The sequence below is a fragment of the Cornus florida genome, unplaced genomic scaffold (assembly GCF_030987335.1).
Source record: "Cornus florida cultivar Cherokee Brave unplaced genomic scaffold, ASM3098733v1 CherokeeBrave_3.0.0_Hap2_Chr05, whole genome shotgun sequence".
Taxonomy (NCBI): domain Eukaryota; kingdom Viridiplantae; phylum Streptophyta; class Magnoliopsida; order Cornales; family Cornaceae; genus Cornus; species Cornus florida.
Window position 1 is genome coordinate 115,375,121 of NW_026775575.1, and position 130,890 is coordinate 115,506,010.

At 38.3% G+C, this 130,890-nt stretch overlaps 8 protein-coding genes across 8 annotated transcripts; 6 read left to right on the plus strand and 2 right to left on the minus strand.

Annotated features, from left to right (window-relative positions):
- The first annotated feature begins 6,192 nt into the window (after positions 1-6,192).
- Positions 6,193-7,413, plus strand: LOC132310028 (F-box protein At5g07610-like). The gene has a single exon (XM_059808269.1). It carries the CDS (start codon positions 6,193-6,195, stop codon positions 7,411-7,413), a length of 1,221 nt encoding a protein of 406 aa, XP_059664252.1.
- A 2,305-nt stretch (positions 7,414-9,718) lies between these two features.
- On the minus strand, positions 9,719-11,083 carry LOC132310029 (aspartic proteinase CDR1-like). Its single transcript, XM_059808270.1, has one exon. The coding sequence runs from the start codon at positions 11,081-11,083 to the stop codon at positions 9,719-9,721; it is 1,365 nt and encodes a 454-aa protein (XP_059664253.1).
- Positions 11,084-19,318: 8,235 nt separating this feature from the next.
- LOC132310030 (F-box protein At5g07610-like) lies at positions 19,319-20,536 on the plus strand. Its single transcript, XM_059808271.1, has one exon. The coding sequence runs from the start codon at positions 19,319-19,321 to the stop codon at positions 20,534-20,536; it is 1,218 nt and encodes a 405-aa protein (XP_059664254.1).
- A 29,065-nt stretch (positions 20,537-49,601) lies between these two features.
- Positions 49,602-50,954, minus strand: LOC132310031 (aspartic proteinase CDR1-like). Its single transcript, XM_059808273.1, has one exon. It carries the CDS (start codon positions 50,952-50,954, stop codon positions 49,602-49,604), a length of 1,353 nt encoding a protein of 450 aa, XP_059664256.1.
- A 7,528-nt stretch (positions 50,955-58,482) lies between these two features.
- On the plus strand, positions 58,483-60,185 carry LOC132310032 (uncharacterized). Its single transcript, XM_059808274.1, has 3 exons — positions 58,483-58,897; positions 59,117-59,333; positions 59,681-60,185. The coding sequence occupies exons 1-3, from the start codon at positions 58,483-58,485 to the stop codon at positions 60,183-60,185; spliced, it is 1,137 nt and encodes a 378-aa protein (XP_059664257.1).
- A 4,127-nt stretch (positions 60,186-64,312) lies between these two features.
- LOC132310033 (F-box protein At5g07610-like) lies at positions 64,313-65,494 on the plus strand. The gene has a single exon (XM_059808275.1). The coding sequence runs from the start codon at positions 64,313-64,315 to the stop codon at positions 65,492-65,494; it is 1,182 nt and encodes a 393-aa protein (XP_059664258.1).
- Positions 65,495-72,058: 6,564 nt separating this feature from the next.
- LOC132310034 (uncharacterized) lies at positions 72,059-73,696 on the plus strand. The gene is made up of 3 exons (XM_059808276.1): positions 72,059-72,238; positions 72,756-73,043; positions 73,109-73,696. The coding sequence occupies exons 1-3, from the start codon at positions 72,059-72,061 to the stop codon at positions 73,694-73,696; spliced, it is 1,056 nt and encodes a 351-aa protein (XP_059664259.1).
- A 512-nt stretch (positions 73,697-74,208) lies between these two features.
- Positions 74,209-92,791, plus strand: LOC132310035 (uncharacterized). Its single transcript, XM_059808277.1, has 3 exons — positions 74,209-74,799; positions 91,710-92,195; positions 92,357-92,791. The coding sequence occupies exons 1-3, from the start codon at positions 74,209-74,211 to the stop codon at positions 92,789-92,791; spliced, it is 1,512 nt and encodes a 503-aa protein (XP_059664260.1).
- The last annotated feature ends 38,099 nt before the right edge of the window (positions 92,792-130,890 follow it).

Consider the following 130,890-nt stretch of genomic DNA (forward strand, 5'->3'; position numbering starts at 1 on the left):
TACATCTTAGATGGACTCAACAATATCTAGAGTAGTCCATATATGTATATATTACACTCCATAGGACGCTCACTAGTCCAATAGGTATGTCTCAGCCTGAGTAGAGATACCATGCAAATCGCACGTAATGTGGTCACGTGTATCTAGACCTACCAGGGAACAAAACCACTGTCTAGTTATCCATCCTAGGCGATATATGCACCCTAACCATGGTCCTGAGACTCAAGCTTATACTATGGCACCATAATATAAATATATAAAGTCCGTTTAAGGTCTGTCATCAAATAGTTTATTGACCTGACACATAGTTATAAGTAGGACTTAACTTTTGTAGTTAATCCATCTTATTTCAATATAGGTAGGACTTAGTGTTTGAACTAATCCATCCTCAACATAGGTAGGTCTCAGTGTTTTGAACTGAGCTGTCCCTAATATGCCACCGTCCCATACCGGTGCATAGACATCCACATAAGTAGGACTTAACCTTTTATAGTTAATCCAACTCATTCCAAAATAGGTAGGATTTAGTGTTTTACTAATCCATCTCTAGTATGCCACCGTCTCATACCGGTGCACACAATCCTCCAAATAACATAATTATAAAGACAATAATTGTTATCTATCAACCATTATCCAGAATATGCATAAATACAGTTTAATACATATAACATGATATTAGGCATTCATTACAGAACCTAAACATCACATTCAAATCATTTAAATTGCTAATATGAGTCATAGCATTTAAATCCTCCATTTACCATAGTTGACCAAAAACAGTATAAATAGTTATCAACTATATTCCAAAATAAGCATAGATATAATTTCACATGTGTAAAACTAAATCATGCATCCACTAACAGAGTTAGAATCCAAATCCCAGTCCTTTAAATTTGTAAAATAAGATTACACAATCTACCTCTCCAAACAGTGCCACATTGATGCAATGTATAACAAATTTAAGCACCAGTTAATTCCATTTAAGCATACACATATTTAAATTACTATATGCTTACAACACAGCTGAAAATATGATTCTCAATTTAAGATTTTTTAGAGACATCAAAACTTCAAAAACAATAAGTAACAGAAGCATTCACATCCTCCAACTCGTCCCTAAACTGCTGCAGTTGATTTACAAGATGACTATTTATTTAGTCCAACCCAAACATGGTTAAATTTACGTAATCCATATTACTTATTTTCCTATTTAAACATGATTAATCAAAATTAAATCATATCTAAATAATCCTCTAAGTTCCAGAGTTTAAACTGATCAATATTCAAGGTGCAACCTGTAGATTCTTTCCCTAACTGTACACTGACTCCTCCTTAATCCCTTTATGAATTCTTGTTTAAACATGTTCTTACAGGTCTAAAACAATAATATACCTCATTTGAAACACTTTAAACAAAGTACACAAACTCTGTATAGCCCAAACAGTCCCTAAACCACCCAAACAGTCACTAAAACCAACCTCGGAGAAGCCTAAGGAGAGAGCAGGCTCTCCCAAAATTGGGAGCCTACTCCACTTTGCCTAGAGCCAGCTCTAGTACCCTTAGAGCCAGCTCCAATACATCTAGAGCCGGCTCCCCCCTTTGGGAGCCCGCTCTAAGGCCTTTGGGAGCCTTCTTTCCTTCCCTTAGCAGCCGTTGTCCCTTCCAGTTTTCTTCCTCACCTTCGACACCACTTATAGTCTCTGTAATAAGTTTAATTACATGTTTTAAGGTCCCATCCTAGTCCCAGATTAATTTTGAAGCAGTATAATTCAACCATGACAGGAGTTATAACCCAAGTTTTAAGCATCGACAATAAGAACACAGGTTTAAGTTTTAAAACAACAGAGACCAGATTAATTCCATAAAATCACATAACAATTTCACATGCATAAAAGATGTATTTAAACTTTAGTTTAATCCCTGGAGTCTATCTAAGCATGCACAGAACACAGATTCCTAGGAAAGAGAAGATCAGAAACTTGCCTTTGAAACTCAAACTTGCAAAGCTAAGTCCACGTCTTTGAGTGTTAGACCACCCTTGTTGCTCCTACTGCAGTCCAGTAACACACACCAAACTTCCCTCCTTGATTCTGTTTTGTGAACCACCCAAACTCCCACTCCGGTTCTCTCTGCATCTCTCTGGTTTTCACTACCAATTTAGGGCTCTGTTTATGGTTTACAGAATGTACGTTTATTCTGTTCTCCAAACCTTAAACCATGTATTGCTTTATATTTATAGGTGTATATTAATACCCTAGTCCATGAATAATCAGAGACTAAGCCCTAATCCCCATCCTAATCGGCCCATGAAACTATCTCAGTTCTAACCTACGGCGGTTCACCTATACGTGAATTATAAGCCAAAAAATTATAACTGTAACTCTAAGTTACCATACAGAAAATAAATAAACATTACATTAATTAAATAAAACAATTAAATAAATTCAAATAATATAATTAAAATAATCTCAATTAACATGTAAATTCAATACACACAAAAATTAATTAAATCAATTAAGCAATCACAATTAATTAAATCAATTAAGCAAACACAATTAATCACTTAAAAAAAACAACTTAGTCACATAACTAAATTAATTAAACAATGAAAAAATAAAATAAAATTTCCAGTTCTATCCTTTTGAAAACTAGGGGTATTACACTACCCTTCCTCTTCTGAGGACGCGCCCCGCTCTAGTCGGATGGGCTCCTCCACCCCTATTCGCTCGAGGTTGCCTTCTGAAGGGGACACCCTCGGCTAACCTGCTTTTGTGGTTCTCCCCTTTTGGCCATTGGGGACCTCGAACCATAGTATTGGGATAAAAGCCACGCGAGGTCATGAAGGCCGGACCTCAAGAAAGGTTTTTATTCTCCCTCTGGAATCCGGGAATCTGAGGACATGTGGACAGGTGGCTGAGATCCAAGGACTCGCCTCATTCCGGGGTCAGCACAAGGGGGAAAGGATACTCGGTACCTGAGCTCGAACAAGTAAGAGTAAAAGATGTATTAATTACGAAAGATGTTTGATAAGACCCACATTAATTAAGAAGCGCCATTTCCTCTTTGAACCGGGGGGCAAAGCGTCGTGGCCCATCCATCAATGTCTCATCCGTCAGAAGGAGAGGCTCTCAAACCTTTGGGTAAGAGCGGACTCATCTGAAAGACTAAAAGACATTGACCGAGGGAGTAGGCACTATAAATAGGGGTGTTAATCAGCCTTTTTTAACAACAACAACCATATTAATGACTACTGATTGGTAACCTCGAGTTCACATAGTACCGAGTTCAGCCTTCTCTTTCTTAATCTCCGTACTGAGAGGATTCCTTGTGTTGCTTGGATCTCCACTTGGATACTGGTCTCAAGATTCTTGATCGACGTGGAATGATCTCCTCATTCTACTCACGAACTACCACCAACAATCATAATCATTTTTTCTAACATAAACATCATGAAAACTATCCACCACTTTTTGCTCATGGTTAAGGACACCATAAACCTAATACCCGACAACCTCACCCGCAAATATGATCCTTCTCGCCATTGTCATACTAGTCCAAACCCCAAACGAGAGCGAGGCATATGAGTTTCATATATGATTGGTATCTCAACAATAAGGGTAATATTGAAAAGAGGTTTGAACTTATTTGTAAATAGATTTCAAAAATAAGACTTCTTTCTTCTAATAAAAAAATTATAGGATTTAATTGTTTTTAATGTGTAAAAGTAAGATTAAGATGTAATTTTTCCTTCATTATTTTACTATTCATGCATACAAGTAATATTCAAAAAATTTAACTGTACGTGTAATACACGTGTAGGCACGAGCGGACGGTACAATGGGTGCACTAAATTTTTTCTCCTAGTCATAGTAGTTGAGACTGAAATAAAGGAAAAATTTATATTTTAAAAATATACTTTATTTATATAAAATAAAGTGAAAATTAAATAATTTATAATATCATAGATATTAACCTAACTTTGTCATGTTTATTTTAAAATTTTACAATAAAAATATTAAAAATAATAGATATTTTACTAAAGAAACAAAATAATATATAAAAAATCTAATGGACCAATGGCCTCGCGCAACCAGACCCATACTCTTCAAAGGGAGGTTTTGGGTTTGAGCCTCCTGTTTGGTGGCAGGGTGCTAGTTATATATTTAACATTTTATTTTTTACAATATTTAGTTATTACTTATTAGTAGCTTGTAAAATTTTTGACGGATCAGAGAAATTCAATAAACTCGTGCGGTACGACGTGAATTGAGATGTGATGGGATTTTCAGAATTTAGTCTTGTGCAAGTTGGGTGTTACAACTTAGAACCTTGGGTTTGGCACTAGCTAACCCTTGGCCTGCCCAACAGCCCAAGTCTCACCCTAAATCTATTTATTTATTATTTTTTAACGAATTTATTATTTATTGTTAGAAACGTGATAAAATGTCTCAATCTTAATTATTACATGATAAAAATAAATTTTAAATATAAACAATGCTTGCTTTAGGTCATGCAAGGAGGTTATTTCTTATGATGGTGGTCCAATAAAGACTCGACATGCGTTCTAAATTTAAAAATGGATGTTGATGATGGATTCTGCGCAACCCGGATTTGATCTGACTTCCTGAATAAATGATCCTACAAACACCGGAGTGTTACCGGTAGAGTAGGTTCTGATGAATAAATCAGTGTGAGAAGTAATCTTTCTGGAGAAATCAAGAAATTGAATTAGGATTTATTGCCCGATTAGCCCCCTCTATTTATAGGGCTTAGGTCAGGATGTTACGTAGAGTTTCCGTCATCTTAATCCTTATCATAATCTGTAGGCCTAATCCTTATCGTATTTTGTAATCCTTATTCGTAATTTGTAATCCTTATCTTAGCTTAGCCTGTAATCTTTATCTTAATCTGCAGAGCTCATCTCAATCTTATGAGATAGCGCGTTACTTTAACAATCTTTCCCTATCCACGAATATTTAAATTATACATCCATCAATGGATATATATATATATATATATATCAAATCCAATCCTAAGAGCATCTCCAGTTAAAATACTTTTTTGTGTAAAGTATACATAAGCATTAATGATGTGTAAATTTGTTTTTGTTGAGATACACTTTCACGTCATTGATGTTTAAAAATATTGTGCATTTTACACTTTTTATACGACCGTATCAACATATTTCTTTTCACCTTTCTCTTTCTCATTAATCATCCTATTACAATCTTATAATCCATCCGTCTCCTTTCTCTCTCATTAAAGCCGCCCTCTCTCTGGTACCATATTTGGCCAAAAGACGATCTATAATTATTATCCATGATGTTTTAATGGGTGTATTCTAATTCAATCCAAATATGGTATGGAGAAGAGAGAGTAGTGGTAATATAGTGTTGTTGGCGGCGAGTGCGGAGGGGCAGTGGTCATGGTAGCGGGTGGGGAGTGACAGTGAGGTGATTAGAGTTTTGGAATGAAATATTAATCCTTCTTAAGTCTTTATTATATATATATATATATATATATATATTTATTTATTTATTTATTTATTGTATATATAAGTTGGGTTGACAAATTTTGTTTTTTAAAATATTATATAATTTTTGGAACACGTGGTTATTGGCAAGTATTGTCTTATTAAATATTAAATTTTAAGACTTGAATTTTAAGTGATAGATAAAAATAAATGTTATTTTTAATACTTTTTAAAAATAGTTTGAACATTCGATGGTGCTATCACTCTATTTTAAGTGACTATTCTAATTTTGAGTGATCCAACATTTTCAACATTCAATGGAGCTATCACTCTATTTTAGGTGACAATTATAATTTTGAGTGATTCAAATTGTCGTTATGATCGAAACACTCGTTTGTTTCGACATAATTTTTTTTTTTTTAGATAAAATTTATTTTTATTTTTATTTTTATTTTATTAGTATTTGACAAAAATTTACATCGAGGTTGATCGAATTAAAATGTAAAATAAGTTGCTGAAAATTTACAAATAAATTATTTTTATTAAATTTTAATATTTTAGGAATTTGGTTGCCTACAGTCACCCAAGTTTCCCTTAGCCGTATTTTATTAGGACTTAGTTTCCTATCATAATCACAATTCACCTTCTTGTGGATTCAACAAGTAGCGAGAGGAAGAAGTTAAAAAAAGAAAAAAGAAGAAAAAAAAAAAAGAAGTTAAATGGCTCCTAACATTAGAAGGTACTCGGAAGAAATCTTCGCCGCCGCAGCTGAATTCGTCGGTGACAACGAGGACCTGGTCGTGAAGATCCTTCTTCATCTGCCGGCGAAATCCCTCATCCGATTCAAGTCAGTCTCAAAAGCATGGCTCTCTCTCATCTCCGGTCATCGCTTCTCTCTCCTCCGGTGGCAATTTCGGCACCGACAACATCCCAAGATCACCGGCCTTTTCTTCACCTATAGATCTCGAACTGAAATCAAATACATTCCCCTAACGGACCCCTGTAATAGTAACGGTGAAGAGTGCGAATCTCTTGCCCAATTTCGAGATTTCAGTGGCGATGGTGTTAGTATAGACTTCTGTAGTGGTTTCAGAGGTGGTGGTTACAGTACGGTTACACCAATTGTAGATTCCTGTAATGGTTTACTACTCTGCTTTTCACGTATTTCAAGGGCTTATCACGTTTATAATCCTACTACCAAGAAATTCACTACTCTTTCCTGGCCTTTTTCCCCCACTACTTTTGATCTTGTATATTTGGCTTTTGATCCGTTGAAGTCACTTCACTACAAAGTTGTTTTGCTACAAAGATCACTGCAAGGAAAGGTCTACTTGTATCAAATACATATTTTTTCGTCAAAAACCAATGCGTGGTGGAGACCCTTGGGCGATCCTTTCACAGCACCAACAGTGGACTTCAACAATGTTAATGGAGTCTATTGCAATGGTTCCATTCATTGGATTTCCATTTACCGGGGAAAAACTTCCATATATTTTGATGTTGATAGAGAAAAATGGTGCCCAATGCCTTCTCCACCTTTTAATTTCCGGCATTTTGGAGAGTCTAGAGGTCATTTGCATATTATTGGGTTCACTAATATTATTGATAATAAATTTAGTGTTGATGTCTTCGAGATGTGTAGTGATTATTCCAAGTGGTTGTTGAAGTATCGGGTGGACTTGAAAGCCATGGTTGATTTTGTATCGAAAGAGATGAGTATACCCTATGCAGTGCTTGGTTTAATTCATGGAGAAAACGGAAGAGATGTGTTTTTGTTGCTACTTGTAGGCACCAACATGATTTTGTCCTACAACATCATAAATGATACCTTTAAGAAGCTTGATGACGTAGCACATTATCGCGGGTCTTCTTCGTATGAGCTTTGTTGGCCGAATCACTGTCGTATGCATCCATACATTGAGACACTTTTTCCTATTTGATTCATGGTAAGTGAATTTTGTCACTATTTTAATGTTTGGCAGCTTCAATCTTCAAATATATTTAGGCTACGTTAGGTAACTATTTATGTTTACTATTTATTTTTTATATAAACAAATTTTAAAGAAAAACATGTTTGTTAATATTGTTTATGTTTATCGATTTTATAAATTCATTTATATAATTATTGCGATGTTAATGTTGATGTTGATGTGATCAAATAATGCATTTGTTTATCGATAAACAAAAAATTATACATAAATCCTCGTTATATTTGACCTTAAATAATAAACAATATATGTTTATTAATACTGAAGTTGGTTCGCAATTAATTGTTACGAGAAGTAAACATTGAAAGGGAAATACCCTTAAATGTATACTTTATACTTCATATAGTTAATCAAGTCTGATAATAAACCTGTGAGATAAAATTTTACACCTTCAAATTACTGAAAGGTATTTTACAGTTTTTACATTTATTATGTGTTACTAAATTTCTAATTCTCTTTAGCAATATATTGGGGAGCAGGGGTTAGTAATTTTATTTAGAACTATGGAACTATGGAACTATGGAGTATGGAGTGGACGTGATCCTATTTTTAGATTTTTTTTTTTTTTTTTTTTAACCAAGTAAAATTTTGTATTCTTGTTTCCATTTTATGTTAATTTTTCCAACACAAGTCATTGTATAACTGCACATAATTTTATTGCACATACCTTTGTCTGCTCAATTTCATGTTTGACTTGATTAATTCATTGGTTTCTCCTACTTGATTTTATTGCACATCAAGTAATAATCAACAAAAAATATTAAGACCAAATTCTTTAAATAGTGACAATGCACTATCACAGGTAACTTGTATGATGATGCCAACATCTCGATGTTTATTTATCACCCATTAATGAAAATCTCTCATTAATTTCACATAATTAATATATAGTAAAAAAACTGGATTCTAAATTGACCTAAAGAATCAAATCCATTTTATAACCTACTTACAAAGGATTAAGAGAATAAAAAAACCGCATTAATCAATTTAGTGGAAGTTTTAGTTCTGGGGGCATAATGGGGTTGGTAGGGATTTAGGAAGTAAGTTTTTAAGGTTTCGCTTTCGAACCGTACTCCTAATCGACTTGAATGATGCATGGGGCCGATACATGTACTATAAGAAAAAAGGAAAAAAAGAAGGAAAGAAAAGAAAATCTAGTGGAAGTTTTAGACAGCAAGGAGAGTGCCATCGGGGGCTTGAATTTTGTTTGAAATGATGAATATATGAATAATGCGGTGAATGAGTGAAAAGGCCTTGGGGTTTTTTCACAGAATTATTTTACCAAGGCTTTTTTATTTTATTTTTGGGTCATTGATAGGAAATTTAGACACACCTTACTTGCACATTCACTTTGTTCATTGGGAGATTCGAACCCTCACCAACACATTCATTTTGCTCATTTAGAGACTCGAACCCTCACAGTCCATTTTGAAAGGTGAATGAGATACCATTGGAGCGCATGCTCACGAGTTAATATTACTAAAATTAATTGGTTGTCTTACAAAGTCTCATTTGTCATGCTGATTTGGTTTACTGTAACATATATATACATGTATAATTTGATATACACCTGCAGAATTTTAGCATTGCAACTACAGTCTTTGAAGTTAAATTGAGTCATGAATTCTAATATTTAGGCAAGTTAGAGAAGTGGGTTTGAGCCTATCTAGTTAATTTATTTCATATTGTTTTTAAACTTAGTTTTATTCACTTTGTTGGACTGTGTTTTCATCTATTTAAGTTTCAATAGTCACAACATAAACATACATATAGCGGCAAAGTGTTGCGTCTTTCAGGGATAATTACTTTTGAACGATAACGATGGAGAATGCAGCTGGTAAAAGAGAACTCCGATATGCTGTCAATATACTGCTTATGCCCTGATCAGGGAAAAAGGTAAATATATGCACTGCTCCTGTGTCTTACAAATCGTTTGTCAAAAACAATTGTTAAAGAGAAGTACAGAAAAAGAAACAAATTTAGGGATCATCTTAAATATTAATCTTATACTTCAATTTCCCACAATCTCACCACATTTCTGCCTGAAAATGAAAGAAATATGAAAATCATACCTTCTCACCACATTGACACGTACACACACATAAAGTAACATAATCACATATAGTAATATGTGTAAGTAAATGTGAATCTCTACCTTGACAACAGACTCCCACATGGTCCCAACTCTTTGATGTCCATAAGCATTGATTCCGATAACTAAATCCAACCATAGAATGAAATAAATTTCCAATATTGCTTAAACCTTGGTGCAATCAGTTGGCTTGAAAGAAAGCTTCTTGTTCACAAGATCATACCCAACCAAGTAGTTCGTTTGAGCCAAGTTTCCAAAAATGGCTACGTCATCAGTAGGGATAATGGTTAAGCACACCAAATCATCTTGCCCGTTGACAAATGACACGGATGTGCTCGACACGAATGTACTTGACGCCGGCAAATCCAAATCAGCACCAGCGAAGTGAAATGTCACAGTGGGCACATCGAAATCACGGCCCTGAGTTGCATAACAGAGACTGAATATCCCTTGTGGGTCTTGGGCCCTTTTAGCTCTGATTGCAGCAACCAAAGCCGACTCTAATCTGTCGTAGAAATCCCTGGGAAGAAGTGTTAGAGTTGTCCCTGAGTCGATAATGATGTTACCCTCATGGACACCGGCTTTGGATTTGGACCAAGACTTGTATGGCAAGGTCTTGTTACCAGCTGTGATACCCTCTAGGGTAAGATAGTAATAGGTTTCAGGTGCTTTAGAGACCAAGGGAGTTGAGACCACCCCGGACCCTGAAACTATGGCATTAGAACCAAAATTTATCTTGCCTGTGACACTAGAACTTGAATTGAATGGCACTAAACAATAAGAGAACTTTCCATTGATGTCCTCACCCAATTGGCTCACTAGTGACAGTTTCCCCCATCCTAGGCCTATTATCCCAGAGTAAGATTCATTGAAGTTGCCCTCATTGTCATGTCCACACCCAAAAATTACCTTTGGAACAGAGACTGGGTGTCCAGAAGTGGAACCAAAAGTGAATGTTTCAACAGCATAATCACCAGTGCTCAAGGATCCATCCGCATATGACAAACTATACTGACATACGTTGTGGCTACAACTTGGCTTGCTAAAGGATTGGCATGTTTTAGAATCGCAGGGGAAGGCTTCGTAAGTGGAAGAATGCGTGGAATTGAAGATGGGAGCTTTTTGCTTGTAACAACTAATACAAGGTTCGCATTGTGCCCATGTAAGGTCACTTCCTGTATCGGCGATGCCAAGTATGCTAACAGGTGGGGTTCCAATGGACAATCTCATGAGGTACTCACCAGCGGAAGGTATCATTTGTGATTGGATTGAGTCTCCAGGGGTAGAGGTAGAGGTGGGCTTGAAATGGGCGGCACGAAGAGTTGAGCGATGAAAAGCATTGCGAAGACGGTCGGAATGGGTGTTTGATGGGTTGTAGAATGGAGAGAGAGGAGAGTCACGGTGTATGAGGTCAACAGTGAAGCCACCACCACCATTGCTGGCCTCGACATTAACTGAAAGATTAATGATGCATGACACAATGAAAGTACTATAGAAGAGAGCAGATAAGTTGAAGAAGCTGGCAGCCATGGATTAGAGTTAGAGAGAGAATGGGATGAAGAAAGAGCTTTAGAATTGCACAATTTATAGACTAGACCTTCACTATGTGATGTGGTCCACTATATATTAGATTTTTTCTAAATTGGAAAGAGTAGTTTTATGACACGCTCTCTTATTTATGCTTTTGATGTGTATAAAATCAAAATGGGATTATTGTAATGAACATTAATTCTTTTACCTTTGACCACCTAATCTCATCTTACCACATGAATTTGATAATAATATTGAAAGAGAGATTTAATTACTTCCTTTGATAATAATATTTCATTTTTCATTTTTAGAATGCTACAAATTAATTGTCTCATTTAAAAAGCTAAATATAATAAATATTATTTTTCTACTTTTAATTTTTGAAACGAATTGTAGTAGATAAAATTGAAAGAGAGATTGAATTACTCTCTCTATGCCACATTAATATTCCATCTTTCTTTTTTAGTATGTTCTAAATTAATTGTGAAGTTTTAATTTCTTTCCTTTTCTTGCTTGTCCTCACTTGGATCCTTTAAATTAAATATTCTCTAAGTTATGCCAAGTTGAATTCGTTATAGATTGACATAGGGCTTTTGAATATTGATGCTTATATATATATATATATATATATATATATATATATATACTTTTCCAATCATTACTATTGTCAGTAAAAGTTGCATGTTTTTCAATCACATTTTGGTCCATCTTAATTCCATAACAAAGAATAGTTATTTTTTGTGTGAAATATTCCTGCAATTGTGAGAATGATCATTAGAAGAGAGAGTTAGAGTATGATAAATTTTTCTTAATTCAAAACGATGCATTTTTTAAACTATGGTAAATTTTCCTTACCTAAAAACGATACAATTTCAAACTTTCTTTAAATTAGACGTGTCAATTTGTAGCGAATTAACTTAGAGAATATTTAACTTAGATGATCAAAGTCCATCATCATTGGACCAAACGAAGCCTAAATTTAGGGAGGCGATATTCTTACTCAATTTTTCTACTTTTGCACTTTATTTTTAAATGAAATGGCAATTATAACCCTAACTTTACAAGTGATCCTCATTATTATTTTTCAAATGATATAATTTCCCTTTCCGATTCCTTCCTTTGTTTATAGTCTTAAATATTTTAGGTCTCTTTTGTCTGACCAAAAAAAAAAAAAAAAAAGAAATTATCTTTGTTGAATATATATTTACAGGACAAAAAAAAAAAAAAAAAAAAAAAAATCCAAGATAAAAGTTTTTTCTCTTCCAATAAATCGCCTCTTTTGATCAAGCCACCATTAAAAAAAAAAAGAAGGAAAAACTAAACTTACATAGAGTTAGGAGCCTTAAATAATAAAATGGTCTATTTTAAAAGTTTATTTTTCACTTGGGTTGAATTAAGTAAAATAATTATATATGTATCAATAACTATTGTTTAGGTCCAAAATGTTCTCCAAACACTTATTCCAAAATACTAAAAATTATTTCCCTAAAATCAAGTATTTTCTTTAAATAATTTCTTTACTTGAAAATTTTAAGAAAATAAGATATTTCCTTAACTTTGAACCATATTGCTACAACTTTCATATGTATAGAGACGAGAACTTATACAAATAATAAAAAAAGATTCAATATAGTAAAAAATGAGGCAATTAAAGGTTAGTCCCCATAAAGAAAAATATAATTAAACTAAAGAATATATAAATCGTTTTTGTTGTGGTGCATGTCTTGAGATGATTATCAATTTTTTAGATCAATTAATTACAATTGTTTTATAAATTAAAAAAAAAAAATGATTGCTGGTGTACCATTTACTGGAGTAACCATTTAGTTTGTTTTTTTTTGATATCCCTATGTATATATGTATATATATATATAGGAAAGTTTTTCACATTTGCGGGTTTTTATTGGTATGAATCAAGAGATATGGTTAAAATTATACATGTATATGAAATAACAAATTCTATACATAATGAATTTTTATTAATTTTTTAATATATTTCTAAATTGACATTTGCAGGTTTGAACCCATATAGATTAGGACATACAGTTAAATTTTTTTGCACACACACACACACATATATATATATATGCTACTTTTTATTTTATTTATTTTGATAATATATACACAATATGTAAAAATGCCAAGTTGAAAGTCAATTCAAAAATATTGTTTTTCTAAATTTTACGAATGAAAAAATTATTTGATTTAGGAAGGATATTTTGGTATTTTGAAATAAGAGTTTGGAGTGTATTTTGGACATAAATAATAGTTATTTATGTATATGTAATTATTTTACCTAACTCACCAAATTGAAAAATTAACTTTAAAAATAAACCAATTTGTTATTTGAGGCTACTAAATCTACTTAAGCATAGTTTTCCAAGAACATATCTCTATTGAATAACTTAACCCTTTTGACCTGAGAGGAAACCCAAAATTGCTGAGTTCTTCAGTTCGATATGCAGAGTATTCGTGAGAAGATGTTACTGCTTTCCTTGTTTCGCTGTTGCCGTCAACCACTTTAAAGAGCTCTTTTTGAAGAATTCATCAGAATGGTTGGCTACTCTTGAAGTTTTGGATTCATTCTTAATGACTTGGATGTATTGTCTTAGTTTTATTTTGTCTTAGTTTTATTTTGGATGTACAGACTGTACCTTCTTTTATATCTTGATTATAAAATAATAGTAAAATATTGAATAGAAAATGATACAAGAACAGAACCAAATAATCCAATGACAGGCCGAACTTAACGTAATCCACTACGTCAGATTATTTTCTAAAAGTATAAACGTTTGTTTTTCTCTCCTGGCTTCCTCTAATTCTTAATTTTTATTCTTTATTCAGTCTTATCTCAATTGATTCTGGTTTTGTCACTCTCCTTTTGATTTTGCAAAATTAAAGATAAAAAAATTAAAATTCTTCATGTTTTGCCAATACAGAAGACACAAAACCAAAAAAAAAAAAAAAAAAAAGGAAAAAAAAAAAAGCTACAACTATTGTTTCTATCCTTCAAATTTTGTATTGATGAAAACCAAACAGAAACTTTGAACAGATTTACTTGCTTCTCTTCTCTTTGTTAGTTTTTTTATTTTTAATTTAATTTAATTTAATTTTCTAAATATGTTTTCATTCAGTAAGAGAATGTGTCTTGTAATGGCAACTCTTGTGTATATTTACTTACCTTAAAAAAACTCTTTTTCCATATTTTTCATTTCTGACTAGAAAGATTTCTTGGAAGATTTATGAATGAGAATTCTAGATGCCAAGAAGAGAAGAGAGGAGTAGGTAATCTTTAAAAAAGAGTGAAGATAAGAAGGTATTTATATTCGTTCCCTCATTTGGAGGTATAGACATACTGTATAGTCTTACATGAATTTTGTGTTTTCTTTTCTAGAATGATTTGGATATGTATATACGTTCCATCCAAACGTTTAGATTCAGTCTCAAGACTAGAATTCATCTCTTGGTGTTTGGCCTTAAAAAGCTGATCTAAACAATATTCTAGAAGGAAGATTGCGGGACCAAACGATTGTGTTGAGGTCTGGAATAAACACCTCAGGATTCTTTTTGCCTTTGATATAGGACTTGGGGATTGTTAACTGGCTAGGAAGAACTGAGAAAGTAATTGGAAAGATTGTAAAATTATCTAATGAAAAGTAAAGTGCAAGACTGAAATTAATCATATTGAAAGTGCATTGCAATGAAAAGTAAAGTTGTATTGAAATACTGTGTTTGGCGTTGAGCAGACTTTCTAAGTTACAATATTATGCCCTATTTATAGAGTTAAGTAATGGTAGCTTGCATGTAACCACTTGCTTCCTAAGCTTCCATGCGTCCTATGACTTTACATGTAACCGTTTACTTCCTTAGCTGCTATGTGTCCCAGGACTTTCCATTGGAAAGTCGTAGTACCTTTCCATTGGACCGACCAGCTTCTTAGGCTGCCATGTGTCCCATGACTTTGCATGTAACCGCTTGTAACCGCTTGCTTCCTTAGCTGCCATGTGTCCCAAGACTTTCCACTGGAATGTTGTAGTAACTTTCCACTGGAATCGACCAGCTTCCTAGGCAGCCATGTGTCCCATGACTTTACATGTAACCACTTATAACCGCTCACTTTCTAGGTTGCCATGTGTTCCATGACTTTGCATATAACCACTTATAACCATTTACTTTCTAGGCTGCTATGTGTCTCATGACTTTGCATGTAACCACTTGTAACCGCTTGCTTCCTTGGCTGCCATGTGTCCCAAGACTTTCCACTGGAATGTGGTAGTACATTTTCATTGAAATCGACCAGGTAATCTCCCACTGGAAAGTGGATAATAAGAGTGTAAGCATTGTCCCCTAAATTTGATGTGCCTGATATTCTTTGAAGAATTGTAAGGCATATCAAATTTTAGATGTGAGTGAGAATTTGCCATGTGATATTCCTATTGTTAAGGAATTGAACAAGTAAAACTTTTCAGCCGGAATGTACTAGTGGGCCGAAACCTTTTAAGTAGCTTACTTATTTAACGAAGACGAAGATTTGAAGCCTCACGTCCAATTTCGTTGCCCCCCGAGGTCTGGAGGATTATGAGGAGGACGAATTTGTACATCTTCAGGCCAAATACATAGTTGATTGGCCAAGTTTTGCCCCTCAAAAATCACAAGATGTGAATTTGGGACATATAAAATAGTAGCATTTTTTTTCAAAATTAGAAGAAAAATACTATGACCGTTATATTATTCAAGTGGAAGAATATACAACGATTAAGAAGCATGTGCCGTTTCTGAAGGAAAATTTGACTGTGGAAAATCTTCTTCCAATGGAAGAAGTGATAACGGCTTCCCATGGAAAGGTTTGTCGACCTTCCTTATGACCAAACCACAGTCTTGCTGGGAGAAATTAGTAAGTTGGCTTGTATTTTCTAGCCAACCTTTGGGTAGGTTGGCCATTAGATGCCCCCCAAACACCACTAGAATTGGGTTTGGGTCTACCAAAAGAATACTCCTCCGGCGGATTGGATTTACTCCTTGATCGGGAGGTTTCCTTGGAGGGCGTTCAATTTCGAATGCCATTGGAAAGGCCATAAGTGGCCTTGGTAGTGTGCTTGTAGGCTGTTGAATGTTCGAAAGTGGAGCATTCTGTTGGACCTGAAATTGAACTTTCTGGACTGCCGTTGGTGAAGGGTTCTGCACCTCAAGTGGAATCTGTACCTGCAATGGAAGTGGTTGAGTTACTTCTGGTGGAGTCGACTTCACTACTAGTGGAGTCGACTTCATTACTAGTGGAATCGACACCATAGGTTGGGGTAATGAATTTATAGTTTTTGGCTAACCTTTGGGTAAGTTGGCCATTCGATGCCCCCCAAACACCACTGGAATTGGGTTTGGGTCTGGGTTATTCCTCCAACGATCTCTATTGCCTTCTTTTTCAGGAACCTCCCTTGGTATGTTCTGCCCCCCAACTGCCACAAGAAAAACCTGAGGTGGTTTTTGAGGAATGGTAGGAGGTGGCTGAACATTCTACTGGCCAACATTCGTTAGAAAATACGATTGATTTCCCAATTGAACTGCCTGAGCTGTACCTTGAGAAGGCCCAAATTGATGCAAATTGTTAGAAAAAACTTCATGACAAACTTGTTGAGGCATAGTCATAGGAGCTGAATTCTGAACTTGTTGGGTCACTGGAATGGACATTGATTGTACAGGTGGCACCAACACTGCTTGCACCTGAGGCATGGTATGCACAGGTTGATGAAAATGACTACCCTCAACAAACGTACTTGGCCAGCTCAACGAAACGGCGGATTGTTGAGTAGTATTTGGTGGAAAGTACAGTTGATTACCTGATTGACTAGCTTGAGCCCTACCCTGAGAAAACCTAAATTGATGCCAATTGTTAGTAAAAACATCATGACAAACCTATTAAGGAATTACCATAGGATTCTGTACATGCTGTTCCACTGGAATAGACATCGATTGTGCATATGGCATCTGCGTCGTCTGCACCTGTGGCATGGAATGCACAGGCTGATAATAAGGACTCCCCTTAACAAACGTACTTGGCCTGTTCACTAGAATGACTAATTGTTGAGTAGTATTGGGTGGAAAGTACGGCTGATTACCTGATTGACTAGCCTGAGCCGTACCCTGAGAAGACCTAAATTGATGCCAATTGTTAGTAAAAACATCATGACAAACCTGTTGAGGATTCTGCATATGTTGTTCCACTGGAAAAGACATCGATTGTGCATATGGCATCTGCACTATCTGCACCTGCGACATAGCTCGGAAATATTGTTCACGTTGGAAGCACTTTTCACGTTCGTGTGCCATCTTTAGGAAGTACACTTCACGTTCTTCGGCCCTCCTTTGGTTGTACTCTTCATGAACAAAGCTCAGATACATCATTAGAAATATCTTTTACTGATTGTCCCACCGGGCGTGCCACTATGTTTGGCCTTGAAAAAGTGAGTGCCGATTCCGATGGAACCGGATGGGCGTGCCAGGAACTGCAGTAGTTCCAAAGAGGGATCTAAACAATATTCCAGAAGGAAGACTGCGGGACCAGGCGATTGTGTTGAAGTCTGGAATGAACACCTCATGGTTCTTTTTGTCTTTGATAAAGGACTTCGGGATTGTTAACTGGCTAGGAAGAACTGAGAAAGTAATTGGAAAGACTGTAAAATTATCTAATGAAAAGTAAAGTGCAGGATTGAAACTAATCATATTGAAAGTGCATTGCAATAAAAGTAAAGTTGTATTGAAATACTGTGTTTGGCGTTGAGCAGACTTTCTAAGTTACAATATTATGCCCTATTTATAGAGTTTAGTAATGGTAGCTTGCATGTAACCACTTGCTTCCTAAACTTCCATGTGTCCCATGACTTTACATGTAACCGCTTGCATCTTTAGTTACCATGTGTCCCAAGACTTTCCACTGGAACGTCGTAGTACCTTTCCATTGGACCGACCAGCTTTTTAGGTTGCCATGTGTCCCATGACTTTGCATATAACTGTTTGTAACCGCCCACTTCCTAGGATGTGTCTCATGATTTTGCATGTAACCACTTACTTCCTAGGCTGCCATGTGTTCCATGACTTTACATATAACCACTTGTAATTGCTTTCTTCCTTAGCTGCCATGTGTCCTAAGACTTTTCACTGGAATGTCGTAATAACTTTCCATTGGAATTGACCAGCTTCCTAGGCTGCCATGTGTCCTATGACTTTACATGTAACCGCTTGTAACCGCTCACTTTCTAGGTTGCCATGTGTTTCATAACTTTGCATATAACCACTCACTTTCTAGGCTGCCATGTGTCCCATGACTTTGCATGTAACCACTTGTAACCGCTTGCTTCCTTTGCTGCCATGTGTCCCAAGACTTTCCACTGGAATGTGGTAGTACGTACCTTTCCATTGAAATCGACCAGGGTAATCTCCTACTGGAAAGTGGAAAATAAGGGTGTAAACACTTGGGATTCATTATAAAGGAGATTTTGACCACTAGATGAAGAACAGGAAAGAGAAACGAAGAGGAAGAGAGAGAAAAAGAAGTTAGCGTCTTATACATAATGAAATTGTCTGACGTAGTTCTTTTCGATAGAAACCTTCTATTTCTCTATCACTGTTCATGTTGGATTAAGAAAAAAAATGAAGTTTAAGACCTTTCACGTGTTACTAGAAATTGAGGTGACTTCATTATTTATTTAATTTAATTTTATAAATAACACTACTACTGTACTTAATTTAATTCAATAAAATTTATTATAGTGGGTAATTCATAATAATTATATCATTGTACTGCAATGATTCAAGTGAGAGGATTGCTTTGTTTTGTTGCTTCGTAATTTCCATAAAAAATAATTGTTTTTATGTCCGAAGTGACTAATATTACAATTTTTCTTATTTCTAAAATTTTTAGTTTGGCCAGCACTATTGGCGGAGTCTATCCATCATTGTGAATTTGTAAGTGCATTTCTTGTCATTTAAAAAAAAAAAAAAAATTTAATTGCATAGGTTACATTAAACTTGGGCTTTTATTATCATGTAATTTGTTTATTTATTTATTTTTCTGGCTACGTTATTCTGTAATTTAGGTTTCCATATTTTTAACTTGTCAGTGTTTTATTGGGATTTGACTTTTTCTATTTGCCAAGTTTTATTAGGAGTAGAACTTTAATCCATAATAACGCAATTTCCCTACCTGAGTCAACCAAATAGTGAGTGAGAGAAAGAACTTGAATGGCTTCTAACATTAGAAGGTGCCGGAATGCGTCGGAAGAAATCTCAGCCGCCGCGGAAATCATCGGCGGCAACGAGGACTTGGTGGTGGAGATCCTTCTTCGTCTACCGGCGAAATCCCTTATTCGATTGAACTCAGTCTCTAAAACATGGCTCTCTCTCATCTCCGGTTATCGTTTCTCTATCCTCTGGCAACAGCATCAACGACAGCCCAAAATCTCCGGCCTTTTCTTCACAAGTAGATACAGATATGACATCAAATACATTCCTCCCATGCACATAATAAAATCCGAATCCGACTGTGACTGTAATATTAATAGTACCAATGGTGGAGAATACAATTCTCTAGCTCTCATCCGGGATATGGATACTACTAAAATCATAGACTCCTGTAATGGTCTTATACTCATCTGCTGTTTATTTAAGCCAGACTACGATTCCAGAACTTACCACGTTTACAATCCTACTACTAAGCAATTCTCTACCGATCTTCACCGCCCTTTTCCCCAAACTAATTTTGACCTTCTATATTTGACTTTTGATCCTTTGAAATCACTTCAATACAAAGTAGTTTGGCTTCAGAAACTAGTACATGAAGTGGATGTGGTGGAAGAATACTGGTGGTTTCAAATACATATTTATTCATCAAAAACCAATGAATGGAAACCCTCTGGCCATCCTTTCTTGGCACCATTACGTGTGAATTTCCGGAATGGAGTCTATTGCAATGGCTCCATCCATTGGATAACTGACCCTTTGAAAGAATTAGGTTCATTATACTTTGATGTCCACCAAGAAAGATTGTGCCCATTGCAATTTCCACCATTTTGGGATCCTTTTAAATTTCAGCATTTTGGTGAGTCTCGAGGTCATTTGCATCTTGTTGAGCATAGTCGTGATATTTTCAAATTCGATGTATTTGAGATGGAAAGAGATTACTCCAAGTGGCTGTTCAAGTATCACGTTGACCTTGACACAATGGATGATCTTGGGTCTCACCTGAAGTGTGGTGGCCACAAGTTCTACGTGCTTAGTTTAACTCTTGGAGAAAATGATGAAGAAGATTCATTTATGTTGCTACTTGAATTTCACATGAATACGATCATTTTCTGCAACCTTAAGGATAACATTTTTAAGAAGCTTCTTGATGTTAACACTCGTCAACGATGTTCTTCTTGGCGTGCCCATAGATGCATTGAGACACTCTTTCCTGTTTGAAGGTATTTTTGATCACTTGGGCGGATAATGTTTGTTGTTTCTACCTCTTTAAATTCATCTAGTTTACATTGTATTATTTATACTACAGAAATTGGTCGGCTTACAAACGTCTAAGTTTCCTATCCTATTGCTTTAATTTGATTTATCGTGTCTAGCTTGTGTCCAATTTGATATACGCAAGTAAAAATGTTAATCCTCAAACTACAACTTTTGAACTTGAATTCAGTCATAGGTTTTATTATTTAGATGCAGGGGATTAAATTCTATTTAATTGAAATAAGTAGGCTTGATGGTATCTAATTTATTTTTAATTATCTGACATTATCTCGATCAAAACTTACTATTAATTATTTACTCTCTTGGTTTATGGTTTCATCTATAAGGTCTTCGATAACATAAACATACAGATGTTAGATGAAGGCTAAAGTATGATATAAATGCATATCCACACGTATTTGTATGTATTTGTGTGTTCTATTTCATACTCTGAATTTGAATTGGTATATAAGAATTTTTTTTTTTTTTTTGAAAAGTGGGTATATCTAGATTTTGGTTGAACGAAATGCATCCAATATGTTCTATTCTGTTGGGTATGATTTTATTATTTTTTTTAAAAATGTTTGAAACAATTTGACTTGATAGATGGATCACTGAGAGTACTTCATAGATTTATTACAGGAGAGCCATATGGGTATATTTTAGTTTGAAGTTTGAACTAGCAGGAGGAAAAGAGGGATGAAGAGAAAATTAGAGGTTTGGTGGAGGATATTTTGGTCAATTGGATTTTAGGTTTTCTTATTAGTCTTAAGTTGACTTCGAGGCTTTGACATAGATTCAATCAACTACTAGTGAGAGAAGAAGTTAGAATGAATATGGATATTAAGACGTACCACCGCCGCCAGAGGAATGCACAGAGACAAATCTCCTCCGCCGCTGCCTCTGAAATCATCAGTGGCAACGAGGACCTGGTGGTGGAGATCCTTCAGCGTCTGCCAACGAAATCCCTCATTAGATTGAAGTCAGTCTCTAAAACGTGGTTTTCTCTCATCTTCAAATGTCGCTTCTCTCTCCTCTGGCAATTACAGCACCAACGACAACATCTCAAGGTCTTCGGCCTTCTCTTCAGCTGTGTATTTCTAACTCAAATTAGATATATTCCAACCATCGACTACGACATCGACTCTGAAAACAAGTCTCTAGCCACATTTCCCGATTTCTCTAGTCTTGGCGGTGATAGGTATAAGTATAGTATAATAATAGATTCCTGTAATGGTTTTCTACTCTGCTATAATTTTGGATCTTACCACGTTTACAATCCTACTACCAAACAATTCTCTACTCTTCCATGGCCTCTTTCATCCCCTTCTTATTATTCTCAACCTTTATATTTGGCTTTTGATCCTTTGAAATCACCTCATTACAAAGTTGTTTTGTTTCAGAGATCACTACATGAGGTGAACAAATACTTGTATCGAATACATATTTATTCGTTAGAAACCAATGCCTAGGGGCGTTCCTTTGCTGATCCTTTCTCAAGACAAGGACTGGATTTGGGTAGTAATGTAGTCTATTGTAATGGTTCAATCCATTGGATTTCTTATAATCCAGAAGAAGCTTCGTTATACTTTGATGTTGATAAAGAAAGATTGTGCCCATTGCCATCTCCACCAGCTGGTGGGATTCGTCATTCTATAGTTATTGTTACAAATCCATTGTCGACATCTCTGTGTTGGAAAGTGATTACTCTATGCGGTAATTCAAGTGGCGGGTTAACCTTAGCGCTATGATTGATTTTGTATCTGTTTGGCCTTAGAAAAGTGGTCGGTTCGGATGGAACCGGGTGGGCGTGCCAAGAACTGCTGTAGTTCTAAAGAAAGATCCAAACAATATTCCAGAAAGGAAGATTGCGAGACCAGGCGATAATGAAGAGGTCTGGAATGAACACCTCTGGGTTCTTTTTGCCTCTGATAAAGGACTTCAGGATGGTTATCAGGCTAGGAAGAACAGTAAAATTATTTAATGAAAAGTAAAGTGCAGGACTAAGATTAATTATATTGAAAGTGCATTGCAATGAAAAGTAATGTTGTATTGAAATGTTGTGTTTGGCATTGAGTAGGTTTTCTAAGTTACAATATCATACCCTATTTACAAAATTTAGTAATGGTAGCTTGCATGTAACCGCTTATTTCCTAAGCTACCATGTATCCCATGACTTTGTATGTAACAGCTTGCTTCCTTGGCTGTCATGTGTCCCAAGACTTTCCACTGGAATGTTTTAGTACCTTTCCATTGGAATCGACTAACTTCCTAGGCTGCCATGTGTCCCATGACTTTGCATGTAACCACTTATAACCGCTTACTTCCTATAATGTGTCCCATGACTTTGCATATAACTACTTGTAACCGCTCACTTGCTAAGCTGCCATGTGTCCAATGACTTTGCATGTAACCACTTGTAACCGCTTGCTTTCTTGGTTGCCATGTGTCTAAAGACTTTCCACTGGAATGTCGTAGTACCTTTCTATTGGAATCGACCAACTTTCTAGGCTGCCATGTGTCCCATGACTTTGCATGTAACCGCTTGTAACCGCTCACTTCCTAGGCTGCCATGTGTCCCGTAACTTTGCATGTAACCACTTGTAATCACTCACTTCCTAGGCTGCCATGTGTCCCATGACTTTGCATGTAGCCACTTATAACTGCTTGCATCCTTGGCAGCCATGTGTCCCAAGACTTTCCACTGGAATGTCGTAGTACCTTTCCATTGGAATTGACCAGAGCAATCTTCCTCTGGAAAGTGGAAAAAATAGGGTGTAAACATTACCCCCCAAATTTGATGTGCCTGATGTTCCTTGAAGAATTGTAAGGCATATCAAATTTTAGATGTGAGTGAGAATTTGCCATGTGATATTCCTATTGTTAAGGAATTGAACAAGTAAAACTTTTCAGCCGTAATGTACCATTGGGCCAAAAACTTTTAAGCAGCTTACTTATTTAACGAAGATGAAGATTTGAAGCCTCACGTCCAATTTCGTTGTTCCCCGGGGTCTGGAAGTTTTATGAGGAGGACGAATTTGTACATTTTCTAGCCAAATACATAGTTAATTGGCCAAGTTTTGCCCCCCAAAAATCACAAGATGTGAATTTGGGACAAATAAAATAGTAGCATTTTTTTTTTCCAAAATTAGAAGAAAAATACTATGACCGTTATATTCTTCATGTGGAAGAATATACAACGATTAAGAAGTTTGTGTCGTTTCTGAAGGTAAATCTGACTGTGGAAAATCTTCTTCCAATGGAAGAAGTGATAACGGCTTCTTATGGAAAGGTTTGTAAACCTTTCTTATGGTCAAGCCACAGTCTTGCTGGAGAAGTCAGCAAGTTGGCTTGTATTTTCTGGCCAACCTTTGGGTAGGTTGGCCATTGGATGCCTCCCAAACACCAATGAAATTGGGTTTGGGTTTGCCAAATGAATACTCCTTCAATGGATTGGATTTACTTCTTGATCAAGAGGTTTCCTTAAAGGGCGTTTAATTTCGAATGCCATTAGAAAGGCCAACAGTGGCTTTGGTAGTGTGCTTATAGGCTGCTGAATGTTCGAAAGTGGAACATTCTGTTGGACCTGAAATTGAACTTTTTGGACTGCTGCTGGTGAAGGGTTCTGCACCTCAAGTAGAACCTGCACTTACGATAGAAGTGGTTGAGCTATTGCTGGTGGAATTGACTTCACTGTTGCTGAAGGGTTCTTCATTTTAGGTTGAACCTGCATCTGCGATAGAAGTGATGGTAGAATCAACTTCACTACTGGTGGAATCGACTTCACTATTGGTGGAATTGACACCATAGTTGGGGTAATGAATTTGTAATTTCTAGCCAACCTTTGGGTAAGTTGGCCATTGGATGCCCCCCAAACACCACTGGAATTGGGTCTGGGTCTGGGTTATTTCTTTAGCAACCTTTATTGCCTCATTCTTTAGGAAGCTCCTTTGGTAGGTTCTGCCCCCCAACTGCCACAGGAAAAACCTGAGGTAATCTTTAAGGAATGGTAGGAGGTGGCTGAACATTCTACTGGCCAACATTGGGTGGAAAATACGACTGATTTCCCGATTAACCTGCCTGAGCTGTACCCTGAGAAGACCCAAATTGATATAAATTGTTAGAAAAAACTTTATGGCAAACCTGTTGAGGCATAGTCACAGGAGCTAAATTCTGCATTTGCTGGGTCATTAGAATGGACATTGATTGTACAGGTGGCACCTGCACTGTTTGTGCCTGTGGCATGGAATGCACAGGCTGATAATAAGGACTCCCCTCAACAAACGTACTTGGCCTGTTCACCAGAATGGCTGATTGTTGAGTAGTATTGGGTAGAAAGTATGGCTGATTACCTGATTGACCAGCCTAAGCCGTACCTTGACAAAACCCAAAATGATACCAATTGTTAGTAAAAACATTATGACAAACTTGTTGAGGAATTACCACAGGATTCTAGACTCCATTTCACAAACGTACTTGACATGTTCACCGGAATGGCTGATTGTTGAGAACCTTCTGAATTGTTTGGCCTGTTGGCTAAGATTTAAGAGAAACTTTGAAAAGATTGTTCTAACACCGATTCCAATTTGTTAGTCATTTGGTCCAATAGACGTTCTATCTTTTGATCTTGTACATAAACAGCTTCCTTAATAGGTCCGTTTGTTTTGATGAACTTTGTAACCATATTATCTTCTTCTTCAGGAATGGCACATGAACTATCATCAGGAAGTTCAATAGCCTGTTCCCCTTCATTTTCGGCAGGATCTTGAACAAATTTGTCGTGTTTTTTTCCTCCTACCATGGAAACACTCTGTTCAAAATGTCCTACCGGGGGTGCCACTATGTTTGGCCTGAAAAAAGTAGATGTCGATTCCGATAGAACCGAATGGGTATGCCAGGAACTGGCAGTAGTTTCAAAAAGAGTTCTAAACAATATTCCAGAATGAAGACTGCGAGACCAGGCGATTGTGAAAAGGTCTGGAATAAACACCTATGGGTTCTTTTTGCCTTTGATAAAGGACTTCGGGATTGTTAACTGGCTAGGAAAACTACGTTACCTATGAAAGTAAAGGAATTATCTAATGAAAAGTAAAGTGCAGGACTGAAACTAATCATATTGAAAGTGCATTGTAATAAAAAGTAAAATTATATTGAAATGCGTGTTTGATTTGGCGTTGAGCAGGTCTATTACGTTACAATATAATGACCTATTTATAGAATGAAAAATATAATCAGTTAATAATAGTAGTTCCATTGATGCCTCCAAATGCTTCCAAGTGTCCAAGCCATGCAATTGTGCCTTTTGGATCCTTCATAATTTCCACGTTCCTCTTCCATGTTCCAATCATGTAATCGTGTCTGGAACTCCCACGTTCCAAACATTTTGGAATCGTGTTTTGATTGCCTGGAACTTTCACGTTCCAAACATGTAATCATGTTTGGTTTTCCCTTAGAGCTCCCACATTCCAAACATACCAACAATCGTGCAATCGTGCCTTTGATTTTTCCTTGGAGCTCCCACGTTCCAAACGTGCCAACAATCATGCAATCGTGCCCTTAGATGTCGTCTCCAAAAAACAAATCACAGAATTCTTTTGTCTGAACAATGGCCATTACTCCTGATGGTGGTGGTAGTGGCCCATGTTAAAAACTCTTCCGTTGTATCGTGGCTTTTTAAAGAAACCAACTCCCATATTTTAGGCACTAAATTCCACGTCTGAAAATCCAATAATTAACACGTTCCTTTGACCAAGTCATCTTATTCCTACGTGGCTTCTCCTGTGATAGACTTCCATATAAATTCAACTGTCAGATAAATCTCATACCCATGCCCCACGTGTCCTATTTTAATTGGAAAAGTTGTTTTAAGCAAAAACTATCAACCACTTCTAATTGAAATTCCTTGAGTTTAGCCTTGACCCAAACTCTTTTCATATATCACAAACCGGCTTAGCCTAAAATTCCTTCCACGTGTGTATTTTCCATTGGGAGAAAATAAGAGTGTAAATAGTATTTCATGAGATGAGGGTCCTCGACGCGGTGTCTATGTGCGCTTTAATTCATGGTCAAGGAGATGCGTTTCTGGTTCTATTTGTTGGCACCAATATCATCATCTCCTATAACGTTAAGGATAACACCTTTAAGAAGCTTCATGATATATACAAACAACCTTATTATGCTTTGTGGATTAAAGAATGTTATGTCCATCCATACATTGAGGCACTCTTTCCTGTTTGATTGATGGTATGTACATTGGCAGTCATTGGTGGTCACTAGCTAGCTATTTCAGTGTTTTGTAGCTTCAACTTTAATCTTGAAATCTATTTAGTTTAATTTTTTTTATAATAATACTGAAGTTGTTGGTTTGAAAATTTTCCTATCCTACTGATTTTGTTTATTGCATCTTATCTTCAGTTTCATATAATGTGATACCCCCGAATTTTCGAATGCGGGTTGGCCAGGCCCACGCCCGAATACCCGAGGATATCAAAACAAATTGATAATAAACGAACATAGAGTACAAAAGAATAAAGAAGAATAAATAAAATGCTGATCAGAAACTAAAATGATAATCTAATAATAAACCTCATAATATATTTCCATTAATTAATAAACTCTTCTGATACAACTGATCCTCCAAAATACAACTCGGGAATCCATACTGTGTGGACCCTTAGAAAATCCAAACTAAACAAATGATAGTAATCTAAAACGGGAAACTGAATCATAAAGGAACTCCTATGTAGCATCGGAAGAATGAAGTAGACTGATCCCCGTTCAGTACGAACAACCTCTACTCATGACGAGCACCTGAAAAATAATGGTGGGTCAGGCCCACAAACAAGTTCTACTCTACTACAGTCCAAGCAGAGATCCGATACACGTATACATCCTAGTCAATCCAACATTAACTAGTAATCCGTATATATATATATACACACTAAAGGAACCTCACTAGACTATAGGGTTGTCTCAACCTGAATAGTAGGCAACATGCAAAACGCACATATAGTGGGCATGAGTACCTAGACCTACCAGGGTACACAACTACACTATATCTAGTTACACATCCCTGGCGATATACGCGCCCTAACCATTGATTCTGAGACTCAAGCTCATATCATGGCACCATACTTATATATATAAAATCTAGTAACCATCCTCTACAGTATAAATTAATCCTCCATAAGTTATTCAACTTTTTCAGTTGACCTGACTTGAATATAAGTAGGACTTAACATTTTAGTTAATCCATTTCCTTATATAATAAATTAATCCTCCATAAGTCATTCAACTTGTTTAGCTGACCTGACTTAAATATAAGTAGGACTTAACATTTTAGTTAATCCATTCCCTTATATAAAATAGGTAGGACTTAACTGATAAGTTAATCTATCCCTAGAATGCCACCGTCCCATACCGGTGCATTAAACCACACAATCCAACAATTGATGTAACAATTAAGGAAATACATCAAACATTCCATAAATAACTATGATAAATATGATATCAAGTTATCACATAATAGGAATGACTTATTATTTCTTTAAACTTCCTATATCATATGTCCTACACAAACTGAATCTTATACATGATGATATTTTATTATACCGTTAAATAAGGATTCTCTATATCCAATTCATCCTACATATTCAATCTCAATTGCTAAAATATTTTAAAAGATTAAATCCATTCGTTTGTTTAAAACATTTAAATAGCAAACATCATTATGATTGAGTCTATTTAAATTTATTAAAACCCAAACCTAGTCCTTATTTAATGTTCTGGAATCCTAGGCATGTTTCTACGTTCCATCATTCCACAGATATGAAAAACACATAATTTAAACATGTAAAAATTCATATAAGAAATCAAATCAAAATCATGCATTTTATCAATTCATAACACAAGAACAGATATGAACCAATTTCATAAAACCTATGTTCTAACCCAATTAAACATGCATAATTATTTAATTTTATGTGTTTAATAAATCCTGGAATTTCCTAGGCATGTACAGAAACACAAATCAAAGTGAAAGAGATAGAAGAAGAACTTGCCTTAAACTTTCGGATCGAAAGTTAAATTTCTTCTTCCTTGATCTTCTCTCTACATGGTTTTTCTCCTCATTCATTCCTTTTCTTCCTTCCCTATCTAACATTATCTCTCTAGTATATATCATGTGAATATTTCTAACCCCCTTTTACAACCTATAGCTATATATTTATAGGCTAAATAAAATAACCCTAACCCTTTTCCCAATCCAAGTCAACTAAAAAAAAATGAAAATAAAAATATTAAAAAGGTAAGCAAAATATGTTACGTATATAATTTATGTATATGTTTATTAAATAAATAAATTATACACATTCCATTATTTATTAATGGATTATCCAATAATATTTAAGTTACCATAATATTATAAAGTAATTTAAAACATAACACGTATCAAATCTATGTATATTTTTATTATTTAAATAAACATATACATCAGATTAAATATTACTACCCAAATTACCATAAAAGTAATTAATAAATTACTTTATCTTTTATATATATATTAAAAGGTAAGTAAAATATGTTACGTATATAATTTATGTATATATTTATTAAATAAATAAATTATACAAATTCCATTATTTATTAATGGATTATCCAATAATACTTAAGTTACCATAATATTATAAAGTAACTTAAAACATAACACGTATCAAATCTATGTATATTTTTATTATTTAAATATAAAACATATACATCAGATTAAATATTACTACCCAAGTTACCATAAAAATAATTAATAAATTACTTTCCTTTTTATATATGTATATAATATATATCTATATATATATATACATTATCCATGGGTAATAATCCATACACATCCAACCTCCTATCCAAGTAGTTCATGGGACCCAATTGGTTGGCCCATTACTACTAACCATAACCATAAAAGAAAAATAAAATAAAATAATTGAGGAGGCCCGATAGGACATGGGCCGAATATGACTTGCAAACGCGACATTTAGTCCCTACAGGTGGGTCAGGCCCATAGAAAGGCACCGCCATATGGGCCGAACGCGCATAAGCCCATCAAAGAGGACCGGGACTCATGGAGGAACGGGCCTAGATCTAGCAGTCCATCGACATTTGTAAATCTCTATAAATAGGAGAAGTAAGGTAAAGAAAAAGGGGAGATCTTTTTGGTTGAGATACAGGAATTCTAGAGAGAGAAAGGGGGAAGGAATTTCTTGTATCTTCAATTGGCGCCGTCTGTGGGAAACGCATGGAAGTTTGGTTGATCAATGAGGAATATCGCGTGGATTCAGACCAATTCGATTGATCGAGACTCGATCTTTGGGAGTTGGATCCAGATCTGAGCGATTGTGACCTACTCTGGAGGAATTTCAGTTCCTGAAGCTTTGGCAGAAGTGGCTTCAGATCTACGCAACAACGAGTTGTTCGATTGTGGCAGGATCTGACGGATTTAGAATTCGGACAATTCAGATCTCGTCAACTGTGAGCATAATTCGGAGAATTCGAAACCAGATCTGAAAATTCCCACTCACGAAGCTCGGATCTACTCACGAACTTGAGATTAATGCCTTTACTCCGTTCAGGAATAATGATAGGTGAAAGCTCCAATCCGATGGAGGCTGTCCAGCAAACAAAGCTTGAGGAGTTGATGAACTTGATCGAAGCTCTCAAAAAAGAGAATGCAGAATTGAAAGCTGGAATGCAACATCAGCAAATGCCCGCGGTTTCGCGTCCACCTCCGGCCGGAGAAGGAGGTGTTCAATCTAATATCGCTCATCAAGGCGAGCAGGACGAGAATAGTCAGTCGGCTCTCCACCGTGATTTGCCGCCAAACGCTCGTCGAGTTGAGGATCACGAAGGATCGACTCACGTTGATCCGCGACATGAGCAGATCAGACAGAATGAAGCCATGACCTTAGATCCATATCGGGAAAGGTTCAACCGAGAGGAGGTGATAGAGGTTGATCGCCGCCAAGTTGCGTCGCCTTGGCAAAGAGAACTCTTAGAGGAACGGTCGTTCGATCCGTCCTACCGGCCTTCCATGGCTACAGTCACTCATCGCGGTTCGGAGAGCAGAACCGTAGCCCACAGAGCTATCACTGGGCGCCAAAGAAAGAATGAAGCGCTCCGATCCGCAGCTCGAACGGTTGATTCACCCTTCACTGACGAGATCCTGAATGCCCCTCATCCAAGGAAGTTTGCTATGCCAGCATTTATTTCGTTTAACGGAACAACCGATCCGATCGATCATGTGTACCATATCCAGTTGAAGATGGCCCTGAATACGGAAAACGATGCTTTAATGTGCAAATGTTTCCCTACAAGCCTAGCTGGACCGGCACTCAGCTGGTTCAAGAACTTACCTAAGAGCTCCATTGGTAGCTTCCGAGATCTGTGCGATCGGTTCATAAGTCAGTACTATGGGAACAAGCGTCCGCCAAAGGACATCTCAAGCCTATTCACAATGAGACAGCACAAAGATGAACGTCTCCAGGCTTTTCTCACCAGGTTTAATCTCACTAAAAGTATAGTGATCGACTGCCACCCTTCTACAGCGGTTCAAGCCTTCAAGTTAACCATGACACGTGGCACTCCGTTCCATACCAGTCTGGTAGTGAACACGCCGACGACTATGGATGAACTCAATGAAAGATCCGACGGCTTTGTGCGCCTAGAAGAAGAGGAGGCAGCCAATGCTCGGACAGCGTCGCTCGTGTCGACCGAGGAGAAGTCTAAGGCAAAGATCAGGCAGAAGCAGGCTCAGCCGCAGCGTCAGACCTCCTGGAAGGCAGAAAAGAGGTCCAGGGAGGAAGAGCTGATCACTCCGCTGAGCGTCACCCTGGCGAGGCTGTATCAGGAGAACAAAGATAAGTTTCATCCACCACTGCCAATTAGGCAACCCCTCGAACAGAGGGATCAGACTAAACATTGTGCTTTCCATTCCGATTTCGGTCATCAGACTAATGAATGCAGGAATTTGAGAAGGCAAGTGGAGATGTTGATAGCTAGAGGGGAGTTCGCGAGTTACATTCAAGGCTCGGCAACAGAGCAGAATCAACCGATGGAACAAGTAAAAAGGAGCCATAAACAAAGCTCCCACAATTCGGAACCAGTTCGCATAATCAATGCTATCCACGGTCGACCCGAGCCTAGCGAAGATTCAGATGAGCTGCTCCGAGCGCGCCTACGGCAGGCGCAGATGAAGAAAAGGGTCAGCAGTGTGAATACTCTACACCAGCAGATCGCATCCATATAGATAAAGTTCGACAGGACAGACCTGCAGCGTGTTCAAGTCCCCCATGAAGATCCGTTGGTAGTCAGTTTGACAGTGGCAGATTGCTTGGTGCGCAAAGTTCTGATCGATCCCGGGAGCAGTGCGAATGTCATGCCGAGGGACACATTTGATCAGCTCGAGATTAAACTAGAGAGGCTCAAGCCCACTGGAAATCCCTTGTTAGGGTTCGATGGCAAGAGGGTGGAGCCCGTCGGAATGGTGGAAGTAGAAGTTCAAGCTGCAGAACGAACTCTTATGGAAACTTTTGTGGTTGTAGAGATTCACCCCTCGTACAATCTCCTAATGGGAAGAGGATGGATTCACAGAGTCCAAGGAGTACCCTCAACTTTGCATCAGGTCATAAGGTGCCTCGAACCTGATGGAAATAAGGTAATAGATATTCGTGGGGATCAAGTTACAGCCAAAGAGTGCTATTCCATCACACTAAAGTATGCTGGGAAAGGGAAGGCGCCCGTACGACCGGCAAGCCCCAGATAGCAATTACAGGAACCTCCGCCCAAGCAGAATAGGGTGGAGGGGTCAGTTGACTTGGCCGAGGAGCCCCTTCTGGATGTGCAGATCGATCAGTCCAGGCCCGAACGAACTACCAGAGTAGGAATAAGACTGACCATGGAAGAGCGGCAAGAGCTAGTTGACTTCTTGTCTCACAATGCCGATGTATTTGCATGGAGTCACCTAGACATGCCTGGAATTAATCCCTCCGTGTCCTGTCATTCTTTGAATGTCAATCCCAATTTCAAACCAGTAAAACAGAAGCAATGAAGATTTGCTCCAGAACGCAACCAAATCATAGCCGAGGAAGTTGATAGGCTGCTTGATGCGGGATTTATCAGAGAAGTACACTACCCTGATTGGTTGTCCAACGTCGTTGTCGTGCAGAAGAAGAATGGGAAATGGCGAGTATGCATTGATTTCACCAATTTGAACAAAGTCTGTCCGAAGGATAGCTTCCCGCTGCCAAAGATTGATCAAATGGTGGATGCTACCACCGGGTATGAATGCTTAACCTTTCTGGACGCTTATTCAGGTTATAATCAGATCCCTATGGACCCGGCAGATGAAGAAAAAACTTCTTTTGTAACCGAGCGAGGGACATACTGCTACAAAGTTATGCCTTTCGGACTAAAGAACGCGGGAGCAACTTATCAAAGACTTGTTAGCAAAATTTTCAAGGATCAAATAGGAAAGATTGTGGAAGCCTATATTGATGATATGGTGGTAAAGAGTAGGAAGAAGAATGATCATCTAAAACATCTGCAAGATATATTTGATGTGCTGAGGCGATACGGTATGAGGCTCAATCCAACCAAGTGCTCGTTCGGTGTGAGTTCCGGTCAGTTTTTGGGACACGTGGTCAACCGCAGAGGCATCGAAGTTAGCCCCGCTCAAGCAGAGGCTTTGATTAAGAATGCCGAGCCAAAGACGATCAGAGAGGTGCAAGCCCTCACAGGACGAATAACTGCATTAAGTCGATTCATTTCAAAATTGTCAGACCGTTGCAAGCCGTTCTTTGACACGATTCGGAGTCATGGAAGACAGGTCTGGGGAGATGAGCAATGACAAGCATTGACCCATTTGAAAGAATATATGCAGAATCCACCAGTCCTGTCAGCCCCGGATCCAGAAGAAAAGTTATTTTTGTATCTTGGAGTATCTAGTGTTGCGACAAGTGCCGTTCTGATTCGTTGCAAGGAAGGCGTGCAACACCCGGTATTTTATGTCAGTAAAACATTGACCGAGGCAGAACGAAAATACTCGAAGGCCGAACGGGTGATACTTGCACTGGTAAACGCAAAAAGAAAGTTGAGGCATTATTTCGAATCCCACCCTATAGCTGTTCTAACAACTTTCCCAATCAGAATACTTATGCACAAGCCAGAACTCTCGGGCAGAATGACAAAGTGGGCCATAGAGTTAAGTTCATTCGACATAACATATGAGCCGAGAACAGCTGTCAAAGGACAAGCGGTAGCCGATTTTCTGCTAGAATGTGATTCTGAAGATACGGAAGAAGACCTCAGGTGCGGCTCTTGGAAACTTTATGTGGATGGCTCCTCTAACCAGATGGGGGCTGGCATTGGGGTTAAACTGCAAACCCCAGAGGGTACTTCTTTGAGTCAAGCACTTAGACTTGAGTTCCGAGCCACCAATAACGAAGCGGAATACGAGGCGTTACTGAATGGGTTAAAGTTGGCCAAAGAGCTACAGGTCAGAAGTTTGACTGTTTATAGTAACTCACAGTTGATTGTTCGGCAGGTAAATGGTGAGTACGCGACCAAGGATGACACGATGGGGGCATATCGTTCTGCCGTTCTGCATAAAGCCAAGGACTTTGCAAAGATTGAATTCATACAGTTACCGAGGGAACAGAATGCAGATGCGGACCGGTTAGCATGTAGTGCTTCGAGTTCCGGTGAAACATTGGCGAGGGTGATTCCAGTAGGAATATTGACCCAGCCATCTATTTTCGAAGAACCCTTGGACTCTGACCCTTGGCAAGTCAACGTCATACCGTATGAATCGAGTTGGATTGACCCCATCATTACTTATATTCGAGATGGCGTTTTGCCTATGCAAAGGGATGAAGCTAGGAAACTCAAAAAGAATGCTGTAAAGTACGCCATCGTGCATAACCAGCTGTACAGAAGATCCTACTCTGGCCCATACTTGAAGTGTGTCACCCCCGCGGAGTCGTAGCAGGTATTGCGAGCTATTCATGAGGGTGTGTGTGGCAATCATTCTGGGGGAAGATCGTTAGCGCATAAAGCAATGACACAAGGGTATTTCTGGCCGAACATGTCAAGAGATGCGGAGGAGTTCTCTCGAAGGTGCGATAAATGCCAACGATATGGACCATTGATCCACCAACCACCTGAGGAATTGCACGTAATGGCCTCACCATGGCCTTTCGCGTAATGGGGGATGGATGTGGTCGGTCCTCTGCCAACTGCAAGAGCTCAGAACAAGTATGTGTTACTGGCCACGGATTACTTCACTAAGTGGGTGGAAGCAGAACCATATCCTAGCGTGACTCAGACTCATGTGAGACGATTTATTTGGAACAATATTATCTGCCGTTTCGGCGTTCCAAGATCAATAGTCTTGGATAATGGCACGAACCTCGACAACAGGCAAGTAAGAGAGCTGCTGGAGGAGTATGGAATCAACCAGAAGTTGGCTGCAGTAAGTCATCTTCAGGCCAACGGACAAGCAGAAATCACAAACAGAACCATTTTCGCCTGCATTAAGAAGAAGCTGGAAGACCATAAAGGGAAGTGGTTGGATGAGCTCCCGAACGTCCTATGGGCTTACAGAACCACCCCAAGGCGGCCGACTAGGGAGAGCCTGTTTGCAATGGCATATGGTACCGAGGCAGTTATACCGGTTGAACACTTGGTCCCCACTATCAGAAGCTTAGCATGGAGTCGAGATCAGAACGACAAGATGTTAAGATTGAACCTCGATATAATAGACGAAAGGAGGGACGCTGCAGCTATAAGGTTAGCATCATATCAGCAAGTATTGGCGAATAGTCACAACAAAAGAGTGAAACACAGGGACTTTGCCCCTGGCGATCTGGTTCTGAAAAGAAAGGTGGGGATAGTCAAAAAAATGATGCCACCCTGGGAAGGCCCATACAGAATTGCAGAAGTCATAGGCAAGGGAGCATATACGTTGGAAACCATGGCGGGAAGGTTGGTCAGCAAGCCCTGGAATGCCACGTCTCTGAAGAGGTACTACCAATAAAAGCTAAGTTTCGGCTTTATTGGATGTTGTTTGTTGTCAATCAAGTACGTATGAATGTGCAAATTACTGAAGTTTATAAAAATAACTTTCCTCTTCAATGGGTTGCTAAAAATAAAAAATAAAAAAGAATTTTTTAAAGCTAAGTGGCAAGTGGCATTCTAGCCGAGCGCCAGGCACTTAAGCAAGATAAGTGGCAGCTGGCACCATAAGCCGAACGCCAGACGCTTGCTATAAAATGAAAAGCCAAGTGGCAAGTGGCATTCTAGTCGAGCGCCAGGCACTTAAGCAAGATAAATGGCAGCTGGCACCACAAGCCGAACGCCAGACACTTGCTAAAAATTTAAAGCCAAGTGGCAAGTGGCATTCTAGCCGAGCGCCAGGCACTTAAGCAAGATAAGTGGCAGCTGGCACCATAAGCCGAACGCCAGACACTTGCTATAAAATGAAAAGCCAAGTGGCAAGTGGCATTCTAGCCGAGCGCCAGGCACTTAAGCAAGATAAGTGGCAGCTGGCACCACAAGCCGAACGCCAGACACTTGCTAAAAATTTAAAGCCAAGTGGCAAGTGGCATTCTTGCCGAGCGCCAGGCACTTAAGCAAGATAAGTGGCAGCTGGCACTATAAGCCGAACGCCAGACACTTGCTATAAAATGAAAAGCCAAGTGGCAAGTGGCATTCTAGCCGAGCGCCAGGCACTTAAGCAAGATAAGTGGCAGCTGGCACCACAAGCCGAACGCCAGACACTTGCTAAAAATTTAAAGCCAAGTGGCAAGTGGCATTCTAGCCGAGCGCCAGGCACTTAAGCAAGATAAGTGGCAGCTGGCACGACAAGCCGAACGCCAGACACTTGCTAAAAATTTAAAGCCAAGTGGCAAGTGGCATTCTAGCCGAGCGCCAGGCACTTAAGCAAGATAAGTGGCAGCTTGCACCATAAGCCGAACGCCAGACACTTGCTATAAAATGAAAAGCCAAGTGGCAAGTGGCATTCTAGCCGAGCGCCAGGCACTTAAGCAAGATAAGTGGCAGCTGGCACCACAAGCCGAACGCCAGACACTTGCTAAAAATTTAAAGCCAAGTGGCAAGTGGCATTCTAGCCGAGCGCCATGCACTTAAGCAAGATAAGTGGCAGCTGGCACCATAAGCCGAACGCCAGACACTTGCTATAAAATGAAAAGCCAAGTGGCAAGTGGCATTCTAGTCGAGCGCCAGGCACTTGAGCAAGAAAAGTGGCAGCTGGCACCGCAAACCGAACGCCAAAGCACTTGCCATAAACAAGCACACGACAAAGTTAATATAAAAGAAAAGAGAGAAAAGGTATATATGTATTGAAAATAGGTTGAACAGAGCGCAACACAAAGGAAAAAGGGAAAAAGAGTTTTGTCATTTCATTCATAATAAGCATTGAGTTTACAAAAAATGAAATATTCAAGTCACATTGTTACAAAAAAGTATGGAATCGAAGAGTCCGGAGGAGTCCTAGCTAGCTGCCTCAGTACCGACAGCATCCTGGTTGTGCCGACCTGCCTCCTCGGTCCTATCAGCCGTCTCACCCTCACGAGGTGGGGAATCAAGATGAATAACAGAATCATTCTGCTGGGGGTCAACGTCAGCAGTGGCTATGGGAGGTACCACAGTTGACGATTGAGGAGCGGTTAGAGGCAGAGCGGTAGGAGGAGCTGTAATGATCCTTGAGGAAGCAATGTCCTGGCACTCATCAAATATGCGCTCCGCTTCGGTGGGTTCTGGGTCAACATAGACCCCCAGAGGTTCGATCCCTAAATCCTTGTCGACCTCATCTGGAGTGGAGCTGGTCTGTCCCTCATCCGGAACTCGGTCGGGGAAACCTTCTCGGAATCCTTGAGTATATCTAAGAGCACCGACCCTTGAGAACCGAGCATGAAGAGCCAGCATCCCACCGTTCACTCTGCTGATTGTATCAATCAGAGCAGTACGCTCGTCCAGAGCTCTCTTTTCAAAAGCCATCCGAGCAGACTGTTCATCAGCCAGAAGGCGCTGGAGCTCTGCCTTTTTGTCTCTGATTGAATCACGCTCAGTCTGCCAGACGCTCTTTTCAAGCTGGAGGGCATCCTTCTCATCCTGAAAAGAGTCGTTCTCCTTCTTCAAGACATCTCTTTCTTGTTCAGTTTTTTCAAGCCGAGCCAATACCTCGGTATTCTTGCTGGCGAGAAGGTCGTTTTCTTTATTGGCCACCTCCAGGCTATCAGAAAACTTACGAGCCCTGGCGTTCCTCATCTCTACCTGCTTTTGCATAGCCATCATTCCGAACAAAGTCTGCATAGATGTACATTAATAACGGTTAAGCCAATAGTCTGGTCGGGCGAAGGCAAGACCAAATAATATGAGAGAATTCATGAGTTAGAAAATAAAAGTCACCTCCATGGCAGATTGGGGAAAGCGGCTGAACACATCCTTCTGGGATAGGCCTTTCGTCGCCTCAAGGTCTTTCGGAGTCCACATGCTCCTATAATACGCCATGGCGGTCTGGCCATCCTTCAGCATGGTCTCGTTCGGCTTCACGAGCGTCCCATCCGTTCGGGTATACCGAGGGGCCCATGGTGGTAAAGTGGGAAGAGAAGGGGAGCCTGAAGCAGAAGCAGAGGCACCAGCTGCAATAGGCCCGGAGGGGGCAGGAGCTCTAACCGGGCGATGCAAGAGAGCACCCGGCCCAGAGACCCGAGTCCTTCTAATGAGAGGTTCCTCCTCAGGGTCGACTTCACTGTCAGGATGAGGCCTTTTACCTCGTTCTTTGTCCCGAGCGCCCCCAGCGGCAGCAGGGGCTGTGGTGATTTGGGGAGACGCGCTCGGGTTGGCAGCAGGGGTGCTGACAACAGAGTCAATAGCCACCGTGCTCGGGATAGTGTCAGAGATGGTGGCTGAGGAAGAGGCTGATGCAGGAGAGGAGGTTGCCCCAGCAGCAGAAGTGGCTGGGGGAGTATTTTTCTTCCTGCCAAAAGAAGGAATCTGAAGCCTGCTCATGTTGTAGCCGAGGGATGAGAGCGCTAGGAGGTTGTCTGAAGTGAGGAGGTCTGAGGAGGAAGGAATATCGTTCAGAACGTATTTCTTCAAGTAATTACTCCTATCCCTACAAACACTGTAGCTCAAGTCATCACAAGGTATTCCTAAGGAGCGGCATAAGAAAGTACAAAAGCGGGGAACGCATGTTTCGCAGGGGCAATCGTGTTTGTGAGATTTGAATTTCTTATATGAGGAAACAGAACAGACGCCAAAGGCGCTCGGGATTGGGTAACCCTCTGCAGCTGGCGAAGACTAAGCCCCACTAATGCCCACGATGTTATCCCTCCAACCCTTTTCAGATTTGATTGTGTCCGTACATATGGACATCTTCTCGATCGGGTAGAGGTGGTAGAAGGGCTCGTTAGTTCGGATCTTACTGACCTTATAACACAGAAGAAGATCTATGAGGTCAAGGTCCAGACTTCTGTCACGAATCAACAGAATCATAACGGATATGATTCTAAAGAAATTGGGGTTTACCTGCAGGGGGGATATCTCCAGTCTATTAAAGACATAATTAAAGAAGGGGTACAGAGGGAACCTAACGACATTCAGTTGAAGGTTTGTAAATAAAACTTCGCCGGGCAGGAGGCCGGCACCGGTCATAATATTAACATCCTTAGGGCAAACCCTAACTTCGATGTTGTCAGGAAATCTAAGTCTCATACGAAGAACATCTAGATTTACAACCATGGTGGAAGTGTTTGAAGGATCTAAAAGGGGTAAAAAGAAGCCTGCCGAAAATAAAAAGGAACAAAACTAACCTCTGAGGTAGAAAGGAACAAAGAGCACTGCAAGACCGCTGGAAGAACGACTCTTGAAGGATTTCACCGGAAAAAGCTTAGCGCTGTTCTAAAAATAGAGAGATTTGACTGATGATGGAGACGGTAAAAAGGCATAGAGTGGTATTCTAGAGCCTTATAAAGGCGAGGGGGACCCGAGGGCCGAAGCGTCAGGAAGGTGAGAAATTCATCGAGCCCCGGAACATTGATTCTGGATCTGACCGTCCATTCCCCCGTGTGGTTTTCTCGAGCCGTCAACGTCATGATGAGACGCCTTCAATAATTACCCCCTTATTAAACAAGGGGTAATTATGGGGGCAGTTGAGGAGGCCCGATAGGACATGGGCCAGATATGACTTGCAAACGCGACATTTAATCCGTACAGGTGGGTCAAGCCCATAGAAAGGCACCGCCATATGGGCCGAACGCGCATAAGCCCATCAAAGAGGACCGGGACTCATGGAGGAACGGGCCTAGATCCAGCAGTCCATCGACATTTGTAAATCTCTATAAATAGGAGAAGTAAGGTAAAGAAAAATGGGAGATCTTTTTGGTTGAGATACAGGAATTCTAGAGAGAGAAAGGGGGAAGGAATTTCTTGTATCTTCAATAATAAAAGAAAAGAAAACATTTAATTTACAATTAATCAAAACACCATTTAAGCACATAATCTAATTAAACAATTAACACATAGACAAATACAAATAATACATAGACATATAATCAAATAATCAAGTAATATCTAATTCAATTAAACACATAAGCAAATAGTCAAATAATTAATTAAATAATGAAAAAATACAATTGAAACAAATAAATAAATACCGAGACTATCCTTTTAAAATTAGTTGTATTATATATAATGCATGCCCTTATTAGGAGAAATATAATATTTATTTCTCTTGGTTCTGGAAATGGTTTTGCATAACACTAATTGTAATGAGAAATAAATATTGAAAGAGAAACAACTTTATATTACCTTTCAAAATAAAGTCGGAGATCGCCTCTTTAACCTTTATCTTTATACTTTAATCAATTTCTCATAATTGCCTTGTGCCCCAGTGGGTTATAGCAAACATCCTACAGTAGAGTTGATGGATTTGTGGACTCCTTTGGACAACTCTTGAGAGTCATGTTAGTCCGGCTTCTGTTATGCGGTGGTCCATTTGGAAAAGGGCGCAAGGTAATGAGTTTATCTTTGGAATTTAATGAGATTAACAGGATGGAGTCTTCAGTTAATCAGATAAATAATGTGAAGCTTTCTACCCTTCTCAATGGTGTTCTCCTATAATGCAATGGTTTTCTGATCTACTATAATTCTGGATCTTACCACATTTGCAATCCTACTACCAAGCAATTGTAATACTCCTAGTTTTCAAAAGGATAGAATTAAAAATTTAATTTTGTTTTTCATTGATTAATTAATTTAGTTATGTGACTTAGTTGTTTTGTTTTTTTTAAAGTGATTAATTGTGGTTGCTTAAATGATTTTAATAGTTTAGTTTCCTTATTTGAATTAAGTGTTGTATTATTTGTTAATTTTTTTTATAGTTAATTGGTGTTTTTGATTTATTTATTTACGTGTATTAATTGGCTGTTATTAATTACTGTAATTACATAATTGTTTAATATAGTTAATTCACGGTTTATGGGAGCTGGTGTATCGTGACTTAGGGTTTTAGGTGTCAAGATGTAGCCGCCTTGTTATTTTGCTTATTAAGATGTTTTATTCTCAGAATACAACTAGAATTAGGGTTTAGGGTTTATAAGTCTATAAATATACGTATGTACATTCTACCTAGGGTTGCAAACAAATAAATTTCTCGGAGAAATAAAGGGATGAGTTAGAGAAAAACGCAGAGTATCCTTGGTTGATTATTAAAGTAGTTCAAAGAGGAAGGCATGGGGTGTTTCTAGGTTGAACTAAAGCACTGGAGGAGCAGACTTGCTGTTAGGACACAAACGTATCTTACAGAAACTGTGGAATTAGAGTTTCAAATCTGAAACTCCAAGGCAAGTTTCTGATCTTCTCTTTCCCAGGAATTTGTGTTCTGTGCATGCTTAGTTACACTCCAGGAATTAAAGTAAGACTTAATTACATCATTAATACATGTTGAAACAGTTTCTAACATCATTGAATTTAATCTGTTTAGCAGCAGTTTGCAAGTTCAGTTTGAAACTCTAATTGTCGTGGTTCCATAAACAGATGTTTTTTTCCATTCTTGTTTATATAACTCTGTCTTGTGATTAATCTAGGATGAGGATAGGACTTAAACATCTGTAATAAAACTGTTTTTTAAAGACTGAAACCGCCGGAGTCGAAGATGATAGATGCAGATCAAGCCAGGGCTCTTAGGGGTGAGAGCAGGCTCCAAAAATGGAGGGAGCCTGCTCCCAAAACACTAGAGCCGGCTCTCTAGGGGTGAGAGCCGGCTCCCACCCATCTAGAGCCGGCTCCCAAGGAAGGGGAGCCGGCTCTCCTAAAGTGGAGAAGGCTCTGAGAAACTTAGAGCCTTCTCTTTCTCTTAAAGGTGCGTAAAACTGAAATTTTATGTTCTGTTTGGCTAAGTCTGGGTTTCTGGAATGGTTTAAAGGCTGTTGAGTGAGGTAATACAGTACTTATGATGTATGAAATAATTAAGAACCAAGCTTACATTCTGAATCTGGGACAGAATTAACATTAGTTTAATCAAAGGTCTAAATGTGGTTAAGGGAGCAACTGGCTTGTGTTGTAGACTGATGTGCAATTTGTTTTCTTTGCATGGTCTTAAGTTTTGAATCATGATCTGTAGTTGAGTTATGAACATTATGTTATTTAAATACATGTATGCTTGGTTGGGATTGACTGATAGCTTAAATCTATTATATATCTCATTTGCTACAACACTGTCTGGAAGATATTTGATTTCTTTACATGTTCTTAGGTTTTGAAGCATGGTTGGCAGCTCTGTTATAAGCAGGTTGTTATTCAATTATGTGTAGGTGTGTTTGGAATAGTCTGATGCTTAATTCAGTACATAAATGTACAATTATAGTACTGTTTGGAGAAGGAAGTTGCATAAACCTGTTATATCAATTTAATGGACTGAAACTTGGGTTCTAAGTCTTTCAGTGGAGGCATGACTTAGTTACACCCATGTTTAACTATATTTATGTTGGACCAAGTTTATATACACCTTGCTACGGAACTGCATCGATTTATGGACAAGTTGAAGAATGTAAATGCTTAGATTATTTTAGCAGTTTACATTATTGGAATGTTATTGTTAGGCCTTATAATAAATGCTTAATATTGATATATATGTATTAGATTATAATGATGCATATTTTGGAGAATGGTTGTTGTATATGTAGTGTTATTTGTAAACTATGCTATTTGGAGGATTGTATGTACCGGTATGGGACGGTGACATACTAGGTATGGATTAGTTCAAGCACTAAATCCTACCTAATTTGGAATGAGTTAGATTAACCATAAAAAGGTTAAGTCCTACTTATATGGATATATATGAACCGGTATGGGATGGTGTCATATTAGGGATGGCTTAGTTCAAAACACTAAGGCCTACCTATATTGGGAATGGATTAGTTCAAAACACTAAATCCTACCTAATTTGGATTAAGGTATGGATTAACCATAAAGGTTAAGTCCATCACCTACTTGTATCATGTCAATCAAATAAATTGAATGACCTATTATGGTTTCAGAATGGATTTGTTATACATATATCAGACCACTATACAGATGGATGATATTTTGTATTAGGAGTACGGACTTTATATATTTATGTTATGGTGCCATGGTATGAGCTTGAGTCTCAGGACCATGGTTAGGGTGCGTATATCGCCTAGGATGGATAATTGGACAGTGGTTTTGTTCCCTGGTAGGTCTAGATACACATGACCACATTACATGCGATTTGCATGGTATCTCTACTCAGGCTGAGACATACCTATTGGACTAGTGAGCGTCCTATAGTGTGTAATATATACATATATGGACTACTCTAGATATTGTTGAGTCTATCTAAGATGTATCTGCGTATCGGATTTCTGTTTGGATCGTAGTAGATCAGGACTTGCATGTGGGCCTAACCCACTCTATTAATTTTCAAGTGTTCGACAGTACCTGGCTTAGAGCTTAATCGTGTTGATGCAGATACAGACACTCACTTTTTTGGTTACATAGGATTTTCTTTCTATTTTAATTTTGGATTTTAATTCTATAAATTTATTCAAGGATTTGGGATTAGGGGTCCACTAGGTGGATTCACGAGTTGTACGGTTTTAAATTATATTTATTATTGCAAGTTTGAGGATTCTTATTTTAGATTTCTTTCAGCGTATTATTAATTTATTCTTAATTCAGTTTTTATTTCTGCTTGTTTACATATTAATTGTTTGGTATCCCTCGGATCTGTGCTCGGACTTGATCACCCGTGGCTCTAGAATCGAGGGGTATCACAGTAATTGTCTACTCTTCCCTGACCTCTTTACCTTATTTCTTATTATTCTGACCGTATATAATATTTGGCTTTTGATCCTTTGAAATCACTTCACTACAAAGCTGTGTTTTGCTTCAGAACTGGACAGAAGAAACTTGTATAAAACATATATTTATTTGTCAGAAACAAATGCCTGGTGGTGTCCCTTTACTGATCCTTTCTGAGGACTAGGACTGGACTTCGGTGCTAACGAAGTCTATTGTAATGGTTCAATCCATTGGATTTCCTACACTAAGGAAGAAGCTTCTTTATACTTTGATGCTGATAAAGAAAGATTGTGCCCATTTCCATCTCCACCAGATTGGATTAATCCCTTATTATATCGTTCGACATTTATTCAAGCCTAGGGGTCATCTGCATCTTACTGACTACAGTTATTGTTATAACAGATTCAATGTCGACCTCTTTTTGTTGGAAAGTGATTAGTCCAAGTGGTCATTGAAGTATAGGGTTAACCTTAATGCCATGGTTGATTTTGTATATAGTCTGCGATGCGGTGTCTGTGTGTACATTAATCTTGGGCAAGATGAAAAAGATATGTTTCTGGTGCTATTTGTAAGCACCAATATGGTCATCTTCTACAACATTAAGGATAACATCTTTAAGAAGCTTCATGATATAGCAGAACATATTGATTATTAGTAACGACCCAAAAAATTCGGCATTCTGTAGAAAAGAGTCCTTCTACAACCTGCTTAATGCTTATGAAATGCAATGGCCTCACTTACGCCTTCAAAACTGAACTAACATACTCCAATACATGATGTAAATAATAAACCTTAATTCAAAATCCACAACATCAATACCATCCTCAAAAGAGTTAATCATAACCCCCATTTACCTCCAAATATATCTAAATATAGCTATAATCAAAAAGTTCATAGCTTACATCAACTTACATCTATAAAAGTTTCACATCAACTTACATTACATAACTTACATCAAAGTTTTTTTTTTTTTTTTAAAAAAGTCAAGATTACATCTACAAAAGACGGCAAAAGTGATCGAGCTTCCAACCCAATCAAAAATTGTGGTGTATCGTCGTCCGCCACTTCTTTCCCGTTTTCTGAAAAAAAATTTAAAATAATGGGGTGAGCATGAAGCTCAGTAGAAGTCACATAAGGTGTTAGTTTTGGATTCCCTTGAGCCACGTAACATGTAAAGGAATAGAAAAGGAATCAGGGTCATACAATGGGCCTATACAACATTTTCAACTTAATAGGCAACAATTCCAATACTTAACACAATTCCACAATTTCGGTGCATGATATGAAATGTGATGTACCCGTCCCAAATCTAGTCTATGCCGACCCAACCCACACTTTTTGAAAATCCGCTAAGTGACTTTACCGAGGCAAGATTGATAACTATCCTCGGTTCCAAATTCGGCAACCGTTAAAGGGCTTAGCAAGGACGGAGTCAAATTTTTTGTTCAGGGGGGCACATTATACACTAAATAAATATAAATTAATATTTATTGAGTATATATACATAAAAAGAAATAGTTGGATAAATATAAATAGAGATTGATATTTTTGGAATGAGGTAATTCAATAAATTACATATATAGAATATAATGAAACAATTTAAGATTTTTTTTTTAAGGAAACATATAGAGTATATAAGGGAAGGAGAAATTTGAGGGGGGGCACTTTTACACATTTTCAAAAAATATATACCTATTATAGGAATATATATATATATATATATATAAAATAAGGAAAGGAAAAAATCCAGGAGGGGCACGTGCCCCCCCGGTCCTATATTGGCTCCGTCCCTGGGGCCTAGTATCAACTTTTTCATGCCCTGCCGCGCACCCTTTAGGTCAAGCTAGTCCCAGACTCGCGAAATCCTATTCATTGTAAAAAAAAAAAAACTTTCCTTTCCACATCATGCCCAAATCTCATTTTATGCCATGATATGCAATATAACAATTTTCAACCTTAAATCACAAGCTCATCATTATAGTGTCATGAACAACATCAAATCATCTTATGAGAGCAAATTTAATTTTCATGGCATATCTTTAAAATTTAGCGCAACAAAAACTTACTTAACTTAAGTCAAACATGTTCAAGAATTCTTATATAACAAGATTAAACAAGCCATTAACATAGGATTGAAACAACTTATGCTTCACATATATAGACATTCATAAATCAACAATTTTTTTATATCACATCTCATAATTTTTAACATCTAACCAAAGAAATAGAAATTTTACTCAAATGAAGGACAAAACTCAATGCATTAGGGAACCCCTACCTTAAATGGAGATTAGGCTATGCAAAGTCCCAAATTCAGCCCAGGAACCCTAGAATTTGAAATCCCCAATGGTGGCCAAACGACACTTTGCTCTGATCAAAACATCAGCCTCGACGCGCTCGTCAATGTTGCCTTAAGTGGCAAAATCAAAATCCAAATAGAATTGTGTAGATCAAGCTTGGAAAATGGAAAAAGAAAAAGAACATAAAAAGAAAAGAAGAGAGCAGAATGCCGTGAGAGAGAAAAACTGAGGCTCTATAATGGCCTCTTGGTCATTAAAATGATTATATCCTGTGGGTTCCACAAGCTTTAAAAAATATATCATCTTTTTAACATCTCATGCATGAAATGTAATGGACCCGAAATACAACCCCCATGCTCAACAACTCCAATAGCAAGCCTCACCTGGACCTCCCGGCTCGAAAAACAGAGAAATGCCGAAATGGCAACTAGTGCATTTCCAAGAGTCATGGACTCAAGGAAATGTCCCAATCAACACTTTGATACACCCGGCACACTCTACGGTATTTGGCACGCAAAATGAGAAAAGACGAAAATACCCTCACAAAAATCAGAAAATTCCAGAAAATGGAAAATGGCAAAAATCGGAAATATTACCATTATTCTTTGTGGGCTAGACACTTTCTTATCCATCCATATATTGAGACACTCTTTCCTGTTTTGATTTAAGGTTGGTAGTCACTAGCTATTTCAATGTTTTGTAGCTTCAATTTCAATATTGAAATCTATTTAGTTTACATTTTATTATAATAATACTAAAATTTGTTGGCTTGGAAAGTTTCCAGTCCTACTGATTTTGTTTATGTCCAATTTCATATAATGTATGCCCTTGTTGGGAGAAAATACAGTATATTGCTCTTGGTTTTGGAAGTGGTAACACTAATTGTTATGAGAAGTAAATATTGAAATAGAAACAACTTTTTGTTACCATTAACTAGATTTTACAATAAAGTCAGAGATTGTCTGTCAAATGTTGATCGTTATACTTCAATTAATTTCCCACAATTTGCTTGTGCCCCAATGGTTAGCAAACATCCTACAGCATAGTTGATGGATTTGTGGGCTAATTTGGACAACTACGAGGGTTATGTTAGTCTGGCTTCTGGCTTCTTTTATATGTTCCATTTGGAAATTAATGCCGTAATAAATGGGTTTTTAGAAGAGGGAATCGCTATGAGTCTATATTTGGAATTTAATGAGATTAATAAAATGGATTATTCAGTCAATCAGATATTTAATGTGAAGCTTTCTACTCCTCAATGGTGTTCTCCTTCAACAGGTCACTTGTGTTGAATGGCTTCTAACATTAGAAGGTGTTGGAATGCGCAGAGACTGTCGGAAGAAATCTCTGCCATTGCGTTGAAATCATCTGCGGCAACGAGGACCTGGTGGTGGAGATCCTTCTTCGTCTGTTGGCGAAATCCCTTATTCGATTGAAGTCAGTCTCTAATTGGGGTAAGATCCTTACAATTGATAATCTAAGGAAAAGGGGCAATTGTCTTTTTAATTGGTGTTGTTTGTGCAAACAAGATGGTGAGTCAATTGCTCACATTCTAATACATTGTCCAATAGCAACGGATTATTGGAATCTTATTTTTTGTCTGTTTCATATGCATTGGGTTATGCCTCGTTATCCTAAGGATTTGATTTGTATATGGAGAGGATGCCGTGTGAGTAGCGCTGTTGGCGATTATTGGAGAGTTGTACCACATTGTGTTTGGTGGTGCATTTGGAAGGAGAGGAATAGTAGAATGTTCGAAGGGAAAGAATCGTCCATGGCAAGTCTGAAACTTCACATCATACGCTCTCTTTTCAGTTATGTGAAGAGGAAGTCATGTTCTTCTTCCAAAGACTTAATTATTATTTTGGCTTCTTTGGGATCTTAATCCCTAGTTCTACTTTTGTATAAGGGATGCGTTCCCCTCTTGAATGCCTTTTTTATTTCAATTAATATTTATCAAAAAAAAAAAAGTCAGTCTCTAAAAACATGGCTCTCTTTCATCTCTGGTCTTCATTTCTCTATCCTCTGGCAACAACATCAATGCCACCATTATGTGTAGATTTCTAGAATGGAGTCTATTGCAATGGTTCCATTCATTGGATAAGCGACCCTTTGGAAGAATTAGGTTCATTATACTTGCATGTCGATCAAGAAAGATTGTGCCCAATGCCATTTCCATCATTTTGGGATCTTTATATAGTTCAGCATTTTGGGGAGTCTCTGAGATCATTTGTATGTTGTTGTGCGTAGTCGTTATAGATTCAAATTTGATATCTTTGAGATGGAAAGCGATTACTCCAAGTTGCTGTTCAAGCATCGCGTTAACGCAATGGATGACCTTGGGTCTCACCTGACTTGTGACGGCGTGCTTAGTTTAATTCTTGGAGAAAATGATGAAGAAGATTCATTTCTATTGCTACATGAATCTGCCATGAATACAATCATCCTCTGCAACCTTAAGGATAACACTTTTAAGAAACTTGTTGATGTAGACCCTCATCAAGCTTCTTCTTCTTGGCGTGCACATAAATACATTGAGACAATTTAAAAGTCTTTTTGATCACTTGGGCGGACAATGTTTGTTTTTTCTTAAATATATTTAATTTCGTCTAGTTTACAATGTATTATTAATACTACATAAATTGGTCTGCTTAGAGCGTCTTCAATGTCCTCTCAAACTCAAAATGTAGGAGATTTTGGTTTTTGATACATTCCAATGGTGTGCTATACAGCCTCTCAAAATATGAGATTCTCAAAACTTTTCTCATATATAGCAGGTTGGTATAAGATGATAACTTGAGATGCTGAGTCTTTTGTTTTTTTTTTGAACAAATAGCATTTTGCATTGGAGATGCTCTTACAAAGTTTCTATCCTATTGATTTGATTGTGTTTTGTGTCCAATTTGATATACACGAGTAAGAATGTAAGTCTTCAAACTGATCGATTGAAGATGCAGGGGATTAAATTCTATTTAATTGAAATAATTAGGTTTGACAGTCTCTCTAAACGTACTTCTATTTGCTCTCTCGGTCTGTTGTTTCATCTATAAGTTCTTCAATCATAATAACAATCTAAACATACAGATGTTGTCAATGCACTGCTCAAGTGCTATGCGAAGGAAATCAAATAAATATATAAATAAAATCACACTGCTCCTTTGTTTGAGAAATCATTTGCAAAAAATAATTGTTTAAGAGAAGTATTGCTACTTTTTATTACCATAAAACAGAGTTCACAATAAAACTAGGATCATCCTAATTACTAATCTTTATTACTTCCATTGCCGTATGCCCCAATGACGGAGAAAATCCAGATCACTAAATATACAAATTTTTAATTTTCCTTAAACCTTGGTACAATCAGTAGGCTTGAAAGAAACCTTCTTGTTCACAAGATCATACCCAACCAAGAAGTTCACCTGAGATAGGTTCCCAAAGATGGCTATATTATCGGTAGGGATAATGGTTAAGCACGTCAAATCATCTTGTACCTTGGTGAACGTGCTCCACGCCAGCAAATCCAAGACAGCTCCGGTGAAGTGAAACGTGACGGTGGGCACCTTAAAATCATGGCCCTTAGTTGCATAACAGAGTTTGAATGTCCCTTGTGGGTCTGGGACTCTTTTAGCTCCTCCGATTGCAGCAACCAAAGCCGACTCTAATCCTTTGTAGAAATCCTGGTGAAGAAACGTTAGGGTTGTCCCTGAGTCGATAATGATGTTACCCTCATTGACACCAGCTTTGGATTTAAACGAGGAGGACTTGTATGGCAAGGTCTTGTTACCAACTGTGATACCCTCCAGGGTAAGATAGTAGAAGGATTCAGCTGTTTTTGAGACCAAGGGAGTCGAAACCACCCCGGACCCTGAAACTGTGGCATTAGTACCAAAATTTATCTTGCTTGTGACACCAGAAGAAGTTGCATTGAATGGCGGCACTAAGCAATAAGAGAACTTCCCATGGATGTTCTCACTCAATTGGTTCACTAGTGATAGTTGGGCCCCTCCTAGGCCTATTATCCCAGAGGTTGACTCATTGAAAATGCCCCCATTGTCACGTCCACACCCAAAAACTACTTTTGGAATAGAGACTGGGTGTCCAGAAGTGGAACCAAAAGTGAATGTTTCAGCAGCAAGATCACCAAAGGTGGAGGACCCATCCCCATAAAACACAGTGTACTCACATACGCCGGTACAACTAGGCGGCTCCTCCAAGGCTTGACATGCTTTAGAATCGCAGGAGAAGGCTTTGTAAGTAGAAGATCGTGTGGAATTGTAGATGGGAGCTTTTTGCTTGTAACAATTAATACAAGGTTCGCATTGTGTCCATATAAGGGAACTCCCAGTATCTGCGATGCCAAGAATGGTAACAGGTGGCGTTCCAATGGACAAATTCATGAGGTACTCACCAGCAGAAGCTATCATTCGTGATTGGATGGAGTCTTGAGGGGTAGAGGTAGAGGTGGGCTTGAAATGGGCGGCACGGAGAGTTGAGCGATGAAAAGCATTGCGAAGACGGTCGAAATGGGTGTTTGATGGGTTGTAGAATGGAGAGAGAGGAGAGTCACGGTGTATGAGGTCAACAGTGAAGCCACCACCACCATTGCTGGCCTCAACATTAACTGAAAGATGAACGAAACATGAGACAAAGAAAGTAACATAAAACAGAGCAGATAAGTTGGAGAAGCTGGCAGCCATGGACTAGATTTAGAGAGAGAATGGGATGAAGAAAGAGCTTTAAAATTGCACAATTTATAGGTACGCAGAACCAAAACAGGCTCTAGATGCTCAAACCATTGCGACAATAGCAGTATCCTTGACTGCTGATATGAACCCATTTATTTTTAATTAAGAGAAAATTAAAGGATTGAAAAAGAAAAAACAGGTTTACATTTATTATTTGGCTGTATTGTCGCTAATGTTATGGAATTTTTTTCTAAATTGGAGAGTATAGTTTTATGATACGCTGTCTTATTTATGTTTTTGATCTAACGTGTACATTATGAGATTATTGTAATAAACGTTAATTTTTCATTGCTATAATAAACCTTAAATCTTTTTTTGCCTTTGACCACCTAATCTCATCCACGAACTAGATATATTGGAAAACAGAGGTTGAATTACTCCTCTGTCCAATATTACTATATTAGTAGTTGATCTTCCTTTTTAAAATGTTTCAAATTAGTTATCTTATCTGAAAATTTATACAAAATAATTGTTATCTTTTTATAATTATTCTTTAACTTAAAAAAAAAAAAATTTAACTTGGTAATATAGATATTTAATCTTAATAAAAAGGCAATTTGATGATTTTGAAAGGAGAAAATGCATTAATTGGGTCTTTTTAAAAACTCCTAATACCAAAGATGAACAATTGATGTGAGAATAGGAAATATGATTATACCAATTCTTTTAAGAATGTTTAAAACCATTTGATTTGATATGTACTTTTTCTCTCCCATATTAGGGAGATTTACTTTATTGGTCTTCTTGTGTTAATGATATGGTATAATCAATAAATTAAATACTCATATAGTAATGATAGAATTCACTAAATTAAAAGATATAATTGTTGAGTTGTGATACTCACACCCGAACACTTACAATGAATTGACTAATCTAATAATTTTTAATTGACTATTTATACTAAATACAACTAAGTAGAGGGCTCAACTTTTTTATTTGTTGCATAATTGACTAAAAAAAGAGTAGGTTTAGCAATTCACTGCAACTATTCAATACAAGAATCATTTTTCATAATTATTTGATGACACTAATATTCGAATAACATAGCATATTGATTTGATTTGATTTGATTTTTTGCGTCTTGTGTCTAATTTGATATACCCGATTATGAATTTTAGCCTTCAAACTACAACTATTGAACTTGAATTGAGTCATGAGTTTACTTATTTAGTTGCAGGGGATCAAATTATATTTAATTGAAATAAGTGGGTTTGAGTGCATCTAATTTATGCTTGGGCATTGTCAGTGGCGAAACTAGAAAATTTAAGAGTAGTGCTATTGCGAGAGTTTTCTCCCAAAAAGTTTAAAAAACTCGTGTTTAGAAATCACATAATTTCTATATTTAGGGATTTGAAAGAAATTTAATTAATAAAGAATTCTTTTTAAGTAAGGAAACAAATCAAACTTTTGTTTTCTCTTCTCTCCACGTTCTCTCTTGGTTAACCCTTAATCAATTTGCCTATTTCTCTCTTTTAGTTTGAACACATAAATTTTTTAGGATGAAGCTATTCCAAAGCTCAAAAACGCGAATAAATTAAAAAAAAAAAAAATCTCAAATAAAATAAAATAATGTCACGAACATGATAAATGAAGTCTAACTTACGAGAATCTAGTACGTCAGCGAGGAGGGATGGAATGCAAGTGGAGAGACTTTTTGATTGAAAGACAAAAGGTTAACTATGAGAGAGAAATTTGTTTCCTTACTTGCAAATGATTCTTTCTTAGTTAATTCTCTCTCAAATTCCTATTTCTCATATAGGAATTATGTGGCTTATAAGCGCGAGCTCTTTAGACCTTTTGCAAGAGCGTTTTCGTAATAGCACTACTCAAAATTTTAATTAGGGGCCAAATTAGTATTGTAAAATTCAAATTTTAAAACAATATAAATTATTGTAAATATATATATATATATATATATATTTGGGTGCATTTTAAACATATATTATTAAAAACATGTCTATAAATCATATACTAAAAAAGTTGAAAAGAAGAGTTATGGACAATTGTTTTTACTAAATTTGATTCTTTAATAGCAAGAGGTTCATTGGACTTTAAAGGAATTACAACTTACAAGTAATTCATTTGTAAATCATCCTTAATAATCACAAGGATCCAGAATTTTTTTTAAAAATTTATAGAGACCAGCTTTAATTTTTATGTAGAAACCATCATTAATACCTATGATTTAGTATCATAAATAGTGTTACATTTTTTTTTTTTTTTTTTTTGAGGGGTATTTATTTAGATTGTTACTTATCTAGGGTCTGTTTCATTGGCTGGGCTTCCTGTAGCCTCAAAATGGGCTTCTAAACCAGAAAGTCTTTTCTCAATAAAAAGGAGTAAAATTTCTGAAAACGAACTTTTAAAAAGTCTCAATGGTTTAGAAGCCCGATTGACCAAAGCCAATAAAACATGCTTCCTGATCAACTTCCCGCAAGGGACACACTTTTTAAAGTTATATTTACAAATATAAAATTCCTATATAGTCAATTATTTAACTTATTTCTATTTCTGAATTCCATTGCAAACTTTTCTCTTTCTCTTTCTTTTTTCTGTATTATCTTCTTTTGTACGTTCTTTATCCAAAATAAATAAATAAATAAATAAAAATGTTGAGCAAAATTTCACAGATGAAAAAAAATATTGTTGAAAAACAATTCAACAAAGGAACAATAAAGACATTGAGGAGTGGTAGAAAAAACTACTTCTGACTCCCATTTAATTTCAAAGTCAAAGTTCCAAGATTTATGAACTCTCAATCAAAATTCAAAATATATATATATATATATATATATATATATATATATATATTTATATTTATATGTATATATAAATTTTTTTTTTTTGAAGGCTATCGTTCCACTGTTAAAATAATTTATAGCTTCATTTGGGGAAAAAAAAGTAATTTATAGCTATAAATAAAAATAAAAATGGGATATTTTTGTTGCCATCTCTCTCTTTCATCTTATTTTTCTTTCCTTTTCTTTTTCCATTATCTCTTTCAACTTCTATTAGGCGAAAAAAAAAAAAAAAAAAAAAAAAAAACCCTTCTATGATGTAGATTGAGTAAATTTGCATACCTTGATCATCATTACTATGTCAATTAATCGTTGATGCATCATAAGCAATTTCACTCCATCACTTTTTTTTTTTTTTCCTTCCCCGTCTTTTTACATCCCAATTCAACTCTATGCTATTATTCATGGATTATTAATTAAGGATATAATTGTCAAGTAAAATTACGTTAATAGTTAAAACAGTTTCAAAAAAATTCATCCACCAAACAACTTTTTTGTTTTAAATTGGCAAAAGAGCAAAAAACACCCATAAACTATACCATTGTTGCAAACTGTCCCCCTTAATTATTTTTTGGAGCAAGTTGTCCCACTCAACTATTAAAAGCATGCAAAATGCCCCATTTAAAGCCATCGGAGACGACTTTCCGACTGGCAAAGTGATACAATTACTAATTTACCCTTAGTTATTAATTTATTATAAAATATGAAATTCATGAATGTAAAATACCAATAATGCCCTCATATTTTTATTTTATTTTTTAAGCCAATATGGTTGTAATCGCCCACAGTGATGCCGGTGATTTATGTCGGAACAGAGCTTCAAATTGTTACATCAACGTGAAAGGCATTTCTCTCTCTTGGACTCTCCCATCATCATCGATAACCCTCACACACGTCATCTCTCTGGCGGATTCTCCAAAACTCTGACTTTCTCTCTCTAACAACTCTCCATTTTTTTTTTTTTTTGTCTGAAACTTAAACACTCACACACACATAGAAATTCCACAAACAAAAACACTTGCCCCTCTCTCTCTCTAATCCCTGAGCCATGGCGTCATCTCTTGCTACAACAGCTTCGCCCTTAGCTGCTTTGGTTACTAGAACTGCCTCCAATTCAAGCTCTTATTTACCTATTCTGTCTCATTCTCACTCCAGGGTCTCATTTCGTCTCTCTCCCAAACCCAAGCTCTAAATCTTCACCAAGGTATGTATGCATGTATGTGCAATTGCAATCTCTCTCTAAAAATTTCACTTTTCTCTTTCTATAAATTCATCGTATTCTTTGAATTCTGTTTGAAGTTCCTTGTATTTATGAGATCAATCTCAGTTGCTCTCTCTGTTTTTGTGTGTGTGTGTGTGTGTGTATATATATATATATATGTATATCGATTTGTACTACAAGATGGTTTTTTTTTTTTTCTCTCTCTCTCTCTCTCTTTATCCTTTTTTTTTGTCTCAGTTTGGCTGTTGCGAAAATTGAGCAAAAGTAAAGAAAATGCATTGTCAATTGCATGATACAAAATGCCCGAGAAAAAGTAACCATCCGAAGCTCTGTTCCAGCATAAATCACCGGCGTCACTATGGGCGATGGCAGCTTTGGCTTCGGCTTTCTACGGCGCGTAAGCGCGGAATACTGAAGAAAAATAAAATAAAATAAAAATATGAGGGCATTATTAGTATTTCGCACTCATGAATTTTATATTTTTTATAATAAATTAATAACTAAGGGTAAATTAGTAATTGTATTATTTTGCCAGTGGAAAAATTGTCTCCGATGGCCTTAAAGGAGGCATTTTGCCTGCTTTTAATAGTTGAGGGGGCAACTTGCTCCCAAAAATAATTCAGGGGTGCATTTTACAACAATGGTATAATTTAGGGGTATTTTTTGCTCTTTTGCCTTTTAAATTCCTTTCATCAAAATGCATTCTCTAAAGCCGATTCTATCATGCATAACTCCCATCAAATTATAGCAAATGGAATAACTAACTTTTGTTTGATATTAAATTTTAATACTAATTCTCAACTTCACTATCATTTATTCATCAAAAAATTGAAAAAATATACTAGAAAATGTCACATAAAAAGAACAACTTTTCATATTTCACAAGCAAAATTGTCCAATAACAAAATATACCATCTACAAAGTTATTAAAGGAGCACAATATGTTCTTGTAACTTATAATATCAAAGTTATTAAAGGAGCACAATAATATCATCAAACATCCAGCCATTGGATGTGGTAATCATGCAAGTTAATTATGCGTTGTATACTTTTATATATGAGTAATTTTGCATGTTATTATTTTTAGAAATTATGGTTGCATGTTTTAGTGTATTTGTAGTATATTAATTAGCTTATAATAAAGAATAAAATTGCATGAATTTGTATATAGTGAATCTTATGCATTTAAATAGTTATATACTTCAGGAACCTTTGATTTCTTTCATAACAACCAGGCAACATCATATGCAAATGAAAAACTATTTATATGCATAAGATTCACTATATGCAAATTTATAAAATTCTATGCAAAAAATAACCCTCTAAACCATTGGGGGAATTAGCAACTAATCCAGAACTGCTAAAGTTGCAACTAATTCATAGAAGCATTAATTTTTTGTTGCAGTTTACCCCATTGGTGAGGCTCGCGTCAAATCTAGCCATTAAAGTGACCATGTGACGGTGACATGACACACATTATTATTTTAATAACCATAATGCCCGTATGAACATGAAAAGATACTAATGATCCTTATGGGGTGGCAAATTAAGACACGACAACATTACACAAGTTAAAAGGGTTCATCGTTAACACAACAGATATATAGAGAAAACCCCTACACTGTTCATCGTCAACACAGCAGTATAGCATATATAAGAACCCCTACCAGGGGCGGAGGGAGAGGGGGGCCATCCCCCCCCCCCCCCCCCCCCCAAAAAATAAAAAAATAAAAAATATTAGTATATATAAAAAAATAAAAATATATTAGTTTATTAGTGTACAACCCCCATTCATTCAGCAATTAGCATATTAGGGCACAAGCCAGCGAGAGGGAGCCCCGTTAAACTAACTTTTATATCCAGATGCCTGACATCTCTGAGCGAATAGAGTTGATGGTGAAAAGAACCTGCGGTCCCAAGGACGGCCAGAGAGGATTCTGACAATGAAGCAGCAATAGGGAGTAGCGTGACTGACCTGCCACCCACGAGCAAGGATTTACAATTCTGCCAAGGCGTTAACAATCAGTGATGCACAACGAAATAGTGTTGATGGTGACCCAATTCCGGCGAAGTTGAAGGCACGGTGGTGCCAAAGAGCTATTCCACATTCTGACATTCGGTAACCCTTTTCAATTCTCTCTCTCTTACCCATAAATTTAATTTCCCCTTTTCCATTATTATATGTATGTATATTTGCTTGTTTAGTTTATTCTGTGCTATATCTATTCTATAGCCTATGCTCTTTTCAGTTTCCTTTTTTATATAATCATAGAGATTAGAGCATATATCTAATATCTATACACTATAGCCCCTGTTCTTTTCAGTTTACTTTTTCGTAGTTGGAATATCAATTATCTTTTTATTAATTTATTCTTGTGGTAGATGCACATATCTATGTACAATGTTATGTGTGATTGAAATTTTAATAGTAACCAAAATGATTTTATTCTCTAAACCTAAATCAATGAAATTTTAATAAATAATTTATTTTGTATACTTTGCACAGGCACAATTTATTTTTTATACACTGCACAGGCGCACAATTGTGAGTGATAACTTTTTTATATTTTAAATTTATTGTTTTATATGCAATGAGGATACAATATTATTTTTACTCAATTATGCTTATTAGGAATTTAGGATCGATAGTTTAAATTACAATGTAAAACCTTAGGTTTTAAAAGTTTATATTTGAATTACCCTCTTTAGATACAATGTTATACGATGGTGAAGCCAAAAAGAACTATTGACGCATTTTTTTTTAAAAAAATGATGTGCCTTCCGTGGCTTCCGCCTCTAGTGTTGATGTTTCGGTTTATGATAACCAGTGTTCTCCAGAATCTCCAAGAGTTAAACATACAAAAGTTGATCCTACCTTTTTAGAACGTGATCCAGGATTACGTCGTCAAATATGGGATTATTCTATTGACAAACGTGATGAAGTTCGATGAGCTTACATCAAAGCGAAAGCATACCAAATTTCGCTTTCAGAATATCCGCTTTCTGGATTGGAAAAGCATCCTCGTCGGTGTCAATCATCTTGGTTTAAATTATTTCCTACCTGGTTAGAGTATTCTCCTTCAAAGGATGCTGCATTTTGCTTATCTTGCTTTCTTTTTGGAGCAAAACCAACGGGGCGTCCCAGAACCAATGCATCACTAGTGAAGGATTTCGAAGTTGGAAGAAAGTTAATGATGGCAATAAGTGTGCTTTCTTAAATCATATGGGAGGAAGTCCATGTTCTGCTCATGACGTTGCTGAGAGAGCATGTAAGGACTTAATGAATCAACCTTGTCATATTAATATAGTGATGGATAGACAAACTTCCGAACAAATTTTAAATAACTGATTGAGATTGAAGGTCACAATTGATGCGGTCTGATGGCTTACTTATCAAGCTTGTGCTTTTAGAGGGCATAATGAATCCCTTCAATCAAGCAATCGAAGCAATTTCATTGAAATGGTAAAGGCTTTTGCGTCATATAATGATGATGTTGCTAAAATTGTTCTTAAAAATGCTCCAAAGAATGCCAAGTATACCTCCCCACAAATTCAAAAGGAGATTTTGCATATTCTTTCTACAAAAGTGAGAAATAAGATTCGTGAAGATATCGGCGATGCCAAGTTTTGTATTCTTGTTGATGAAGCTTGTGATGAATTTAAAAGAGAGCAATTAATGGCTTTCGTTTTAAGATACGTTGAAAAGGATGGTTTTTTACAAGAATGTTTCTTTGATCTTGTGCATGTCAAAGATATAACGTCATTAAATTTTAAAAAGGATCTTTGTGTAGTTCTTTCTCACTATAATCTTGATGTTCACAATCTCCGAGGTCAAGGTTATGATGGTGCTAGCAATATGCGTGGTGAATGGAATGGTTTGCAAGCATTATTTCTTAATGATTGTCCTTATGCATATTATGTGCATTGCTTAGCTCACTGACTACAACTAGCATTAGTTGCCACATCTAGAGAAGTAATTGTCGTCCATCAATTCTTTTCAAATTTGAATTTCATTATCAATAGCATCGGAGCTTTTTGTAAACGAACTGATGAATTATATTCTGCTCAAGTTATGGAAATTGCCCATTTGATAGATCTTGATGAACTTGAAATCGGCCGAGGAGCTAATCAGATTGGTACCTTGCAACGACCTGGAGATACTCGTTGGAGCTCCCATTTTGATTCTGTTTGTAATTTGCTAAGGTTATTTGGTCCAACATGTTTAGTTCTTGAAAACATCATTAAAGATGGAAGTAATTACAAAAGCCGGGGAGATGCTGATACTGCTTTTAATACTCTTAGATCATTTCAGTTTGTGTTTATTTTGCATTTGATAAAAAATATCATGAGAATAACTAATATCCTTTGTCAAGCTTTGCAACAAAAATCTCAAGACATCATAAGTGCTATGCAATTGGTTTCGAGTACAAAACAAATCATTCTAAAATTGAGAGAAAATTATTGAAACAACTTACTTGATATTGTTAAATCATTTTGTGAGCGCCACAACATTGATGTGCCTAATTTGAGTGTTCCTTATACCAAAAAAATTAAGGCCAATCACGTCACCCACAAGAGAATATTACACTTGAGAACCACTATTGGATTGATATATTTTATGGCACAATTGATTCGCAATTGTAGTAGTTGAATAACAGGTTTAGTGAAAAGGCAATGAAACTTATTACTCTCAGCTCAGCTTTGGATCCTAGAGATGGTTACAAGTTGTTTAACGTCGAAGACATTTGCACGCTTGTAGATGAATTTTATCCTCAAGATTTCATGGGCCAAGAGAGGATTATTTTGACATTTCAGTTACAACATTATAAGGTTGAAGTGCTTGCTCATTCACATTTGAAAAATATGTCAACAATTTTTGAGCTATGTAGAGGATTAGTGATAATAGAGAAGTCAAAAATCTACTTTTTGATTGATATGTTGATTCGTCTTGTCTGGACTCTTCCAGTTTCCACGGCAACTACAGAAAGGGTATTTTCAACTATGAAACTTGTCAAAACACAACTGCGCAATAGGATGGAAGATGAGTTTCTTGCAGATTACTTAAGCATCAGTATTGAAAAAGAAATTGCTCAGACTTTTAGTACAGATTCAATTATAGATGATTTTTCTTTTCTAAAAGATCGTCGAACTCAATTTTTGTAGTAATTGCTTGGTCTTTTTTTTTTATTTTTTATTTTATATATATATATATATATATATATATATATATATATATATATCTATGTCATATTTGACCAGATATAAGTCAACTATTGTTTTGTAAATAAATTTTTGTATGCATCTAATCGATCACGAAGAGTCATATATATATATATATATATATATATATATATATATATATATAATCCTTGTGAAATGCAATTGCAATTTCTTTCTTCTCTTCCTCCGTTTTCATCACATCCTCTCACCAAACTCCAAAACTCATCTCAACCCTCAAAACCCGAATTCTCTCAAACCCACAAAACCCCTTTCTTACAGATTGGCTGGAGAATCGAAGAATTCAATATCCATATTCGCCTTCATCGCGATCGCTTTAGCTGTCGCCGCTGTAAACCCATTTGTGGCACAATCAAAACCAACTCCTCCACCATCTTCCCCATCCCCACCGACGGCACCATCACCACCGTCCCCACAACTACAGCGGCTACATCACTCCCATAGAAAAACCACGTCTTCTGTTCCTTGAAACCACTCCCAACGAAAAACCCAAGTATGTCTGAATCACACTCCAGTTGGTGCAGCGGCGGGTGGGTCTTCTTCTTCTCTCTGGTCTTTGTGGTTGTGATGGTGGCGGCGGAAGTGGGGTGGTGGGTTTGATTTGGTTTGACAGTTTGTGGTGGTGTGTGTTTCAGTATTAATTCTTTGAGTTTCCGAGACAATAGTTCATTGTTCATTTTGGTTCACGTTGAGGGGGTTCATGGTGCTGGTGGTGGCAGGGGCAGGGGCAGGGGCAGGGGCAGGGGCGGCTCAATGTAAGGCGAAAAATAAAAAGTGACATTTTCATATCATAATATGAAATATATTAATTATTAAATAATAATTAATTAAAAATTATCATTATTGCTTTTTGAGATGCAAACTTATTAATTAAATTCTTAAATTCAAATATAGTTAAAATATTTTTTTCAACAATATAGCTAATCCATTTAATCTTTCTTTTGACATAGTTGATGGTAAATATGATTTTATCAACTTTAATTTCGAAAAACTTCTTTTTGTTACTGCAACAGTTACAATATAACTTCATTTAGAAAGCCCCAATTCAATACTACTGCAAATTCTTCAATAAAATAAAAGTGCGTTCAAATTGAGATTTGAGACTAATGAATATTGAGCAGAGAAGAAAGAAAATTGTAAAGTTGTAATGAGAGAGGACTAAGAAGGGAGATGACTTGTAACTTGTAAGTAACTTGTTGAGTTTGTTGAAAGATGAAAGAAATCAAAATAAAAAAGTTTGTTTGCTTCCCCAAAAAACGGCTAAATATTTATTATATTGCAACTTACCGAAAAAATATTAAATATATATATTGTTGGTGTAAAAAAAAAAAAAAAAACGTGAATAGGATAGACAAACAAAAAAAAATATTAATGAGATATTTTAGGAGATAAAAAAAAAAATAAAAAAAAAAAGATATTTTAGGAGATAAATAATTTCTCTCTTGGTTAAAGTTTAATGAAAAGACGTGAATGATGATAAGGAGAGAGAAAACATAAAAAGAAGACTTATTTTAAGAGAATTAATGTTCAATAAGGAAACAATTACAATATATCATATATAAGATAATTATAATATTTTGGGGCCTTTTTATTGGTTGGAGCCTTAGGCAGCTGCCTAACTCACCTAAGACTCAAGCCGCCCCTGCGTGGTGGAAGTGGAGGTGGTGGCAAGTGGCCGTCATGGAGGTGGGGTGAAACTAAGGGTGCAACTTGGGCTGGCCAATCCGGTCCAATTGGAATTCAATTAAAAAATTTGAAACTTAGACTTTAAAATTCACAAATTAGATTCAAATCGAGTTAGTTTTCTCAAAACCCAACCATATTTGAACCGAACCCAAGCCAAAACCCAATTTTTTATTTATTTATTTTTTATTATTATTACTTCCAAATCTCTCTCTCTCTCTCTTTCTCTCTCTCTCTCTCTCTATATATATATATATATATATATATATATTTTAAATCCAAATTAAATTTATTACCGGGAATGTATGACAATGATACCTATTAATTTGAATTATAGTTATACATATAGTTGTAACTCATATTTGAATTAAGCTACATTTACCTAAATATATGATTGAAAAAATTCAGGGAAAAAAATAAACTAAAAATAAAAAATAAAGAAAAGAAAAGAGTAGGAAAGGTGAACGAACAGAAAAGGATTAGTACTGAATGATTTTTTGAAGATCAAAGTAAACTAATTTTTTTTGAAAAAAATTTGATTTTAAATCCGAAGAAACCAAAAATGTGATTTTCGCATATTTCTTTGAAAAAATAAAATTAAAATAACAAGTTTTACTTTTGTTGTATTAATGAAATAAAATTAGAATTGGAAGCACACCAAAATTAATAATTGAATACTTAAGTTATAATACCAACTGGCCATAAAAAAAAAATAAAAAAAATAAAAAAAATAGATATTTTCAAACAGATGTAATTTGCATATTTGAAAGAAAAAAAAATGGATTGAATGGGTCAACCCGTCCAACACGAAAAACTTTAGGTTTGGGTTACTTGAAAGCTCATATTTGGGGTGACATCGGGCTAGCCCAAGCCAACCCTACTTCGGATTGAGTTTGGGTTGGGATCGGGTTGTATTGGGCCTGCCCAACTTGCACCCCTGGGTGGAAGTGAGGTGGGTGCGAAGTAGAGAAGAAGATGTCATAGATAGCTTGTGGAATTTTTCAAAACCATGTCGTTTATGTTTAGGGTAAAAGAGGTTTATGTTTAGGGTAAATTTGTCTTTTTCATTTTTCAGTCATTAGCAGGTTACCCAATGTCCCAAAGTGCAACAAATTGTTAGTTCGAGAGTGGGTTTGTAATTCAGGAGATTTCTTGCAAAAGAGAAATAGTTCAGGTGGAGCTTCTTTTTTTTTTTTTTTTTTTTTTTTTTTTTTTTTTTGCTCTTTTCCCGTCGAAGAATGATGTTCACTTTTTATTCAGTCAAAGAATGATGTTCATGCAAATCTATTACAAACAGATTTGCGGACTTGTTGATATTATTAGTTAACCGTAAAACTTCAGTGCTGGTGCTATTATTGTTTTCATCTCCCACCAGTGACGGACCCAGAAAATTTGGTGAGGGGGGGCGAATTTTTAATTTGTGGATACAAAATTATATGATGGGTTTATTTTTGTAATTTTAGTAGGGTTTTTTTCATAAATTTTTAAAAAATTTAAGTATAAAATGAAAAAAAAAAAATCAGTGGGGCAAATTATAATTATAGTGGGGCATCTTCATAAATTATCAAAATTTGAAGTATAAAATGCTAAAAAAAAAAGAATCCAGTGAGGGCGAATTGTAATTTTAGGGGGGGCATTTTCATAAATTTTAAAAATATTAGGGTATAAAATGAAAATATTAAAAATTCAGGGGGGGCATCTGCCCCCCCTAGTCCCCTGCTGGGTCCGTCCCTGTCTCCCACGGAAACAGATTGTTGAGTTAGAAGTAAATATTGAAAGAGAAGCAATATGTTGTTTTGATTATGATGAACATAATTCACAATAAAGTTAGAGTAATGTTGAAAATAATATGAACATATTATAAAGCATTCAATTTTTTGCTTTAAAAAAAATTTATGCATGTAATTATAAATAAAGCATAAAATGATATTTATCCATTTAAAACAAAAATACTATTATGACAAAGTAGTAAAATAACAATTCATAATTTCATTTTCTAAATTATTTTTAAAATATTCTTAGTATAAAAATTATAAATTAATCAGAATTTTATAATACTGGATGTAAATATAAATATAAATTTATATTTATTTATAAATATATAAACCATGCGTTTTCAAAATTTGACATGGAGTGTGTCCTTATCCATATCTATGTTACATAGCTTGTGGGTTTATGTTTGATTAGGATTCTTTACCAAGTTTAATTAGGATATTGGTGGTTTACTAGGTTTGGGTTTTATTAGACTCTTTCTTTCCTGATTAGGATTTTGGTTGCCTTTTTAGTACTTAATGCGTGTTTGACAACATTCCATAATCACGACCCACCCTAAAGAGATTCCAATTGATCCAGAAGAAGAAGTTGAAAGAATGGGTTCTAACATTAGTTGCCGCCAGAAACCGTCGGAAGAAATCTCCTCCGCCGCCGCTGAAGTCATCGGCGGCAACGAGGACCTGCTCATAGAGATCTTTCTTCGTTTGCCCGCGAAATCAGTCATTCCATTGAAATTAGTGTCTAAAACATGGCTCTCCCTCATCTCCAGTCATCACTTCTCTCTCCTCTGGCACCGGTACCGACGTAACAAAATCTCCGGCATTTTTTTCAACTCTGGATTAAAAACTGAAATAAAATATATTCCTCTCATAGAATATAATAGTAATAGTAATGGTGGAGAAAGTAAGTCGTCTCTAGTTGTCGTTCCCAATATGCAAACAAGAATCTTACACTCTTGTAATGGTTTTCTACTTTGTGTTGATTCCTTGTCTGGTAATTACCAAGTTTACAATCCTACTACCAAGCAATTCTCTTTTCTTCCCAAGCCTTCTTTCCATTCTACTGGTGATAATTCTCTATTTTCTTGCGCTAATATTGTTGACCGTCTTCTATATTTGAGTTTTGATCCTCTCAAATCACTTCACTACAAAGTTGTTTTGCTTCATGAAATAGTCCACAGGTTGTATGAAATACATATTTATTCGTCGGAAACCAGGGCATGGTGGACTCCGTTTGATGATAGTAATCCTTTCTCCGCACCAGTTGTACTGAACATCAATAATGGAGTCTATTGTAACGGTTCCATCCATTGGTTTTCCTTATCGTCTAAAGCGACTTCCATGTATTTTGACGTTGATCAACATAGATTTTGCCCAATGCCATCTCCGCTGTATGAGGCTCCTTATAATTGTCGGCATTTTGGGGAGTCTAGAGGTCATTTGCATCTCACAGAGCACACTAATTATGGCTGCTTTAACATCTCTCAGATGGAAAGTGATTACTCCAAGTGGTCATTGAAGTATCGGGTGGAGCTTGACGCCATGGATGATTTTGTATCCCACCAGAAGATTTGGCCAAATGTGGTTTATGTGCTTAGTTTGATTCATGGAGAAGATGGAGATGTGTTTTTGGTGCGATTTCTAGGCAGCAATATCATCTTTTCTTACAACATCAAGGATAACACCATTAAAAAGCTGAATGATGAAGGATTCGGTGATGAGTTTTTTTTGTTTAATGGTCATGTCCATTCATGTATCGAGACACTCTATGCTGTTTGATTGATGGTGTGTTCATTTTAATCACTAATAATTGGGGGTCACCATTTCAATTAATGTTTTGTAGTTTCAACTTATTCAGTCTTCCATATCTATCTAATTTACTTTAAATTTAACAATATCATAGTTGGTTGGCTTGAAAAGTTTCCTGTATTTTGTTTATTGCATCTTAAAGTCCAATTCCAAAAGAAAAAACTTTTTTATTGCCATAAACCGGATTTCACAATAAAATTGGAGGTCATCTTAACTGTTGATCCTAATTTATACTTTAATTAATTATTTAATTTCCCACAATTGCTTGTGTCCCAATGGTTTGCAAGCCAAACATCTTACAACAATTAAAAGATCACTACTTGCATCACTATACCTATTAATTTTTCTCCCCGGCGTGGTTTTCAAGTTAATGAGATTATTCTTTTTCTTTTTAGGGTTAATTACAATGACACCCCCTGAGGTTTGATACATTGTCAGTTATATACAAGTTGGAGTTTTTTTAAACAATGACATCCCCTTATCAAAAATTGCATCCAAACAACCCCTAAAAGGTTATGAAAAGTCGAAATTGTCCTTTAATATTTTATTACTATTAATGAGAAAATATCAAAACTCTTTAAAGACCAAATTGCCCTTTGTGTGAGATCAATACCAGCCACACATTTTTTCTTTCCTCGTCATCTTCTGTCTATCCAAACCCACCGGATCACTCACCATCACAGCCACCACTCGACCACCACCTCTTCACCCACAACCTTTGGATTCAAAATTTTGATGGAAACATTCATAGTTCATGAGATCGCTCGGGATAAGAGAAGATTAGATCGTTTGGAACTTCTGCAAGTCTTTATCTTGGGCTCCGGTGATGGTGACGACCAGGGTGACGAGATTGGGTTCCGATGATGGTGATTAGCTAGTAGCGGGATGACACGGTGGTGATGCATTTGCGACGTCGACGGCATCTATATAGGGTTATATATATATATATGAAGAGAAGTGGTGGATGTGGCTGTGGGTAGCGGTGGTATGGTAGGTGCTTTTGGGAGGCTGGAGAGAATAGAGAGAACTTGGGAAGAAAGGGAAAAAAATATTTGGTCACTTGATACACCTGTGGTATGGGCGAGGGTGGCGCCGCTGAGGCCGATGCACTCGAGGCGGCCGCCAGTGTTGCAGGATAAGCGGCCGCCGGTGTTGCAGGATAAGCGGCCGCGCCAGTGTTGTTGCAGGATAAGCGGCCGCCGGTGTTGTTGCAGCCAATGCTAGGTCAGCGTCGGGAAGGAACTCGTTCTTCAACTCACCGGATCTCTTAGCGATGACTTTCGTCTCCGTGACGACCTCGTGATCTGCCGTGGGCAACCACGCCTCAATTTGGGGGTTCACCGCCGCCGCCAACAACTCGACCTTCGCCTACGCAAACACGAGCGAAGCAACAATTACCGTTGAAGATGATTCGCGAGATGCTGATGGCTCCAACGACGTCGGGGAACCACCGGACCTGCGGTGGAATGTGTCGGTGAAGAGGCAGTCGAGGCGGCGACTAAGGAGAAGCTGCTTGAGGGGTTCTTGGAGGATGGAGATGATAAAAGGCTGATGCGCGCTATCAACAATGGGGATGTGAACTGAGATTCTGATGGAGAATCCATGATCGCAGAGCTAATTGAATTAGAGTCTTGAACCCAATGAGAGTGTACAGAGGAAGTTGGGAGGAGAGAGAACATAGATGGCAAAGATGTGTAATGCTGAAGACATATTTTCTTAGATGTGTGGCTAGGATTGTCTGGGACCATAGATTGGTTTGAGGGTTAAATTGGTCAATTGAAATGATTAGGAAGGTTAAAAAGGTAATTTTATAATTCAAATGGGTTAATTCGCAAGTGAAAGGGCATTAAGGTCATTTTATCTTGTTTGGGGTGTCTTTGTTAACTTTATCCAACTTAAGGGGGTCTTATTGTTCAAAAAGAGGTTAACTTGTATATGGGTGTCATTATGACAAACCTCAAGGGGTGTTATTATAATTAACTCTTCTTTTTATTATAGTTTCAACCCGGCCTTGGCATAATTATAATCTGTATATGTTTTTATATACAATCGTTAATATTCTGTTTAGGGTAAGATTCACCTCTTAAGGTAGCTTGGTTTACTCTCTAATCCCTCCTCTTAGTTTTGCTGTTTTTATCTTCTCAAACTATATGTTCTTTTTTTATAATCTAACTTTGAAGGAGGATAAGTTTTAATATATATATTTTTTATTGGATTGGTAGTGAATGAATTACCAAATATGTCTATAATGGGTCATACGATGTGATGATTTACTTTTTATAAGTTCAAATATAAGAAGGTTATATTGATTATATTACAAAAAAAATAGTACTATGTCTTTTCAAATAAACTATTTATTTTGAGACGATTAAAAATGAAAAGGTGAACATTTAATATAAAAAGGAGGGAGGATGAACTTCTATTTTTTCTTCATATTCATAGTTATTATCTTATTCTTTAATATAGTTTATATTTTTTCCAATATCTTCTTCCTAGAAGACTTGATTATCTTTATCTTCGTATTGTTGCTAACTCCAGCAACTTTCAATTTTTTCTATGAAATTTGAGCTAAACCAAAATCCATTTATAGCGAACTTTTTTTTTTTTGGGGTAATGTTTTTTATTTTATTTAATACAAATTTCCAAAGGTGAGATGAGATCAATGACATGTTGAAGTTTTTATGTTCTAAAATTGGTTCGTAATTTTTTTTGTCGGATCTGGAATGACCCGATTTTGATTATTGGGACGGGTATGAACTCACATGCTTGCTCAATAACTGAACTATTTGTGGCTTAATATAAAAAAATTATATATATATTTTAAAAAAAAGAGTCATTGGGTTGGATACCAGTTACACCAGTCATTTAATACACAACCCCGTTAATGACTCACCACAAACGGATAGTTCGCAAGTTATGAACCCGTTTGTGACCCGCCCAATTGTCACCCCTACATGTATAAATTGTATTTTCCTTCTTCTGATGGACCAAACAGAGCGGACCATATTACTCCGAACTCTTTGAGATTGGGTAATGAAAAACTGACCTCTTCACAAGTGTAATCACCAAGAGTATGGTTGTGTTTAAGAAAGTAAATTTGACTACAAAAATAGGTGTCATCGAAGCTGATGGTAGTGTGAATTTCAAACTATATGAAAAATAAAAATAGAAATCAACTTATGTTATATCGGTGCCTTGAAATTCGAAAAATAATTGTCCACACCTAATTTTCTCCTGTTTCAATTTTACGGCATCAATCCAATGCAATTAAAACTAGTATTAGCGTCATTGGTATATCAACTTTCCACATTTTAGAAATGCAACAACTGTCTAAAACAGGCAATTACCAATGGCATTAGTTGAGATAGTATGAGCTCTCCAAGCATTGTTAGAGCAATATTGTGAGTGTGTGTGCATGTACTTGGATATATACCTAAAGCAAAATGGACGACATTATATGAAACCAGGTACGCAGCCAGAAATTTGTGGTTGGGGCCCGGGTTTGTACTATGTAATTAAAGTGGGAAAATTTTATACACCAATTGTAAAAATTCTTATATTTGAACTTTTAAAAATATAGTTAAAAGAGTTCAAATTGAAAATTTACTAAATTTTAAGAAGACACAAAGTAAATTTATTTTCGAATTCTCTATTTTGGGTCAATATACAAGTATTTTTTTTTTTTTTTTTTTTAAAAAAGAGAGGCTAATTAAAGTTTTTAATAAATTTTAGTGGGCCATGGCCCGCCCACCATCGGCTCCGCCCAGTATGAAAACTCTAACGTAATTTCAAACAGATCGAGCATTAATCATCTATTTTTCTTTTATTGTTCTTTTTCAACTGCAATTTGGAAGGAAGTTTTTGCCAACTTCCTTGCTTCTAGAACACCAATTGGCACCAAGATTTGGAGTGGGCAATTTAAAATTGAAAAGGTAAAGCATTTTTATAACGAAATGATTTTGTAGAGATAAAACTTTTTTCGCTTAGCGAAGAGAAGTTAGATTAGTAGATATAGAGAGTCAAAATCTGACACTTCAAGTTTTACCGAAAACACTAACTTATCAAGACATCTGCTTAAATTTGTTTCATTTGGACTGAATGAAAATAAATATTTATATATGCATATAAATAAATTTGATGATAATAAATAAATAAATAAAAGAACAATTGAAATTGTGTGTCCACTGTGTGGAGAACTTTTCAATTCTCATTCCAAGATGATTGCTACTTTCCAGCTCTCGTTTTGCATTTGCTTTGTTTTGAGCTGGAGGATCATTAATAATACATCAACTATCTTGAGAAAATATGGTTGCATTTAAACAAGGGCAAAATGCTTGTTTTATATATACAGTATCTAGGATTATTGTTTACTAAATTTTTTAAAAATTATTGACAAGATGTTTATTAATATTAAAAAAATTATTGTATATATATGTAGTATCTACAATACTTGAACTTATTAAATTGGTATTATTTGCCTGATCTATTATTAAACTAATATTAACATTTATAAGAAGCATGTTTGCATATATTAATTAAATTTTAGCTAATGCCAAAATTTTTTATAAATATATATATTACAAATTCAATGATTTTACTTTGAATAATTTTTTCGTAATATTAATTAGCTGACCCGCATATGTACATTAATTATATCATCACCCCAAAATTAGATAATACTATTCCTTTCTCTCTAACTATTAGAGGCAAAATGATCTTTTAGTTTTTCTATTAAAAAAAATTAAAAATATGAGGATAATTTAGACATTTTGCACTAGTAATTTATATAGGATTGTCAAGATAAATCTAAGGACGTGTGTTGTCTTTATAGAATAAAGTTTTTATTTTTTTTATTTATTGCCAAGAATCGAATCACACCGCCTTTTAAGTAGAATAAAGTTTGGAGCAAAACGTTATTCCGTAATTAGGTTTTCACTGTTTTCTTATGGAGTATTTAGGTTTCCTTATTTTTAACTTGTCAGTGTTTGATTAGAAATTCACTTTTTCTCTTTGCCCTAGTTTTATTTGGATTCGGTTGCCTATATATATAAAGTCTTTGCCCTATTCTTTTATTTGGATCTGGATTGGATTGGAGTCAACAAGCAGTGAAAGAATAAGAAGTTGGATGGCGGCTTCCAACATTAAAAGGTGGCGCCGGAATATATCCGCCGCTGCTGAAATAATCGGCGGCAACGAGGAGCTGGTTGTGGAGATCCTTGAGCGTCTGCCATCGAAATCCCTGATTCGATTCAAGTCAGTCTCAAAAACATGGCTTTCTTTCATCTCCAGTCGTCGCTTCTCTCTCCTCCTCTGGCAATGGCGATTACATCAACAACATCCCAAAATCTCCGGCCTCTTCTTCAACTGTAGATATGCAACTGAAGTCAGATATATTCCAACCACGGACAACATCGACTCCTCTGAAAACAACAATTCTCTAGCACTATTTCCGGACTTCTCTAATGGTGAGTCTGGTGATTGGCATACTAAAATCATAAGACTCGTGTAATGGTTTTCTACTCTTTCGTTCAAGGCTAGGCTATACTTGCAGGTGTATTTACAATGTCTACAATCCTACTACCAAGCAATTATCCACTCTTCCCTGGCCTACTTCCCACACTTACTATGATTTTTTATATTTGGCTTTTGATCCTTTGAAATCTCTTCACTACAAACTTGTTTTTCTTCAGAGACTACTACAACATGAGGAAGCGGTGGACTACTTGTATCGAATATATATTTATTCTTCAGAAACCAATGCGTGGTGGAGTCCCTTTCCTGATCCTTTCTCAGGACGAGAAATGGACTTCACTGATAAGGGAGTCTATTGTAATGGTTCCATCCATTGGATTTCCTACCATTAGGATGCAGCTTGGTTATTGATGGATGTATAATTTAAATATCCATAATTAAGGGAAGATTGCTAAATTAACGCACTATTGAGATAGGCTCTGCAGATTACGATAAGGATTACAGATTGAGATAGGCTTTACAGATTACGATAAGGATTAAAGATTGTGATAAGGATTAAAGATTACGATGAGGATTAAGTCTACAGATTACAATAAGGTAATTCTACGTGACATCTTAACCTAAGCCCTATAAAAAAAGGCGAGGTAATCAACGTTTGGAGGTACGCAAAAAACTCTAACTCAAGTTCTTGATTTCTCTTAAGAGATTAGTTCGCACACTGACTTATTCGTCGGAGCCTACTCCACCGGTAACACACCGGTGCTTGTAGGATCACCTTTTTTTCTCTCTGTCCAGGAAGTTAGATCAGATCCGGGTTGCGCAGAATCCATCATCAACAGTTGGCGTCGTCTCTGGGAACGATTTTAGTTCTCTAAATAAAGTATGGTTCGATTGCGATCTGGTCTAGTTGCTGGCGAATACGAAGCGTTGCAAACTTCTGATCAAAGGGACTCGACGAGGCAACCCCCCACTGTCCCAAACGATCAGGAACGCGTCACAGCATTGGAACAATAGGTTTAAACCTTAAATAAGGGAATGAACCAATTAGTCCAGAAAAATTCAATGATTCTACAACGCTTAGCCGACCTTAATGAGGTGGAGAATAATAAAGTACCCAATAATGACTCCCGTAGGATTGACAACGACGCTGAGCTTAGTCAAATAGGGGGTCAACAGAGAAGCCATCACCATCGGTCTCTTGAACGGAATAATACCAGGCTCCGTGCAGGTACCTCTGGTTGTGTTAGTGACAAGACTGAAGACGTCACTTATTTCAATCTGTAGATGCAAGATCTAAGAATTAGGGTCAAAGACGTCATGCAAGTAATGAAAGGAAAGGGCCAGGCCACAGTGAACGATTTGGTATAGAAGACCAACCTAGCATTTAGCCTCGCTGTTATGTTATGAGTTGTCCTCTACCTAGCAAATTTAAGATACCAACTCTTGAGAGCTTCGATGGGACGCGGGACCTTCTCGATCATTTAGAGACCTACAAAGCTCTTATGTATTTGCAAGTCGTACCGGATGAGATTATGTGCAGGGCTTTCCCTACCACACTAAAGGGTTGGGCTCGTCTTTGGTTCAATAAATTAAAGCCAGGTTCCATTGAAATCTTTAATGAGTTGAGCAAACAATTCATTGGACACTTCATCGCTGGGCAGAGGCATAGGAGACAGCAACACACTTATTGAATGTGAAACAGCAGAAGGGAAAGCCTCTCCGTGGTTACATAAGTTGTTTTAACGCTGATATGCTGCAGGTAGAAGAGGTGGACGACAAGGTTGCCCTCACAGCCTTTATTGGAGGACTACAGACTTCTAAGTTCCTATTTTCCTTATCAAAAGAAGCCCCTACAAGCATGACAGAGTTGATGGTTAGAGCATGGAAGCACATGAACGCTGAGGATGCTATGAATGCACGAAAAAACAAAGATGGTGAAGATAAGAGGTCGGAGAAAAAGAGGCAAGCACCTAACACTAGGGAGGAAAAGGAATCGAAGTACAAGAAATTCTCAAACAACCAGGCTGACAAATCGTCTCGCCGCCCAGTGAGCCCAGGCAGGTATAATAACTATACCCCCTAAATACATCTGTAGAGCCAGTCTTTCTGCAGATTCAAGATGACGCATCATTGAAATGGCCGCCAAAGCTAAAAGCTGATCCAACAAAGAGGTCTCTAGGTAAATACTGTAGGTTTTACCGGAACCATGGACATAACACAGAAGATTGTTTAGACCTCAAAAACCAGATCGAGAACCTTGTTCGTAAAGGTCATTTACGCAAATTCACAACTAGAAATGGAAAAGGAGGCTCCAACCCAGCCCGGGAGGGCCGAGATGACCGCCCTCCTCAACACCAACCAATGGGTGAGATCAAAGTTATATCGGGTGGCTTCGCTGGTGGTGGTGAGACAAGTTCGGCTCGGAAGGCTCATGCTAGGAGAATTCGGAGTTTTTCAGAGGTGAATGAAGTTGGAATGACAAGTCCTCCAACAAAATTACCTCGAGTTGAGGAGCCGGTCATAACCTTTTCTGAAGAAGATGACAAGGGAATTCACCAGCCCCATGATGACCCTCTGGTAATTTCCATGGTCGTTGCTAATTTCACTGTTCGACGAATACTGATAGACAATGGTAGCTCGGCTGACATACTATTTCTTAGGGCGTACGAGAAATTGAAAATTGGCCGAAAGAAGTTCTGACCCATGAAGTCACCACTGGTGGGATTTTCAGGCGACAAAGTATATCCACTGGGGGCAGTTACCCTTCCAGTTACTGCAGGAGCCAATCCAAAGCAAGTCACTGTAATGGTGGACTTTGTAGTGGTGGACTGCCTATCATCATATAATTTTATCTTGGGGAGGACAACATTGAATGCCATGAAAGCAATCACGTCCACTTACCATCTCCTGATGCGTTTCCCAACTGAATATGGTATGGGAGAGAGCTAAGAGGGGACCAAACAATAGCTCGCGAATGTTATGTCGCCTCTCTCAAAAAACAAAATCGCAAGAGGCATTTACGATTGAAGGGCTGGAAGGGAAAGATAGACCAGACTTTCATAGAGCGGAACCTACAGAAGAGCTAGAAGAGGTCATCCTTGGTGATGGTGAGCCCGAGAAAAAAGTGAGTATAGGGTCTTTACTCCCCCCAGGTATCAAAGATGAACTTACTCAATTCCTCAAGAAGAATTGAGACGTATTTGCATGAAGACATGCCGGGTATAGACCCCACTATCATGGAGCACCGCTTAAATGTAAATCCTGACTTTAAACCTGTCAGACAAAAGAGGAGTACTTTCATTCCAGAAAGAAATCAGGCTATATCAGAAGAGGTGAAAAAGCTCTTAAAAGTCGACTTTATTCATGAGGTGTACTACCCCGACTGGCTGGAAAATGTGGTCTTAGTGAAGAAGGCAAATGGAAAGTGGAGGCTATATGTGGATTTCACCGACCTTAACAAAGCTTGCCCGAATGACAGCTTTCCTCTCCCAAGAATCGATATGCTCGTTGAGGGAACAGCTGGATACGAACTATTAAGTTTCATGGATGCATATTTTGGATACAACCAGATATCTATGTACACCTCAGATAGAGAAAAAATGGCCTTCATCACTTATAGAGGTTTGTACTGTTACAAAGTAATGCCGTTTGGGCTCAAGAACGCTGGTGCAACATACCAAAGGTTAGTGAATGCAATGTTTAAGCATCAAATTGGTAGAAACATGGAGGTATATGTTGATGACATGTTGGTGAAAAGCTTAAAAGCTGAAGACCATTTGACTGACCTGCAGGAGACCTTCGAGGTACTTAGGAGGCATAAGATGAAACTCAACCCCAGCAAGTGTGCCTTTGGGGTTTCTAAGTCTGCAGCAGGGAAACATGACAGTGGCGGAGTATGAGCAGCAGTTCACACGCTTGTCTCTCTTTGCACCGGAGGAGGTGGATACAGAGAAGAAGAAGCGCAACAGTTTTGTCAAGGGACTGATGTGGTCTATCAAGAGAGCTATTATAGGTAGTCCAGCCTATACTACCTATGCTCAGGTGGTAGATGCCGCTCTACAACAGTATCAGTTGACTGTGGACATCAGACAGGCTCGTGGTGAGAAGCGGGGAGATAAAGACTCTACAAATCAGTCAGCTGAAAAGGGGAATGGCAATGGTCACCGGCAGAATGACAAAGGCAAGTTCCAAGGGCAACAGCCTTGGAAGAAGCACAAGGGTGGTTCAGATGCTCATCGGAATGGGGCACCCATTCAAAGGCAACAGAATGGGGGACCACAGGCAGGACAGGGTCAGCCACAGGCTAACCGACAGAGGAGGCCATTTGGTACTTTCCAGGGTAGTTGTTACACTTGTGGAGAGTATGGTCATACCACCAGGCAGTGTCCTAAAGCAGGATAGGGACAGGGACAGGGACAGTATGTGCAGCAGGGACAGAGGGCACCAGTGCCTCTACCAGCTTCACAGGTTCCACGAATTCAGGGACAGACACATCTGGCTTTACCGGCACCGCCGCAGACTCAGGGACAGGCACCACAGCAGTTGCATTATGGCAGGGTGTATAACCCCAAGCCACAGGATGTTCAGGCACCTCAGATTATTGAGGGTAAGTTTCCTATCCATGGTTTACTTGGACGTGTTTTATTTGATACGGGTGCTACACACTCATTTGTAGCTAGGACTTTTGTTGTTTTATCTGGGATGGGGACGAGGGTATGCACTAGACCTCAGGGTATTTCTACACCATTGGGTGATACAGCTATTATACATGAGAGTGATGGGCCTGTGACACTAGATATTGGCAGACTCAGATTTCTAGCCAATCTATTGGTCCTGGACATGCACACTTATGACGTGATACTTGGGATGGATTGGTTGTCTCACTACCATGCCCAAGTTGATTGTTTTGATAGATCTATTATTTTTACCATACCTGGTCAGGATATGTATGTAGTAGCTATGCCACGTTCTAAAGGGGGCGGTAGCACCTATTTGTTCCATGTGGAGGAGGAAAATAAGGAGGGAATTACTGTGTCATTGGTTAACATACCGATTGTACAGGATTTCCCGGATGTATTTCAGGAGATTCCAGGGTTGCCACCTAGTCGCGAGATCGATTTTGTGATAGACTTAGCTCCAGGCACTGCGCCTATTGCTAAGGCACCCTATAGGATGGCACCAGTAGAGATGAGAGAGCTGAGGGATCAGATTCAGCAGTTACTCAGCCAGGGTTTTATTCGTAGGAGTACATCACCTTGGGGAACACCGGTTCTGTTTGTGAAGAAGAAGGATGGTTCGCTTCGTCTGTGTATAGATTACAGGGAGTTGAACAAGGTTACGATTCGTAACAAGTATCCTTTGCCCAGGATTGATGACTTGTTTGATCAGTTAAGGGGAGCCACATACTTCTCCAAGATTGATCTGCGTTCTGGGTATCATCAGCTGAGGGTTAGGGAGCAGGATGTTCCTAAGACAGCGTTTCTCATGAGATATGGTTCTTATGAGTTTCGTGTTTTACCGTTTGGGACGACTAATGCACCTGCAGTGTTCATGGACTTAATGAATAAAGTCTTCCGGGCTTATTTGGATCAGTTTGTTATTGTCTTTATTGATGACATCTTGATCTATTCTCGGTCGGAAGACGATCATGCTAGACATCTTTGCATAGTCTTGCAGACGCTTCGTGAACACCAGTTATATGCCAAGTTTGAGAAGTATGAATTTTGGCAGCGGGAGGTGAAATTTCTGGGTCACGTGGTGTCAGAAAAGGGGATCGCAGTGGATCCGGCCAAGGTTTCGGCGGTGGTTGAGTGGGGACAGCCTACATCACCTACAGAGATTCGGAGTTTTCTCGGTCTGGCAGGATATTACAGGAGATTCATCCAGGGGTTCTCCAAGATAGCAGGACCACTCACTCATCTGACCAAGAAGGGTGTACAGTTCGTGTGGGATGAACACTGTCAGCGAGCTTTTGATGAGCTGAAAAGGAAGCTGACTTCTGCACCGGTTCTGGCTACTCCGCAGAGCGGGATAGAGTATCTTGTTTACACGGATGCATCGTTGCAGGGTCTTGGATGTGTATTAATGCAGGAGGAGCGACCGATTTCTTATGGATCTCGGAAACTTAAGCCTCATGAGCTTAATTATCCAACACATGATTTAGAATTGGCAGCAGTGGTCTTTGCCTTGCGTATTTGGAGGCATTATCTGTTGGGTGAGTCCTTCAGATTATTCAGTGATCACAAGAGTCTGCAGTACTTGTTCACTCAGCGGGAGCTGAATATGAGACAGCGCAGATGGTTGGAGTTTGTAAAAGACTATCATTTTTCTATACAATACCATCCAGGGAAAGCGAATATAGTGGCGGATGCACTCAGTCGTCGACCTGTTGGTAGTCTTTCTGCTCTATTCACTACTGAGTGGAATGCTTTGACGAGTATGGATGAGTTATCGGATGCTTTTATGGCTTGCATGGTGGTTACACCTTCCATCATTCGCAAGGTTTTACAAGCACAACTCATTGATCAGCAATGTGTTGACAAGGTCACAGAGATAGCTTCTGGAGAGGTTTCATTCTACTATGTTGGGGCTGATGGAGGTTTAAGGTACAAGGGACGGTTAGTGGTACCTTCTGCTGATAATTTGAGGAAGGATGTGATGACTGAGACTCACCACTCTGAGTTCTCTGTTCATCCAGGAGGCGATAAGATGTATCAGGATATGAAATGAAAGTTTTGGTGGGCAGGTATGAAGAGGGACATTGCTCTTTTTGTTTCTCAGTGTAGTACTTGTCAGATGGTTAAGATTGATCATCAGAGGCCGCCAGGAGCTCTACAGTCACTACCAATTCCGGAGTGGAAATGGGAGAGCATATCTATGGATTTTGTGGAAGGGTTGCCAAATTCTTTCAAGGGGCATAATTCCATATGGGTCATTGTGGATAGGTTGACCAAGTCAGCTCATTTCTTGCCTATTTGCACTGACTACACTTCAGAGCAGTTGGCGAGGCTTTACATTTCAGAGATTGTGAAGCTGCATGGCATTCCATTGTCTATTATATCGGACAGGGATTCGAGCTTTGTATCTGGATTTTGGAAGAGTTTTCAGCAGGCTTTAGGTACGGAGTTACACCTTAGTACTGCTTATCATCCTCAGACTGACGGACAGACTGAGAGGGTGAATCAGATTATGGAAGATATGCTTCGGTCGTGTGTTCTGGATTTCAAGGGCCACTGGGAGGAATATTTGCCACTTGTGGAGTTTGCTTATAACAATAGTTTCCAGAAGACTATTGGGATGGCACCTTTTGAGGCGTTATACGGTCGACCGTGTCGATCACCTGTTTGTTGGATGGAGGTTGGAGAGAATCGATTCTTAGGTCCTGAGTTCATCAAGGATACCTCTGAAAAGATTACTCTTATTCGAGATCGCATGCGTACTGCCCAAAGTAGGCAGAAGAGCTATGCTGATCGTCGCACTCGTGCTTTGGAGTTTCAGGTTGGGGATCAGGTTCTTCTTAAAGTATCTCCTATGAAGGGTGTTATGCGTTTTGGGAAGAAAGGGAAGTTGTCTCCGCGGTTTGTCGGTCCATTCATGATTACGGATCGAGTTGGAGCCGTCGCTTATCGGTTGGCACTTCCGGATACTCTGGATCGCGTTCACAACGTGTTTCATGTTTCCATGTTGCGGAAATTTCTGCGAGATGAGGATCGGTATCAGCATATCGATGTTGGGGAGATTGAGTTGCAACCGGATGCAACTTATTTAGAGCCACCGTGTCGTATTGTCGACCGACGAGATCAGATTCTTCGTAATAAGGTTATTCCTTTGGTTCGTGTTCAGTGGAGTCATCACAATGAGGTTGAGTCTACTTGGGAACGGGAAGATGCCATTCGCTCGCAGTTTCCTGGAATTTTGGAAGAAGGTAAGAGCGAATTCCGAGGACGGAATTCCTTTTGTTAGGGGGGAAGAATGTAATACCCCTAATTTTCAAAAGGATAGTCTCGGTATTTTGTTTAATTGTTTTCTGTTCATTAATTGTTTTTGGTTCATTAATTGTTTTGAATTATATTTTAATTGACTTTTTAATTATTTGATTTACTTGACTTATTTGTGTTATTTGAATTAATTAGTTGGTTTATTTGTTTTCTTTGGTTTAATTAATTATTTGAATTATTTACATTAATTGTGATAATTGTGATTATTTAAGTTAATTGTTTAGTTATGTGTCTAATTGTAATGGTGTTATATTTAATTCTTTATTGTAAATTTAAATTGGTAATTGTCTTGATTTAATAATTAGGGTTAAATTGGTAATTGTCTTGATTTAATAAGTAGGGTTTTATTTTTAATCAGTTTGTAAGCCGTCGTAGGTTTCTCAGTATGTTGGATGGGCCGGTTAGGATTTCAGTTGGGGCTTGAATTAATTTAGGGTTTAGTAAAATCCTATAAATATATGTTAGATGTTTGGTTAGGGTTTGAGAAACATAACAAAACCAAGTATACGACTGTGGAGACAAAGGAAGAACAGAGAGGGTTCACGTTGGTTTTCGTCGGACCTTTAGAGACGGCGTAGAGATTTTTGGACAAAGATCTCAAAGGCAAGTTCTAACCTTACTCTCTCCCTTATACTCGTGTTCTTTGCATACTCAATAGTTCCAGGATGAATTACATGTTTAAAAATAAAAACGTTATCTGTTTCATGTTTAGAGTTTAACTGAAACTGAATTTGTTTTAAAATTGTTAAACTGGTTAACTTTGAACTTTCTTGTTAATTCTTGGTTTAATCCATATTAGTAGCATAATAAGGATTGAATTAAGGGTTGGAATCTTCTGGGATTAAGTTAAACTCTCTGAAAACCTAAACTGTGAAGTGTCGGAGGCGTAAACGACGACTGGAGAGGAGAACACGAAGAAGAGGAGGGAGAGAGCCGGCTCCTATTGGATTGGAGCCGGCTCTCCTTGGATTGGAGGCGGCTCCAATGGTCTAGGAGCCGGCTCCAGGGCCATTGGAGGCGGCTCCAATATTCTGGAGCCGGCTCCAGGTTGTTTGTTCGTGGGTTTTTGGTTCTGTTGGTTGTTTTTCCAATTTTCAGTGATTAGGCTTCCTAGTGATTGTTTTAATATGTTTTAGTGGAGAATGAATACTGTAATGGATGGTTTAGGAGTGGTCTAGAGTAAACATAAATATGCAAAGATCAGATTAACATAGAATTGGACACAAAGCATTAATCATTAGGATTACATGGAGTTAATTACGAATGTCTTGTAGACTTGTGTGGGTTTGGAGTTTCTAACTTCCAGATTATAATGTAAAATTTCTTGTGAGAGTTTGTGCACTGCTAATTGCAAATTCTTAGAGTATACCTACATACAAGGAATCTGTATTTTTGCTAAAGATTAATTGATGATTAAACTTAACATTTAATTCGTCAATTTTGTTGAATAGGAGCTTAACAGTATGATAAATTGTCTAGATTTATTATGCATGCCATGGAAATAAATATTATAACATTTGTTTAAGCTCTGTTAAGTATGGATACCGGGAATAAACTTATATTTACAGACACAGTCCTGTGGGTGATCAGGTAACGGCTTATTGTTGGATTAATTAAGCATGTTTTTCTAGTATACTTTAATGTGCTTAGTTTGGAACTGTGGGTTTTGACACTGATACTGTTAGTACTTAATCAATGGTTGGATTTATTAAAGCATGATGGTTAATCTATTCTAACATGGTTAGGTTGGAATTGTTGGTTTTGCATTTGTAAATTATTTAAATGTGTGGAATAGAGTAATTAATATTGATATTTATGTTTCCAATGTTAATCAATTTGTTGGGACTATTCAAGAACGGTTGTTAATACATTCTGATATGCTTGATATGGACTCGTTGATATTGTTATGTACTTGTATATGCTTTATCAACTATTGGACGGATTGGATTGTATGTACCGGTATGGGACGGTGACATACTAAGTTTGGATTAGCTCAAATTGCTAGGTCCTACCTATTTTGGAGTAAGGGCACGGGTTATAAAATACAATCCTCCTTATATATATAAGTCGGTACGGTTGAATACGCCGAGTGACTTACTGGATTTCTTGTGGATGGTTAGAAACGGAGTTTAGATATATTTTTATGTTACCGTGTCATGAGCTTGAGTCTCAGTGTCGACGGTTAGGGTGCGTATATGCAGTTGGATGTGTAGCTGACTATGAAGGTTGAGGTATACCCTGTTTAGGTTTAGGTACTCTTGCCCACTCAAGTGTGTATTGTGTGATGCCTTCTATCCAGGTTGAGACCCCCTTCATGGCCTAGCGAGAGTCCAGTAGTGTGGATATATTTAGGTACGGATTATTAGTTATTGTTGAACTATTTAGTATGTACATGCGTATCGAGTCTCTGCGTGGATTGTAGTAGGATAGATTTGTTCGTGGGCCTGACCCACTCCTATTTTTCAGGTGTACGTCAGTTCCAGGCTTGAGCTTATTCGTGCTGAGCAGAGACGATCTTCCATTCTACCGACGATGTAGGATTTCTTTCCAGATCTTGGATTTGGATGTTATCTTTCATTTTACTTTCATTCAGTGTGAGATTTTTATTAGGGGTCCACTAGAGATGGATTCCCGAGTTGTTCAAGTTATGGATATTTAGTTTATCAAATTTAAGTATTTCATTTTTAAGGATTATCTTTTAGTTTTCTTTTCAGCTTTAAACTTTCATTTCTTAATTCATTTTGTATTCCGTGTTCGTTATAAAATATTAATTATTTGATATTCCCTCGGGTTTGGGCCTGGGCCTGATCAACTCGTGTCTCGGATCCGAGGGGTATCATAGTATTAGACTAGCGCAGTCCTAGTGGTTCGACTTATCCGACCAATAGCCCTATTTTACAATGATTCGTGTTATTGCGAAGGTTGATGTATAGTTGATCAACCGATCAATTTTTTGCGCCGTTGCCGGGGACTGCAAACAATTTAGCGACCAAAGTTCTAAGGTTAATTTTAGTTTGATTGTGAATATTGTGTCTTGTGAATATTCCTTGTGTATTTTGACCATCTTTGTGTTTTAAGTGTTGTAAGATTCTAGGGACTCAAAGCTCGCCGTGGGAATGCTAGCAAATTGTAAGTCTAGAGGACTCCAGGTAAGTCTCGTGACTTCTAGTTTCGAGTTGTGAATATTGTGCATGTGTTAAATTTAGTTTTAGTTTAGTTGTGAAGCCCTTGTTGAGGCTCTTATCCTGTTTAAATTTCGTGTTCAAGCATCAGTCCTTGTCGTGGCCAATTTAATTTTTGTCTTGATAATTGAGGAGAAAGGGAATATCATATGTGGAGGTTATGGTGATGAAGTGTTGTGTTGATTGCTTTGTGTGTTGTTGAATTACTCCTAGATGGATAATAATTATCTCCCAACTCAATTCTACACACCACATGAGTTTTGTGCCTTTTGCTCTAGTCATACACATTATACAAGAGAATGTCTTCCAACGAGACAATTCTCGGACTTCTATCTAGAGCAACCAAATGAAAATTTCTTTGAACCGGGTAGTGATCCATACTTCAATGGTTATAACTCGGGTTGGGGAGATCAACAAAACTTCTTGTGGCGTGACATAGGAAATTCAGCCCCACAATCTCATGAGCAACATTTCCAAACCAATTTTCAGCCCCATGATCATCATGTTCAGCCCTCATTTCAAACACCCTCTCCATTTGAAGAAGTGATTGCCAATAACAACAAAGAAATGATGGAGTCCATCATGGACTCCAACAATCAACTATTGGCTTCCCTTGCTAGCATGCAATCCACAGTAGAGTCTATCAATCAAGTGGTACCATATCACCAGTCCCAAGTTAGTGCAATGATAGATGACCAAATATCTCAAATTCAACAAAGGATTAATGCTAAAAATCATGAAGAGGAGTAAACATTTTCATTTGAATTTATGGCCAATCCAAAAGAAAATTCTATGAATGATGAGATTACTCCTAATAACTTTCATCATGAGAATGATCAAGTGGTTATTACATGTGAAAATGATGAAATGGTGGTTAAAGATCAAATTGTTGCCCCACATCAAAATGAAACAATTGTGGTTCAAAATGGGAAAAATAATGATGTAGAGATTGTCTACCCTACTCCCAAACAGCCCCTACAAAATCCTTTAGTTGATGCACCTCCTTTAATGGAGGATCCTCTAAAAGCTTGCTTAGCTCATTTCAATTATGAGGATTTTGATGTTGATAAGTCTATTTGGGAGGTAAATACTTTGTTTAATATTCCTCCACCCATTCACTCTCTTCCTTGGGCAACATCAAATATATCCCTCTCTTGGGAGCTTGCACCTCCTCTCATTCCTTCACTTGAGTTATCTCAAGCTATTGAGCCTGAGCCGCCGGATAAGTGTGAGGAGGATGTTGAAATTCTGAAGGATAATTGGTCGAGCATACCCGTGCTCAATATGGCCCTTCACAAGTCTTTGCTTGATGTGCCTTCATTTGATCCACCTTTCCCTCATCCAAATCAGCCCCTAAATAATCCAAAGTTCTTCATTGAGGATGAAGAGTGGATTGAGGTCTTTCCATTACCTCTTTCCAACTTTTGTCTTCAAGCTCTTTTCCTTCTGCTTCCAAAAGAACTTCTTTACATAGGGAAGCTTGAATCTCTAGAGAGACATGGTATAGGGTAAGGAGGACTAACTTGATCTCGGTGTGTCTAGCTATCGAGATTTTTGAGGATTAGTGCCTGCTCTAACTTCATCTAGCTATCGACATTAAATTTAGCAAAGCAAGGGAATAAATTCTTTCGATGTTCCAAGTTTCCCTACCTTCTCAAATTGCTCGTGCCTTGAAATTTTCTGGGAAATGGTTTCGAAAAGCCAAAAATTTGATTTTTCTGAAATGGTCTTCAGTTGTGTTCCGCAATTTTAGACTGGCTTCTTAGACCTTCTCAGCCCTAATTTTCATTCCCGAAAATTTCCATCGCTTCCTAGCAATTTCATCGGATCTTGGGAATGCTTCTCATGTGCATATTTTCTCATTTTTAATGCACAAGTTGGAAATTTTCTCAAAATTCTCCATGCATTAGAGAGAAGCTGCAAGGTTTGAAAATTTTCTCAAAATTTTCCATGCATTGGAGATGAAATGCAAAGTTTGACAATTTTTCCAAAAATTTTCCACCCATGCATTGGAACGGACTGAATTTGCAAGTTTGAAAAATTATCCATGCATTAGAGAAAAGTTGCCAAGTTTAAAAATTTTCTAAATTCATCCAAGCATTGGCGCACAATTGCAAAGTTTGAAGAATTTTCAAAAATTAATCCATGCATTGGATTGACATTGCAAGTTTTAAAAAAATTTCTACATTCATCCATGCATTGGAAATGTGTTGCATTTTGAAAATTTTTCCAATTTGATTCATGCATTAGCAAGATGTTGCAAAGTTTGACACATTTGTTTCAGCAATTGCATCCATTCAAAATGCTCACTGGGCCAAGATTCTAGTGCTCGAATGATCACCATCAATCCCAAGCTCACTGCCCATTTTTGGAGCACTCTAGCTTCCATTTGGATTGCTCCAAATTACCACACCAACTTGCCGAGGACACTGCCTTCATTTAGAGCACTCTAGCTTCCATTTTAGAGTGCTCCAATTATGAACCAATCTCACCCCAAGCTCACTGCCTAATTTTGGAGCACTCTAAATCCATTCAGATTGCTCCAAATTACCACACCAACATCCCGCAGCTACTGCCTCCATTTCGAGCCCTCGAATCCCAATTTCGAGTGCTCGAACCTCCATCCCACATCTTGGCCAATCTCTCTGCCCCAAGCTCGAGCATTCCAGCTTCCTCTTTGGCGTGCTCGAATTTTGCTCCATCCCATACTAACCTCTCTCAATCTCACTGCCAAGACTTCGAGCACTCGAAGTCCCATTTTGAGTGCTCAAGTGTGATCCAAGCATCAACCCAATTCACTCTCTCTTATCATCTCAGCCATCCTCCATCCAACCTTTCTCTTTCTCTCTCACTAACAAACCAACAACCATCCAACCCCAACACAAGCCAACTTCCCAACACAAGCAACCCACCACCTCATTTCCCTCGGCACAAGCAACCCAAGCAACCTCTCGGCATCCTCATGCAATCCTCATGCAACACAAGCCAACTTCCCAACACAAGCAACCCACCACTTCATTCCCTCGGCATCAAACACCAAACCAACCTTCCTCATCTCATTTTTCTCTCTCCACAGCACAACCACCCCCTCAACACCATGCACACACCACCCCCAAGCAACCAACTCCCATAACCCACAAACCTTCCCCACCCTCTCGGCATCTCTGCAGCCCATCTTCTCAACACCAAACCAACTTCCTTCCCTGCATCAACCTTCATTCCCCAAACCAACCACTCTCAGCATATCTCTCTGCAACCCAAAACACCAACCCCACAACCTCATCTCCATAAACCATGCATGCATTTCAACACCACCCCATCAACCACAAACCAACCTCTCGCAGCCAACCATGCAAACCAACTTCTCTCTCTTCCACCATCCTTCCTCTCAACCCCAACATCAACCAACCAAACCCACAACCCAACACCACCATGCTCGGGCACCCCTCCTGTATGCACACATCTCTCGGCATCTTCCACCATTCACAGCACAAACCAACCCATCCATGCAAACTCCTCACTCACTACCACCCTCACCCCTCAACTTACCATCATCCAAACCAACTCTCTCTCTCTCTCGGCACTACTATGCAACCCCACTCATGCACACCATTTCCACGACCCTGCATGCCCAACTCACAACCACCCAACCCCTCACCTCACCACCATACAGACCTACACCCACAACCACCCTCACCATACAATGCCACATCTCTCGACAAACCACATCCCACCCCATCACCCCATCAACCTTCTTCTTCTACCTCTCGGCATCTCTCTCTCTCACCCTCATGCCATGCAAAACCATGCATCACCTTCTCCTCCATCAACCATCTCCCTCTCAGCACTACACCCACAACCCACCATGCAGCAAACCACCTCACCTCACCACCCCTCAACCACCCTCTTCCTCTAACCCCCTCGGCAACAAACCACCCTCATGCATGCTTCAAAAAACAATAAAAAAAATATATATATATATATATGTATATATATATATAAATAATAATAATAATAGTAATATTACTATATATATATATATATATATATATATATATATTTACACTTAATACTAACTATACTAAAAAAAAAAAAAAAAAAATTGTATAGATTTTTGTCTTTCTTTAACATTCATATTTGTATTCTTATTTATGTTTTGATTTTTCTTATGATACCTATGCTTTCATTTGTGTATAGTAGTTGTGTTTCGATAGGTTTTCCTGTCCAAGTTTGGGGGACGCAATTGCGCACTCACATAGCTGACCATCTTCGCCTTCGTCACTCCACTTGGTATTATTGTTCTTTAACCCTCTCTGTTCTTATTTTCATTTACTTGTCTTCTCACATTGAGGACAATGTGACATTCAAGTTTGGGGGTATAGTGTACGATATTGTATATTGTAGAGTATTTGCATTTGCTATTTTGTTCAAATAGATTTGTATAAAATTGAAAATTAAAAAAAAAAAAAAAAAAATGAAAGCAATGATTTTGGAATTTTGGAATTTGTTGGAGATTAAAGCATGTATTGAATACTTTGTGTATAAAGGTAAATGATAGTTTTGAATTGAGAAAAATCTGAAATGAACATATGGATTCAAAAAGGTTTGTATAAATGCTTCAATTAGATTATCTTCAAGTATCATTCTCTTCCATGCTTCACAATACACAGATGCACATTGGAAACTTAACTGTGAGGCATGCAACTTGATTGACCTTAACCTTGGCCTAGTTAATCTGATTTGATGAACCTGACAGATGGATACCTTTGGCATGTATCTATTAAAAAAAATAATAATAAAATAATAAAAAAAAAACACTGAGAAAGAAAGAAAATAATGACCAGTTGACGTTCGTAGCCTTTCCAACTCGAGCTATTAAGCCCTAGGAGTGTCTTTACACTTAGCACCCTAAAGCCGTCTGGTTTGGGAGTTGTTGGCCTAACGCTTACTACAGGGGTTGATTAGAAAGCTTAAAGGACTTAAATAATGCATGGTCATTCAAAAAAATTGTAATAAGCATGGTTCGCTGGAGTTCGTAACCTTTCTAACTTGAGCTATTAAGCCCTTTGGAGTGTCTCTTCATTTAACACCCTAAAGCCATCTGGTTTGGGAGCTGTTGGCCTAACGCTTGCTACATAGGTTGGTTAGAAAGCTTAAAGGATTTCAGCATTGCACAACCATTCTATGTTTCACTTCTGAGTAACAATAAATTGTCAGCTTTGTTCTGTAATAAATTCATGCCTTAGGGACTTCATTTAAAAGGGAATTCAGTGATTTGAAAACTTGTGCCTTGGAATTGGAAAAGAAAGTAAAAGCCGCATGTTGAGAATCCAATCCACTTTCACTGAAGCTTGAGATGATTTCTATTATAGATATGACAATTGAAGTATTTATATAGACTATGATACTAATGCATAAAAGTTGAAACTTGAATAACTATTTTGTTCTATCAATGCTTCATATACACAAGGTAGTCTTCATAATTATTCCATCTCCAGTGTTCTTTATATTCTAAGTTTTCAAATGAGCTTCGTGCATCTTCACGCTCCATGTTGATGTTTGTGGGTATCATTTCTGTTAAACCCTCACGAGACTTCACTCATCCTCTAGGGATGCCTAGGGGTTTAAAAGGCTTGTTGCATATGCTAAATGCAACCGTCGCTCTCACGAAAGAGGAGATTTATTGTCATTTCATTAAGTATTTTCTTTCTAGTTTTGCTAAGGGACTAGCAAAATGTAAGTTTGGGGGTGTGATAAGCGCCGAATATTGCATATTCAAGCGCCCTTAATTGCATTATTTAAGTCCATTATTTGCTTATATTATGTAGATTACTTTCATTTGCATGTTTTTGTATATTTTCAGGTCCATTGGCCAAAAAGAAGCAAGAAGGATGCTCTGTGGAGTTTTGGCCATCAAAAGGCACAAGGCTGAATTTCTGGCAGTAGTAGATCCTGAACTTTGCTCACCATTTTGACCTTGAAAACTTAAGAACTGGACTTCCATCATAACATGACATATTTAGAGCTCTGAATCATCTTTCCAAATCTTCAAGTGGTTCATCATTCGGAGTTCGGAGCAGAGAGTTATGATCTTCTTATCATAGGTGCTCAGAACTGCCTGGCAGCAATGAAGTTCTGCCTTGTTCTTCAATTTTGACCAACCAGAATTGAGAATTGGATCTCTATAAAAACATAAAGTTTTTAGAGCTCTAAATTAGCTTTCCAAATCTTCAAACAATTCATCATTCGGAGTTTAGAACGCAAAGTTATGGCCGTTTTACCAAAGTAGGTCCGGGCGAAGCAAGGCAAGAATGGAGCATTCTGTTCCAATTTCGAGTGCTCGAGCCCTTATTGCGAGTGCTCGAAATTGGGGCAGAATTGCATCCGGAAATGGCCCATTTTCAGCCACTTGCATCTTGGGTTCCTCAATTCTAATTTTCCTCTTTAATGGTTGGTTGGAGATGTTGGTTGGTGGGGGTTTTTAGAGCCTTATCTATACAACAGAAGAAAAGGGAGGCGACACAGGATTAAAAAGCTTTATTTTACAAGATAGAGGAGGGAGAGGAGAGAAAGAAGGAAGTGTTCTTCAAGCAAAAAGAGGGGAGCACAAAAATGGAGTTGTAGGCCTTGCTTCTTCCTTCATCTAGAGCTACCATGAGTAACTAACTCTTCCTCTAGGGAGGTGATGAAGTCCCTCCCTTGTAAGCATGTCCTAGGGTAGTCTATTTTGGGGGATTGTAATGTATATTTCTATAGTCTTTTTCATAACTAAGAGCCTTTCATTTGTTGTAATGAATGTTTATATATGTATGGTTGATTTCTTCAAGTTCATTATCTTGATTGTTAGGTGATGTCTTGTATGAATCTTATTGCTTGAGTTTTCATGGTGAGAATGGGAACAAGGTTATGAAATGGTTTCATGGCATGTTGATAGGTGACTTTGATAGACCATTGCTTAGGAAATCCTTTGATGGTGTATGCTTAATCTCTAGCTCCATGTGCTTCATCATTTTGTCAAGAACTTGATAGTCTTTCATTTAAGTAAATGTGTATAAGCTACACCTTAGTTAGGTAGTCTAAGCATGTTTACCCTTTTGATAGATTATACTTGTTTGAGACTTAATGTACTTCTTGATCAATTACATGGCAACCATATGTTGTTATGTAATTCTTAACCATTATATGTTATTTTTCTCCTTAATTAGTTCTAATCTAGCATGTGTATAGGGATGGAGACGGATTCATCTCCCTAGTCTTCTCTACTTGCATTTCACCTCTTTACATTCCTTGCAATTTATTGTTTTATGCACTCCTAATTTCCTAGTTTAGTAATTATCAAACAAACCCTTATTATCCCTTATCATTCTAAGAAAAATTCTAGACTCTTAGGTTGCCATAGACTAGCGCAGTCCCAGTGGTTTGACTTACCCGACCAATAGCCCTATTTTACAATGATTTGTGCTATTGCGAAGGTTGATTTATAGTTGATCAACCGATCAATTTTTGGAATTAAGGGCTAGCACGAATCATTGTAAAATAGGGCTATTGGTTGGGTAAGTCGAACCACTGGGACTGCGCTAGTCTATGGCAACCTAAGAGTCTAGAATTGTTCTTAGAATGATAAGGGGTAATAAGGGTTTGTTTGATAGTCACTAAACTAGGAAATTAGGAGTGCATAAAACAATAAATTGCAAGGAATGTAAAGAGGTGAAATGCAAGTAGAGAAGACTAGGGAGATGAATCCGTCTCCATCCCTATACACATGCTAGATTAGAACTAATTAAGGGGAAAAATAACATATAATGGTCAAGAATTACATAAAAACACATGGTTGCCATGTAATTGATCAAGAAGTACGTTAAGTCTCAAACAAGTATAATCTATCAAAAGGGTAAACATGCTTAGACTACCTAACTAAGGTGTAGCTTATACACATTTACTTAAATGAAAGACTATCAAGTTCTTGACAAAATGATGAAGCACATGGAGCTAGAGATTAAGCATACACCATCAAAGGATTTCCTAAGCAATGGTCTATAAAAGTCACCTATCAACATGCCATGAAACCATTTCATAACCTTGTTCCCATTCTCACCATGAAAACTCAAGCAATAAGATTCATACAAGACATCACCTAACAATCAAGATAATGAACTTGAAGAAATCAACCATACATATATAAACATTCATTGCAACAAATGAAAGGCTCTTAGTTATGAAAAAGACTATAGAAATATACATTGCAATCCCCCAAAATAGACTACCCTAGGACATGCTTACAAGGGAGGGCCTTCATCACCTCCCTAAAAGAAGAGTTAGTTACCCATGGTAGCTCTAAATGAAGGAAGAAGCAAGGCCTCCAACTCCATTTTCGTGCTCCCCTCTTTTTTCTTGAAGAACACTTCCTTCTTTCTCTCCTCTCCCTCCTCTATCTTGTAAAATGAAGCTTTTTAATCCTGTGTCGCCTCCCTTCTCTTCTCTTGTATAGATAAGGCTCTAAAAACCCCCACTAACCAACATCTCTAACCAACCATTAAAGAGGAAAATTAGAATTGAGGAACCCAAGATGCAAGTGGCTGAAAATGGGCCATTTCCTGATGCAATTCTGCCCCAATTTCAAGCACTCGCAATAAGGGTTCGAGCACTCGAAATTGGAGCAGAATGCTCCATTCTTGCCTTGCTCCGCCAAGACCTACTTTGGTAAAATGGCCATAACTTTGCGCTCCAAACTCCGAATAATGAACCATTTGAAGATTTGGAAAGTTAATTCAGAGCTCTAAAAACTTTATGTTTTGGTAGAGATCCAATTCTCAAGTCTATTTGGTTGAAATTGAAGAACAAGGCAGAACTTTATTGCTGCCAGGTAGTTCTGAGCACCTATGATAAGAAGATCATAACTCTCTGCTCTGAACTCTGAATGATGAACCACTTGAAGATTTGGAAAGCTGATTCAGAGCTCTAAATATGTCATGTTATGATAGAAGTCCAGTTCTCAAGTTTTCAAGGTCAAAATGGCGATCAAAGTTCAGAATCTACTACTACCAGAAATTCAGCCTTGTGCCTTTTGATGGCTAAAACTCCACAAAGCATCCTTCTTGCTTCTTTTTGGTCAATGGACCTGAAAATATACAAAAACATGCAAATGAAAGTAATCTACATAATATAAGCAAACAATGGACTTAAATAATGCAATTAAGGGCGCTTGAATATGCAATATTCGGCGTTTATCAGCAGGCGTTCAAAGAACTAAAGCAATACCTTAGTTCTCCCCCACTAGTGTCTCGAACCATACCGGGAGAGGAACTATACATATAACTTGCAATCTCCACGACAGTTGTCAGTTCAGCTCTGATACGAGAAGAAAAAGGGGTCCAAAGGCCAGTATACTTCGTGAGCAGAGCACTTAGGGGTGTGGAGGAAAGATATCCAAGGATGGAACAGTTGGCCTTTGCTTTAATTGTGTCCGCCAGGAAACTGAGACCATACTTTCAAGCGCATACGATAGTGGTCCTAATAGATCAACCCCTTCGACAGGTCCTACACAAGCCAGAAAGCTCTGGTCGACTGATGAAGTGGTCAGTAGAGTTAAAAGAGTTCGACATTCAGTATAAGCCAAGAACAGCAGTAAAGGCTCAGGTGTTGGCTGATTTCTTAGCTGAATTTACCCCTCCAGAAGAGGAGAAACAACCCCAATTTTTGACAGAACCAGGTTTAAGTGAGCAGATGGGCCCAGAAGTAGTCTGGGACTTGTTCGTGGATGGGTCATCTAATGTTCAGGTTAGCGGAGCCGGGCTTGTTCTTGTCTCCCCAGAGGGAGAAAGTGTACAATATGCACTTCGGTTTGGTTTCAAAGCAACCAACAACAAAGCAGAGTACGAAGCCTTGATAGTAGGATTAAAAGTGGCAAATGCCCTAGGGGTTGAGCAATTAAATATGTACACCGACTCCGAGCTGGTCGCTGGACAAGTTCAAGCGGAATATGAGGCACGAGACGAGAAGATGAAGAGTTACCTACAAAAGGTAAAGGAATTAAAGAATCACTTCCAAAGATTCTCAATTCATCAAATACCACGAGAAGAGAATGGGAAAGCAGACACTTTAGCCCGGCTAGCTACTGCATTGAACCTGAGATCAATAAGAATATACCACTGGAATATTTGGAAGAACCATCTATATCTCAGGAGAGACAAATTGAAGTGCAACAAGCGATATTGAGTGTGGAATGGGCAGATCCTATCATCAGATATATCAAGGGTGGGGTGCTACCAACAGACCGAGCAGAAGCTCGAAAGGTCAAGATGCGGGCAGCTAGGTATACGCTTATCAAAGGGGTGCTCTACAAGAGAAGCTTCTCCATACCGTATTTACGATGCGTTTCTAGCGAGGAAGTTGACTACATTTTAAGGGAGATCCACCTAGGAGTTTGTGGAAACCATGTTGGGGGTAGGTCATTTGCTAACAAGGCCATCCGACTAGGATACTATTGGCCTACCATGCAGAAAGATGCACTTGACTTCGTTAAAAAGTACGACAAGTGTCAACGATTTGCCAACATCCCGAGACAACCATCAGAGGAGATGACTCCCATGTCAAGACCACACCTCTTTCCCCCTTAAAAGAATGAAGGGTCAGCTTCATCTTCTTCCCTCGTAAAAAAATAAGGGGTTAACTACTTCCCTTGTTAAAGGGTGAGCTGAGTGAAGCTCATATTAATCTACTTCCCCTGTTAAAGGGTGACCTGGGTGAAACTCGTATTAATCTACTTCCCTTGTTAAAGGGTGAGATGAGTGAAGCTCCTAGTAATCTACTTCATTCATAAAAAGATGAGGGGTTAACTACTTCCCTTGTTAAAGGGTGAGCTGAGTGAAGCTCATAGTAATCTACTCCCCCTATTAAAAGGTGACCTGGGTAAAGCTCGTATTAATCTACTTCCCTTGTTAAAGGGTGAGATGAGTGAAGCTCATAGTAATCTACTTCCCTTATAAAAAGATGAGGGGTTAACTACTTCCCTTGTTAAAGAGTGAGCTGAGTGAAGCTCACAGTAATCTACTTCCCCTGTTAAAGGGTGACCTGGGTGAAGCTCGTATTAATCTACTTCCCCTGTTAAAAGGTGACCTGGGTGAAGCTCGTAGTAATCTACTTCCCTCGTTAAAAGGTGAGCTGAGTGAAGCTCATAGTAATCTACTTCCCTCGTTAAAAGGTGAGCTGGGTAAAGCTCATAGTAATCTACTTCCCCTGTTAAAGGGTGAGCTGAGTGAAACTCGTATTCATCTACTTACCTTATTACGAGCTACGTGAAACTCGTCTTAATCTACTTTCCTTATTAAAGGGACGAGCCGACTAAAGATGTCAATAAAATCAAATATAAAATAACGGTAGCATGCCAGCAGGGCAGCTTGCCAAATAAAGGCAGCATGCCAACAGGGTAGCTTACCAAATAATGGGAGCATGCCAGCAAGGCAACTTGCCAAATAAAGGCAGCATGCCAGCAGGGCAACTTGCCAAATAAAGGCAGTATGCCAGCAAGGCAGCTTACCAAATAAAGGCAGTATGCCAGCATGACAGCTTGCCAAATAAAGGTAGCATGTCAGCAGGGCAGCTTGCCAAATAACGGCAGCATGCTGGCAGGGCAGCTTGCCAAATAACGGCAGCATGCTAGCATAACAGCTTGCCAAATAAAGGCAGCATGCTAGCAGGGCAGCTTGCCAAATAAAAACAGCATGCCTGCCAAATAAAGGCAGCATGCCAGCATGACAGCTTGCCAAATAAAGACAGCATGTCAGCAGGGCAGCTTGCCAAATAACGGCAGCATGCTGGCAGGGCAGCTTGCCAAATAACGGCAGCATGCCAGCAGGGCAACCTGCCAAATAACAGCAGCATGCCAGTAGGACAGCTTGCCACGGCAGCATGGCATGGCAGCTTGCCACATAACGGTAGACTACCAGCATGGCAGCTTGCCACATATACGAGCTGCCAATGTGGCACTACGACAAATATACAAGCTTGCCAATATACGATAAATATACGAGCTTGCCACATATACGAGCTGCCAATGTGATACTATGACCCCCGACTGTATTCGCGAAATGACAATATAAGTCAGGCTAATGGACAAGGCTCTGCAATTCTAACTATATATTATTGTGTGATATTTTGGAATTAACGTTCCGGTGGTTTGACAAGCAATCCTCCGAAACGGGGGGCAACTGATGGATGTATAATTTAAATATCCATAATTAAGGGAAGATTGCTAAATTAACGCACTATTGAGATAGGCTCTGTAGATTACGATAAGGATTACAGATTGAGATAGGCTTTACAGATTACGATAAGGATTAAAGATTGTGATAAGGATTAAAGATTACAATGAGGATTAAGTCTACAGATTACAATAAAGTAATTCTACGTGACATCTTAACCTAAGCCCTATAAAAAAGGCGGGGTAATCAACGTTTGGAGGTACGCAAAAAACCCTAACTCAAGTTCTTGATTTCTCTTAAGAGATTAGTTCGCACACTGACTTCTTCGTCGGAGCCTACTCCACCGGTAACACACCGGTGCTTGTAGGATCACCTTTTCTTCTCTCTGTCCAAGAAGTTAGATCAGATCCGGGTTGCGCAGAATCCATCATTAACAGTTATACTTTGATGTTGATAATGAAAGATTGTGCCCAATGCCATCTCCACCAAAGCGATTTAGGGGTCATTTATTGTTATCCGAGTGTAAAGGTCATTTGCATCTTCTTGAGTACAATAGAAATTATGATAGCATATTTTATGTCTTTGTCTCTGAGATTGAAAGTGATTACTCCAAGTGGTCATTGAAGTATCAGGTGAATCTTACCGCCATGGTTGATTTTGTTTCCAAGGAGATGATTGTCACGAATGAGGTGTCTGTGTACTTTAATTGATGGGCAAGATGAAGGAGATGTGTTTCTGGTACTATTTGTAGGCACCAATATGATTATTTCCTACAACATTAAGGATAACACCTTTAAGAAGCTTTATGATTTAGCAAAACATCTTGCTTATTCTTCACCTCACCCTTCACGCTGTCGTGTCTATCCATACATTGAGACACTCTTTCCCGTTTGATTAATGGTACCATCATTTTAAATCACTAGCTATTTCAATGTTTTGTAGCTTCAACTTGAATCTTTAAATCTATTTATTTCAGTGTATTGATGATGTTTGTTGGCTTGGAAACTTTCCTGTCCTATTGATTTTGTTTATTGTCTCTTATGTCCAATTTCATATTATGCGGGACCTTACTTATCAAAAACATATTAAACATGCCCTTGCTGGGTTTGTATAACACTAGTTGTTATGAGAAGTAAATATTGAAAGAGAAATAAATTTTTATATTCCCAATTTTTTTCTTCTTGGCCACAAACATAAAAGGCTTTGATACTCCCAATTTTCTTCTCTTCTTCATTTCCTTTGTTTCTTTTGTCTTTCACTTCTTAGCACACTTTGCACAGAACAATTTGTAGTTTTCGTTCACAGATATTCTTTATGTTGTATGGAAGACGATTCCATGTTTCTGCCAAAAAAATGAAGTAGAAAATGAAAGAAAATAAGAATCTTTGAGCAGTGCCAGTAGCAATCTATGATACATTGAATTTGGATGAAAGGTTGTCAAAATCTTTATAATTTCCAGCATTTATCAGAGTGTAGAGGTCATTTGCATTTTACGGAGTACAGTGATTATGATACCAGATTTATTGTTGGGGTCTCTGTGATGGAAAGTGATTACTCTAAGTGGTCATTGAAGTATAGGGTTGACCTTAACACTATGATTGATTTTGTATCACGTGATTGTCTGTGACGCGGTGTCTGTGTGTACTTTAATTCATGGGGAAGAAGAATGGGTTGTGTTTTTGGTGCTATTTGTAGGCACCAATTTTGTGGAGGGAAAAAACTCCCTCCAATAGAAAACGCACACGTCACCACTACCCATATCTACAGGCCAAGGACATATAAGGCCCATCGTGCTCAAGCCTAAGTTGAGGGTATTTACAGCCCAAGACCATTCCATCAAGGCCGACTCAAGAAGCCATCAGCCCAGCTTGTCGTCAGCCCAGATATGAGTATTTAACATCCGGCCTGTTACCCAAGCCCAGCCGGATCAAAATATATTCAGCCCAAGAATGCACAAATCCTACCATTTGAAGAATTTACCGTAGAAGGAAAATTCGGATAGGAAGTTCTGTACAAGGCAAGTTCTATGTATGGAAAATTCAACAATGGAAAGAACTCTATTAGAAAAGTATGGTTATATAGAAAGAATTGGAGGGCAAGCAACGCGAGTCCTACCATAATTTTGCAATCTTTTGTATATAAATAGAGGCTAAGACCTCCAATAAAGGATCAAGCAATTTCACACTTCTCTACACATTGTTCTTATTTATTTTTATTGTTTTTGAGTGAGTTGTTTTATTTTTCTCAGTCATTACTGGTTGAGCGAAATTTTGCACCTACACTTTGGCGCCGTCTGTGGGAACCGTATAGAAATATACTCCCACTTGTTCTTCAAAATAAATCATTTAATCGTGTCTGGAATGTCAAACGGAGAGTCAGTAATGAATCAACAGATAGAATTGATGCAAAAGATGCGAGAAGAGTTCTTGCACCAATTTGAGACACTCCGGCAAGCAAACGATACGAGTGTCGCCCAGATAGCTACGCTTTAGCAGCAGACTCATACGCTGCACACGGCCATGGCCAGGCTAACGCCACAACCACCACCAGGCGATGCTGCGGCACCACCTCCCACCCGGAATTTACCTCCGGTTCACGAGCCTCCAGCCAACGAGACACCACCCAACGGGGTTCGACCTAGTGAGGTTCAGCAAAAGCAAGGGGCGAGGTCCGAGGCGGTTGCTTCGGATAATCTCCCGCATCGCACTCAGGACAAACAGGCCGAGTCCAGCCATAGGCTTACGGTATGGTCCAATGACGTTCCGGATGGCGCACGTGTACAAGATGCCTTCGACGAAAAGAAGCTCTTGAGAGTCCAGACACCAGCCGAGATGGCTAGAGAGCACAAGAATTCCTTGGTCAAGACCCCCTTTACTGATGAGGTGTACCTTGTGGAGAGGCCGAAGAAGTTCACTATGCCATCCTTCACCCAGTTCGATGGGGCAGGAGACCCCTCTCGGCATCTTGATCATTATGCGCAAAAGATGGCACTGGACGATCATAACGATCCGTGGATGTGTAAGGTTTTTCCTACCAGTTTAACTGGAGCAGCGTTAGAATGGTTCAGGAATATGCCACACAAGTCTATCCCTGACTATGAGACCTTGTGCACCATGTTCTTAGCCTAGTATTGCGGAAATAAGAAGTAGAAGAAAAGTATCGCCAGCCTTTTCACCATAAGGCAAAGGAAGGGAGAAACTTTGCAAGATTTCTTATCCAGGTTTAACATGGAGGCCTCGGAGATAGCAGATTGCCATCCTGCCACGGCAATCGAAACGTTTAAGTTGGCGATGATCCAGGGAACCAAGTTTCACACATCCTTAGTCAAATATTCCCCCCCGGATATGCAGACTTTGAACGCTAGGGCACAAATCTACATCCGGTTGGAGGAAAACGTAGCCCACCGTGCACAGCACGCTACCCTCGTCATGGTGGAAAACAAGTCTCGAGAGAAAGCTGCGAGCACAAGGATGCAGAAGGTCCCTCATACCGCCACACAAGTCACCCAAGCGTCTGAGAAAAGGCGAAGGACAGAGGACAGGCTTACCCCTCTCCGTACTACCTTGGCGCGCCTATTCCAAGAGAATAAGACGAGGTTCGCAACTCCTCAGCCCATGAAGCAACCCTTGGAGCAGAGGGACAAAAGCAAACATTGTGCCTACCATAGAGATTATGGGCATACCACCAATGACTGCAGGTCCCTACAGCGACAAGTAGAAAACATGATAGCGAGAGGAGAATTGGTGGAGTGTCTCGCCACAAAGGAGCACGTAAGGCCTCAGGAGGTTAACCCTCGACGGGTAGAGAGCGGTCAGGTAAAGGTTATCCATGCCATACACGGAAGGTCAGAGGATGATGAAGAATCTGAAGAGTTGTACAGATCCAGGCTACGAGAGGCTCATAAGTTACGCAGGTTGTCTTCGGTAAACACAGTTGCACCAGGCAGCATCAACATTGGATTCGGTAACAATGACCTTTCTAGAGTCCAGCGCCCGCATGAGGACCCCTTGGTCATCAGCCTCCTGGTAGCGAATTACATGATCAGGAGAGTGCTGGTAGATCCGGGAAGTAGCGCCAACATCATTACAAAAACAGCTTTTGATCAGTTGGGGATTTCGCCATCATCCATCAGGCCAACTTCCGGCCCCCTAATGGGATTTGATGGTACTAAGGTGAATCTGCTTGGGGTGGTCGATCTATCCGTTACTGCAGCAAAGAGAACTCTAAAGGAAAACTTCGTCGTGACAGAGATTCATCCATCTTATAACCTCATTATGGGAAGAGGTTGGATCCATCGTATGAATGGAGTCCCTTCTACACTTCATCAAGTAATGAGGTGTTTATCCCCGGATGGCAGGGAGGTCATCGACCTCTGGGGAGACCAGGTTGCTGCCAAAGAATGTTACATGCTAACGCTACACAAAGCAAAGAAAGCGTCGAAATCACCTCAGTCAGAGGCGAATCCCAAAGACGCAATCAAATAGCAGCTACAGTATCCTCTGCCCAAGTATCTCAAGGCAGAGGAAGAAGCCAAAGTTGAGGCACCTACTGAGGAATCCCTCGAAGTTGTAGAGGTAGTCCTCGGAGACCCTCAGAAGATCACCTACATTGGCTCATCTTGCACAGCCGAGGAGAAGGAAGCATTGATCAGGGTTATTCGGTGCAATGCGGATGTCTTTGCCTGGGATCACTCAGATATGGTGGGGATCAATCCTACAGTCTCATGCCATAGTCTGAGGGTTAGCCCAGAATTCAGGCCAGTCAAACAGAGGCACCGACGGTTCGCACCTGAACGCAATCACATAATAGCCGAGGAAGTGAATAAACTGTTACAAGCAGGATTCATCCGAGAGGTGCAATACCCACAATGGCTCTCGAATGTAGTAGTCGTTCAAAAGAAGAATGGGAAATGGAGGGTGTGCGTAGATTATACCAACCTTAACAAAGCTTGCCCAAAAGATAGCTTTCCTCTGCCCAAGATTGATCAAATGGTGGATGCTACGACGGGTTATGAAAGGCTCACATTCCTCGACGCATACTCTGGCTATAATCAGATTCCCATGAATCCTGAAGATGAGGAGAAAACTGCTTTCATCACAGAAACGGGCACTTACTACTACAGAGTGATGCCCTTCGGTCTAAAGAATGTCGGAGCCACCTACCAGCGACTTGTCAATAAAATTTTCAGTAATCTGCTGGGCAATACAGTTGAAGCCTATATCGATGATATGGTGGTTAAAAGTATACGGAAAGAGGACCACCCGAAGCACCTCCAGGAGGTCTTTGATACTCTCAAGAGATACAATATGAAGCTGAACCCCACCAAGTGCTCCTTTGCCGTTTCGTCAGGACAGTTCCTTGGGCACGTCGTAAACAAAAGAGGAATAGAAGTAAGCCCAGCTCAGGCAAAGGCACTCATACAGAACCAGGAACCGAAAACTCGCAGGGAAGTGCAAGTTCTAACCGGCCGAATTGCGGCTCTCAGCCGGTTCATATCCCGATTATCTGATAAGTATAAACCTTTCTTTGATGTTATTCGATCCAAAAACAAAGATATGTGGGGACCTCAGCAGCAGGAAGCTCTTAATCAATTGAAAAGCTACATGGCAAAACCCCCAATCCTTTCTGCTCCAACGCCCGGAGACACTCTCATCCTGTACCTCGCAGTTTCAGCTGTAGTAACAAGTGCAGTGTTGATCAAAGAAGAAGACAAGGTTCAGCACCCAATCTTTTACACAAGCAAAACTATGACGGATGCCGAGACACGGTACAGCAAGACAGAAAAGGTAATCCTGGCGTTAATTTATGCCAAGAGGAAACTTTGACATTACTTTGAGTCTCACAGCATAGTGGTACTTACAAATTACCCTATACGAGCTATCCTAGCTAAACCAGACCTGTCTGGTCGAATTACAAAATGGGCTATTGAACTTAGCTCTTTTGACATCACCTATGCACCGAAGGTATCTCACAAGGGGCAGTCGGTAGCGGATTTCCTACTAGAGTACGAAGATCCACCTGAGGAACCGACACTTCCAGAACCATACTGGGAGTTACGAGTTGATGGCTCGTCCAACCGGAAGAGGGCAGGGGCTGGTATTGACATCACAACACCCGAGGGTACCAAGCTGCAGCAGTCAATTCTGCTAAATTTCCCATCTACTAATAACGAGGCCGAGTATGAGGCAATGCTCGCCGGACTTCGGCTAGCTAAACAGCTACAGGAGGAACGTATGAAGTCATACAAAGATGCTGTAGAAAGTGCTATCCGAGAGTTCGATCAAATCGAGTTCCATCAGGTACCACGAGAGTAAAATGCCGAAGCAGATCGATTGGCCGCAGCCGCATCGTCTTCAGATGAAGAATTGGTTCGGCTTGTTCCAATCGATGTTCTCGAAGGACCTAGCATTAATCCCCAGCAAGAGGTGATGGTGATCCCGGAAGTACCATGTGAGCCCTGCTGGATTGATCCAATCGAAGCCTACCTCAAGGAAGGGGTTCTCCCGAATCAGAAAGCTGAGGCAAGGAAGCTTAGGCTTACCGCGGCTAAGTATGCCATCATTAATAACCAGTTGTACCGAAGGTCATTCTCCGGTCCCTATCTCAAGTGTGTAACCCCTACTGAGGCTCTCACAATTCTAAAACAAGTTCATGAAGGAGATTGTGGAAACCACTCCGGAGGAAGATCCCTTGCACACAAAATTCTGACCCAAGGTTATTTCTGGCCATACTTGGCTCAGAATGCCGAGGAGTACTCAAGACGATGTGACAAGTGTCAGCGTCATGGTCCAATAAGGCACCAACCTGCCGAGGGTTTGCACGCCATGGCTAATCCATGGCCGTTCGCCCAATGGGGGATTGATATAGTAGGACCATTGCCCAAAACCATGGACAAAAAGGAGCATGTGCTTCTGGCTACGGATTACTTCACCAAGTGGGTGGAAGCTGAAGCCTTCTCTAGCATCACCCACGAAGAAGTAAAGCATTTCATTTGGAGCAACATTATTTGCCGGTTTGGGGTACCAAAAGTCATCGTAATGGACAATGGTAAGAACCTCGATAACAGAAGTACAAGGAAATTCTTTAACGAACATGGAATCTTGCAAAAGTTGGCTGCAGTTAGTCATCCACAAGGCAATGGGCAAGCTGAAATAACTAATCACACAATATTCGGGTGCTTAAAGAAAAAATTGGAGAAATTGAAGACAAAGTGGTACGAGAATCTCCCTCAAGTGCTTTGGGCCTATCGAACCACTCCAAGACGACCCACGGGAGAAAGCCCATGTGCTATGGCATATGGGTCCGAAGCTGTCATTCCTACCGAGTCCATAGTCCTAACCCTTCGGACATCCTTGGTGCTGGAGGGGAACAATGAGCAACAACTCGAACATAGCCTTGATTTGGTGGACGAAAGGAGAGATGCAGCAGCAATTCGACTCGCGGCCTACCAACAACAGGTGTGTAACAGTTATAACAAACGCGTCAGGATCAGGAGTTTTATGGTAGGCGATTGGGTGTTGAAGCAGGAGACAGCTCATGTAAAGAAACTGGAACCTCATTGGACCGGACCCTACAGAGTTACCGAAGTAGTGGGGAAAGGAGCATATCGTTTGGCCGAAGCTGGCGGACGCCCCATTGCGCGTCCTTGGAACGCAATACACCTGAAAAGGTATTTCCATTAGTTAAGTTTGTCAATTTTGCTATAAGTTCTTCACAAATAAGGCTGAATATGTCCGCAGTTAGCCAAACTTTTCTTTATTTTGCTTCTCTATTCAATATCACTCTCCTCTGTTTTTGTTTCTTTTATAAAAATGGGGAGTCATACGAACTCTATGATTACGCAATTTTTATGCGCATGCCAAGTCGCACGAGATTACACAATTTTTATGCGCATGCCAAGTCGCACAAAACAATGATTTTTACAAAACAAAAACAAAAACGAACAAAACATAAACACAAAAACCAACAAGCACACAAGACACAAAACACACGAATTATGGCCTGTGCTTAAAACTTTCTATCCCACATCGATAAAACAGTATGTGCTACATTCTGTTATATATAGAAATATTCAAATAGTTAATTACGGTGTAAGAAGGGCCCACTGGTATTTAAAGCTGTCAAGCTCAATACCAGAGGCATTCCTTACACCGACTTTTTTGACAAAATTTAGTCTATGTCCCACATCGGATAGAAATAGAGAATAAATGCGGTTCATATATGCGTGGTCCACAACATTTGGCTGCCAATAAGGGAGTATCAGTGGAGGCAGGTCTCTAAAGTCGACAAATGGAGAACTTCACAGCCACTGTTACTCGCTTTCTTGGCCTCCTATCATTTTTGAGTCTTCAGCCTCATAATAAGTGATTTGAGGAAAAATATGAAATAAACCTCCCCTCAGGCTCAGCGCCGAGGAGTAATTCACTCGCCTCGGACCCTAAGTGTCCGGCTCGGCAAAACCTCCCCTCTGGCTCAGCGCCGGGGAGGGATTCATTTAAACCTCCCCTCGGGCTCAGCGCTGGGGAGTAATTCATTCGCCTCGGACCTCAAGTGTCCGGTTCGGCACAACCTCCCCTCAGGCTCAGCGCCGGGGAGTAGTTCTCTCGCCTCGGACCCTAAGTATCCGGTTCGGCACAACCTCCCCTCAGGCTCAGCACCGGGGAGTAGTTCTCTTGCCTCGGACCCTAAGTATCCGGTTCGGCAAAACCTCCCCTCTGGCTCAGCGCCGGGGAGTGATTCATTTAAACCTCCCCTCGGGCTCAGCGCCGGAGAATAGGTCATTCGCCTCGGACCCTAAGTGTTCGGCTCGACGAAAATCTCGCCTCGGTCCCTAAGTGTCCGGCTAGGCAAAACCTCCCCTCTGACTCAGCGCCAGGGAGTGATTCATTTAAACCTCCCCTCGGGCTCAGCGCCGGAGAATAGGTCATTCGCCTCGGACCCTAAGTGTTCGGCTAGGCGAAAATCTCGCCTCGGACCCTAAGTGTTCTGCTCGGCGAAAATCTCGCCTCGGACCCTACGTGTTCGGTTCGGCAAAACCCCCCTCCGGCTCCATGCCAGGGAATGTATAATTCACCTCGGATCCTGAGTATCCGAGGCAGCTTCGGACCCTAAGTGTCCTATTCAGATCAGAACTCTTTCCTCCGGACTCCAAGTGTTTAATACCTTGTGTATGCGGATATGTCATAAGTTCATCATATTCCACCCCACATCAGGAACACATGAGAAGGAAAGAGTATGTATACTGAAGGCAAGTAGAAGGCGAGGAAGGTTCATTTAACAGTTAAATCACTGTCCATAGGACTCGTCCTGCGATATCAACTAAACTGTTAAAAGGGATCTCCTTCTTCCCACAATCCTTGAATTTTCACGGATAGCATAAATCCGAAGTATAAAGACAATGTTTAGTGTTTAAACACATTACCAGTCAGAGAAATATATCAAGAGCATATAGCAAAAACAAGTTAGGCAAGCCTAAAACGAAAAGTTATATTCATTATCCCAAAACAGGCTGTTCATAAAAACAAAATACATAGTTCTACTTCCTCTTCGGATCGAAGGGAGTAGATTCAAAAGCATCCACTACATTAGGACTTGAGGTAGTCGCAGGAGCAGGGGAGCTAGGAGTACCCTTCAGGTGTGCCTTCACCATCTCGGCAAAGCGAATTTCAGCTTCCAAAGCCTCTGGCCCTTCATCATATGGGAAGTGCACCCCTACCTGCTTGTCAAAGGCATCCGGATCCATCGTCTTAGGGCCTGAGCCCTGATTATAGCTAGATCGGAACGCCTTAGCACTAGCCAGGTGCGCCAGACAGGATTAGCGCCCCTGCATTTGCTTCCCCGCCTTGAAGCAAGTAGTAAGAGCCTCAGTCAGGCGTTGAACCTCGGCCTGAAGAGAATCCACCTTAGCCTCAGAGGCTGACAACTGCCTCTTATACGCATCCTTGGCTTCAGAAGCTATCTTCAGATTGGTAGAGGCAGTAGTGGCTCTCTTCTCTGCATTGTCAAGATCCTTTTCCAACTTCTTGATGGAGAGGGATTGAGCTTCAGCAGTGGCGCAGAGGGCCATGGTGTGGTATAGACTCTGTTTAATAGGGAAGCGAATATAAGCATAAATAGAAACACAAGCAGGCAAGAGTAGCATAATTCTGAAGGTGCAATGCGAACCTCTATGGCCCGGACTGGGGCAGAAGGGAGAAGTTGCTCCAACCCCATTTGGCTGATGGCTTCCTCGTCCTTTGGGAGCCACATTCCTCGAGCCACCGCCAGTGCAGCTAAAGGGTTTGTAACCACAGAATCCCCTGAGTGTAGGACTGACCTGTCAGCCCTGGTGAAGGAAGGAGTCCAAGGAGGTCCAGTCTCAGCAAGAACAAAGGCCCTGACTTCATCTTCAGGTTCAGCCTCCCTAGCTTTTTTCCCTCTGCTTTTAAAGGGGACTTTGCCCTTGCCAGAGGAAGAGGGGTTGAGGCGAGATTTCTTCAATGGTGGTTCCTCAACCTCCACCTCATCCTCGGTTGATCCAATGACAACCAAGGGTTAGGCATCTCCGGCTTTCTTTTTTAAAGCCTCAGCCCACCGTATCTCCTCCTCGGTCATAGGGAAACTGTCAAAGGATGGTAAAGCCAGGTCCATGAGGTCTACAGCAACGACACTGGAAGCAATGTCCTTGAGATTGGAGGAAGTTAGCAGGTCCTCGATAGGCGAGGGGTTACTCCAGACTCGTTCCTCAAGAAAAGAAAGTCTGTTCCTTGCTGCGGAGGCCGGGAATGTAGCTGAAAAAACACCAAGAAATTCATAAATACGGCGAAATATTAAGACTTGACAAGGAAAACAGCCAGAACACTTGGTATGAAGGGAGGTTAAATATTCTATACCTAATTTCCCGAATTTGCTCGGAATGGGAAGCGCAATTGATTGGGACACGAACCATTTCCCTTTAACTACAACCATCCTTTCTTTCCATTTCTTTTCGGATGAAGGAAGGTTCGTGCATATCCTTTGATGAAGGGAAGAGGTAAAAAAGAAGCGACCAGGCTCGGTCCCATGCTTAGATATATTGTAAGTAAGCAGAAGGTCGGCAAGGGTCAAATCCAGAGCCTCTAATTTTCGGCGCACCAACAACGCCGAAAGGATGCGAAAGAAATTGGGATTTACTTGAAGGGGGGCAAGACCTAGCTTATTGAAAACTAAATGATAGAAGGGATGAAGAGGGAATCGGAGAGCATTGAGGTGCCCTACAGAAAGAAGCAACTCATCCTCCTCAATTCCCTCGCCGGAGGTGAAATCGGCACCCTCGGGATATTCTGCAATGTCTACTCCTTCAGGAACATCAAATTCTTCCATTACCGAAGCAATAGAGAATCTGATGCGGCGAATAGAGATGATTGCTTTCTTCTCTTCATGGGTAAGAACGTAATCAGAGCCTGAGGTGGATGTTTCGGTTGGAAGAGGGGAAATACCTGATGAATTCAACGAAGGGCGATCTGTAGAAACCCTAGGAGGGGGAGCCCTAATGCGAATGGGGGAAGATGAATGTGTGGATTCAGAATCCCCAAGGTCTACACGTTCGGGAGTAAATGAAGTACTCATATTGAAAGATTGAAGAGAAAGATGCGAGACTAACCTGACAAAGCGAAGGAAGCGATGAAATGAAGGACGCAGAAGTGCAGCAAGGGCGAATGTAACTCTTGCAAAATCTTGTGCGACGGAAGTAATAACGAAAGGCCACGAACCGTTTCTGAAGCAAAGTGAAAACCGGTTTCAATTCCCTCTTTAATAGGAGCCGTCACTCAATTAAAAATGGAATTTGGGGCAAAGTGTGGAGGGAAAAAACTCCCTCCAATAGAAAACGCACACGTCACCACTACCCATATCTACAGGCCAAGGACATATAAGGCCCATCGTGCTCAAGCCCAAGTTGAGGGTATTTACAGCCCAAGACCATTCCATCAAGGCCGACTCAAGAAGCCATTAGCCCAGCTTGTCGTCAGCCCAGATATGAGTATTTAACATCCGGCCTGTTACCCAAGCCCAGCCGGATCAAAATATATTCAGCCCAAGAATGCACAAATCCTACCATTTGAAGAATTTACCGTAGAAGGAAAATTCGGATAGGAAGTTCTGTACAAGGCAAGTTCTATGTATGGAAAATTCAACAATGGAAAGAACTCTATTAGAAAAGTATGGTTATATAGAAAGAATTGGAGGGCAAGCAACGCGAGTCCTACCATAATTTTGCAATCTTTTGTATATAAATAGAGGCTAAGACCTCCAATAAAGGATCAAGCAATTCCACACTTCTCTACACATTGTTCTTATTTATTTTTATTGTTTTTGAGTGAGTTGTTTTATTTTTCTCAGTCATTACTGGTTGAGCGAAATTTTGCACCTACAAATTTGATCATCTCTTACAACATTAAAGATAACACCTTTAAAAAACTTCATGATGTACCGAACAATTCTATTTTTTCTTCGTCTCTTGTCTATCGATACGTTAAGACACTCTCTCCTGTTTGATTCAAGGTATATTTTCTAACACTTGAGTTGGGTAGTCACCATTTGAGTGTTTTTTAGCTTCAACTTCAATCTTTAAATCTATTTCGTTTATATATTTACTGACACTAAAGTTGGTTGGCTTGGAAAGTTTGTTGCACTGTGATCTTTTTTATTGCATCTTAGTTCCAATTTGATATGATGCCCCCCTTATCTGCGGAAAATACAAAATAATGCCCCTCGTTTTAGATGTCGTTGGCATAAAGCTAATTGTTATGAGAAGTAATATTGAAAGAGAGAATTTTTATTACCATGAAACAAATTTCACAATGAAGTTGAAGATCATCTTAAATTTCCATCTTTATTCATTAATTAATTTCCTACAATTGCCTGGTTTAGCATAGCATCTTGATTGTCTTGTCCATGTATTTGCTGCTACTTTTCTTCTTGGTATCATACTGAAAATTTGAAATTGAAGGTTAGTGTTCAATATGCTAATTTTGTTCTTGTTAGCGTTTATGATTTGAAGGGAATGGGGATGTAAAAGTTGTAAACTGGTGGTTTTGTACTTGTGTTTGGATCAATATGCTTATATATATATATATATATATATATATATATATATATTGGGATTGGATTTTTTTTTCTTTATCCTACGCTTAAGCTTGTTACATTTTCAGGTTGTGAAAGAGGAATTTCCTTTTCAAATTTGGGACTCATTCGTTTGAAAAAGGTGAAAATGGGGGAGCTGCTTGTAGCATTTGAGGGCACAAAGAGCCAACTTGAATGATCAATAATAACACATGTTGATATTTGGGAGTAAAATGTGTTATTTGTGGGACATGATTTTTGGGCATATGGTATTCTTGCTATGTATTAGGTTTTCGGGACATGGATGAGTGATGTTTTCTTGGTAGGTTTTTGGGTAAATGGTATACTTTGTGTGTGTCATGATGCATTTTAAACTTTATGTTCAATCATTTATTTTGGTTATTTCTGTGTGTCATGATGCATTTAGAGAATTCTTTTTCTTTGCTTTTGTACCGGTATTATTATGGTATGAAAATCCTAAGGCTACGTTTGGTGTGCAACTCGGAATGGAATGCAGCTTGAAATAGAATGAGAATGAGAATAAAATGGAATGAGAATATTATTCCATTGTTTAGTGTGACACGGTGAATTGTTATGGAATGGAATGATTATTACCATTCTATTGTTTGGTTGACCATCATTAAATTTGGAATGGAACGATTTTTCTCAAAAATACCATTTTCTTAGGCTTACATTACTTTGTAATAAAATTAATTTAATTAATATTTTGAGAATTATGGAATGTTATCAATACTGCTGAAAAAAATACAGAAAAACCTTAAAATAAAATAAAATATTATTTTTGACTCCAAATTATTGTTAATTTTTATTTTATATTATCATTGCTCCATATACAAAAATGTTCGAAAAGAGAAAGATGGAGAAATCACACAAACTTTTCAACACAAAGATACGAAAAAAAGAAAAAAAAAAGTGATATACCCAGAAGATAAAGCGATTAATACCTGTAATTTGGTTAAAGATTCTGTAACTTTTTGTCAAAGATCCTGTAACTTTTTGTCAATGACAGCCTTAGGTATATTCAGAAGAGAGAGAAGGTGAAAGACATTTACCACGTCTAATAAAGAAGTTGAAAAATGGAATGTGAAATATTTTTTTGTCTATACGAAAGATTTTTACCTTATTGGAATGTAATTAAGGGCTTATTGGGAATATTACAAAAACATTACTATGACCATTCTATAGGTTTAGTAATTGAATGAATTTTCATTCCAATGGAATGGTCATTAATTCCATTCTGAATACTAAACAAATGAATGGTTGGAATGGGCGTTCCATTCCATTCCATTCCTGCACACCAAACATAGCATAAGATTGCTCTTGTTTTGCACAATCTAGCTCAACTTCATTTACTCTATCATAATTGAAGAATGGAAAATTACAGATGAGAAAACATCACCTTAATTGCACATCTTTGAACACCCAAACAATTCACAAAAATCCCTCCTTTAATTGTTCAACCATCTTCTTACCATTCCTTTTTCTAAAAATAATTATTTAATTCCATTCCATATAGCCGAATATAGCTTTGAGTATTTGAAAAGAATTCAAATATGCATTCAAAATAAAATTTAAAATATATAATTTAGTTAATAAACTTACAAATAATTAGGTCACTGCATTGCAATGATTCAAGTAATAGGATTGTTTTGATTTGTTACTTCTCAAGTCCATGAAAAATAATTGTTTTCAGGTCCAAAGTCACTACATTATAAATTTTGCTATTGAAGAATTTATAGTTTCTTTATATTTTAGTCTTTATGAATATTATTTTGTAATTTAGGTTTTACAATATTATTTTAAGCTTTGATAGTGTTTGATTCGCATTTATTCTGAAATTACCGGGCAGCAATGAAGACCTGGGGCAATGAAATCCCTCATTTGATTGAAGTCTGTAATGTTTTCGATTTTCGTCATTTTCTATTTTATGAAATTTTCTGATTTTTTTCGAGGGTATTTTTGTCTTTTCTAGTTTGCATGTTGGACACCGTGGGGTGTGCCAAGTGTGTCAGAGTATTGTTTGAGACATTCCCTTGAGTTCAGGACTCTTGGAAATGCATCGGTTGCCATTTTGGCATTTTTTTTATTTTTCGGGCCGAGAGGTCTCAAGTGGGACCCGTTACCGGAGTCGTTGAGCACGGGGATGGTGTTTTGGGTTTGTGACATTTCATACATAATTATTTTGTACTCATTTATTTGGATGCATGTTTAATTTGTGATAGTAAAGTGTTAAAGTGTGTGTGTGTGTGTGTGTGTGTGTATTGTTAATTAAATGAGATATTTATATGTTTAGGTGGGGCCCACTGCTATGTATTCATACAGATCAGTTTCATTCTCTCTCTCTCTCTACGAATCTCTCTCTCTCCCTCATTCTTATTTTCTTTTTCTTTTTCTTTTTCCTTTTGTTTCAAAGTTTCAATCTTTGATTTTTCACCAACCATTTGGAGATTTTTGGTGTTGTTTGAGCAAAGCAAAGACATAGGCGTTGCGGGTTATCGTATAAGAGGTTTCGGTGTTGATAGTGTATGACGGTCCATGTAATACCCCTAATTTTAAAAGGATAGTTTTGGTAGTTTAATTAATATGTTTATTGCATTTTTATTGAATTATTTGAATTATTTGGATTTTTGCTTAATTGATTTATTTGTTTAATTGATTTTGTTGTTTACTTGAATTATATGCTTATGTGGAATGCTATAAATTGTTTTATTTATTTTATTTATTTAACTGATTTATTTGTTTTAATTGAATTTTGTGCTTAGGTGGACTTACATTGAATGGTTAAATTAAATGTTTTAAAACGGAGTTAGGCTTGGATATGGGATTTTATGGGTACAGTTATTACCCATGTATGGATATACATGTATATATATATGTGTGTGTATAGGATTAAGTTAACTATTAGGATTTATTAATAATTATATTTATACTGTTTTATTAATAATGATTTTAGGGTTTTATATTTTTATGTAGTAGCCGACTTAGCTATATAATTAATTATTTTCTTTCTCCGTCTCTTAATATAATTAGAATTAGGATTGTGTTTGTATAAGCCTATATAAATACTTGTATAAGTTCGCTAGGGGTTTTTAGAACCCAAGTCACGTGGCAGTGGAGGCAACGAAATACAGAGAGTTTTGGGAGGAAAATAGAGAGAGGAAAGTTAGGGAGGGGTGAACCAAGAAGGGATTGCTTCTGGATTGAACCAAGAGCAACGGAGGTGTTGAACGGTAGTCTAGAATCTATCGGAAAACTCAGAGACGGTGGTTTAAGGTTTCAAACCGAAACTTAAAGGCAAGTTTTATTCTAACACCTTCCCTTAAACCTGTATTCTGTGCATGCTATATAGTCTCCAGGAATTAATTCAAACTTTAAAACGGATGTTGATGCATGTTATATCAAACAGTAAACTCTTTTATGTTTAATTAACTGAAATTGTGTTTCTTGCATAAACTGCTTCGTTCATGTTTTAAATTTTTTTCAAGCAATTCATATTATAATTTTAGGAGTTTATGGAGTTTTTAAGACTTGGATTGAACCCTAAAACCTTTAAAAAAAATTGGGACAGTCGACTGGAATTTCGCCAGAAGCGAAGAAGAAGAACAGAGGAGGCGAAGCACGGCTCTCAGGGAAAGAGCCGGCTCCCTAATGGAGGGAGCCGACTCCCTTGATGAGAGAGCCGACTCCCATGAAGGGGGAGCCGGCTCCCTTGTTGGAACGCCCTCCGGGTGTTTATTTTTGGTGTTTTCTGAAGGCAGGGGCTAAAATGAAATTCTGAAACTTGTTTGGGGGGTTTTTAAATGATGTATCTTGCCTATTAAAGGTCCAGGATTATTGGTTTATGCTATGGTAATGGCATCACAAATATATAAATATTAAATTGTATGCTGTCAGGAGATGTGGGAGCTTTAGTTGCTGGTTTTGATTTAGCAAACTAAATGGACTGGTATGGAAGGATTTTTGGGATTGCATATAGTGTGGTCAGTTTATACTTCTGTGTATCATTATATTATGCTCTGGATTTATAATTGAGGATTAAATGGACGTCATGCAATTTAAATATTAATTGGCATGATGTTGAGGATTGTGGAAGATTAAATTGCTAGGCTTTGTTTTAGTAATTTAAATAGACTAATATGAAAGTATTGTTTGGGAATTCTAGTATAATGTGCTCAGTTTATAATTCTGATAATCATTATATCATGCTATGGATGTTAATTGATGAACTGTTATAATTCCTGTTCTGTTAATTATATGGATATGGATAGTTTAAATTATTTATCATTACTCTAGCTATTTAAACGAAGGTTCTACGATTATAATCATATACTGGATGACTAATAGGATCTTGTCTATATCTGATTTCTATTATGTTTGTCTCTGGATGTATTTGATGTTCAAATGAGTGTGCATCATTTATGGATCATGTATATTATATGCATCGGTATGGGACGGTGGCATATTGGGGATGGATTAGATTCAAACGTTAAGTCCTACCTATTCATACATACTGTAATACCCCTAGTTTTCAAAAGGGATAAAATGGGAATTTAAATTTGATTTTATGTGCATTTTAATTAATTAATTGATTATTTGTTTTCTGTGCATTTAATTATTTATTGACTTGAACTATTGTATGTGTTTTGAGTGATTTATTTTATATTTATTTATTTGTTTTCCTGTATTTGTTTTAAGTATAATTAATTAGTTGGTTATTTAATACAGATATAGTTATTATGAACGTGATTATTTTGGGCACTTGTTTAATACCAGGTTTAGGTGATATTTAAGTTAGGGTTTAATTTGTATATATATAAGTGGTAGCCGACATAATGAGTCGTGGAATTAGAATTAGGCTTTTGATAGAGCCTATATATATAGAACAATATATGTCTGCAAGGGTTTTGAGAAAACCCTATTCACATTATATCTGGAGAGGGGAAAACAGAGGTTTTGGAATTATTTTGAGAATAAACAGAGAGGGGGGTTTTTGAGAGATGAAGTAAGGGAATTGCTAGTGGTCTGAGCCAAGAAGTAATAGAGGTAAAAGGCAGTGGCCAGACGAGGAAGGGAAGGTCTTGGGTTTGCCGGAATTTGCAGACCGAGATTGAAAGGTTTCAAACCGAAACCTAAAGGCAAGTTTCAGACTATCTCTTTCCTGTAAACTTGTGTTCTGTGCATTCTTTATAGTCTCCAGGGTTAATTTAACTTTAAAACTAATGGTTGATGAATGTGTAACAGACTGTAACTTGTTGTGTTTAAAGAAATGTAATTAAACTTTAAAACGAATATTTATACATAATGAACCAAGCTGAAATCTGTTTTTACGTTTTGTGTTTCTGAAATTGTTCTTTATTTCAACTGTTGTGACTAGGATTGAAGCTTCTGTAAATCAAGTCCTAAGGGGATGTAAGGAGATTCTAGGACTGTGTGGATGTAAATTGAACTCTAGGAAGTTTAGAATGACGCCAGAAGCGAAGACGAAGGTCAGAGACGAAGGAGCAGGCTCTTAGGGAGAGAGAGCCGGCTCTGGAAGATAAAGAGCCTGCTCCCATGGGGGGGAGCCGGCTCCCTTGAACAGAAACCCTTTCGGGGGTATTTTTGGTATTTTTTTGACTTCAGGAGCTTGAACGGAGTTTCCGAAAAGTGTGGGAGGTTGTAAATACTTAAAACTTACCTATTAGATCCTTAAAACAGTTAGTATAAGTTGGTGGGTTAACCGGAGAAGATGGCATGAATTATAAAATATTAAATGTGAATGCCGTTGGAAGAAAGGAGGACGGTATTGCCAGCTGTTCTAATAATTTAAATGAACTGAGATAATAGGTTTTTCTTTTAGGCTTTTATATCAGAGATATTTATTATATATTTAAGTTCCATGAGGGTTGGTTGGGTTGTGGTTATGGACGTCATGTAATTTAAATACATGATTGCATGCTGTCAGAAGTGGATGAGTTTTTATTTGCTGGTTTGTGATAAGCGCCGAATATTATATATTCAAGCGCCTTAAATTGCATTAGTAAAGTCCGTTGTATGTTAATTTATGTAGATTATCTTCATTTCTATGTTTTTATGCATTTTCAGGTTCATTGGCCAAAATGGAACAAGAATAAGGCCTTGTGGAATCTTGAGCAACAAAAGGTGCCAATGCTGAATTCTGGCAGCAGTAGAACCTGGACTTTTCTTGCCATTTTGACCTTCCAAACTCGAGAACTGGACTTCCCTCATAACATGAAAGATTTAGAACTCTGAATTATCTTTCTAAATCTTCAAACGGTTTGTCATTCGGAGCTCCGAGCAGAGAGTTATGGCCTTGTTACCAGAGGTGCGCAGAACTGCCTGGCAGCAATGAAATTCTGCCTTGATCTTCATTTTCGACCAACCATCCTTGAGAATTGGATCTCCACTAAAACATTAAATATTTAGAGCTCTGAATTATATTTTTAAATCTTCAAACGGTTCATCATTCAGAGTTCGGAGCGCAAAGTTATGGCTGTTTAACCAAAGTAGGTCTGGGCGGAGCAAGTGAAGCATGGGCATTTTTACACTAAATTCGAGTGCTCGAGGCCTTGCTTAGAGTGCTCGTATTTTGGGTAGAATGCCCTTCGGAAATGGCTCATTTCAGCCCACTTGCACCTTGGTTTCTTCATTTTGCTTTCCTCTTTAATGAAGTGGTTGGAGATGTTGGTTGGTGGCCTTTTGGTGGTAGATAAGAGGGATATGAGCCACACAATAAGGGAAAGTTTCATTCTACAAGAAGAGGAGAGAGAAGAGAGCAAGGAGATAGAGTTCTTCAAGCTTGAAGAAGGGAGCACGAAAATGGAGGAGGTCTTCAAGCTTCTTCCTTCTTCCATTGCTCCTATGGGTAACTAAATCTTCTCTAGGGAGGTGATGAAGCCCCTCCCTTGTAAGCATGTTCTAGTGTAGATTTTACTTTTGGGATTTCAATGTATTATTGTTGGTGATTTTATGATCTAGAGCATCATATGTGTTGTAATGAATTCTAATGTCTATACATGATTATTTTGAGCTATTCATCTTGTCTTAGATGGTTTCTCTTCCTAATCATATTGCTTGCATTTCCATAGTGACAATTGAAGTTAGATTATAGAATGGTTTTAATGGCATGGAGTTTGAGAACTTTGATAAATCATTGCTTAGGATGCCCTTTGATGGTTTATACTTGATTCTTAACTTTGTGTGCTCTCATCATTTAATTAATGGCTTGATAATCTTTGGCTTAGGGAGCATGTTGAAGACTACACCCTAGTTTAGGTAGTTCAAGCATGTGAATCTTTGATGGATTATTCTTGTTTTTGATTTAATGAACCTCTTGAGGATAGTATAGCAACCAAGGGTTGTTATGTGTCATGACCATCATTTATGTTGATTTTCCCAATTTAATCTCAATCTAGAATTTGTATAGGGTTGGAGCGGATTCATTTCCCTAGTTTTTCTCTACTTGTATTTCATTTCTTTTTAATTCTTGCAAGTTTCTAATTTATGCAATTTCAATATTCTTAGCTTAAGTGACAAACAACAAAACCTTTATAAACCCTTCATCATTCTAGAAAGATTCTAGACACTAAGGTTGCCGTAAGACTAGCGCAGTCCCAGTGGTTCGACTTACCCGACCAATAGCCCTATTTTACAATGATTCGTGCTATTGCGAAGGTTGATGTTAATTGACCAACCGATCAATTTTTGGCGCCGTTGCCGGAGACTGCAAACGGTTTAGCAACCAAAGTTTAGGGTTAATTTTAGTTTGATTATGAATATTGTGTCTTGTGAATATTCCTTATGTGTTTTGACTATCTTTGTGTTTTAAGTGTTGTAAGATTCTAGGGACTCGAAGCTCGCCGTGGGAATGCTAGCAAATTGTAAGTTTAGAGGACCCCAGGTAAGTCTCGTGACTTCTAGTTTCAAGTTGTGAATATTGTGCATGTGTTAAATTTAGTTTTAGTTTAGTTGTGAAGCCCTTGTTGAGGCTCTTATCCTGTTTAAATTTTGTGTTCAAGCATCGGTCCTTATCGTGGCCAATTTAATTTTTGTCTTGATAATTGAGGAGAAAGGGAATATCATATGTGGAGGTTATGGTGATGAAGTGTTGTATTGATTGCTTTGTGTGTTGTTGAATTACTCCTAGATGGAGGATAATTATCTCCCAACTCAATTCTACATACCACATGCGTTTTGTGCTTTTTGCTCTAGTAATTCACATCATACAAGAGATTGTCTTCCAACGAGACAATTCTCGGATTTTTATCTAGAGCAACCAAATGAAAATTTCTTTGAACCGGGTAGTAATCCATACTTCAATGGTTACAACTCGGGTTGGGGAGACCAACAAAACTTCTTGTGGCATGACATAGGAAATTCAACCCCACAATCTCATATGCAACATTTTCAACCCAATGATCATTCTTTCCCGCCCTCTTCTCCTTTTCCACCATCTCCATTGGATGAGCTAATTGTTGCTAACAAACAAATGATGGAGTCTATGCACACGCAAATGATGGACTCCAACAATCAACTATTGGCTTCCCTTGCTAGCATGCAATCCACAGTAGAGTCTATCAATCAAGTGGTACCATATCACCAGTCCCAAGTTAGTGCAATGATAGATGACCAAATATCTCAAATTCAACAAAGGATTAATGCTAAAAATCATGAAGAGGAGGAAACATTTTCATTTGAATTTATGGCCAATCCAAAAGAAAATTCTATGAATGATGAGATTACTCCTAGTAACTTTCATCATGAGAATGATCAAGTGGTTATTACATATGAAAATGATGAAATGGTGGTTGAAGATCAAATTGTTGCCCCACATCAAAATGAAGCAATTGTGGCTCAAAATGGGAAAAATAATGATATAGAGATTGTCTACCCTACTCCAAAACAGCCCCTACATAATCCTTTGCTTGATGCACCTCCTTTAATGGAGGATCCTCTAAAAGCTTGCTTAGCTCATTTCAATTATGAGGATTTTGATGTTGACAATTCTATTTTGGAGGTAAATTCTTTGTTTGATATTCCTCCACCTATTCTATCTCTTCCTTGGGCAACATCAAATGTATCCCTCTCTTGGGAGCTTGCATCTCATCCCATTCCCTCTCTTGAGTTGTCTCAAACTGTTGAGCCCGAACCACCGGATAAGTGTGGGGAGGATGTTGAAAGTTTGAAGGACAATTCTCCGGGCATTCCCGTGCTAAATATGATTTTTCAAAACCCTTTGCTAGGTGTGCCCTCACTTGATCCATCTTCCCATAATCCAAATCAGCCCCATAATCCAAAGTTCTTCATTGAGGATGAAGAGTGGATTGAGGTCTTTCCATTACCTCTTTCCAACTTTTATCTTCAAGCTCTTTTCCTTCCGCTTCCAAAAGAACTTTCTTACTTCGGGAAGCTTGAATCTCTTGAGAGACATGGTATAGGGTGATGAGGACTAACCTGATCTCGGTGTGTCTAGCTATCGACGTTAAATTTAGCACTCATGGGAAGCAATTCTTTCAATTTCCAAGCTTCCCTTCTTTAGATTGCCTGAGCCTTGAAATTTTCCGGGAAATGGTTTCGAAAAGCCAAAAATTTGATTTTTCTGGAATGCTCTTCAATTGTGTTTCACAATTTTAGACCGGCTTATTAGACCTTCTCAACTCCTGTTTTCATTCCCGCAAGTTTCCGGCTCTATCAGACAATTTTCTCGGACTTTCGACATGGCACTCACATGCATAGCCTCTCATCTTCAATGCATTGTTGGATCATGGTTCCTCAAAATCATCCATGCATTTGTGTGATGTTGCGAAAGTTTGAAAAGTTTCTTAAATTCATTCATGCAGTAGAGAGTAGTTGCAAGGTCTCAAAATTTTCCCAAATTTCATCCATGCATTTGAGATGAAGTGCAAAGTTTAAATTTTCCATGCATTGAATTAAAATGGAGTTGTTAAGTTTTAAAAAAAAATTTCCATGCATTTGAGATGATGTGCAATTTCAATTTTTTTTTCTTTTCTCCTAAATTCATCCAAGCATTGGAGAAAAATTGCTCAGTCTAAAAAAATTTCAAAATTTTCCATGCATTGCATTGAAGCTTAGAGCTTGGCAATTTTTCCATCCCTGCAATTGCAAAGCTTTTGAAATTTTTTTTTTTTTCCACAAGTCCATCCATGCATTGCATTAGAATAATGTGCCAAGTTTCATAATTTTCCATGCCAAGTTTCACTTTCTATCCATGTATGCAAGGTGAAACTATTCTATGCATGCATTGATTTGAAAGCATATTACAAGGTTTTATCAATTCTTCAGCTCTCAGTTGATCATTTTCACATTCACAATGCATAAGAATGAAGCACATAATGTTACAATGCATGCAAAAATTCATCTCTCAACCTCAATGCTCACTGCCGAGTGCTCCAAGGCTTTAACCAAGATTCCATGAGCCTACTGCCTTCATTTAGAGCACTCTAGCTCCCATTTGGAGTGCTCTAAATGTGAACCATCAATCCCAAGCTCACTGCCTTCATTTAGAGCACTCTAGCTTCTATTTAGAGTGCTCTAAATTTTCAGCCCACCATCCCGCAGCCACTGTCTCCAATTCGAGCGCTCGAAGGCCAAGCTTCGAGTGCTCGAAGCTTCACCAATTCCTTAGTATGCTCACTGCCTAATTGTCGAGCACTCTAGCTCCCTTGTGGAGTGCTCGAAAATTCCCTGCATCACTCTCTCTCTCAACCACCATCAACCCTCACCATGCCATGCACAGCATCAACAACACACCAACACTATTTACCACTCCACCCCCCTCTCTCTCCCACGCAACCCACTTCCAATAATCAACCCCATCACACCAACCATAAACAACCATGCAACCCTCATGCATCCACACATCATGCATGCCAACTCTCGGCTTCCCACTTCTCAAAACCAACCTTCCAACCCTCACCACAACTCACCATGCAAACCCAACACAGCACCATGCTCGAACACCTCATGCCAACGCCCCGAGCCTATTGGTCCCAATTCGAGCACTCCAAGCTCCCCTGCCGAGTGCTCGAAACACCAACACCACCATCTTCTCTCTTCTCCACCCCACCACATCCTCTAACAGCATGCATGCCATCCCTCTCAACCACCCCTCTCCCCACTAAGCCATACAACCATGCCCCCTCATCTCGGCACCTCCTCAACCAACCCAACACCATCCATCCCTCACCCACATCAACACAAACCCACCAACCTTTCCCCATGCATGCAATCATGCCACCATCCCCACAACCCAACTCTCGGCATCTCCCTCTCCTTCCGCAGCCACTGCCAGTTTTTCGAGCACTCGAAGTCCAACTTCGAGTGCTCGAACCCCCTCTCAACCTCACCCAAGCTCTCTCACTCAACAGCCGAGCCCTCTGCCAAAATTTCGAGCACCCCAAGCTCTTATTTGGAGTGCTCGAGATTGCTCAACCTCACCACCAAACTCCTCTCTCTCCAACAGCATCACCACCATGCTCACAACAACCCCCTCTCGGCATCTCTACAGACCAACTTCCACAACCCACCAACCTGCATCCATCTTACAACCTATCTCGGCTGCCTTCAATTCGAGTGCTCGCAGGCTCAGTTCGAGCACTCGAATCAACCTCCTCACCAACCCAGCCTCAATCACTCTCGGCTTATCTCCATGCAAACCGCAACCAACTTCCTCCCATACATTCCACAACCACCGTGTAACCACCTCTTCACCTCTCGGCAACACACCCACATCACCAACACCACCCCCACCTTCTCGGCTTCCATCACTGCATGCACACCACCCTCTCAACCAAACCACCTCAAAACCAACAACCCAATCTCACAACCAACTTACCTCTCGGCACCACCTCTCTCAGCCACCCCATGCATGCCCCTTTTACCCCTCTCAAACCAACCATGCCAACCACTTAACCAACCCAACTCATCAACCCTACAACCATGTCAACCACTTAACCAACCCATCTCCTCAACCTCCAACCCACCAACACCATCACCTCTCGGCATCTCTCTCTCACCCTCATGCCATGCAAACCATGCATCAAAAAAAAAAAAAAAAGAATACAAACCACCCTCTTCCTCTAACCCCCTCGGCACCAAACCGCCCTCATGCATGCTTCAAAAAAAAAAAAAAAACAAAAAACAAAAAAAAAAGAAGAAAAAAGAGAAGAAGAAGAAATTATATAGATCTCTATCTTACATTAACATTTATGTTTGTATTCTTATTTATGTTTTGATTTTTCTTAAAAGACCTGTACTTTTACCTGTATACATTAGTTGTGTTTGGATAGGTCTTCATATCCAAGTTTGGGGGACGCCGTTGCGCACTCACATGGCTGAACATCTACGTCGTCGTCACTCCACTTGGTATTATTGTTCTTTTACCGTCTTTACGCTTATTTTGATTTACTTGTCTTCTCACATTGAGGACAATGTGACTTTCAAGTTTGGGGGTGCAATAGGACATTTTTGGTTTTGCATTTAGACATTTTTGGTTTTGTATTTTTGCTAAGCAATGATAGTATAACTTGGAACTTGTCGGAGACGAAGCATATGTTTAATACCTTGTGTATAGAAGCAATTGACATTTTTGAAAATAAAGAAAAAAGAAAAATTTGAGTTGAAATGATCATGTAGATTCAAATTAGTCTGTATAAATGTCTCAATTAAATTCTCGCTGGATTTGACACTCTTTTAAGCTTCACGATGCACAGATGCACATTGGAAACTTAACTGTGAGGCATGCAACTTGATCGACCTTGACCTTGGCCTAGTTAATTTGATTTGATGAACCTGATAGATGAATATCTTTGGCATGATTTAAGTTGTCTAAAAAAAAAAAAAAACTGAGAAAGAAAGAAAAAAATGACCAGTTGACGTTCGTAGCCTTTCCAACTCGAGCTATTAAGCCCTAGGAGTGTCTCTACACTTAGCACCCTAAAGCCGTCTGGTTTGGGAGTTGTTGGCCTAACGCTTGCTACAAGGGTTGGTTAGAAAGCTTAAGGGACTTAAACATTGCACGGTCATTAAAAAAAATAAACTAGTAATAAACATGGTTCGTTGGAGTTCGTAGCCTTTCCAACTTGAGCTATTAAGCCCTAGGAGTGTCTCTACACTTAACACCCTAAAGCCATCTGGTTTGGGAGTTGTTGGCCTAACGCTTGCTACATAAGTTGGTTAGAAAGCTTAAGGGACTTCAGCATTGCACAACCATTCTATGTTTCGCTTATGAGTTACAATAAATTGTCAACAAGCAATAAAAGTTGTCTTGTAAATAAAATCATGCCTTAGGGACCTCATTTAAAGGGGAATTCAATGATTTGAAAACTTGTGCCTTGGAATTGGAAAAGAAAGTAAAAGCCGTATGTTGAGAATCCAATTCACTTTCACTGAAGCTAGAGTTGATTTCCATTCAAGAGATGATAATTGAGTTATTTATATAGACTTTGATGTTGATGCATGTATGTGGAAATGTATTTAGCCAATTTTTGTATCAATGCTTCATATATGCAAGGTAGTTTTCCCAATGACCCCATCTCCAGTTTTTGTCTGTTTCAAGTTGTATTTGAGCTATGTATCTATCTCATTTTACCATGGATGATATTTTTGTAGTAGCATGCCCATGGTTGTCTTTTCATTGAAGTATTCATTGTAGTTTTGCTAAGGGACTAGCAAAATGTAAGTTTGGGGGTGTGATAAGCGCCGAATATTAGATATTCAAGCGCCCTAAATTGCATTAGTAAAGTCCGTTGTATGTTAATTTATGTAGATTATCTTCATTTCTATGTTTTTATGCATTTTCAGGTTCATTGGCCAAAATGGAACAAGAATAAGGCCTTGTGGAATCTTGAGCAACAAAAGGTGCCAATGCTGAATTCTGGCAGCAGTAGAACCTGGACTTTGCTTGCCATTTTGACCTTCCAAACTCGAGAACTGGACTTCCCTCATAACATGAAAGATTTAGAGCTCTGAATTATCTTTCTAAATCTTCAAACGGTTTGTCATTCGGAGCTCGGAGCAGAGAGTTATGGCCTTGTTACCAGAGGTGCGCAGAACTGCCTGGCAGCAATGAAATTCTGCCTTGATCTTCATTTTCGACCAACCATCCTTGAGAATTGGATCTCCACTAAAACATTAAATATTTAGAGCTCTGAATTAGCTTTCTAAATCTTTAAACGGTTCATCATTCGGAGTTCGGAGCGCAAAGTTATGGCTGTTTAACCAAAGTAGGTCTGGGCGGAGCAAGTGAAGCATGGGCATTTTTACACTAAATTCGAGTGCTCGAGGCCTTGCTTAGAGTGCTCGAATTTTGGGCAGAATGCCCTTCGGAAATGGCTCATTTCAGCCCACTTGCACCTTGGTTTCTTCATTTTGCTTTCCTCTTTAATGAAGTGGTTGGAGATGTTGGTTGGTGGCCTTTTGGTGGTAGATAAGAGGGATATGAGCCACACAATAGGGGAAAGTTTCATTCTACAAGAAGAGGAGAGAGAAGAGAGCAAGGAGATAGAGTTCTTCAAGCTTGAAGAAGGGAGCACGAAAATGGAGGAGGTCTTCAAGCTTCTTCCTTCTTCCATTGCTCCTATGGGTAACTAAATCTTCTCTAGGGAGGTGATGAAGCCCCTCCCTTGTAAGCATGTTCTAGTGTAGATTTTACTTTTGGGATTTCAATGTATTATTGTTGGTGATTTTATGATCTAGAGCATCATATGTGTTGTAATGAATTCTAATGTCTATACATGATTATTTTGAGCTATTCATCTTGTCTTAGATGGTTTCTCTTCCTAATCATATTGCTTGCATTTCCATAGTGACAATTGAAGTTAGATCATAGAATGGTTTTAATGGCATGGAGTTTGAGAACTTTGATAAATCATTGCTTAGGATGCCCTTTAATGGTTTATACTTGATTCTTAACTTTGTGTGCTCTCATCATTTAATTAAGGGCTTGATAATCTTTGGCTTAGGGAGCATGTTGAAGACTACACCCTAGTTTAGGTAGTTCAAGCATGTGAATCTTTGATGGATTATTCTTGTTTTTGATTTAATGAACCTCTTGAGGATAGTATAGCAACCAAGGGTTGTTATGTGTCATGACCATCATTTATGCTGATTTTTCCAATTTAATCTCAATCTAGAATTTGTATAGGGTTGGAGCGGATTCATTTCCCTAGTTTTTCTCTACTTGTATTTCATTTCTTTTTAATTCTTGCAAGTTTCTAATTTATGCAATTTCAATATTCTTAGCTTAAGTGACAAACAACAAAACCTTTATAAACCCTTCATCATTCTAGAAAGATTCTAGACACAAAGGTTGCCGTAAGACTAGCGTAGTCCCAATGGTTCAACTTACCCGACCAATAGCCCTATTTTACAATGATTCGTGCTATTGCGAAGGTTGATGTTAATTGACCAACCGATCAGTTTGTTTTAACCAGTTTATTTGGGTAAGTATAAAATACCGTTGGGGTTTTATATAATGTGCAGTGAGACTTCTTAGTTGACATATTATGTCAGGCACATGTTTTAAGATGGAGGATTAAAAAGGATGTCATGTAATGAAACAATAATTTTCATGCCGTCAGGGATTAAAGAGGACTTTCTTTACTAGTCTTTGTTTTAATAATTTAAATGAACTAGTATGAGAGTATGGTTAGGGAAGTCTAGCATAATATGCTCAGGTTTTAATTCTGATAATTATTATACATGCTACGGATATTAATTAAGGAACTGTTATAACTTCTGTTCTATCAATTATATGGAAATGGATAGTTTAAATTGTTTATCACTACTTTAGCAATTTAAACGGATGTTTTGTGATTTTAATCATGTATTGTATGCATAATAGAATCTTGCTTATATCTTATTGCTATTGTGTCGTACTCTGAATGTATTTAATGTTCTAATGAATGTGCATCATTTGTGGATCATTTGCATTATATGTACCGGTATGGGACGGTGACATATCAGGGATGGATTAGATCAAAAAGCTAAGTTCTACCCCTTCATACATAAGGAATGGATTAACTAAAACAGTTAAATCCTACATGGATGCATGTCCTGTCAACTAAAATAGTTGAACGACATAATGGATATTTGTTTTATCTTTTTGCACTAGGAAGGAATTTATATATATACTTATGGTACCGTGATACGAGCTTGAGTCTCCTGATCACGGTTAGGGTGCGTATATCGCAAAGGTTGGGTAACTAGACATAACTGATGTTCCCTGGTAGGTCTAGGTACTTGGCCACTGGAAAACGTGTTTTTATGTCACCTTCTACCCAGGCTGAACTATGTTATAAGCTAGTGAGCATCCTATAGTGTGTGTGTATATATATAGACTATTTTAAATATTGCCGAGCTATCTAGGATGCATCTGCGTATCGGGTTTATGTACGGATTGTAGTAGGATGGAACTTGCATGTGCGCCTGACCCACCTTTATTTTTTAGGTGTTCGTGAGTACCAGGCTTAGGGCTTGATCGTGGTGATGCAGATACAGTCACTCACTCTTCCGACTACATAGGATTTCTTTTCTTATTTTAGGTTTGGATATTTATTCTGTAAATTTATTTATCAGTTAGAATTATTAGGGATTCACTGGATGGATTCCCGAGTTGTACGGATTTGAAGGATTTAAATAATATTAATTTATTATTTAAAGTTTGAGGATTTTTATTTTAGATTTTTTTCAGCGCATTATTATTTTTTTCTTAATTCAGTTTTTATTCTTGCTTGTTTACATATTGATTGTTGGTATTCCTTGGATCTGTGCTCGGACTTGATCACCCATGGCTCTAGAATCGAGGGGTATCACACATACGGAATGGATTAACAAAAACAGTTAAATCCTACATGGATGCATGTCTTGTCAACTAAAACAGTTAAACGACATATCGGATGTTTGTTTTATTTTTTTGTATTAGGAAGGATTTATATATATATTTATGGTACCGTGATATGAGTTTGAGTCTCAGGATCATAGTTAGGGTGCGTATATCGCCAAGTGTGATACCCCTCGATTCTAGAGCCACGGGTGATCAAGTCCGAGCACAGATCCGAGAGATACCAAACAATTAATATGTAAACAAGTAGAAATTAAAACTGAATTTAAGGATAAATTAATAATACGCTGAAAGAAATCTAAAATAAGAATCCTCAAACTTGAAATAATAAATTAAGTATAATTTAAAACCGTACAACTTGGGAATCCACCTAGTGGACCCCTAATCCCAAATCCTTGAATAAATTTACAGAATTAAAATCCAACATTAAAATAGAAAGGAAATCCTATGAAATCGGAAGAGTGAGTGTCTGTATCTGCATCAACACAATCACGCTCTAAGCCTGGTACTGTCAACCACCTGAAAAATAATAGAGTGGGTCAGGCCCACATGCAAGTCTTGATCTACTACGATCCAAACAAGAATCCGATACGCAAATACATCTTAGATAGACTCAACAATATCTAGAGTAGTCCATATATGTATATATTACACACTATAGGACGCTCACTAGTCCAATAGGTATGTCTCAACCTGAGTAGAGATACCATGCAAATCGCACGTAATGTGGTCATGTGTATCTAGACCTACCAGGGAATAAAACCACTGTCCAGTTATCCATCCTAGGCAATATACGCACCCTAACCATGGTCCTGAGACTTAAGCTTATACCATGGCACCATAACATAAATATATAAAGTCCGTTCGAGGTGTGTCATTGAAATAGTTTATTGACCTGACACATAGTTATAAGTAGGAATTAACTTTTGTAATTAATCCATCTTATTTCAATATAGGTAGGACTTAGTGTTTGAACTAATCTATCACCAATATAGGTAGGTCTCGGTGTTTTGAACTGAACCGTCCCTAATATGTTACCGTCCCATACCGGTATATAGACATCCATATAAGTAGGACTTAACCTTTTATAGTTAATCCAACTCATTCCAAAATAGGTAGGATTTAGTGTGTTACTAATCCATCCCTAGTATGCCACCGTTTCATACCGATACACACAATCCTCCAAACAACATAATTGTAAAGACAATAATTGTTACTGTCCAGTTATCCAGAATATGCATAAATACAGTTTAGTACATATAACATGACATTAGGCATTCATTATAGAACCTAAACATCACATTCCAACCATTTAAATTGCTAATATGAGTCATATCATTTAAATCCTCCATTTACCCAAAGCTGACCAACAACAGTATAAATAGTTATCAACTATATTCCAAAATAAGCACAGATATAATTTCACATGTGTAAAACTAAATCATGCATCCACTAACAGAGTTAGAATCCAAATCCCAGTCCTATAAATTGATACGATCCAACTATGCAATTACCTCCTCCAAACAATGTTGTAACAGATGAGATATATAACAGATTTAATTGTCAGTTAATCCCAACTAAGCATACATGTAATTAAATAACAGAATGCCTATAACTCAGCTTCAAAACATGATTTATGATTCTAAGTCATACAGAGAAACTTAAATCCCTAAAACAGTAAGCCATTACCAGTTTATGTCAACCCTTTCTCCTACAGGTTTACTTTGAACCTTAGGCTAATTCCATCCCAAATTTCTGGATTTAAGCTTACTTCTCAATTCTTATATAAGTCTTAAGCAGTGTATTACATCATTTAGTAGCCTTGAAACAGCTTCAGAAACTCAGTCTTAGCCAAACAGTCCATTAAAACTCAGTATACGCAAAAACAAAAGAAAGAGAAGGCTCTGAAACTCAAAGAGCCCTCTCTACTCAAGGAGAGCCGGCTCCCCTTACTTGGGAGTCGGCTCTAGATGGTTGAGAGCCGGCTCTCAACCTTAGAGAGCCGGCTCTTGTGTTTTGGGAATAGGCTCCCTCTATTTTTGGAGCCTGCTCTCACCTCTAAGAGATGTGGCTGCTTCTGTGTGTGTCTTCTCCGACTCTGGTGGTTTCTAGTCTTTAAAAATAGTTTCATTATAGATTTTAAAGTCCTATCCTCATCCCAGATTGATCACAAGACAGAGTCATACCCCCTTTTAGTTGAATAACAGATCAAAGTTTGAAACAATGGCAACCATATAAAAGACTGAACTTGTAGTCGACTGAGAACCAGATTTAATTCCATGATGCTAGAAACTTATTTAACATGTTTAATTTCAGGTTTTAAGATCCCACTCACATCCCAGAGTAACCACAAGACAGAGTTATACAAACAAGAACGGAATTAAACATCAATTTGTAAAGCATCGACAATCAGATTTTAAGCTGAATGTGTAAAACTATGAAAACAAATTATATTCAATGATGTTTAATACTGTTACAACATGTATAAACGATGTCATTAAGTCTTACTTTAATTCCTGGAGCATTACTAAGCATGCACAGAACATAAATTCTTGGGAAAGATAAGATCAGAAACTTGCCTTTGAATTTTAGATTTGAAATTCTAATTCACCGTCTCTGTAAAATATGTTTGGGTCCTAAACTGCAAGTCTGCTCCTCCAGTGCCTTGGTTCAACCCAGAAACACCCCTTCTTGGTCCAACCTTGATCCAGACCAAAACCTAAACCTCCTCTATTTATCTTCATCTGTCTCTCAATACCCCACTGTATCTTTGTTTTACAGAAAACCTACGTTTTGTTTTGTATTATTTTAAACCCTACCCACTGTAATATACATATATATAGGTTTAGACATTAAACCCTAATCCATATATAACCTGGCCCACATGTAAACCTAGGTTACAATCAATGACGGCTGCCTATAAAAACTATAAACCCAATGAAAGGTTATATAACAGTCACGTTGAAAACTAACTAAATTAACTATCACAAAATTAATCCAATTAAAATAATTAAATAAAATAATCAAATCCACAATTACGACAAGTAGTTAATTAACTTAAACAATAAATGCAATTAAAAACAATTACACAAATAATTAAGTAAACTAACACATAACTAAATCAATTAATCAATGAAAAATAAAATTTAAATTTCCAATTCTATCCTTTTGAAAACTAAGGGTATTACACCAAGGATGAGTAACTAGATATAGCTGATGTTCCCCGGTAGGTCTAGGTGCATATGCACACCGTAATGTGTGATTTACATGTTACCTTCTATTCAGGTTGAACTACACAATAGGCTAGTGAGCATCCTATAGTGTGTATTTATATCTATATGGACTATTTTAGTCATTGCCGAGCTATTTAGGATATATATGCGTATTGGGGTTTCTGTATGGATTGTAGTAGGATAGAACTTGCATGTAGGCCTGACCTACTCTTATTTTTTTAGGTGTTCGTCAGTTCCAGGCTTAGAGCTTGATTGTACTGAGCAGATACAGCCACTCACTCCTCTGACTACGTAGGATTTCCTTTTATATTTTAGTTTTGGTTTATGGTTCTGTATTTTACTTTCGATTGGGACTATTACGGGTCCACTAGATGGATTCTCGAGTTGTACAGATTTAGAAAGTTTAAATTATATTAATGTATAATCTTTTGAGTTTTTTTAATTTAGAATTTTTTCAGCTTATTATTTTATTCTTATTTTATTTTTGTATTCCGTGCTTATTTACATATTAATTTTTTGGTATCCCTCGAATCTGTGCTTGAACTTAATCACCCGTGGTTCTAGAATCGAGGGGTATCACAATCCGTTAGTGGCGAGGTCGCCTAGATTTGAGTTCGTGGTTCCGTACGAGTATTCGGTTAGTTCACCCCATTGTGCGTAAGGAGTTTATTTCATCTTAAATGAGATTGGGTGTCCACGGTTGAACGATTGGTGAATAGCGTGTGACAGGGTATCGGGTGTATTCAGGTGTGAGTCGTCAATCTTTTATGAGAGCAGGGTTCGTTACCTTTTCTATTTGTTCTAGTCCAGACAAGGACATCGTTTGTCATAAGTCTTGTTCCCCATTTAGGAGTTGTGCGCGTCCGCGGATGGATTGACCCGTGTGTGATATGTTGTGCTGCTTAGAATTCACCGGTAAAGGTTTGGTTGAATCGGTTGACTCACTCCAACGAGGGTTTGGCGGTGCTTGTTCAGAGAGCGGTCTTGACTAGTGGTGTGTGAAACACAAGTTGTCGAATAGGGATTGTGTGTTTCTAGTGTATGGTACTAGCGGTGATGGCTAGGGGTGTGTCGTAAACTGTAAGCTCGAGGATGGTTAGGTGATGTGATATGAGTCATGTACTCGGATGTTTTTATAAGCGGTTGATTCGAGTAGTGTCTTAAGGACAAGTGTCGATATCGCCTTAGAACTACGTGATTAAAGAAAGTGAATATGGGATTCCGTTGAGGAATAATGGGAATGATTAATTTTGATTTTGAGGTTTCAGGCATGAAATGGTCCTATTGAACCGAATGATGTTATGGAGTCGTCTACCTGGTATGGGTGCTATGAGATCATTAAAGAGTTTTTACGTTGGTTGATGATTGTGGTATTTGGTGCCGTGTCATTTTTAGCCTGTTATGATTAAGGCATGATTGGGATTTTTAGAGCAAGAATGTGGCTGTATAGTTGTTGAGGTTACGTAGAACGATGGATTGATAATGAGTGAATCTCATAGTTGTCTTGTGGACTATGTGAGAGTGTGTTTGAGGTTTGGACCTAAGGATAGGAATGACATCTGTGTTGAGATCGGATCAATGATGAGAATGGCCTGGCCAACCATTTCTCCTGAATCAATCCATCTTGGCACGATGTCGAGTCAAAGGTCAGTGATTGTTTCAATTTGTTAGGGATAGTGAGAGCACGGTATTGAGCGTTGTGTCGATATGATAGTGTGGATTCGGGCAGTTTGTCTCGGGTGACGAAGTGTGTTAGGTAGGACCAAGTGTTTGATAAAGGGGTTTGTTGTACGATCATTAATTATTGAAAATCTTGTTTTGAAGATTTGGGCTCTAAGTACAAAAAGATGCGTTTTATTGTTCTGGTGACTCGTGATTATATAATCGTTAGGCGATTTGTGGTCTAGTCGAATAGTACGGTTGGTAGTCGTTTTTACAGCTATATGATGGTGTAGCTATGTGGTAATAACGAAGGTTTGGTCTAACAGGAATGTGTGGATTCGAGCTTGAGCTTGATTGTGTGATAAATGGGGTTCCTAGTCTGGGGTTTTGTGTGTCCTTTTATGGATGAATGGAGTTTGGATGTTGTCATGTTCGGTGGTCTAATGACCGTTCTTCCTTCAGGCCTTGGAGCTTTTTGTGACAGCGTAGAGTGGACCGATGTCCATTTTGAGTCTGGTGGAGGGTCTAGTTGGTCTTGTGTTCTGATGTCGTGAGCGATGAGTACCCTCATAAGGTGGTGAGCATTGTGTTTTAATGGTAGTGGTGCGTGATTGCCTATTGACGTCTGGTGTCAAAGGCAATAAGGTTGGCTAGATCATAGCATTATGATCTAGTGAGGTGCTTCTCAAGAAGGTGTGTGGTTGTAGGCCTCCTTCTTTAAGGAGGACAGATTTCGAGAACGAAATTTTTTTAAGGAGGGTAGAGTGTAATGTTTTTGATTTTCGTCATTTTTTATTTTCTAAAATTTTCTGATTTTTTTCGAGGGTATTTACATCTCTTCTAGTTTGAATGCCGGACACCGTAGGGTGTACCAAGTGTGTCAGAGTATTATTTGGGACATTCCCTTGAGTTTAGGACTCTTGAAAATGCATCGGTTGCCATTTCAGCATTTTTTTTATTTTTCGGGCCGGGAGGTCTCAAGTGGGACCCGTTACCGGAGTCATTGAGCAAGGGGATGGTGTTTTGGGTTGTGACATTTCATACATCATTATTTTGTGCTCATTTATTTGGATGCAAGTTTAATTTGTGATAGTAAAGTGTTAAAGTGTGTGTGTATATATATATATATATATATATATATATATATATATATATATATATATATATATATTGTTAATTAAATGAGATATTTATTTCTTTAGCCACGGCCCACTGCTATGTATTCATATAATGGCCTTAAGACCATTACACAGATCAGTTTCATTTTCTCTCTCTCTACGAATCTCTCTCTCTCCCTTATTCTCATTTTCTTTTTCCTTTTCCTTTTGTTTCAAAGTTTCAATCTTTGATTTCTCACCAACCATGTGGAGATTTTTGGTGCCATTTGCGGCAAAGCGAAGAGCACATCAAGATCTACACATTGATGTAAATAATTTCTTGTTTGGCCAACCTTTCAATTTCGAATTCTAGGACTCATTTTGGGGGTTTTTGCATCCTAAGAGGAATGGGTCTCTAATACCCACATTTTTTTATTTTTTGTGAATTTTCTCCTTAAAAATTTGACTATAGCATGTTTTAATTTCATGAAAATTGTTTATACTTATATGAGTCTTGTGTATTTAATATAATAATTGTATATCATGTGATAATTGACCATA

Bases quoted from the DNA above. Each gene is read 5' to 3' on its own strand.
- LOC132310035 (XM_059808277.1), top strand. From the start codon at position 74,209: ATGCCGGGTATAGACCCCACTATCATGGAGCACCGCTTAAATGTAAAT. The intron at 74,800-91,709 runs GTACTTAGGAGG...CCCCTTCGACAG, and splicing joins ACCTGCAGGAGACCTTCGAG to GTCCTACACAAGCCAGAAAG. The intron at 92,196-92,356 runs GTAAAGGAATTA...TCTATATCTCAG, and splicing joins TGAAGAGTTACCTACAAAAG to GAGAGACAAATTGAAGTGCA.
- LOC132310029 (XM_059808270.1), bottom strand. From the start codon at position 11,083: ATGGCTGCCAGCTTCTTCAACTTATCTGCTCTCTTCTATAGTACTTTC.
- LOC132310031 (XM_059808273.1), bottom strand. From the start codon at position 50,954: ATGGCTGCCAGCTTCTCCAACTTATCTGCTCTGTTTTATGTTACTTTC.
- LOC132310028 (XM_059808269.1), top strand. From the start codon at position 6,193: ATGGCTCCTAACATTAGAAGGTACTCGGAAGAAATCTTCGCCGCCGCA.
- LOC132310030 (XM_059808271.1), top strand. From the start codon at position 19,319: ATGGCTTCTAACATTAGAAGGTGCCGGAATGCGTCGGAAGAAATCTCA.
- LOC132310033 (XM_059808275.1), top strand. From the start codon at position 64,313: ATGGGTTCTAACATTAGTTGCCGCCAGAAACCGTCGGAAGAAATCTCC.
- LOC132310032 (XM_059808274.1), top strand. From the start codon at position 58,483: ATGGTAAAGGCTTTTGCGTCATATAATGATGATGTTGCTAAAATTGTT. The intron at 58,898-59,116 runs GTTTGCAAGCAT...CCCATTTGATAG, and splicing joins TATGCGTGGTGAATGGAATG to ATCTTGATGAACTTGAAATC. The intron at 59,334-59,680 runs GTTTGTGTTTAT...GTTGAATAACAG, and splicing joins AATACTCTTAGATCATTTCA to GTTTAGTGAAAAGGCAATGA.
- LOC132310034 (XM_059808276.1), top strand. From the start codon at position 72,059: ATGATTCTACAACGCTTAGCCGACCTTAATGAGGTGGAGAATAATAAA. The intron at 72,239-72,755 runs GTTAGTGACAAG...GATATGCTGCAG, and splicing joins GTGCAGGTACCTCTGGTTGT to GTAGAAGAGGTGGACGACAA. The intron at 73,044-73,108 runs GTGAGCCCAGGC...GTCTTTCTGCAG, and splicing joins ACAAATCGTCTCGCCGCCCA to ATTCAAGATGACGCATCATT.